The 127,148-nt window shown below is 53.8% G+C and overlaps 3 protein-coding genes across 5 annotated transcripts; 2 read left to right on the top strand and 1 right to left on the bottom strand.

Annotated features, from left to right (window-relative positions):
• The first annotated feature begins 6,643 nt into the window (after nucleotides 1-6,643).
• NAPSA (napsin A aspartic peptidase) lies at nucleotides 6,644-14,888 on the top strand. The gene is made up of 9 exons (XM_058529935.1): nucleotides 6,644-6,902; nucleotides 9,669-9,810; nucleotides 9,891-10,014; nucleotides 10,204-10,322; nucleotides 10,756-10,955; nucleotides 11,990-12,112; nucleotides 12,339-12,483; nucleotides 14,275-14,373; nucleotides 14,586-14,888. Exons 1-9 carry the CDS (start codon nucleotides 6,829-6,831, stop codon nucleotides 14,769-14,771), a joined length of 1,212 nt encoding a protein of 403 aa, XP_058385918.1. The 5' UTR covers nucleotides 6,644-6,828; the 3' UTR covers nucleotides 14,772-14,888.
• A 2,857-nt stretch (nucleotides 14,889-17,745) lies between these two features.
• KCNC3 (potassium voltage-gated channel subfamily C member 3) lies at nucleotides 17,746-34,207 on the top strand. The gene is given in 7 exon segments (XM_058529934.1): nucleotides 17,746-20,147; nucleotides 24,366-25,473; nucleotides 26,961-27,152; nucleotides 27,392-27,411; nucleotides 27,413-27,518; nucleotides 31,089-31,148; nucleotides 32,156-34,207. Coding segments are annotated over 6 exon segments (2,340 nt in total). The 5' UTR covers nucleotides 17,746-19,250; the 3' UTR covers nucleotides 31,106-31,148; nucleotides 32,156-34,207.
• A 2,553-nt stretch (nucleotides 34,208-36,760) lies between these two features.
• Nucleotides 36,761-122,371, bottom strand: MYH14 (myosin heavy chain 14). Of its 3 annotated transcripts, none has more exons than XM_058529921.1 (42): nucleotides 122,355-122,371; nucleotides 117,403-117,813; nucleotides 111,620-111,776; nucleotides 108,797-108,824; nucleotides 108,581-108,683; nucleotides 107,891-107,914; nucleotides 105,724-105,816; nucleotides 105,131-105,194; nucleotides 103,313-103,411; nucleotides 102,191-102,331; nucleotides 92,481-92,576; nucleotides 89,899-90,017; nucleotides 88,327-88,479; nucleotides 87,015-87,188; nucleotides 86,510-86,683; nucleotides 85,036-85,150; nucleotides 81,518-81,705; nucleotides 78,578-78,699; nucleotides 76,697-76,766; nucleotides 76,408-76,568; nucleotides 74,299-74,407; nucleotides 73,623-73,754; nucleotides 72,215-72,421; nucleotides 70,149-70,286; nucleotides 68,299-68,422; nucleotides 67,516-67,687; nucleotides 65,387-65,599; nucleotides 64,711-64,855; nucleotides 64,157-64,363; nucleotides 60,202-60,306; nucleotides 59,958-60,110; nucleotides 58,467-58,715; nucleotides 55,072-55,284; nucleotides 52,792-53,004; nucleotides 51,476-51,637; nucleotides 49,587-49,715; nucleotides 48,602-48,690; nucleotides 48,394-48,517; nucleotides 42,567-42,775; nucleotides 39,052-39,160; nucleotides 37,277-37,449; nucleotides 36,761-37,105 (listed from the first exon to the last, which is right to left on the bottom strand). In XM_058529921.1, the coding sequence occupies exons 2-42, from the start codon at nucleotides 117,808-117,810 to the stop codon at nucleotides 36,952-36,954; spliced, it is 6,018 nt and encodes a 2,005-aa protein (XP_058385904.1). In that variant the 5' UTR covers nucleotides 117,811-117,813; nucleotides 122,355-122,371; the 3' UTR covers nucleotides 36,761-36,951. The 3 variants fall into 3 exon arrangements, with proteins under 3 accessions (XP_058385904.1, XP_058385903.1, XP_058385905.1); XM_058529920.1 differs by lacking the exon at nucleotides 122,355-122,371 and adding an exon at nucleotides 120,745-121,330; XM_058529922.1 differs by lacking the exons at nucleotides 107,891-107,914; nucleotides 122,355-122,371 and adding an exon at nucleotides 120,745-121,331.
• Nucleotides 122,372-127,148: the final 4,777 nt, after the last annotated feature.

Genomic DNA, 127,148 nt, shown 5'->3' with positions numbered 1-127,148 from the left:
ACTGTGCTAGGTTCTGGGGACACAGTGGTTAATGAAACAGACCAAGATCCCTGCCCTCGTGGAGATTAGATTCTAACGGGGAAACGAGCGTTAAAGGTAATAAGTAAATTAACAGTATAGACAATATCATTGATCCTGAGATGCACATGGCTGACAACCGATGACATCTTAGAGTTAATGAAATGTTACATGATGAAATGACGTCTTACAGTTAATGAAAGGTGTTGAGTACTATGAAAAACGCATAGATCAGGGAAAAGGAGATTGGAAATTCTGGGGGAGGAAGGTTGCTGTGTACAATAGGGTGGTCCGGGTGGACTTCACTAAGAAGGTGACATTTAAGCAAAGATTTAAAAGAGGAGAGGGAGTGAGTAAGGTTTTCTGGAGGGAAAACACTTGGGCAGAACAGCTCGTGCAAAGGCCCTGAGGCAGGAGCATATCTCAGTTGTCCGAGGAGCAGCAAGAAGGCCAATGTGGCTAGATGGAGTGAGTGTAAGGGAAGAGATGCTATCAGAGAGGGAATGGGGCCAAATCATATAGGGCCTTTCAATTCTGTAATGCCATTGATTCTACCCTTTGTCTCTGTTTCCCTCACCTCCTCTCGTGTCCTCTCTTCCTTCCTTAGACAGCACAGATTCTATGGTCAACCACCATAATCGTGTCCTTGCACACACAACGTTAGCTCCTTTGCTCTTTCTCCCTCAATCATACTTGCCCATAAAACCTCAACCCGGGTTAAAATGAACCCTCGGCCTTCCCTGTGCCTGCTCTCACCCTGCTGAGCTCGTGAATGGACACACTTCAGACGTGTGAGTGCAAAGTTTGGACACTCAGAACCAATGTGCAAGGCTTCTGCAGTTTTCTTCTCTGTTCTCTAAGAAATCGTCTTCTCATCTTCTCTCTCTAAACCTTCAGCGCCTCCCCCGCCTTTATTCTCACTTATTATTTTGCTGAAAAAAATAGAAACAATCACATGGAAACTTCCCTATGCTTACCCCGGGGGACACTAGCTCACCTGCAGAGGTACATGTACACTGCTGCCCCTCCTGTGACCATGTTCAGACAATCTGTAAAGGCCAACCCCTCGGGCCGGCCCCGTGGCTTAGCGGTAAAGTGCGTGTGCTCCGCTGCTGGTGGCCCGGGTTCGGATCCCGGGCGCGCACCGACGCACCGCTTCTCCGGCCATGCTGAGGCCGCGTCCCACATACAGCAACTAGAAGGATGTGCAGCTATGACACACAACTATCTACTGGGGCTTTGGGGGGGAAAATAAAAAAAAAAAAAAAAGGCCAACCCCTCCGCTCAGGCACTGAATCCCTTCTCCTTTCCCTACTCGAAAATTTCCCTCTTGCAATGTTTCCTTCTCTCTCTTGCATCATTATTTGTACAACCCTTGAGCCTTTGTTCCTTTAGGATTCCCCTTCACCGAATGTTCACATTCCTCATGGTGCTGCTGAGGATGTTCCTGAAACTTGGGGGTCTTAGCCCACCTCTCTCCCCCTTTGTAACTCCGTCCTGGAAGATCCCTTTCCTCCAGCGCCCACCTAAGGGACTTTCCTGCTACAGCGTCCTAAAGGAAACCCAACTTTAAGAGCTGGGGCCTCAACCATCTTGAAAGCAGATCCTCCAGGCTTAGTGAAGCCTGCAGATGATGGCAGCCTCAGCTGACATATGGCTGTTAACCCCTTGAGTCAGAACTCTGTGGCCAAGCTGCCTTCAAATTTCTAACCCAGAGAGACCATGAAAGAGAATAAATGATTATTTCTGTTGTAAACCACTCAGTTTTGGGGTGGTTTGTTACACAGCATTAGCTACCTAGGACACCCTCCCACGTCTGCTTTTCTCTAGGTCTTTCCAATCTTTGTAAACGGAAATAGCATTTACATAGTTGTAATAATGTAAACGTTTGTTTGTTTTTCTGGCATGCATCTCTATATTTCTGTTTTAAAATTTTTCTGGCGTAAAACTTACCTAAAGTAAAATGCAAAATCTTAAATGTACAGCTTGATGAATTTTTACTGATGTTTATGCCCATGTAGCCACCACTCAGACTGAGGTATAGAATAGCTCCAGCACCCCAAAGGCTGCCCTGTGCTGCGTCCCCATCAACACCCTTCCTGAAGGATCACCACTATCCAATTTCTAAAACTATAGATTCGTTTTGTCTGTTCTTGAACGTAATATGAATAGAATCATACAGTGTTTTAGTCTGTTTGGGCTCTATAACAAAATACATAGACCGAGTGGCTTATAAATAATAGAAATTTACTTCTCACGGTTCTGGAGGCTGGGAAGTCCAAGATCAAGGTGTTGGCTGATTAGGTGTCTGGTGAGAGCCTGCGTCCTGGTTAATAGACGAAAATTATCACTTCATTCCTTCTTATTGCTGAGTAGTCATCCATTGAATAAATACACACCACAGTGTGTCTGTTCCTACGCTGATGGACACACAGGGTTCTAGTTTGGGGCTGTCACGAATAATGCTGCTATAAACATCTTATGTGTGTCTTTTTTTTTTTTCCTCCCCAAATCCCCAGTGCATGGTTGTATATCCTAGTTGTAAGTCCTTCTAGTTCTTCTATGTGCGCTGCCTCCACAGCATGGTGACTGACAGACGGGTGGAGTGGTCCCGTGACTGGGAAACGAACCTGGGCCGCTGAAGTGGAGAACGCCGAACTTTAACCACTAGGCCATCAGGGCTGGGTCTTATGTGTGTCTTTTGGTGACACAAGTACTCATTTCTCTTGGGCATACCCAGGAGCAGAATTGCTTGGTCAAGGAGTATGCATAAAAGTTCAGCTTTAGCAGATACTGCCAGGTATTTTTTTCAAAATGGTTATACTATTTTGTATTCCCACCTGCAATGTATGAGAGTTCCAGTCGCTCCACATCCTCACCAGCACTTGTCATTTTCAGGTTTTTTTTGTGTGTGTGTGTGTGAGGAAGACTCGGCCCTGAGCTAACATCTGCAAATCCTCCTCTTTCTGCTGAGGAAGACCGGCCCTGGGCTAACATCCGCGCCCATCTTCCTCCACTTTATATGGGACGCCACCACAGCATGGCTCGCCAAGCAGTGTGTCGGTGTGCGTCTGGGATCCGAACCTGCGAACCCCGGGCTGCCGCAGCGGAACAGTGCACGTAGCTGCTTGTGCCACTGGGCCAGCCCCCATTGTCAGTTTTTTAATGTTAGCCATTCTGCTGAGAGTATAGTGGTACCGCACTGTGATTTTTTTTTTTTTTTGCTGAGGAAGATTGGCCCTGAGCTAACATCCACTGCCAATCTTCCTCTTTTTGTATGTGAGCCGCCACCACAGCATGGCCACTGACAGACGAGTGGTGTGGTTCTGTGCCCCCGGAACTGAACCTGGGCCACCGAAGTGGAATGTGCCGAACTTAACCAGTTCGGTTAAGTTCGGGGCTGGCCCATGCATTATGATTTTAATATGCATTTTCCTGATGAAAAATGATAATAAATGCTGAGTATTGATCTAACCAAAATTAGTACATAACTATGCTCAAGAGGAAAGAGGATAGTGTGTGTAAGCAGCATGGGCAGAGGGAGCAAAGAGCTACGTCTTTACTTTTCATAGTGGGAGGGCAGAGGAGAATGCCTAGAATTGACGAATCAAGATTTTATTTTAAAAGAGTCTTAAAGTGTTTCATCTCTGTGTGTGGTTATGTATGTTTGTATGTATGTACAAGAAGATAAAAGAAATTCCTGAAGGAAGAAATACAAATAGCAAAAAAAGAGATAGAAAAATTTTCAACTGCATTAACAATTAGGGAAATTAACATTTCAACAACACTGAAAAAGCCTTTTTTTAAAAACTCGTTGGATGACATGTAGCAGTTGTGAGGCTGTGGGGAAATTGGGATTTTATTGCCCCTGCTTGGAAGGGTACATCATTACAAGCTCTTTGGGGGGGGGTATTAAACAATATGTTTCAAAATCTACAACTTACATCGGGTCATTGTTGGAGCAATTGTAGTTCTAGAAATTGACACACAGATATTATGGAACAAATACACAGAAAAATACATATACAGGGGCCGGCCCGGTGGCGCAAGCTGTTAAGTGTGTGCTCTGCTGCGGCAGCCCAGGGTTCGCCAATTCGGAACCCTGGGCGCGCACTGACGCACAGCTTGTCAAGCCATGCTGTGGCGGCGTCCCATATAAAGTGGAGGAAGATGGGCACGATGTTAGCCCAGGGCCAGTCTTCCTCAGCAAAAAGAGGAGGATCGGCAGATGTTAGCTCAGGGCTGATCTTCCTCACACGCAAAAAAAAGAAAAATACATATACAGGTGGTTACTGCAACGTTGTTTATAATATTGAAAAGAGGGAACAATTTACCTAGGAGGTAAGTTTTAGAAATAGTGTTACATTTATAGTCTGGAATACTATGTAGCTGTTTAAAGAATGAAATAGGCTGAAGTATAAGGGATGAAGGATACTGATGCCTGCAACTTAACTGGAAACCAAGAAAATGAGCTGGATTGAAGAATGGACAGAGATGGATTGAGGAACTTTGCTACTATTGACATTTGGGGCCAGATAATTCTTGTTGTTGTATGGGGCTGTGCTGTGTGTTATAAGATGCTTAGCAACTTCCTTGGCCTCTACCCACTAGAGGCCAGTAGCATCCCTACCAACTGTGACAACAAAAATCTCTGCAGACAACGCCAAATGTCCCCTGGAGGGGAAAGAGCTCCTTAGCTGGGATAAAGAAATGGAGAGATGGATAGAAATGTGATAAAGCAGATATAGAAAATTTTGTGTGTGTGTGAGGAAGATCAGCCCTGAGCTAACATCCATGCCAATCCTCCTCTTTTTGCTGAAGAAGACTGGCCCTGGGCTAACATCCGTGCCAATCTTCCTCCACTTTATATGAGACACCGCCACAGCATGGCCTGACAAGCGGTGCATCGGTGTGCACCCGGGATCCGAACTCCGGCTGCCAGCAGCAGAGCGCGCGCACTTAACCGCTACACCACGCGGCCGGCCCCAGATATAGCAAAATGGTAACAGTAGAATCTAAGTGCTGGGTATGTGAGTGTTCACTGTAAAATTCTTTCAATTTTGCTGTATGTTTGAAATTTTCTGCAATTAAATGTTTGAGACAAAAAGAATGAGGTCAATCTATATGCTCTGACTTTTAAAAACATGCAAATACATAATATTGAGTGATAAAAATTGGACAAAAAAGAATAATTCATGTGATTCATTTTATGTGACATTCAAGAACAGGTGAAACTAACCTGTGGTCCTAGAAGTCAGGGTATTAGTTAGCTTTGGGGGACACTGACCAGGAGACAGTGAGAAAGAACCTTCTGGAAACCTGGAAACGTTCTATATCTTGATCTGTGTGGTGGTTACTGGGGCATAAACATATGTAGAAATCCATCAAGTTGATAATGTAAATGCTCAAGTGCTGAGGGGTGAAGAATATGATATCTGCAACTTATTTGAAATATATATAATAAAAAGCAATGGTTTGCTGGATGGCTAGAGGGATGGACAGCTGGATAGACATGTAATGACGAAAATTTAGCAAAACGTGTTAACTATGGAATTTGGGTGGTGAGTAATGGGGGTTCACTATATAATTCTTTCAACTTTGCTATATGCTTAAAAAATCTTCATAATAATATGTCAGGGAAAATAAATAAAGCCACAGTGCTGAACACTTAAGATTTGTGCATTTTACTATAGGTATGTTACGTCCAATTTTTTTTAAGTCCAAGATATATGGTTAAGTGCAAAAAAAAGTCACCGATCAATAAGTAAAGTCTGTCTTTATTCACTTTTAAAACTGTGCAGGCTGGGCCGGCCCCGTGGCTTAGCGGTTAAGTGCACGCTCTCCGCTGCTGGTGGCCCGGGTTCAGATCCCGGGCGCGCACCACTTCTCTGGCCATGCTGAGGCCGCGTCCCACATACAGCAACTAGAAGGATGTGCAGCTATGACATACAACTATCTACCAGGGCTTTGGGGGAAAAATAAATAAATAAATAAAATTAAAAAAAACTGTGCAGGCTGATATTGATATGTCAGTCTAAGCTAGAAAACCAAAAAGATCGAACAGAGTTTCTCAGACATGCTTGTGCCCCGTGATCAGTTGGTTTGTTTAAAACTGCAGATTCTTGGACTCCCTCTCAGGCCTTTGGAATCAGAATCTCTGAGGGTGGTGCCCAGGAACCTGCATTTTAACCAAGTTTTCTGATGCTCCTTAATGTTTGAGAAGCTTAATTAGGGAAAGGGGGGGCAGGCGAGAGACAGAGAGACACTGTGAGTTGTTATGCTTTTTCGATGGTGGCGGGGCTACGGGCGATTTTTACGGGTGTGTGTGTTTCAGTATTTTCCAAATAAAACAATGAGAGTTGGGGCCCTGACACTTGGGCAGCCCCACTTAATATGGGGTGGAGGGCCTCCAGTCTGGCCCTCTCTCCCTTCCCCTAGACCCTCCACAAAGACCCCACCCATCCCTTCGTTTGCCCAAGGAAACCCTTGTGGTTAATGAGTCTCAGAAAAGTGAAGTGAAAGTTATAAGTAAAAGCGAGACTGGCTAAAGGATTGGGGGCGGGGGAGCAGGAGACCCCCACCACCACCACCGAAGTTGGGAGGGAGGTACCCAGTGACACAGGATAATACTTCTGGCGACCCTACAAAAATAATCTGCTCATCCCTCCAAAAACACCACCCTCTTCCCCCCGCGTCACCCACCCAGAGACTTCATGTCCTGGTCACTTCTGAAACCTGGCAGTGGGCGGAGTCTCTGGGGAAAGAAAACAGAGCCGTAGGACGCCTGGGTCCACAGCCGGGTCCCCAGAGATGTCTCTGTCGTCGCTGCTGCTGCTGCTGCTACCGCTGCTGGCCGTGGAGCCCGCCAGGGCCACCCTGATCCGGTACTGGGGACCCCCACCACCCCCAAACCTGGGACAGACTCTCCCCCTCTTTCCCTTCAATTCTGGGGCTCCCCAGTTCAGTGACTCCCAAACCTGGCACCCCAGGATCCATGGCTCCTATCTCTTGGGTTCCCAGATCTCCAAAGGGGACTCTCACTCTGACATCCCCGAAGACCCCAGATCCTGCACCCCTGAGACCCTTGATTGGGGACCCCTCCCCCTCCTCTCCAGACATGATTTTGGGAGGACCCTGTGGATTCCACCCTGATCTCTGATGATCTGGTACTGGGGTCTCCATACATTTGACTCCCACCTCCCCCCAGCAGATCTTGAAGACCCACCAAGTCTGTGACATTTAAACGGAAATTCCCCCAGACTCGCATCTTCCAAACTGTTTAGGTCTCAAGAAGTCCAGTTCTGGGGACCTCAGTGACCTTTCTCCCTCCTCCCCCACGACTTCTGGCACCTCCCCCCATGGGTCCCTTCCCTCCTCTCTTCTCTCCACCACCCCCGGAACTCTTGATTGGGGGAAGAGAGTACCTTCCAGGAAACGTTTTCGCCACTTCACATTCTTAAGCCTCTCAAAGACTGAGTCACAGAGGTGACAAAGATGTGAGGGAGGGGGCAGGGCTGCACGGAGTGACTGCAGCAGGTACAAAAATATGACTGCACATGATGTTTGCTAACTGCTTTTTGAACCTAACAGGTGACGGCCATTTTCCAAGTCAATGCAAAGAGCAGTGATTCTCTGAGTCTTGTCTCAGGACCAACAGTGTTGGCATGACCCTGGAACTTGTTAGAGATGCAAATTCTCGGGCTCCATCCCAGACCTACTCAATCAGAAACTAAGAGTTCTGAATTTTAACTAGCCCTCTAGTTTGGGGTTGGTAAACACGCAGCCTGCCACCTGTTTTTGCAAATAAGGTTTAATGGAACCCAGCCAGGGAAATTCGTTGATGTGTTGTCTATGGCTGCTTTGGTGCTATATTGACAAAATTATGTAGTTGCAACAGAGACGGGTGGCCCGCAAAGCCTTTACAAAAAGCGTTGCCCATCACCCCTGCTCTAGGTGATCTGCTTTATGATAAGGTTTGAGAACCACTGGCCTAGACAGCTACTTCCCCCTTTTTGTGGTTGAATGGGTTCCATTCTATGTCTGTTCTATAGCAGAGCCGAGTCATACCCAGTGTTGGCCACCGGGTGGTCTCCAGTTTTCAAAATCAGACCCATCCTCATAAACTCATCTTTGTACACTTGTCCAGTGATCTCCTGCAGAAGAGATTCCTAGAACTGAAGTTGAGTTGGGTTAAAAGGTGTGTACAGCTTTAAGGCCCATATTACCAAACCACCCTCCAGAAAGTTTGTACCATTTTATACCCTCCAGCCAACAGTGAGTATTCTTAGTTCTTTGCCAATCTCCAGGGCGAAAAATGTTTCTCGTTCTTTTCGTTTGTATCTCTTTGATGACTATTGGGGTTGAATCTCCTTCCATGTGTTTAGAGGCTGTTTGTGCTTCTTTTGAAAATTACCTGTGAACGTTCTTTGCCCATTTTCCTACTGAACGTCAAGAACGGTGAAGTTAGCTCGCTGCTGTTTCATGGCTGCTGGTAAAACACACAAGACTCCAGGTCAGAGACAAAGGACACTTTATCACTCCCAGCAATAGGAGTAGCCAGAGTATCAACATTTGTGTGTTTTCTGAGCCCCAGTTCCCACAGGGTAAAATAAAGAGGGCAGTGAGGTGCATTATAGGAGAAGAATCCTAAGCTTAGGGAACCTTGAATCTTTTATAATGGATCATATACCTGCCTGCTGTTTGCTCCAGAGAGATACACTGTCTCTCTTGCAAGGCTGTTCACCAAACAAAATCCTTAAAAAGACAGTGCGGACAAAGGCAGTCAGCACCTCTGCAGAAATACAAGAGACTCATGGAGAACTGTCTCTCAACACTGGGTTGTTTATCTTATTCTTATTTATTTTTAGAAGCTCTTTGCATATCAGAGATATTAACTCTTTGAGACATACAACTTGTAATTATTTCCCCTAGATTTTTCTGTCTCTTAACTTTATTTACAGCTTTGTGTGTTGGATGGAGGGGGTACACAGAAGTTTATAAATTTAGAGTCAACCTCACAGGTATTCCCCCCATGATATCTCATCTTGGTATCAGGCTTAGAGAAGACTTCCTCTTCCCAGAGTTATTTAAATATTTTACTTCTTTCTAGTGCTCTTATAATTTTATATTGCACATGAAGTCTTTGATATATCTGGAATATATTTTAGTGTAAAGAATGAAATTGGGATTTGGTGCTTACATTCTTTCCCCCAGTGGTGGGGGAAATAGTCTCCATGAAGTGAATTGAATTCATGAAGACTGAATGAATCATGAATTGAAGCATGCAAGAATTTTTGTCAAGGCTAGTTTTATGTTAGGGTCTTTGGAAAACTTTGTGAATGTCCATTCCCCGGGGATGGCTTATTTTACATTATTTGAAATGTCTCTTACTGAAAGGTTGTAGGGAAGGTCTGTTTGGGTTGGTTTGCTCTTGTAGAGTCTTTGGGGGAAATGTGTCATCATGGTTTGGTAGGTGTTTGGTAGGGTTTCCTGGAAGGTTGTTAGTGTAGGGTTTCTCGTAATGACTGTTCTTGTAGAGCCGTGGAGATGTTTACATTGTCATTATATCTTATTTGGGAAAGTCCATTATAGAGGGTCGCCAGGAAGACCTAGCCTAAGATACTAACTATTGGTATCCTCCTCTCCCACAGGGTCCCTCTTCACCGAATCTATACTGGACCCAGGACCCTGAACCCACTGAGGGGATGGGGGAAGCCAGCAAAGCCCCTCAGGTTGGGGGCCCCATCCCCTGGGGACAAGTCCATCTTTGTGCCTCTCTCTGACTACATGAACGTGAGTCACAGCCCCTCACAGCCCCACCCTGCTGCCCTCGTCAAGCTCTTCATTCACACTCTCTCCTGTTTTGCCATCAGGCCCAGTATTACGGGGAAATTGGGCTGGGGACGCCCCCACAAAACTTCTCTGTTGTCTTCGACACTGGCTCCTCCAATCTCTGGGTCCCGTCCGTGAGATGCCACTTCTTCAGTCTGCCCTGCTGTGAGCTTTCATGGGGGAGGCTAAGGCTGAGTGGGGGTGAAGGGGAAGGTGGGGCTGGGCTTGGCTTCCCCAGGGTTTCCGAGGACCGTTCTCTTCTAACACACCCTCACAGGTGAGAAGGTCAGAGAGGCAGGAGGCACTGGGGAGACTCCCCTCCCCCAGCGACACCCCCCTGACCTTCTGACCTAGGGTTACACCGTCGCTTCAACCCCAAAGCCTCCAGCTCCTTCCGGCCCAATGGGACCAAGTTTGCTATTCAATATGGAACCGGGCGGCTAGAGGGCATCCTGAGTGAGGACAAGCTGACTGTGCGTGACCTCTGACTCCAGAAGGGCTTGAGGCTGGGCGAAGCCCAATGTCTAAGATTGTCTGGCTTAGGGAGGGGCTTGAGGAGGCGGGGCTTCCTGGGTAAAGGGGGCGGGGCCCCCATAAGGGGTGGGGCTTCCTGGGTAAAAGGGGTGGAGCTTCCCAATGAGGGGCAGGGCTTCCTGGGTAAAAGGCGTGGAGCTTCCCAATGAGGGGCAGGGGTTCCTGGCTAAAGGGGCGTGGCTGGGCAGGTTGGGGCGGGGCTTCCCAAGCAGGATCTTGCGTTCTCAAGTGAGGAGGCAAGGCTTCCTAGGCAGCTGGAGCTGTCTCCAGAGGTCCCCAGACCTGGGATTCATGCCTTGTTTTGGGAGATCTCAGGGATATGTGGGTAATGTCCTCCCAGAAGTAACCTGCCCCATTTGAATCTACCCCTAGATTGGGGGCATCACGGGCGCATCAGTGGTTTTCGGGGAAGCTCTGTGGGAGCCCAGCCTGACCTTCACTATTGCCCACTTCGATGGGATATTGGGCCTCGGTTTTCCCACTTTGGCCGTGGATGGAGTTCAGCCCCCGCTGGATATACTGGTGGACCAGGGGCTGCTGGATAAGCCTGTCTTCTCCTTCTACCTCAACAGGTAACGGGGAGGGACCACCTTCCTATGAGTCCTAGCCCCAAGAAGGAAGTTCTGTCCTCCTTTGGGAAGTCCCTTAACCAATACAGGAAGTCCCGCCCTCCATTCAGGAAGTCACTGGGCTACTCTCCTCTTAGGAAGTCATCCACCCAACAGAGGAAGTTGTATCCTCCACTCAGGAAGACACCTTCCCAATACAAGAAACACCTGAACTCTACTCAGAAGTCCCACTCACTGAGCAATACCTTAAGACCTACTAAAGAAACTCACCATCATTTTAAATGCTCCATGTTTCAAATTCAAACCGGGAAATTCCATGCTCTACCCAATCAAATCCCGATCTTAGGAACGCCCCTCTTCACCGTAAAGAAAGGCCAAGTTCCATCTGAGAACACATACCAGAAGTCAGGAATTGCCAATTTTAATCTAAGAAGCCCCACCTACCTTTTAGGAAGCTCAACCTTATGCTCTGAAAGTCCCACTCACCATCCAGAAGTCCCCACCTTCCTTTCTGGAGGCCCTTCCCCCAAACGCAGAAAATCCTATGCCCCTTCAGTCACCCTGATATCCAATTTACTCAGGAAGCCCCACCCACCTCTTAGTAGATCCTGCCCTCCCGCCTCCAAGAAGTCCCTGCCCCTCTTCCCATCACTTTCAGCCAACTCAGGAATGTCAGCCTCTGAACTGTGAGACATGCAATTTAGAAAGTCTCATCATCCACCCAGCAAGCTACCCCACTCCTACACAATCACACCTTCCAGAGCCAACTCAGAAACGCCAATGCTCCACTGAAATTTCCCTCCAAAAGTTCTACCTTCCACAGCCCGCTTCAGGAAGCCCCCAAGACCCTAAAGTCCTAACCTCCACAAACAAAAACCCCATTTCTCTCCACTTCTTGCCTTGCTTCCAGTCCAGCATCTAGGCCTGCATCCCACTACCCCACCTAGAACCCAGAACCGCCCCACCGGCAGGAAGCCCCTTCCCTGGCCACTCCTGCGGCTGGCAGGGGAAACACTGACAGCACTCTGCCTCTGCAGAGACCTTGAAATGGCTGATGGAGGAGAGCTGGTCCTGGGTGGCTCGGACCCAGCACACTACATCCCACCCCTCACCTTTGTGCCAGTCACCATCCCTGCCTACTGGCAAATCCACATGGAGCGGTGAGGGACCCAGCCTCCTGGGTCTGGGAGTGGGCCACAGCTTAATCTCCCGGGTCCTGGGGAGGAGGGGCTGGGGGCCTGGACTCCTGGGCTTGAGGGAGAGGGGGTTGGGGGATGGATTCCTATGTCTGAGGGAGGAGGGGCTGGGAACCTGGATTCCTGGGCCTGGGGGAGGAGGGGCTGGGGGCCTTGACTGGCTCTAATGACTGCTTCCTCTGCCTCACAGTGTGAAGGTGGGCACAGGGCTGACTCTTTGTGCCCAGGGCTGTGCTGCCATTCTGGACACGGGCACGTCTCTCATCACGGGACCCACTGAGGAGATCCGGGCCCTGCATGTAGCCATTGGGGGAATCCCCCTGCTGGCAGGGGAGGTGAGGACATGGTGTCTGGTAGATGTGGGCTGGAGAAGTTGACAGCAGTTTCATGATGGACATTGGACAGGACACTGAGGCCTGAGGGTGGGAATCAGATGGCTAGGAGGTATTCTAGGACAGAAGGCACTGAACCTTGTGAGTGACAGGCTGGAGGGACGGGGGAGGAAGCAAGGACACCTCCCAAGCGTCTACTGAGTGACTCCATGGATGGGAGGAGATAATGCAGGTTTATTCAGGATTGGACGGGAGTGAGAAGACTAGGGGGCCTGGGGACATCAGGGGGTGGTGTGGACGCAGCTCGGGAATCATACTCAGGGGCCATCAGCCCTTAGACAGTAATCAGAGCCACAGAGGTGGGGAGCCCTCCCTGGGCGAGAGAAGAGGTCCCAGGAGCAGCCTCAGGGAACGCCACACGGAGTGAAAGGAGACAGGACGCTGTAGGCTCACAGGAGCTGCAGGAAGAGTGTTCCAAGCGCGGAGCGGGGCACGGTGACCCCCCACTTCCACCGCAGGAGGGCCTGCAGATTCCGAGCAGGAGCAGGGTCCTTCCAGGTCCGAATTTCTGTGACTCTATCACTGCGCTCTTGGGCGCTTCTGGGAGGGTGGAGGAAACTCAGTTCCTGAGGCTCCAAATCCAACCCCCAGGATGCAGTCTTGTAGTGAGCCAAGGGAGCCAGGTGGATCCGAGTGGTTACGGGCGTGGGTCACCTGGGTGGCAGTCTGGCTCTGCTGTTTACCAGCTGTGTTGTCCTGGACAAGTCACTTCACATTCCTCTGCCTCGGTTTTCTTATCTCTAAAATAGGGTTACTAATACTCACCTCTGAGGTATGTTGTGAGGACTGAATCAAGTAATCCACTCAAGGCGCTTAGAACAATGCTTTGATGCCTGTCTGTTGTGGCTGTGAGCTTCTCTCCTTTCAAGAGAGTTATACGCTCTCTGATTCAACCTTGTTTTCGCCATTCTTTACCTCCCCAACAAGGGAATGACGATTGGTTTTTAAGGAAGATAAACTTCTTGGTAGTTATTAATAATAGCCTACTATTGTGTTATTAATAACTTCTTAATAACTTAATGTTGTTATTAATAATAGCTTAATTACTTGGTACTTGGGAGGGGGGGATTTGAGGCAGACTGGAGAGCACATGCCCTGTCAATCTAAAAAGGGCAGCTCTCAGCTACTCGGCTCCAGCCAAGTATTGCCACGGAGGGAAAGCCAGATCGTCTCGTTTATTGGAGAAACGTGAAGACATTATTTGAAAGCTCCCGGTTTGTAAACAATAATAGCACTGACTATGTGTCAAGCATTCTTCCAAGCGAACTCATTTATTTCTCACGCAACATCCCTATGAGATAAGCATTATCATCATCTGCATCTTCCTATTGGAAACTGAGGCACAGCAAGGTTAAGTAACTTGCCTAAGATTGCACAGCAGCAGACTCCACGGGATACAACCTGTACCAGCATGGTGTACAGTTGGTGACTAATTTTTAGAACATTTTAGGCACAGTCTAAGACAAAGTAAATACACCTGTGGGCCCAGTGTGGCCCGTGGGCCACCAGTTTTGGAGGAAAAGAGGGTTTGGTCGAATAAGAGCCTAGACGAAGTGACAACAATTACATAGGGGTGAGGGAAGAGCCCATAAGGCTAGAGAAGGCAGCAGACCCTGACCACACAAGGCCCTGAATACCTAGCTGCCCAATATGGACATGACCCTTCCGGGAGCCACGGAAGGAATTGAGCAGAGCAGGAATCCCTCACCTCCTCTTGTTCCTCTTCTCCCTCAGTACCTCATCCAGTGCTCCCAAATCCCAACGCTCCCTCCAGTCTCCTTCCTCCTTGGGGGAGTCTGGTTTAACCTCACGGCCCAGGACTACGTCATCCAGGTAGGTGGCCGTCTTAATGACGTCAGAGTGATGCAATACGATGGAGCTCGAGGGGGTGGAGCTGGGAGTGAGACCTCACTAGGATCAAGCAGGGGCCACAGAAACGTTTCTAGTGCCCGGGGTGATGGGCGGGGCGAAGCTCTGGCCCCCAGGGAAGAGGCGGGCCCGGTGGGTGTGGCACCCCATGCATGGCTCATATTGTCGCCTTGCAGATTGCTCGGGGTGGCGTCCGCCTCTGCTTGTCCGGCTTCCAGGCCCTGGATGTGCCTCCGCCCGCAGGGCCCCTCTGGATCCTCGGCGATGTCTTCTTGGGCAGCTACGTGGCCGTCTTCGACCGTGGGGACATGAACCGCGCTGCCCGAGTGGGGCTGGCGCGCGCTCGTCCTCGCGGAGCGTGACGTCGAGGGGGTGGGCCCGCGCAGGCGCAGTTCTCCGGTTGACGCCCTGGTTAGGCGCATGCGCAACGGGTCGTAGCAGAGGCCCCACGACTCAGTAAAAAGTCATTATTTCCGTTGAAGCTACCTGGGTCGCTTCTTTTTTTCAAGCGCGTGTGTCTAGGAGAGAAAAAGTAGTGTCCGGCTCTCTAGAGTTGAGGAAGAAAGAGAGGAGAAAGGTATCGCTCTTTTTCTCCAGGGCTCACACTGCTGCGGGAGTCTTAGACTACGAATCCCATGAAGCCTCGCGCCTACACTGCCTCTCATCTCAGGCGCCCGGCACCGCGGAGCAACACGGACGTTGTAGTCCAAGACGTGTTCACGCCCTGCTGGAGGCGGATGCAGCCACAACATGCGTGGGAGGCGACAGGTCACGACGGCAGCGACAGGTGGCAGTGGGGGGTGGCTGAAATCGTAAAGCGTTTTCCAATCCTTGTTCTAAGCGGAGGGGATACCATTCCCGCAACTTCATCTCCTGTTCCTCTTCTCTCCCCGTGGGATTCCGGGACCCCTGGGTCCGCCATAAAGGCGGGGCTTGAAGCCCCCGGGTTCGGGGGAGCTGTGCTGCCCCTCCTCCGGCGATGATGTCACTCCCCCCTCTGCAGCCTCTTGCTGCCCAGAGCTGCTGGGTCTGGGTCACCCCTCCCCCCATCGCCAGCCCTGGATTCCCCCATCCCCGCCCCGCCTCGACTTGGGGTGAGTACGGGGGAGGGGGAGAAGGCTCAAGGGTCCGGGGGCGGTAAGACAGTCCAAATTCTAGTTTTGGATGCGGGGGACTCGGGAAACGGGGACTCAGATTACAGCGGAGAGATCTCCCTCAATAACGGGCTTTGGGGGCCAAGGTACTTGGTACTCGGGGCACCAAGAATCGTAGGCAGAGTCCCCATATTTTCAGGTTTAGTGTCCGGGAGACCCTCTTTCTTGGATTTGGCACGGAGAGGAATGGGAGCGGAGGAACACAGAAGGGGTACTAGAAGTCCGGAAGGGGAAGACCCTTCCCCAATTCCAGGGCCTTCGGGAATGGGGCAGGGAGAGTTAGGAGGGGGTGCCGAGGTGGGACTTTGGAGCTTTCAGGAATTTTGTGCCTTGAGGACCTGGGAAAGGATAGATTGGGAAGGAGGAGGGGTGGGGAAAGGGTCTGAAGACGTGGACAGACACTGGCCTCCCCCCTTTCTGGTGTCCACTTGTCCCTGGTCCGTTTGCAGGGCTGTGTGCCCGTCACCTGAGCCCTCCTCGTGCCTCCAGAAGCCCTCCGATGGGTGGAGAATCCAGGCTCACATATCCCCCAGCTACCCTGGTAGGGCCTGGGGAGGGCCGTGAGGGAGTGACGGCATCCAAATTTCCCAGGGCCTGATGGAGTGGACCATCTTCTTACTCCTTGCCCGCTGCCTCCTCCCTCCTCTAATCCCGAGTTTCATTCTATATTCTGCCCTATTCCAGCCCCCCCCCCCCCCGCCCCGCACCTTCTCCCCCACCTTCTGACCTCTGCAAAAATGCTGATTTGGTAACTTGTATCTCGTGCCTGGCTGCTGTCAAAAGCACAGGAGAAAAGTAGAGGGAGGTGGGGTATAAAGGAGGATGGCTGACTTAGGACCCTACCCTAGCCCCTCCTCCCAGCCCCTGGTGCCTACCCAACCCCTGCTCCAGCCTCCACCCCCACCCTGGACTTGCCCAGAAGCCTCACTCAACCCAAGCCCAGTCCCTCACCTTAGGATTCACTGCTTCTGCCCGAGGATACACCAGAATTGGGGGCAGAGAGGAGCAGGAAGCCCCACTGTCTTTTCTCTGCCCTCCTGGGTCCCACTGGGGGATTGAGGACTGCCCGAGGATACTGGATCGGGGGCAGTGGGGGAGACCAGTTTCCGGGGGGGGGGGGGTGAGGGAAACTACCTCCCTGGTCCGCAGGACAGGCCCAACTTCTGCAACTCTCTCTGCAGTGACGCAGCCTCGAGTCCTGGCCAGGATGGGGGTTAGAGGGGGTAAAGGGGGGGGGCATGAGAGAAAGGGACAGAGATCCAGAGAAAGGGACAGAGACCGAAGGACAGCGGGACAGAGTCCCAAAGAAGTGAGAACAGAGACCCAGAAAGGGGGGAGAGACTCAGAAGAGGGTGAAAGAGACACGAGGGGAGGCGGGGATAGAGACCCGGGGAGGGGACAGAGAGAAAGAGAAAAGGCAGAGACAGAAGGAGGAAAGAGGGAGGAGGGGAAAAGACAGGGGGAGGGAGGTTGTCAGAATAAGAGGGAATGGAGACTCAGATGAATGGGCAGAGACCCAGAAAGTGGGGGGAGTAGAGCTGGAGGAGAGGGGCAGTGGAGGACAGAGACACAAAGAGAAGGAACAGAGACCTGGAGAGGACAGAAATCCACGGAGAGGGGACAGAGGCCCAGAGAGAGGGGGACAGAGGCCCAAGAGAGAGGGGGACAGAGATCCAATGGGGGAGGGAGAGACCCAGCGAGAGAGGCAAACCCCTGAGAAAAAAGTCAGAGACCAAGAGAAAGAGACTGGGGGTGGTGAGACACGGTCAGGGGATAGGAGAGTCAGGCTTAGAGAGAAGAGGGGCAAAGACTCAGAAGGAGGGGACAGATTCAGAGAACAATGGGGCAGAGACTTGGAAAAGAGAGGCCAGAGTCTCAGAGGGGTGAGGGCAGAGATGGGGGGACAAATATTCAGAGAAAGGGGAGAAAAAGAGACACCAAGAGACACAGAAACGGGAGCGGGGGGGGGGGGGGAGGGCGATACGAACCAGCCGCCGCACCTGCAGAGGGAGGCGGCGGGCCAGGGACGGTGCAGCGCGAGGACGCCCGCAGCCCCTGACCCGCCCCCTCCACTCCCACAGGCACCGCCTCCTCCCGCCGCAGCCCCCGCCGCAGCCGCTGGCCCCGCCCCAGCCCCTGCGCCCTGTCACCCGGCGTCAAGGCCGGCCTAGGGGGCGGGGCCGGACCCTCTCCGGGGCGGTCCGCCTAGCTCTGGTCCCGCCCCTTTATTAGCCCCGCCCCAACTCTTCCTGTCTCCCCTCCCACCAGAACTCTGTGGTACTTAACCCCGCCCCATTTCCCATTGGCCCCGCCTATTGCCTCAGCCTAGACTGTGATTTCAGTCGCTTTGGTTTCTCCCCTCCGCCTCAGGGCTCCCTCCTCAAACACCAGTCCTCATCCCTCCCTTGGTCCTCCTGTCCGCAGTCCGCCGTTATCTAGGCCTCGTCCCCTTTCCCTCACCAGTTGGAAGTTCTCGCCCCGCTCTCTAAGGCTCCGCTGACTCTTAGGGCTCTCTCCCAGGTTCTCTGGCCCCCAAGACTCCCAGGCCGGTAGCTTTGTATTCTTTGCAGGTCTCACCTTTCTCTTAGCGCCCGCCTCTCCCATTCCTCTACCCTCTGAGCCCTGCCCGCCCCCGCCTGGCCTGGTTACTTTCAAGCCCCTTAAAGCCCCGCTCCTCCTTTAGTCTCGCCTTCCCCCAGCCCATTCAAGACGTTTTCTACCATTCGTAGACCCCAACCACCTCCGTCAGTCCCGCCCCATCCATCCTGACACTCTCTCCTGGCGCAGCTCTGTCTCCAGGCCAAGCTTGCAGCCCCGGGCCCGCCCCTCCTTTTCCTCGCCCCCTCCCTTAGTCCTATCCAGACGGGTTCCCAGGCCCTTCTGATCTCCTCCCCTCCTCACTGGGTCTCAGTCCCTGTTCCCCTTGCCCTGTCCCCTTTCAGTCCAGCCTAGTGCCATTTCGCGTGAAAGTACCCTCCACTCTCCATTTCCAGTTCCCGCCCTCGTTCAGTCCCGCCCCCTCACTCTCCCAACCCAATCAGGACTGTTTCTACTCCTTTCGACCCCGCCTCTTCTTAAGATCCGCTCTGCCTCTTCCAAGCAATGTTAGGAGCCCAACTCGGCCGTCTCCATCTGCCCCTTCCCACCAGGTCCCGCTGGCCCGCTCTTTAGGTCCGGGCCCGCGATCCTTCTCTGTCCAATCAGGACGGTCTTCCGCCTTGTGGCCCCGCCCCTCCCTCTGCCTGTCACAGCCAGTGAGGCCTCTTTAAATAGCTTGGACTTGTCCCCTTCCTCTGCCCCGCCCCCGTCCTTGTTTTAATTCAATCAGATCTCTTTCTCAGATCTAGTCCCTCCTCCTCTGTGCTCCTTGTGCTGCCAAACCAGACAACGTTAGCAGCCCATTCCGCCTCCTTTAACACCTTTTCCCGCCCCGCTCCTTCTCTCGCAAAGATCCAATCGGTGTGTTTCATCTGCGGCCCCGCCCCGTCCAGCTAGGCAGCGTTAGAGTCCCGGCCCGTCTCCCGGCTTCAGCCCCGCCCCACCTCCCCCTAGACCAATCAGTTTGGCTTCTCCTCCACTGCGGCCCCGCCCCCTCAATCCATCTCCTCCTCCCACCCAATCACGTCTGTCTCTCCCCTGCGGCCCCGCCCCTCGACGCCCCGCCCCTCCCGCCCCGCCCCCCGTCCAATGCTGAGCTCAGTCTGCGTCTCGTCCTTCCGCGGGCGCCAGGGGGCCAGCAAGCAGCAGCCGGCGCCGCCGCCGCAGCCGCCCGAGTCCCCGCCGCCGCCGTCCCCGCCGCCGCCACCGCCGCCGCTGCAGCAGCAGCAGCAGCAGCAGCAGCCTGCGCAGCCCGGCCCCGCCGCGTCCCCGGCGGGCCCCCCGGCACCCCGCGGGCCCGGGGGCCGGCGCGCCGAGCCATGCCCCGGGCTGCCGGCGGCGGCCATGGGGCGGCACGGCGGCGGCGGTGGCGACAGCGGCAAGATCGTGATCAACGTGGGCGGCGTGCGCCATGAGACGTACCGCTCGACGCTGCGCACCCTGCCGGGGACGCGGCTGGCCGGCCTGACGGAGCCCGAGGCGGCGGCGCGCTTCGACTACGACCCGGGCGCCGACGAGTTCTTCTTCGACCGGCACCCGGGCGTCTTCGCCTACGTGCTCAACTACTACCGCACCGGCAAGCTGCACTGCCCGGCCGACGTGTGCGGGCCGCTCTTCGAGGAGGAGCTCGGCTTCTGGGGCATCGACGAGACCGACGTGGAGGCCTGCTGCTGGATGACCTACCGGCAGCACCGCGACGCCGAGGAGGCGCTCGACTCCTTCGAGGCGCCCGACCCCGCGGGCGCCGCCAACGCCGCCAACGCCGCGGGCGCCCACGACGCGGGCCTGGACGACGAGGCGGGCGCGGGCGGCGGCGGCCTGGACGGCGCGGGCGGCGAGCTCAAGCGCCTCTGCTTCCAGGACGCGGGCGGCGGCGCCGGGGGGCCGCCAGGGGGCGCGGGCGGCGCGGGCGGCACGTGGTGGCGCCGCTGGCAGCCCCGCGTGTGGGCGCTCTTCGAGGACCCCTACTCGTCGCGGGCCGCCAGGGTGAGCGCGCTCTCGGAGCCCCCATCCCTCTCCCCTCTCCAGGCGCTCCCGGACCCTTAGGAGCGCCCCATCCCAACCCTCAGAATCCCGTAGCCTGTCCCAGCCCCTCCTGGTCTCAGCCCCTCCTGTCGGCCTCCCAGTCTCTTAGAAGCCTGTTCCCCCAACCCTGAGCCTCCCGTACTCCTCTCAACACACCCCCCTCTCCTGTCCATCCCCAGATCCTCAGAAGGCGTTTCTTCAACATTCAGAATCCCCCAGACCCCTCCAAACCCCACCCCGCTTCTCTAAGCTACCCTAGACCCTTAGAAACTTACTCCCCACCGTGAATCTCCTGGGTTCCTCTGGAAGACCCCACCCCCGCCTTTCCTAGATTCCTCCGAGACCCTCAGAAGATCCTTCTCCAACCCTCAGTCTTCTGAGTCCCTCTAAACCTGTTTTCACCTCTCTTGGCTAGCCCTCTGACCCTCAGGAGACCTCTCCCCAGCCCTCAGTTTCTTGGAGCATCCCCAGACCCTCAGAAGATATCCCTTCCTAACTCTCAAAGTGTCCCAGGCCCTGTGAACACTGCCCCCCCTTCCCCGCCCCCTGCAGACCCTCGGAAGCCCCCCCTCCAGCTTTCAGTCCTTCAGGCTCTCCTAAAATGTCCCTGATTCTCCCTCTGCCCCTTTCCCCGCCTCCTCCCTCTCTCCATCCAAGTTTGAGTCTCCTGGCTATTTTTGAACTCTCCTGCTTGTTCTGTTCTCAAAGTGTCAGAAGACACCCCACCCCAATCTCAGAGCCTCCTGGACCCTTCGGAACTTCCAAACCACTTGCTCTGGCTAGGACGCTTCCCGCCCCCCCCTCACCGTAACACTGAGTCTTGGAGCACCTTCTCTCCTGGGACGCTCCGGCCCCCTCCGTGTTCACATCCCTTCCTGCATCCTCCACGCCAACTAGCATCCCAAGGATTTTCCCCCATAAAGCTCCAGACTTCCCCCAAGCCTTTCACACTCCTCCTCAATGTCTCCAGAAGAGTCCTGAGCCCCCATAATGTGCCTTTCCTCTCCAGAACTTCCCATATGTCCTCCAGAATTGCTTCTCTCTCAGCCACAGATTCCCCTAGCTTCTCTCTTCCATCGTTGAAACTGCAGGGCCCACTTTCTTTCTCTGGGATCCCTCCCCCGGAGGCTCCTGGTCAGTAAACGACTTTCCCTCCTGCTCCAGAACTTTTCCTAACCTCAGTCCTTGGGACCCTCAAGTTATCAGCCCCAAAACTTACTTCTCAGAATAGCTCCCAGTTCTTTCTACCCTGCCTTGGCATCTTTCCATCCGCCCCCCCCCCCCCAGCCCTGCTACATAGGCATTTCCCAAGCCCCACTCCCCCATTCCAAAGTCCAGGACTGGGCCGCTCAGTGCCCCCCGACCCCAAAATGAACCAAAGAGCCCGCACTCCAGCCTTATCTTCCCTCCAGCCTTATCTCCCTCAAAATTCCAGATTTTCCTCAAAGCTCCCTTCAACTGCCCCCAAAAACTTTCCTCAAACATCTGTAACTTCCCAGGCTCAGTAGCCACCCTCCCCCTGGTTCTCCCTTGAAGCTCTTCCTCTCCTAACTTCCTCCCTGTGTTGGAAGAGAGGAGGACAGTTCAGAGTGGGGGAAATTAGAAAGAGGGGGAAAGAGGAGAGACGCCAGGCCCCCTCCCAGCCTCCTGGGGACCCAACCCCCGAAGGAGCCGGTCCGGCCCCCTCCCCCCACCGTGCCGTGTCCTGGGCCTGGAAGGACGCGGAGACGCAGTGCCGCAATCGCGCCGGGGGAGGGAGCGAGGGGGAGGGGGGCCGGAGGCACCGCATAAAGTTTGGTCCCCGGGAAGCGCTGAGTTAGCAAGATTTGGGGTTGGGTGGGGGGAGGTGGGGAAGAGGAGGTGCGGAAGGGACATGGCCCTAGATGCCCCCTCAGGCCTCTGAGTGCACCCTCCGTGGCCTGGGGTGCCCTTCCCTCTTGTGACCCCATTGAAGGGTGCTGAGGTGAGGCTAGGGGTCTGGGACAGCTACGGGGTTCACTCATTTACTCCACAAATGTTTGTTGAGTGTTCACAGCGGGCCAAGCACTTTCCAGCCTCCAAGTGAGATAGCTGAGAGAGTTGGGAGCTGAGGCCAGTGCAACGTGGAGGGTCCAGCCCTACTTCCCCCTCGCTCCCCTCCCTGTAATCTCTCCTTTCCTTCTTACAGGGACTCCATGCCCTCCTACCCCTTCTGCTTTTGAACCATCTCGGGGCAAGGGGTTAAATCAGTCCCGACGCTGTCCAGCCTCTACAGCTGCGCGCTGCGGCGGGTGCCCACGTTCCCTTCTGTGCCCTGGGAGGGAAGGAGTTAAGCTTCTGGCCCGCGGCCTCCGGCCGTGAAGCTGCGGCTGCGCGCGGCGGGCTCGGCTCCAGCAGGGAAGGGGTTAAGACGGCTCTCAGCCGCTGCGGCTGCGCACTGCGGCGGGGGAGCTGTCCGTGGTGCTGGCCGCCGCGCGCCCCGCCCCCCGGCCCGGCCGGCCCGCCCCCACTGCGGTGCCGCAGCCTGCGCCTCGCGCCCAGCTCCGAGCGGGCGGGGGAGCCCCGGACATGCGCTCTGCAGCGGCCTTTGGCCTCAAACCACTGCGGAGAAACCAAGAGGGGGGCGGGACAGAGAGGGCCAGCGCTGACCCTCGGCCCACCCCAAGGTCCAGGGTCCTCTCTGCAGTGGACTCTGCCCTGCCTCGCTGTTCTGCGCCTCAGATTAAAGTCAAGCCCAGGACCCACCCTCCACCCCTATGGAGGACAGGAAGTGTAGAGAGGGACTGTGCTGGCCCCCAGCCCATCCCAGGGCCTAGGGTACTCTCTGCAGCCTGACCCTGGGCCCCTTCTCTTCTCTGCACCCCAGGCCCTCCCTCCTCCTCTACCCATCTGATTAAAGCCCCCTCTTTGCCCCAACACACATCCCTTTCCGTTTCTAAGGACTAACTTCTCTTCTTCCTCCTGCCCTCCATGTATTTGGTAAAGCCCACTATCATCTCTAGGGGCCTGATCAGTCCCCTTCCTCCTCCAAGGTCTTGACCTCACCCCCTCTCCTCCTCAAGGCTTTCATCAAAGCCCACACCATTGTGTAGTAGGACTCTGGTTGTTCCCCATCCAGAAATGACCCAGGCACCCCTGCACCCCCAATTCTCTGCATCTCTGGCAAGCCCCCTCACCTTTCTTTGGCCCTAGCCCTGCCCTCTCCCCCCACATCCAGGCCCCCTGACCCTCCCTTCTTCCCCAAGACCCTTAAACCCCACGCCCCCTCATCTCTATAGGTTTTCCTATAGAGTCAGTCTTGACCCTTCACTTCCTTCCTCCTTCAGGGCCCTAACACCCTCCTCCCCTCTGTGCTTCCACTCCTGCCCTGTCCTCTCTGGTTGGGGGCCTCACCCAGCCTTCTCCCTTTTCTGGGGCCCACCCATTGGTACCAAGGTCCTTAAACCCTGGCCCCTTTCTGAGGCCTTGACCTTGCCTCCCACTAAGATGCCCCCATATCCTAATAAGAGCTTGGACCTTCTTATTGAGTTCCAGACACTGGGCCAGGCACTGTTTTTGGAACCAGATCCTTTGTATACTCATCTAATTTAATCCTCACAATAATTCTGTAAAAAACTTGAGGTTCTGAAAGCTTAATCTCTCTGCCCAAGTTAGGCAGGGGGAAAGCCGGATTCATATCCAGGCTCTCTTACTCTTCACCACCTCGGGATTCTGCCTCCCCTCCCACCTTCTCCCCTTCCCTTTCCCTCAGCTCCGAGCCGAGCTCCAAATCCTCTGAGACACAGGGTGTGTGATCTTAGTCTCCCCACCGCCCATCCCATAGCAGAACCCTTGGACCCAGCCCGGGAACCCAGAGATAGGACACAGGGAACAGGAGGGTGAGGGGAGATGGTGTAGGAGACAGAGCAACAGGCCAGAAATTGCTGTTTCCAGGAGAGAAATTGGCCATCTGCTGCCGCTGCTGGGGCCAGCTCCTCTGCCGAGCTGAGGGAGAGCTGCTTCTGATCCTTTCCCTCCCCTTTTGTGAGCTTTAGATGGGAGAACGGATGCGGGAGGTGATGAAAGCACGGCGTTGGGACACCCACATTCCCCTGGAGTTTGGGGCTGGGAGAGTGGCCACTGGGAGGGTCTTGTGGAGACGGCCAGTCGACCAGATGCCTCGGTCACCTTTTGCCCTCTCTCTCCCGCCCTGCCCCGCAGTATGTGGCCTTCGCGTCCCTCTTCTTCATCCTCATCTCCATCACCACCTTCTGCCTGGAGACCCACGAGGGCTTCATCCACATCAGCAACAAGACGGTGACGCAGGCCTCCCCGATCCCCGGGGCTCCGCCGGAGAACATCACCAACGTGGAGGTGGAGACGGAGCCCTTCCTGACCTACGTGGAGGGCGTGTGCGTGGTCTGGTTCACCTTCGAGTTCCTCATGCGCATCACCTTCTGCCCGGACAAGGTGGAATTTCTCAAGAGCAGCCTCAACATCATCGACTGCGTGGCCATCCTGCCCTTCTATCTCGAGGTGGGCCTCTCGGGCCTCAGCTCCAAGGCCGCCAAAGACGTGCTGGGCTTCCTACGGGTCGTCCGCTTCGTCCGAATCCTGCGCATCTTCAAGCTCACGCGCCACTTTGTGGGGCTGCGTGTGCTGGGCCACACGCTCCGCGCCAGCACCAATGAGTTCTTGCTGCTCATCATCTTCCTGGCGCTGGGCGTGCTCATCTTTGCCACCATGATCTACTACGCCGAGCGCATTGGCGCCGACCCCAATGACATCCTGGGCTCCAACCATACGTACTTCAAGAACATCCCCATCGGCTTCTGGTGGGCCGTGGTCACCATGACGACCCTTGGCTATGGAGACATGTATCCCAAGACGTGGTCGGGCATGCTGGTGGGGGCGCTGTGTGCGCTGGCTGGGGTACTGACCATCGCCATGCCCGTGCCCGTGATTGTCAACAACTTTGGCATGTACTATTCGCTGGCCATGGCCAAACAGAAGCTGCCCAAGAAGAAGAACAAACACATCCCCCGGCCCCCGCAGCCTGGCTCGCCCAACTACTGCAAGCCCGACCCGCCCCCGCCGCCCCCACCCCACCCTCACCACGGCAGCGGCGGCATCAGTCCCCCACCACCCATCACCCCGCCCTCCATGGGGGTGACTGTGGCCGGGGCCTACCCGCCGGGGCCCCACACGCACCCGGGGCTGCTCAGGGGGGGAGCGGGTGGGCTCGGGATCATGGGGCTGCCTCCTCTGCCGGCCCCTGGGGAGCCGTGCCCGTTGGCTCAGGAGGAAGTGATTGAGATCAACCGAGCAGGTGAGGAGGGGGCGCGAGGGGTGGAAGGGAGCCGAGGCAGAGACTCATGGCAGGCGCCGGGGAGGTTTGGGGGGGGCGGGAGGTTGTTGCTGAGGTTCAGAGAGACGGCACAGTCAGCAACAGGGGAGAGAAAAGCAAACAGCTGTCGCCGAGGCCAATGAAGAATCATAGAAATAGACGATGACAGAGAGACAGAGATTTTGTGTGAGAGAGACAGGTTTTAGAAGAGACAGACTTGGAGCCGAGGGATTCAGGGGGACCAAGGAGGCAGAGGAATCAGCCGTACAGTGAGAGGGACTCAGAGAAAGAGGGGCTCAGAGAGAGACACACAGCTCGGAGAGAGGGTCGCACATGTGAACCACGGGCTGGCCAAGACACAGGCCAGGGGGCGACTGCAGCATCTGAGTCTCCCAGAGAGGACCATGAGAAGAGAGAGTCTGAAGGCGACAGAGTCTGAAACCAAGAGATTGTCACTGAGAAGAGACAGAGAGAGGACAGAGATGGAGGGAGGGGTGGGGGGGTCGGCGGCAGAGAGTTCAGGTTCTAATAAGGGTGAGGCCAAGAAAGGAGACAAGACTTAAAAACTAGGAGTTGGAGAGAGGCCCAGAGGGCAGAGCGGCCACGTGACAGGAGGGTGACGAGGAACCCAGGGCCCCGTCTCTGGCTCTGCAGGGGGGAGGCTGAGAGGGTCTGAGAGAGGTCGCCAAGAAGAACAGGTGAAGTGGAGGGGAGAAGGGAGTTGACTGCCTGTGCGTGTCTGTCTCCTAGGGGGCCTGTGTCTCAGATGCAGCAGTGGGGTGTCCGTCCAGGAGGAGGGAGAGGCGAGTGGGCCCCACCCCCACCCCCAGGACTTAAGTAGGTCAAGAAAGGGAGCGGGGCCTCCTGCCCCCCATCTTGCTCCCTCAGCCGCTGACCCAGTTTCACTCCAATTAAAAATAGCTCGAGTCAGAGCCTGGGGGACCCCCCCCTCCCCCCTCCCTCATCTGTCACCTTCCCAGCCCTTCCTCACTGTGTCCTTTCCAGCGCCCAACACCCCTTCCTTAAACAGCCACCTCCCAGCGCCTACACTCTCCCAGCCCCGTCTCCAAACCTACCCCAATCCATGCACCCTAGCACCCCAACACCCTACCCAGTCCCGCCCTTCCTAGCAGCCAACACCGGCCCAACCACCACTTCCGGGCACTCAACGCCCTCCCTCTACCCACCTCCATCCAACACCACCCCTGACCACACTTTCCTACCCTGTAGTCCTGCCCAACACTCAACACCCTCCCCCAGTGACCTGCCCCCCAACCCTCCAGCCATGCCCCCTAACACCCTGCTCCCAGCTGTGGCCCTCCGGTCACCCCCTCCCCATGCCTGCCCTTCAGTCATCTCCTTCCAGCACCCAGGTCCTCCAGCACCCTCTCCTTGCTGCTTTCGCCCCCACCGGGAGTTCCCACACCTCACTCTCTCCTTTGTGTCTCTGTCTGACCCTGGGGACGCAGATCCCCGCCCCAATGGCGACCCAGCAGCAGCCGCGCTTGCCCACGAGGACTGCCCGGCCATCGACCAGCCCGCCATGTCCCCGGAAGACAAGAGCCCCATCACCCCCGGGAGCCGGGGCCGCTACAGCCGCGACCGAGCCTGCTTCCTCCTCACCGACTATGCCCCTTCCCCTGATGGCTCCATCCGGAAAGGTGAGGTGCCCTCCACGGGCCCCCTGGGGCCCTCCCTCTCTCCCCCGGGGGAGGGGGAGAGAGGGGGATGGGGGAGGAGGTGCTGGACTTCCCTTCCCCCATCCCCTGGCCCCAAATTCCCTTCCTCCTAGAGCCCCCCCCCCCAAGTTTCCTCACCACTGACCCTTCGCCTGTCTTTATTCCATCTTCATTTCCCCCCACCCCACCCCGGACCCTCTGGCCTCTTCCCCTACCCCCAGCCACCGGTGCTCCCCCACTGCCCCCCCCATACTGGCGTAAGCCAGGCCCCCCAAGCTTCTTGCCCGACCTCAACGCCAACGCTGCGGCCTGGATATCCCCCTAGTGGACGAACCCCCTCCCCCCGGGGTAAGTAGCCCCCACCCTCTGATCCCCCCCTCCGTCCTGACTAACTCCTCCAAGCACACGCAGCCCCCACTGACCGAGACTCCTGCCCCCTCACTGTCAACACCTCCATCCAGTTAACCCCCAGCCCCGACACTGACCCACACCCCTCTGCCCGGGACTTGCCCTGCCCCTCACTAACCCACTAGAACTAACCGCGTGCCTGACCTTCCCCCCTGCCATGACTGACCCCATCCTCACCCCCATCCACATCTCTCTCCCTGCCTCCCCCCTGGGGCTTTTTCATCCGATCAAGAGAACGGGGTGCACACCCAGGACCCCTTTCTGGGTGTAGGCCAGGATGAGAAAGACTCAGTCACCCAGCCAGTCCCTTGTGAACCGGCCAGCTTATAAAGCGCCCACACGTCCCTGCGTGGTACTCAGCACGGGGTTCAACAGTGAACAAAACAGACCCCCTCGAGGTACCAGTTTGGTGGGAGAGGCAGACAGAGACCTAGAAAGTCGCTGTTTGAGGCGATATACGGTGAAATGGAGGCAGCACAGGGACGCGCAGTAAGAGGAACGTGCAACACTGCCCGGGTGGGAGGGAGGGGCAGGAACGGCTTCCTGAGGGAACTGATGTCTAGAGTCATCTGGACTTCGAGCAAGGAAGTGACCCTATTAGACAGTAGTAATCAGAGAGACAGCAGCAAAAGCAAGGCCGGGGAGATGGGGACTGGTCGACAGACGGGAGGCAGGGAAGCAAGTCCGGGCTGAGGGGACCTTGTTCAGGGGCCTGGGGACGGAGGTCAGCTCTGGGGCCCTGTGGGGATGGACTGGAGCGGGGAAACTGGGGGTCCGGAGGCTGGGACGAGGGTTGAGGGGGAGAGGACGAGGCCTGGGCCTGGGTCAGGGCTGTGGGGACAGAGAGGAAGGGACGAGGCAGAGAGAGTTGGGGGTCAAGGGTCAAGGCTCAGGAGGGACAGGGCTGGGGACTGGCCAGGGGGAGGTGAGGAGGACAGAGTGAAGAGATGGTTAGGAGACGAATCATTCAGCAAACATACCAAGCACTTACCACGTGCCAGGAATTTAACATATATTCTCCTATATAGTCCTCACAAGAACCCTAGCTGACCCCTAGTTCCATTCATTCATTCCTTCATTCAGCAGCTAATTATTGAGGGCACAGTTCCAGGCACTGGAGGTTTGGCAGTGCCCACAGCAGGAATCTGCCATCACACAGTTAGACTGGAGAGCACGGGTCAGCATTACAGCCCATGGGCCAAGTCTGTCAGCATGCTGGTTTGTAAATAAGCTATATGGGAACACAGCCGCCATCACGCTACAACAGTAGAGTGGGAGAGTTGCAACAGAGATGGTGTGGCCCACAGAGCCAAAGATATTTACTATCTGGCCCTTCACAGGAGAAGTTTGCTGCCCCCTGATTGGAGGAAGCAGAAAATAAACAAGTAAAAAAAAACAAAAAGAACAAGATAATTACACTGGCCACTTCAGATAAGGGGGTTGGTGAGGGCTTTTTTGAGAAGGTGACGTCAAGCCTGAAAGGTAAAAAGGGCCAGCCAGGCAGAAGGAACAGCAAGTGCAAAGGCACTGAGGTACTGAGGTGGGAGGAGCTTGGTTTGTGAAAGGAATAGCAAGGAGGGAAGTGTGGCTGGGCCGAGTGGCCAGGGGAGAGAGGTGCCAGGCAGAATCTGGGGGAAGAATCATGATGGGATTTTTGGGTGTGCTAAGAGGCTGAGTTCTATCTTAAAAGTGATGGGAAGCTACATGAAGGAATTTATCTATTGCTTATTCATTCAACAAACATCTGTGGAATCTTCCTTAGAAATACAGATCCTAAAGAATCTCTGCCTGCTGCCTAAGGAGATGCCATAGTGGGACTTGGGGAGCCTCCAGGGACAGCCTTGTCTAAACTCCCTTGTTTCACAGAAGTTCAGGGAGGGTCATAACTAACCCCAGGCCACAGAGCAGATGGGGATGAAAACCCTTTCCGGCTTCTAGTGCAGAGGGGACTGTCTGGCTCTTGTTCCGTCTCTCCATCTCTCTTTTGTTGCAACCACCCCCCACATCATCCTTCATTCTCATCTCATTACCACGTCCTCTCCCTGCTCCCACTCACCCCTCCCCGGCTTGCACCTAGCCCTGTTACCACCCTTTGTCCCCACCCCCGGGTCTGGATGGGCCCTCCTGGAGTTGGGGGGCAGAGGGAGTGGGGAGGATTTGGGAATGTGGGTGAGGGAGGAGTGGGGGTAAGTGCTTCTCTTGCCTCTGATGCCAAAATCCATTCATTGAACTCAAATAGTGGCTGGAGCTGATGGGGCTGACTGAATTCTCTGCCCCAAGGTCCTGGACCCCTCCGCCTCCTCCCACCTCTAATCCTCCCTTCCTCTCTATCATTCTTCCTCCATGACCCACCCTCCACCATTGTCCCCCCACCTCCTCCCAATGACACCGAGCCTGTTCCATCTGCTCGCAGCAAGGTAAAAGGCCGAGCAGGCAGTGGTAGACAAAGAACTTTAATAAGCAGTAAGCTAGGAAATCGGAAGATGGCGGACTATCGTCTTAAAAAAACCCATCTTAAAGGGGAACTGATTTGGACATGACTTATATAAGGCAAACGGGGTTGGGGAGGGGGCTCAGGAGTGTCAGGTGATGGATGACGGCAGAACCTTGAGTGCTTCTCCATAGCAGATCTGCTGAATGCCACGTTCCTGAGGAATCTAAGAAAACCTCAGTCACTTTCTCATCTGGGACAGAGGAACACTGTGGGCAAAGGACGTAAATTTTCTGCTAACAAGTTATTCTTTCTACCAGTTACATTGGCTTGCCTATGTGCAGTTCTGAGTGTTTTTCCAAAGCATATTGTGAGAATAAAATGGGGAGGGAGCATGTGGCCTTGGGGGCTGAGGTTCTAAGAGGCCTCTGCGCAGTGGCGACTGCCTATCATGTTTCTTCATGGGGCGCATGTGCAAATTCGGGGGGTTCTGTGTGTTGCATGCAGTGGATCTTAAGTCTGTGATGTGTAAAGCTTACAGTCGGTCACTGTAGTTTCTCAATGCCCCCGCGTGATGCTGAGGGCTGTCGGAAAGCTACTCTCTTATCAGTGGTCCTTATCTGTTCTGCAAGGCCAGCTCAGAAACTTTGGTTACATTGTTTCCCATTGTTAGCCTTGTGGGGACAGTGTTGCATCCTAATCCAGAGAAACTTGAACCCTTTCATCCTCGGTGTCACCGAGACCCTTCCTCCTGGCCTGTCCCCCACCCACCCGCTGACCCCTCCCTTCTCCATCTTCCCTCACCAGCCACCTGAGTCCAACACCTGACACCTGTCCCCCCTTCCTCCCCAGCCCTCTCCCTCCTCCCTTCCTTTGGCCCTCCCCCAGCCACCCCGGAAGCTCCTCCCATATTTGATGTCTCTGGCCGCCCCCATTTCACTGCTCCCCTACCCCCGGAAAACACCAGAGAGGAGGAAGAGATCCCGGCGTTTCTCCGTCCCCCCAACCGTGAGGCTGTGTTGGGGGGTGCCCCCTGACCGCCCTCCCCCCGCCGTGACTGTGTGTATTTCTGTCCCCAGCTCTTGTCACCGCCTGAGACCTCGTGAGACCCTCGGTCCCCCCCTGCCCCTTCCCCCCAGGTTAGCATTTGGGAATGGCTGGGAGGGGGTATCCCCACGATACTGGGCTTCCAAACCCCCCAGGCCCTCATCCAGACAGACCCCTGGGCATAGTCTAGAAAAGTCCTACAAGTCCCCCCCCACCACCCCCCCAGGCTGGCAGAACTCTTAAGACATGCCCAAGCTTTCCAGAAACCACACACGTGCCCCTCGATCTTGGATCCCTTTGGGTCTCAAGACACGTTAGAACCTCCCCATCAGAAGGTTCCCGTTTAAAGGCTTCTTGACCCTTTATAGATGCTCCTTTACAACCTCAGGTGAGCCTGGCTCTCACACCGCTCTTGGAGTTATCCTCTGGCCCCCCGGGGGCACTCCCAACTTTGCTCCATCCAGCCCCTCACAGCCCCCCACCTGCTTTCCTCTTTTTTCGACATCTAGGTCAGCCCCTCCCCCCGCGGCCCGGCGTTCCCTCCCGAGCCCCCCCTCCGCTGCTCCCCCACATGCATTCCACCCAGCGCCCCCCCATGCCCATGCCCGGCTGGCACCATTCGCCTTGCTGCCCCCCCTTTCTGCCTCAGATGAGGGGGCCAACGGGGGGAGGGAGGTGGGGGGCGGGCTGTGGTGGGGAGGGGGAGGGGGAGGCTGGGCGGTGCCATCCTGCCTCCTAACCCTGAATCTCTCCCCCCTCCCCATGTCTGAACCTCTCTCCTCGATGCCGATGCCGACTGACTGTCGATTTGTTCATCTCTCTCTCTCCATCTCCTTGGTCCGCCTCTGTCCTTCTCTCTGCCTCTTGCCATCTGTCTTTTGTGTCTTGGTGTCTGTCTCTCTGTCTCCCTCGCCTTCTCTCCGGGTATCTCTTGCTCTCTCCCGCCTTCTCTGTCTGTCTGTCTGTCTGTCTCTCTCCGTCTCATATCCTCTGTGTCTCTCCTGCCTCTCTCTGTCTGGGGGTCTCTCTGTCTGTTGGACCCTCCCCCTGCACGCCCATCTCCATGCTCCCTCCCCGTGTTTCCGCCCCCCCCCCCCAGGTTACGAGAAATCCCGCAGCCTGAGCAGCAGCGCGGGCCTCAGCGGGGTGTCCCTGCGCCTCGCACCCCCTGCCACTCCCCCTGGCTCTCCCGGGGCCGCCCGCCGCGCTCCCCCAACCCTGCCCTCCATCCTCTAGCGCTCCCCTCCCCCCCGTGGGGGGACTCGGGGGTGAAAAGGAAGAAGGTCAAAGGAGCTGGGGGTGGGGGGTGGGGGAAAGGGTTTTTTTAAAAAAAATCAAAAGTCATTAATAATATGCAACCGAGACGACGACGCCAGCAGACACCCCCGGGCCCCTCACCCCCCCCTGGGCCCCCAGGATGGAGGGGGAAGGAGCCAAATCCCCTCCCCTCCAACTCTCCGCCCCCCCAAAAAATAAAGCCTTCTCAGGTCTCCATGAGCCATAGGACACCCCCCTGCCATCCACTCGTGTAAATACGTCCAAATTAGGCCAATTACATTTTGGGGCGCCTCCTCCCTACTCTGCATGCCTCCCCCAACCCGGACCCCCCCTTCCAACTCCACCTCAGCAATAAGCCGCCAAGGGTTGCATGCCACGCGTTCGAGGGAAGGGACACTCTGGGAAGGGGGCGGGGACCTCAAGGGGGTCGGGCTGGCCTTGAAGCCACAGGAGGGTCTCCTCGCCTCCTACGCTTCGCCCCAGGAAGGCAACCCATCATGCACTGATTAAAAAAAAAAAATTAGCAACAGTGTGGGGGAAGGAGGAACATTCATTGAAAGCCAAAAACCAGGGCTGAGCTCAGATCGCAGAAGTGGAGGCATGGGGGGTGGGCTGCGGACAGCTGCTCCCCAGCCTTTAGGAGGCTCCCTCTGGTGAATTTCACCCTTTCATTCCACCCCCCCCCCTCCCCGCCCCCCAGGGATCTGCTCGCCTCTCTTTTTGCTGCACGGGCTCAGACCTCCCAGCTCAGAATTCCTGGGGTGAACCGGCCCTAGCACACAAAATTCCCCGACACCGCTCCAGATCCCCGGGACGTGAGACCTGCGCCAAGAATTGCCGAGACTCACCTTGGCACCTCGCATCCCCCAAAGCCCCACAGGCTCCTGGGACTGAACCTCTGCACACAGATGCTGCCCCCAGCCCCACGCCCACGCATTCTCCGGACAGCATCCCAGCATCTCAAACTTGCACTCGACCCAGACCTTCAGCTCACTTTCAGCCTTAGGGATGCTCCGAATTTTTCCCGCTCTCGGACCTTTCCTGGACACCCCAAATCCTCAGGCCTGCCCCCCCAACCCCCAGGCACCCCCAACTCTCTGACATCAGACATCCACGTCAGGTTCCCTTGATGCTAGAATTTCCGAGATAGGCTCAACCTGTCTGTAATTCCAGGGAACCAGACCTTCCCGGGGCACCCCCTTTCTTATGCCGAACCCTGCCTCCCCCAAAAGCCGCTTCCCTTAAATGGTGCCCCAAAGGGACCCTCTTCGTGGACACCAGTGTTTCCCAGAGGGTCCTATTTGTACGCCTGGTGATTTGCTACGTTTTTAGGCAGAGCGAGGACAAACACTTATTTTTAAATTTTTGATGGCGGCATTTTGCACAGAAGCGGGTAAGTCCGGATATGCTACTTGGCCAGGGCACCATTTATTTAGGCTAGAAGTGTTTCCATTTAAAGTAGAGGGTGTGCCCGAAGGGAGGGACACTGGAAACTCAGAAGCTTGGGAAACAACGACATACCCACCCGGGCTGCGATCCCAGCCCGCCCTTCCCGGGCGTCCCTCGCCCCGCCACGCTCGCGGGTGGAAAATCATTTCTCATCCCATCCTGGCTCAAGGATGCGCTACCTCCACCAAGCCCAGAGACCACACCGGTCCCAGAATCCTTAGAGGACCCTCCCCTTTTGGAGCTGGGGGCCCAAGGAATTAGCAGCCTCCCTCCCTCTGCTCCCACGGCTTCAGGAACCTCTCCACCCCCGACCCGAGGGTTAGGGGTGGGGGGTGTCACTGAGCACGATTCTTGATGCAACGATTCCTATGCAAGGGGCATTTTTGAGTCCCCCCATCCTTCCATCGGACCCTAAACCCTGTTGAATCAGGGGTAAGGGGTGGGGCGGGTTCTGGTGGGATAGGGTGGGGTGGGGCAAAGGGCTAGGGGCTCCAGACACCAGGGTATGGGGGTGGGGACTGATTATATTGCCAAAGGGTTTAACTTCTTTAAAAAGCCCCCAGACTCCCCTGACCCTCACGGATGCCGAACGGTGCGGGGAAAGGGGGTGAGGATCTTTTCCAAAGGGTACGGACCTCTTCCCAAAGTCTCCCCGCTGCTCGCCAATCTGCCACACGTACCCAGCTTTTTAGTTCAGCTTTTAAAAATAACCACCATCATTATAAACCCCTCCAAAACGTGATCCTCCCCAAAGTCAACAAACTAGTGTGGGATTCGGGGAGGGAGAGAGAGGAATAAAGGGACAGCATCAAAGTCCCGCTCCCCTTTTCCCCCCGGCCGCCAGGGTGCCTGCAACTACACGCATGCGCTGCATGACGCGATCCCCACACGCATGTCGCGCCCCTCCTGCGCCCCGAGAACGCACGGACACGGGGCGAGGGCGGGGCGATTGGGGAGGAATGAATGGCGGGGGTCTTCCTGAGCTCAGCGGCTCCCCCTCCCCAACACACACAGCAATAAGTTTCTCTCACTCAAACGTGGGCGGGGCGGGCCTAGCCTGTGGATGTGGGGGCGGGGGGGAGGAGTGGCAAGGGGGGGCGCTCTCAGGGACGGGGGCGGGTGTCCGGAGTCAGTCTGGGGAGGAGAGGTCTGCAAATCGTCCAACTCTGGTGCTAATGGCGGGTCTTCTCAGCCCACCCCCAGGGCAGGGAGGGAGGGGTCGGCAGGCCCCTCCCCCAAGTTTCCCCCACGCCCACCCTGGGTGCATGAACCGCCCAATGCAGAAGCTGCCGCATGTCACCCCCGCTCCCCAGAGAAAAAGTGTCATGCCCCCTTCCCACCCACCCTCTTACTCCCCACCAAAATAAAAGTTTCCTTTTCATTTAAAAGTTGCCTCCTGTTTGCTTGCTGGCAAGGTCTCCGGATGAGGGCTGGGGGGGCTTTGGGAGTTGGATCTTCAGGAGCAGGGGTTGCATTAAAGTGGTAAAGGTGTGCACTTTGCGGGGGGGGGGGCAGGACATCCCTTTGATCACCAGTTCTCACGTTCTTTTGGGGGCAGGGCAAATGCCTGCCTCAGTTTCCCTGATGGTAAAAATGGGGATCCACATTCCTAACTGGAAAGTCTGTGGGGGCACCTGGGTAACGTGAGCTCCTAGGTGAGGGTGACTAGTCCCCAGGAGAGGTGTGGACCTGGGTCCCCGGTGTGGCTCATATTACCAACTCTGAAGCCAGACTGCGTGGGTTCAACTTTTTTTTTTACATAATTTTATTTATTTATTTATTTATTTTCCCCAAAGCCCCAGTAGATAGTTGTATGTCATAGTTGCACATCCTTCTAGTTGCTGTATGTGGGACGCCGCCACAGCATGGCCAGAGAAGCAGTGCATCCGTCCGCGCCCGGGATCCGAACCTGGGCCGCCAGCAGCGGAGCGCGCACACTTAACCGCTAAGCCACGGGGCCGGCCCTCAACTTCTTAGTAGCTGTGCGTCCTTGGGCTAGTGTCTCACCCTCTCTGGGCTTGTTGCCACCCCTCTAAAAGGGCGGGAGGGGTGATCTCTTCATTCACCAAATATAGGAACGCCAACTAGGAGGCAGGCACTGCTCTAGGTGCCAGAAAGCAATGAAATCCCTACTTCTAGGGGCTGCGCTGAGGATTGAGCAGAACAACCCGCATTTAGCACAGCTGAATAAATGGTCATTACTCAACAAATGGCTGTGGTCACTATCGTCATTGTTTTGGAAAGACCTGAGGGTCAGCCAGAGTGCAGCAGCCCTTCTGCCACACTAACTGGGAGGCTTGGAGCACAGGACTTCGCAGCTCTGAGCCGCAGTTTCCCCGTCTGTATAATGGAGGGAACACCTTGGAGGGAAGCTGTGAGAGGGGGAAATGAGTTCTTTCACACTGAAGGCCAGGTACACAGGAGGTCCCCCGACACTGGCCAGCTGTGATTAGAACGCGCGGACCGCCCCGCCTGCCGCCCCACTAGGCTGGAGAAGCCCGTGCCCATCCGGCACATCAGAGAGCCCCCCTGCAGGAACACACACAGCCCCGGGGGTCCAGTCGGGGATGGAGTTTATTTCTGCCAGAGCCTGGAGGCTGGGAGGGTCTGGGGGCCTCCTCCAGCCCCCGTGGGCAACTCCAACGAACCGTGATCACACAAGAGCAACCAGAAGGGAGGGCAGAGCATGGGGGGAGAGGGGGATGAGAGGGGCCCCTTGTCCCGCCCCTCTGCAAGGGTCAAGCGCTGGCCGAGGCCTGGGGCTCAGGCCGCTGGCGCTCAGAAGTTCAGAGCTAAGTGGAGAGAGACACGGAGAGGGAGGGGAAGGGGGTGGGGAAGGGGCAGACCCCGCTGAGGAGGGCAGGGGAGCCATACTCCCTTCCTAATAAAGACCATTAACAACTGGAAGGGTGGCAAGCTGGATGGAACCACGGCTTGCCACTACACCCCAATTTCCTCCCCAGCGAGGGAGCCCCAGTTCTTGCCTCCCCGCTCCCCCTCTCCTGTGTGTTTAGGGGTTCGCGGGAAGTCTCAGGGGGCCCCCCGGGGGTGGGGTTGATAAGTGCCGCAGTGCCAGAGGGCGGCACCGTTTCCAGAGTGTGGGGAGCCCCAGGGCGGGCTTGTGGGCCGGGGAGGGAGGGGCCGGCGTCTGGGGGCAAGGGGGTGTGGTCACTCCGGCTGGGCTGCGGGCGGCCTCTCGGGCTCCGGGGGCGGCGGCCCAGACCCCGGCTCTGCCTCCTGGGCCTCCTCGTCCGATGCCACGCCCTCCTCCAGGCGGAAGACCTGGCGCACCGTGCGCGTGGTGAAGGTGAGGGGCGCGCGTCTGCGAGGAGAGAGCAGGAGGCGGAGATGCAATGAGGCGAGGCGAGCAGAGGGGAAACTGAGAGGCACGGGGATGGGGAGGGGGGCGGAGAGATGGAGGGGACAGAGGAACAGAGGGAGATGGGGGGCAGGGCTCTATGGAGCGAGCCTGCGCATGCGCGGGGGGCCATACCGGAGCCGGTTCCTCAGCGTGTTCAACTCGCGGTTCATGGACTCCGAGGCCTCCGTGACATCCTCCAGCTCATGCTGCAGCCTCCGGCGGACCGTCTGGGCCCGCGACGCCTCCTCCTCGGCCTCCTCCAGCTGCCGCTTCAGCTGCTTCACTCGAAGGTTCCCCTTCTCCACCTTGGCGGGAGCAGGGGCGCCGGTCATGTCTCTGGGTCCCTCCCTCGGCCCCCACTGCCCCATCACTCCTGCCCCTGACTCTGCCCCGGGCCCTGCCTTCTGTCCATGCTTTGTTCTGTTCTCCTTGATCCTCTCGCCGGCCTCCAACCTGGCCTCAAATGTGAGGCTGCCTCCCACTTGGCCTCAGAGGGGTCTTTTTATGCCCAGGGCTGACCCTATCCTTCCCCTGCTCAAAGACGACCCCCTGTGGCTACCCAGTGCCCCTGGGACAAGGTCCCAGCCCCTCGGCCTGGTATTCTGGGCCCTGCAGCATCTTCTTCCCATAAAACCACTGACCAGACCATCTTCACTGAGATTCTCCCCAGACCCTGCCATTTCGGTCTCCACGGAGGGGACACACGTGATCTGCCTCCCACCAAACCCTCTGACCTCATTTCTTATCATCCAACCTCCCGCCCCATTCTTCTAACCATACTGGTCTGCTTTTTGCTCTGAACTCAACGAGCTTATTTCCATACCCCAGGGCCTTTGCACCTGCTGTTCCCTCTACCTGGCTCTTCCTCACCCTTCAGATCTTAATTCAAGTGTCACCTCCTTAGAGGGGTCTTCCTGACACTCCCCCACCCTTAATCTTCTCTCTTCCTTCTCTTTTTTTCTTCATAGTCCCTGTCACAATCTGTAATTATCTTTGCTTGTTTGTAGGTTTATTGTGCCTTTCTCTTCCTGTGCTGAAAAATGCAAGTTCTGATAGAGCGGGGACCTTCTCTGTCTCATTCACAGCCATATCTCCAGTGCCTAGCACAGTGCCTGGCACACAGCGGGTGCTCAATAATTGCCTGTGGAATGAATGGCGAATAAAACACAGCTGAGCTTTTAAGGGCACTGACTCTAGACTGAGACAGACCTGGGATCTGATTCAGGCTCTGTCTCTACTCACTGCATGACTTGGGTGTACAGTTTTCAAGTTTCTGTTTCCTCACTTGTGAAATGGGGCTGGTGAGAGAATGCAAGTATCTGTTTTCTAAAAAGCAGGTTACAACAGTGCTTAGGACACAGTAAGTGCTCAATAAATAAGAGCACAGACTCTGCAGCCAGAGTGCTGGGGTCTGACCCCTGGCTCCATCTCTGACTAGCTACATAATTTTCAGCAAGTTAACTTCACCTGTCTGTGCCTCAGTTTTCTCACCTGAGTAAGAGGGAAAACGATAGTACCTACCTCAGCATTCTGATAAGAATTAAAAGTACTACACGGTATGTCTTGAGCACAGTTGCTAGCACATGGAAAGCACTCAACAGACACCATGTGTTGTTATTTTAGCCCTGGCCGAGCTTCTGCATAGGGTTTAACTTCTTCCCTCTCACTGGCTCTCTCAGCTCCCCACCAGGGCCTTTCCTGGATTCCAGAATTTATGGATCACAAAGTCACCAATTCTAGCTCCTGGCCAATGCGCCAAGCCCAGGGGTGGTGTCTGTACTCAGTTCTAGTCCAGCAGCCACACATCGCCTCCTGTGACAGGAGCTCACCACCTCCAGAAACGGCGGGTGCTGTTTCTCTGTCAGTGGTCCCACCTCCCATGCTCCTCAATGACGTCGGCTGCTCACCTGATCCCGGAGCTGGTCAGCTGCCCTCCGCTCCTCCTCCACCTGGAGCACCACCTCCTTAAGCCTCTTCTCAGCCCTGCGCACCAGCTTGCCGGAGAGGATGCGCTCCCTGAAGAGAGGCGTGAAGGGGAGAATCAGGAGAGGCTCTCACCTGGGGTTCTGTCCCCTCGGCCTCGTCCAGCGGCTCCCACAGTCTACTCAGGCCAGACACTGGCACCCAGGATCCCCACTCCAGGGCGTCTAGTCCTTGGCTTCTACTAAGATGCCTGATGTTCCTACAAGTGTCCCCACGTCTACACCCGTTTTCCATGTTCCACTAGGTCCCTCACACCAACTGCATTTCCTCCCCAGTCTTCTTTCTCTCAGGGAGCTGACCCACCGACCACCAGTGCCCAGGTCAGACCACTGGGAGCCGTCCTCGTCCCTTCTCTCTCCTTTGCCCCACCCCCAGCCTGTCAGTTCACAAACCCTGTCCCATTGCCCCCTGAACTCTGTCTTGTCCCCTCCTCTCTGTCCTCACAGCCCTGGCCCCAGCTCAGGCCTCGTCCTCTCCCACCTGACCTTCCCTCCCCCTGGCCTGGAATTTTCTTTCTCCCTCTGTCCTTTCTCTCTCAACTTCCTTCTCTGGCTGTCTGTGTTTGTGGAACTCTCTGGAAGCCCAAAGCTCCATCCTCGACCATCTTTGCTGTCTTCTCTTCTCACTCACATGCCTTCCCTGCACGAGCTCGTCTGTGCCCGGGGTTTCCATGACCATCAACAGCCGGGTGTCTGCTAAACCCGTCTCCTGAGCTCCAGCTGGTTCAGCCCCCGGCCTTGGTGGTCCCCCAGACCCCACACACCCGTCACGTCCCCGCTTGGCTCAGCGCCTTCTCCTCAACCCGCTCCTCCCCCCAATTCCCCACAATCCACCTAGATCTGCAGGTCAGACACTGGGGCCACCTCACCTCCTCTCTCCCCTCAAATCGCTTCCCTGCTGTTTCCCGAATTTCCCCATCCCTGTGGCCCCTGCGTGGAGCCTCACACTCAGGGTGAAGTCCGTGTGATGGGGTCCCCAGCGATGGGCGGTGCTTGGCAGCCACGATTGGACAAGGCCACCCCACATGTGCTGAGAGGCAGGCACAGGGCTGGGGGAAGTGGGAGGGCACTGAGCCCTGGAAAGGGATGCAGGGGGGAGACTCCTTCACCTATGGGTCAGCTGGCCACTCCTTGCTCCCAGGGTGACTTTGAGTAGGTCATTAACACTCTCTGAGCCTCAGTTTCTTCATCTGTATAATGGGGGAGGAGGGAACTCAGACCTGTGTATCCATCAGCCTCTGGAAGGTGTCTCCAGAGACCTCAAACTACATTTCCCATGAGCCCCTGGGCCCCTAGCCCCTGGATGAGAACTACTTCTCCCATGAGCCTCTGGGGCCAGTTCCTCTGCCCATCCCTGAGACCTCTCACTGTCAATCATGTTCCCCAATGAATTCAATGTCTTCCCCCAACCCCAACATTCCCCCAGTCACTAGGCCTTAACCCCAAATGCTGCCCTCTTCCCCCTACACCTCCGACAGCCCATCAGCCCCCAGTTCAATCTCTTCTGGACCAGCCTCCCAGCTTCATCTCCCTCCTCTAGTCTGTTCCCAACTTTGTCCCAGAGGGGTCTTACTACACCCAGCGCTGGCCCTGCCCCTCCCCAGCTCACAGCCCCCAATGGCTCCCCATCACCCCAGGACAGAGTTCCTCAGCCCAGCATTCGAGGCTCTTGCCTCCCTCATCCCTCTCCTGAATGGCAGACTCCTAGGACCAATCAAATTCCTACAAATGCCGCTATGTCTCCCAGCCGTTCCCCCGAGGCTGCTGCTCTGCCCGGGACTCTGTGCCCTGGAAATCTTCTCATTCCTGTTGGGCTCAGCTCACATGCCTCCTCCTTCAGGAACCCTTCCCAAACCCCCCCATCTCAGGCCGATCCAGCTTCCCTTTCAACAATGTCCCCCCAGCCCTCATAGTTCATAGGATCTCCCCTTTGTCACCATGTCTGGCTCACGGGTCTTCCTCCTAATGGGGTCAGCCTGAAAGGAGGGATGTGCAGAGACTCAGCGATAAAAGTAACTCCTGAGTCGAGCTCGGGTGGGAAATCCCACTAGACCGTGACCTCCATGGGGGCAGGAACTGGGTATGTCTCATTCTTCATCATCTCCCCAGTGCCCAGGCATGGGCGGGTAAGCAGTATACTCTTAATACACGTTTGTTGAATGAATAAATGTAAAAGAGAACCTTATGTATCTTTTGGTATAAAACAACACTCGTCTCCACCAGACGATGGTAGAGACACTGAATTACAGGTCAGGCATCCTAGATTTATAGCCTCTCTTTGCCTAAGTTTTCCTATATAAAATAGGGATAACAATGGTCCTTCTCTCACAAGGACTATGTGATATCATACATGTATATACAAGCAGTCCAGCACCTGACATACAGTAAGTCCTCAGTAAGTGGGAACTATTATTATTGTTACTAAATAGCATTGAGCTGTAGAAAATCTATTGTATTGGAAGAGCGACACTTTTATTAGGCTTAGTAATAAATATTCTGTTAGTTTTATTAGCACAGTGGTTCTTAACTGGGAATATTGAGGGGTATTCTTGGTTATTCCCGAGACTGGAGATGGAAACTATCTCAGCCCCACACTGCTGCTGCCTCCTGGCTTTGAACATGGATGTATGAGTGTGATGTTTGGCACAAGGGCAGCCATTTTGTGACCATGAGGGAAAGACCAAGGGAACTATACAGATGCTGACTCAGAGCCCTTCCATCTTTCAGCTGCCCAGCTCCGGACTTCTTATCACATGAGAAAAAGAAATTCTTTGTGATAGAGTGATGACACAAATGGCCTCAATTCTCACCCCTTCCTGTATCCACACCCTTTGCAATATGACTTTGCAGCTGCTCCCCTCAAGAAGTAGAATCTATTTCTCCATTCCCTTACATCTGAGGTGGCCACATGACTTGCTTTAGTAACAGGATGTGGCAGAAGTGACGGTGTCCCAGTTCCAAGACTAGGCCCCAAGAAGCCTTCAATACTTTCCCTCACTCTTGCAACATGAACAATCCTGGGCCAGCCTGGAGCAGAGACAAGTTAGCCAAGTTGTTCCAGGCAAGGCCTTAGTCATATGTGAGCCCAGCAAGATCAGCAAATCCATCTGACTCTCAGCTGAGCAAAGATGTGTGAGTGAGGCCCACCAAGCACAGATCAGCAGAACCCACCAGCCAGCCAAACACTCATGAGCAATAATAAACGGTTGTTGTTTTAAGCCACTAAATTGTAGGGTGGTTTGTTACGCAGCTATAGCTAACTGCTACATTACTGTTTAAATCATACTCTTAGTGGGAGTGCAATTACTTGTAGCCCAAAGCATCCTAAATGATACAGGAAATCAGGAACCATTAATATGTTGATGTCTTTTGGATGCTTGCACACAGCTCCCCTTCATGTCGCTGACCAGAATGTGGCGCTGCCCTCCCCTCCCACCTACCTGCTCTCCTGCTCCAGCTGCTCCTCAGCCTGGGCTAATTTAGACTCAAGGGCAGCGATGACCATCTTCTGGCGGGCCCGGGCCCCCGCGTCCTCCTCACCCAGGCGTGCCCGGAGCTCCTGGATCTGCCGCTCCAGCTGCTGCCGCCCGCTCTCTGCCTTGGCTGAGAAACTGCGCTCAGCTGACAACTCTGTGGTGAGTGATTCCACCTGTGGCAATGGAAGATGCAGGACTGTCACGGTGGGGTCTCAGAGGGAAGGTGGCAGGTAAAGCCAGGCGCCTCTCACAATTAACTGCGTCAATGATGGTTAAGTGCATAGCACAGAGCCTGATACACACTAAAAACTCAACAAACATTAGCGTGTCTTTTTCCCAATTGGCTTATCAGCCAACAGCAGTGCCAGCTCTGGGTTTTAACCTTTTCGATAAGTTTTTGCTATTTTAATAAGTCCACAAGCATATCACAAACTTGTTTAAATGCTATAAATTCTACCTCTGACTGTGAATGAGTCTATTCCAAACGTTATCACACTTTTGTTTGCACCAGGATCACCTGGGGAGCTTGTGAAAAAAATGTGGACTGAGGGTCCCGACACCCCCCCCCCCCCCCCCCCCCCCCCGCTCCAGAGATTTTGATTCAGCAGATCTGGAGTGCGGTCCGTGAATCTGCATTTTTAACCAGCATCTCAGGTGGTTCTGATTCGAGTGCTATGCAGGATCATTTTGAGAAATTCCTGCTCAATCAACAGTAGCTACTACACTGAGAATGTGTAAACACACCCCTAATAATAGTTCCTGTCTATTTATTCGGCTCCTACTCGGAGCAAGGTCCTGTGTCTGGGACACAGAAATGAGTCAGATCCAGTCTGATTCATACTTTATTTCACTTCACCCTCACAGGAACACATCGACGTGGTGATTAGCATATGCTCTTTTCTTTTTTTTTTTTTAACTTTTTATTGGAAAATAAAACTGTGATAAGAAAGCCAAAAACTGATCAAATATATGGCTCCACGGGTTAATAAAGGGCAAACACCACTGTCAACCCCAGCCAGGTCAAGAAGTACAACTTTGCCACTCCAGAGCCCCTTCACGCACCCATCCTAAAAGCAACCCCTTCCTTCCCCCCAAAATAGCATGTTATCCTGGCATTTCTAGAGTAATCACTTCCCTCCTCCTCTTCCAAGTTTTATTACTCAAAAGATGCACCCTTAGATCCTATAGTTGAATCCCGTCCATTTAAAAAATTTCACACGTCTTTGCGTCTCTTTTAATCTACAGCTCCCTCCTCCATCCCTTTTATTTCCTTACAATTTATCTGTTGAAGAGTCTGGACCATTTGGCCTGCAGTTTCTCCGTGTCTGATTCACACATTTCTCTGTTCTCTACGTTTCCTTCAAATGGGCAGTTGGGTCCAAGGACTTAATTCTTTCTCTTTACGAGTTTTCGAGGTGATGACTTGGTTCCCTCTCATCCTCCGAAGGTGACTCTACTGGGTTGAAGAGTCTCCCTCCAAACATTCATGCCCACCTGGAGCCTCGGGATGTGACTTTATTTGGAAGTAGGGTCTTTGGAGATGGAATTAGTTAAGATGAGGTCATACTGGAGTAGGGTGGGCCCCTAATCCAATACGACTGGTGTCCTTATAAGAAGAGGAGAGGAGACACAGACACATGGAGAAGACGCGGGCAAGGGCACGTGAAGACAGAGGCAGAGCCTGAAGTGAGGCATCTACCAGCCCAGGGTGGCTGGCAACCACCAGCAGCTGGGAGAGAGGCCCAGAACAGACTCTCCCGCAGAAGGAACCGACCCTGCCAACACCTTGATTTTGGACTTCTGACCTCCAGAACTGTGAGAGAGTAAGTCACTCTTGTTTTAAGCCCCCTGGTTTGTGATCATTTGTTACGGCAGCCCCAGGAAACCAATACAGTGACTAATCAGTATTTTTTAAAATATCATTGTGGACTCATGGATTTCAACAGATTTGATGGATTTAAACCAACTGCAGTTATCATCCTTGTTGAAGCTCAAGTTGCCCCATGTGGGGCCACTGGGAGCCTCTCCAGGGTGACTCCTAAGTGCTTCTGACATCACCACGCTGGCTTCCTCCATAACTGGTATGTTATGGACTGAATGTTTGTGTTCCCCAAATTCGTATGTTGAAGCCCTAACGCCAACGTGATGGTATCTGGAGAAGGGGCCTTTGGGAGGTGATTAGGGTTAGATGAGGTCATGAGGGTGAAGCCCCCGCGATGGCATTAGCGCCCTTATAAGGAGACACAAGAGAGCTCTCTCTCTCTCCCCACATGTGCACACAGCAAGATGGCGGCTGTCTACAAGCCAAGAGAAGAGGCTCCAGAATGAAACCTACTTCACTGGCACCTTGATCTTGGACTTATCAGCCTCCACAACCGTGAGAAATAAATTTCTGTTCCAGTCTATGGTATTTTGTTATGGCAGCCTAAGCAGACCAAGGCACAGCGTGACAAGATGTTCCAAGCTACTCTTGTTCATCTCCTGCTTCAGATCTGGAGTCAGTCGTTTCTAAAGCCCCAGTTTCTTTTGGTGGGAAATGGTATTTCTAGACCACAATTTGGGACCTAGGGATGCTCACTGCTGCTGGATTTGTTATCATTTCTAGGACTTTTGGGGGGACAGAGATAGGCTGGATCTATACAAAATACCTCCTAAGTTCATGTGAACACATCCAAGTTGAATTCAGGACTACAGGGTTCTTTCGTTTTGTTTTGTTTTTAACCTCGCCTCTTCTCTATAACATCTGTGTCTAGGTTCTTACACACTGACGATCCTGAGATTATGGACACAGGTGATGACAGAATTAGAATATCTCATCTTTTTTCTTTTGGTGAAGAAGATTGCCCCTGGGCTAACATCTGTGCCCATCTTCCTCTGCTTTATATATGGGACGCTGCCACACCATGGCTTGGTAAGTGGTGCGTAGGTCCGCTCCCGGGATCCGAGCCTGCCAATTCGGGGCTGCCAAAGTGGAGCACGTGAACTTAACCACTCCGCCACCGGGCCAGCCCCTAGAATGTCTCATCTTTTGGGGCCAGCCCCATGGCCTAGTGGTTAAGTTTGGCGCACTCCGCTTCGGCAGCCCAGGTTCAGTTCCCGGGCATGGACCCACACCACTTGTCGGCAGTCCTGCTGCAGCGGTGACCCACATACAAAAAAGAGGAGGACTGGCACAGATGTTAGCTCAGGGCGAATCTTCCTCAAAAAAAAAAAAAAAAGAAAAAAAAAGAATATCTCATCTTTAATCATTTACTTTATCCCACATTACACACACAATGGTCTCAGAAACACAACGCTAATACCATCACGACCAGTATAATTACTGAATACAGTAATAAAATTTTTTTTGCATATTTGCCCATTCTCTCCATTAAAAAAATAGTTGTACTCCACACACCTGAGGACATAGCCACCAACTTTCTTACTCCTGGTCAGCCTTCACTGAGTCTTAGAATGATGAGTAAAGTGTATGCCCATTACTCTGTCATGCTAATGTCTCTCTAGGGATCTGATCGTCTGGACCTGGGTCTCCGGGTGGTTCTCAGACCTGTTACACCTCAAAACCACCTGGAGCGTTCATCAAAACACAGATTTCTGGGGCCCACCTCAGCATTCCTCCTTCACTTGGGCAGGGCTGGGGCCTGAGAACTTGCATTTCCAAGTCCCCTGGAGATGCCAACACTGCTGGTCCCGGGTCCACACTTTGAGAACCACTGGTTTCGCTGATTCCTCAGGGAGGGTTCACGGGAAGAGTCCCTGGCTTCTTGCAGGCTGACAACCTGTTGGCATCCTTTACACTTGAAACTAAGTCTTGCTTGATACAAAATCCTTGGCTCACATTTTCTTTCTTCCAGTATCTTAAATATATTCCTCCATTTGCTTCCAGCATAAAGTCTTGCCATCAAAAAAAATCTGATGATAATCTACTTTTCTTTTCCTTATATATCACTTGCTCATTTCTTTTCTGGATGGCTAAAGGATTTTTTTTTTTTTCCTTTTGAAAGTCCAAAATTTTTACTAGCCTCTGTCTTGGTATCTGGTTTTATGAATCAATATCAGGTGCACAGTGTGTTCTTCCATATGGAGCTTCAAACTCTTTTGTTTCAGGAAAGTGTTCAGGCATCATGGCTTCCGACATTTGCTCTGTTCCCTTCCTTTGGTTTTCTTCTTCATGGATTCCCATTATCCATATGTTGGATCTCCTTTGCCTGCCTTCAATGTCTGCTATTTTCTTGTGAGTCCCTTTCTGTGTCTTTTTAAGTTTTATTTTCTTTTTGTAAAAGGTTCTCCTTTTCACCACCAGCCAAGGATGTGGGTGGGGTTAAGTTACATCACTCTTTATATGGTTGTAGTGTCCTATGCTCCCTCCATCAGAGTATGTATTGGCTTATTCATTTAATCTACAGTGAGCACCCAGCACTGTTTTAGGTATTGAGGATAAAGAAGTGAACAAAACGAAGACAAGGCTCTACCCTCAAGGAGGTGCTTACATTCTGGGGGGAGATGGATAATAGACAAACAAGTAAATGTATAATATAATGCTGGGTAGTGGTAAGTAATACAAAGACTAAACCAGAGAGAATGGAAAGACATTATGGGAGGGAGGGTGGCAGGGAAGGCTGTTTCGAGGGAGTGAGACATGTGATGGTTGGGATAAGAGCATTCCAGGAATAGCAAGTGCAAAGGCCCTGAGGTGGGAATAAACTTGGCATCGTCAAGGAATAGTGAGGAGGCTGGTGTGGCTGGAGCCGAGTGGGCTAGGGGGAGAAGGGTCAGAGATAAGGTCTGAGTTAGCCAGGGACCAGAGTGTGGAGCCTTGGAGGTGACTGGGATTCCACTCTGAGTGGGATGGGAGCTGTATCATCTTGGAACATGACTGCCTCTCCCACTGGCCTAGGGGCTCCTTAAGGGCTGAGCCAGGGTCTTACCCCTCTCTGAGCCCCCAGCAGTGCCAAGGCAAGGCCCATGAGAGGCCTCAAGATGTGCCTTTAAAAATAAATGAAATAATGAAGACATAGGTCCCTCCTTGGAAAGTCCATCCCTCTGTTGTCCACCTGGCAAACTCCTAACTTCCTACAAAACGTCTTAAGGCATCACCTCCATCAGGAAGGCTTTCTTGATAGCCCCTAGCATCCAGGCGAGGTCAGTAGACCCCTAGTTTCTCACAGTGTCTTACGCTTCCTCCATTTTCATTTGTATTTCTGTATTGGGATACTCTGTCTCCTCCATCAAACTAGGATGTCCTTAAGGGCAGAGACCAGGAATGATCCGTCTCTAGGTCCCCAGCATCACCCAGAATGGGATCTGGGCCTCCAGAAGCCTCAGAAAATATTTATAAATAAATATACAAATGAAAATATACTTTTCTCCATCTGCCAAGCTCCTACTTATGCTTTAAAACCCCAGCCAAATGTCCCTTCTCCCAAATGCCTTCTTGTGACTCTTGCAGAGAGTCCTCTCTCTCTCTCTCTCTCTCGGTCTACTGGGCCCAGGATACTTCTATTATCACACATGCCACCCTATATTGTGACAGTTCAGCTCCATGTCTGTTTCCCCAGGGAACTCTGCAGGACAGAAACCCTACATAATTCATCTCTATCCAGCTCTTTTTTCCAGAAGCCTCAGAAATACAAGTGAATGAAGGCATCCCCCCTTGGAGAACTCCTATTCAACCTTCAAAACCCAACTCAAAACGCCCCTTTTCCTACGTCCGTTGAATAACAGGACTGAAGGCTATGGCTCCAGGTCAGTGGGGACCCAGGCTGGCAGGGGGTGCCCGGGTTGTGCTCACCTGCAGGACCAGCTTGCGGTAGCGGTCATTGAGCAGCTCTGCGTTGCTCTGCTCCTCCTCCAGCTCCTCTTCCATTTTCCCCAGGCGCCCTTCCAGCTGACGCTTCTCCTCCAGAATGGCGGCCCTGGGGAGAACAGGCCGGGGGCAGGTGAGAGGGCAGGATGGCCAGAGGAGGGTGCCCCGCTCCCCGTTACCATGAGCCACTCACTTGCTGAGGCTGCCATTGGCCACCTCGTCCGCCATCTCGTCCCGCTCTTGCTGGGCCTGCCGCCGGGCGCGGTCGGAGGCGGCCAGTTCCTGCGATGACAGAGAGACGAGTGGTCAGCAGAGGTGAGGGGCGGCTCTCTGGGCACCGGCCTCCCTGCCCCTCACACCTCGAGTCTGGGCCTTTTTTATATGTGAACACGCCATCCCTGGGTAACTTTGGAATGAACTTTAATCCACGGGCAGATGTCTCCTAAATCCGTCCCCCGAGCCCCTGACCCGTGTCCATCTCCTGCCTCCCACCCCCCAGGTCCCCCACCATCATCACCTCCTCACTGAGCTCGGTGTCTCTTTTCAAACCTGCTCCTCCTTCCAGGTTCCCCCAGTCACTGGGCCAGACCCCCGGGTCTCTCCTGGCCTCCTCTGCCCCCTTACCACCCACAGTCTGTCCATCCTGCCCCGTTACTTTCTGCCTTGTTCCCTCCTCTGCATCCCCAGAGCTCCGGCTCAGGCCTCCTCCTCTCTCCCCAGCCTCCCTGTCTCCAGTCTCCCGGCTCAGTCCATCCCGGTCACCACCCCAGAACGGACCTGGCCCCTCCTCTGCTCAGAACGCTCCCAGGGCTCCCTAGTGACCCCAGGACCACTGTGGTTGGCCCCGCCCACCCTCATCCCCAGCCTCCCATCCCAGGGCCCCACTCCCCCTCACCCCCAGCCTCCCATCCCAGAGCTGTGTCCCCCAACCCCCAGCCTCCCATCCCAGGGCCCCACGGCCCCCAGCAGCCTCCTATCCCAGGGCCCCACCCCCCTCATCGCCAGCCTCCCATCCCAGAGCTGTGTCCCCCAACCCCCAGCCTCCCATCCCATGGCCCTGCGTACCCCTACCGCCAGCCTCCCATCCCAGGGCCCCACGCCCCCCAGCAGCCTCCTATCCCAGGGCCCCGCCCCCACCCCCAGCCTCCCATCCCAGGCCCCGCCCACCCTGGCCTCACCTCCTGCAGCCGCAGCACCTCCGCCTCTAGCCCCTTGAGGCGCTTGTCACTCTCCCGGTTCTGGGCAAAGATCTCCTCCCGGGAGCTGCGCGACTCCTCTACCTCCCGCCACAGCTCCTTCATCTGGGTCTGGGCGAAACGGAGCGAGTGGGTGGGCTCAGCCTGGTCTTGACTCACGGAGCACCCCCTACCCTCGCATCAGCCCTGTGGGGGCTCCTCGCCTCCCCGTGAGCAAGCATAGCCCTGTAGACCTGGGCTTCCGCACCCCGCCCGCCCCCAGCCGCTTGCTGTGTGACCCTGGGCCAGACCCTATCCCTCTCTGGGCCTCAGCTGCCTCCTCTTTAAAAAAGAAACACCTTAAAATTAAAGTAAGCCTAAAATGGGTATAATATTTGGACTCTGCAGTAATAATAACAATGGCAAATGCTTATGGACTTGCTGAACCCCCACAGCTCCAGCTCGTGGGGACTATTTTCCTCCCCAGTTTACAGATGGAGAAACTGAGGCTCGGGGAGGTTCAGGAACCTGCCTAGGGTGGCAAGTGGCAGAGCCTGGATTTGAACCCAGACCATCTGGCCCCGGGGTTTACACTTCTAGCACTTTGCTACCTGGCGGCACTACTTCTGAGTGTGTCAAGATGCCAGTATAAGGGTTTTCTCCTCAACGGTGTTTAAAATATCAAAAAATAAAACACAAACTAAATATCCACCACCATTAAAAAAAAAAACCCACTCTGTGTCTTCACAATGGAATAGTCTGTAGTTGTTAACCATTCTGATGGCAGCAATGGGCTTGGTAGTGGCAGGACGGAAATCGTCACTGTTGTTAATATTATTATTATTTGCTTGATAATAACAGGTTTTCAGCATAGCAGTTTTCTCTCAGTGATGACACGCTTGGCAATTTTTACTTTCTGGAAGGGATCTCTTCATACCAGCGCTGCCCCACAGAAATATATTGCAAGGACTTGTGTTGTTTTCCATTTTCTAGTAGCCACATTAAAAAGGTAAAAAGAATCAGGTGAAATTAGGGTGAACGCTATATTTTATGTAGCCTCATATATCCAAAATGTTATTTCCATTTGTAATCAATTCAAAAATTATTGAGATATTTTACCTTTTTCTACGTCTTCGGAATCCAGTATGTAATTTGGATTTTTGACCCACTGTGTTTTAGACGCCCAGTAGCCACACAGGGCTGGGAGCCACTGTACTGGACAGCCCAGTTCTATGCTTTTTTAAACAAATGAACTTTTACTTTTTAGAGCAGTTTTAGGTTCACAGCAATATTGGGCAGAAGGTCCAGAGATTTCCCCTATGCCCCCTACCCCACACGGCACAGCCTCCCCCATCATCAACGTCCCTCACCAGACATTTGTTACAATCGATGAATCTACCCTGACACATCATTATCATCCAAAAAAAAATTTTTTTTTTTTTTGGTGAAGAAGATTAGCCCTGAGCTAATATCTGTTGCCAATCTTCCTCTTTTTGCTGAGGAAGACTGGCCCTGGGCTAACGTCCGAGCCCATCTTCCTCCACTTTATATGCAGGACGCCTGTCACGGCATGGCTTGATAAGCGGTGCATAGGTCCGCGGCTGGGATCCGAACCCGCGAACCTCCGAACCAGGTATAAGTTTCGTAACGGGAAAAAACCCTAAAGTATTTCCGTTTCAAAAATTAAATAAAATGAGGAAGTTGGACTTAAAAATTAAGCATTTTAAGCAAAGGAAATAAAAAACATGAAAATAATCAAGTGAGCCTTTGGGGCACGGATGTTTACAAAGGTGTGGACCAATGTGGGGGCTGCTGTGGGGTGGAGGGGGCGGGGTCTGGAGCGAGGGAGGGCCGCCCCCCCCCCCCCCCGCGGCTGAAGCGCCCCCCCTTACCTGCATCTTGCGAGCCTGCTTCACTGCCTCCTCCTTGCCCTGCCCCGCGGCCGCCATCTGGGCCTTCAGCTCCTCCAGGTCGGCCTCTAGCTTCTTGCGGGTGGCCACGGCCAGAGCGCGCTGCTTGCGTTCCTCGTCCCGCTCCACCTCTGCATCCCTCAGCTGGGGGGAGGCCGAGAGAGGTGCGCTCAGGGCAAAGGAGGCCCAGGCTCCCTCTACATGCTGGTGACACAGACGTCCACCCTCCAGCCCCTGCCCCGGCCTTGAGCCCCGTTCCTCCTGCCCCCTGCCTCTCTCTGCTCTGTCCCCACGGCCCCGGCTCAACCTCTTCCTCTCCCCCAACCTCAGCCTCCTCTCTGCGTGTCTCTCCCCTCCCTCCAGCCCATTCCTGCACGGCTCCAGAAGGATCCTTCTACATTCAGAGCTGACACTGCCCCTCCCCTGCTCATGGCTCCTCTGTGGCTCCCCAGTGCCTCCAGGACAAAGTCGTGCACACTCACCCGAGGCTGGGTCAGGGAGGCCAAGGGAGACAAAGAACACCCAGAGACCCCCCTCACCAGCCTTGGGTCACCTGTTCATCTCTCCTTCTGAGCTCCCAGCTCTAGTCTCTCCCCCTCCAGTCCGCTGCCCACACGCCCCAGAGAGGTCTTTCTGACACTCAGGGCTGACTCGCCTCTCCCATGCTCAGCACTCGTCACCTCGCAGCAGGCTGTGCCCGCTGCAGACCAGAGGGAACGCCTCGACTGAATGAGTGATGAAGGGCGGGTGCAGCGAAGGAGAGAGTGATGGAACAGAGGAGGGGGCTGGTGAATGAGGCAACGAGTGAGGGAGTAAGGTGTGGATGGAGCGGGTGTAGACGAGCTGGTCAATGAGTGCATGGGTAGGTTGGGGGCGTGGAGGGGCTGGGGTTGGATAAATAAGGGAGTGGCTGGGCCGGGGAAAGGAGGTTGCTTGGAAGAGGGTAGTCGGGTGGATGGAGGAAAAGTTGGGTGCAGAGCTGGTTGCACAGAAGGGTTGGTTGGTGGAGACGCTGTGACTGGGTGGCTGAATAGATGGGGCGGTAGATGGGTGGATGAATGGTTTGGCGGATGGAGGATGTCTCATTGGCTGTCAGTGGGATATGCGTGCAGGTTGATGGGTTATGGGGGTGAACGGATTGGGGAGCAGGGGGATGCTGGCTAACAGGAGTGACTTGGGTAGAAACACCAAGTAACAGATGGGCGGGTGACACCTGGGGCCTGTCTTGCTGCCTGGAAGCAGCAGGGCCCACCCAGCTGGACGGGCGCCCTGCAGCCCCCCGCCTGGCCTGCTGGTACCTGCTTGGCCAGTTGCCGCCGCCTCTCCTCGCCGGCCTCGTCACGGCCCTGCAGGTCACGCTCGTGCTGTGTCTTGAGGGCCTGCACGGTCACTTCCAGGCGCAGCTTGGCGTCCTCGGCTGCCGTCAGCTCATCCTCCAGCTCTGTCACCTGTGTTCGCAGGTCGTTGGCTGCCTGTTCGGCCACCCGGAGGGCTCGCTCCAGCTCGTGCACCTGGTGGGGAGGGATGGTGAGCACTGGGCACCTGGGTCACTGAGGGAGGGGGAGGCCATGGTCCCAGGTCTATCCTAGGATAGAGGGAGGGAAGATTTGACAGAGGAGGGGGAGGCATCAAGTCGATGTGCCCTTCCTAGTTCATTCATTCATTCACTCATTCAACATTTCCTAGGCACCTACTTACTATGTGTCTCATTCTGAGTCATCCTAAAACATATTTTATTAATAATCCATGCATGATCATTCTATTGTCTGAAGCTCTTGAGAGTCCCCTTCTAGTGTTGGTTAGGTCAGCTGACTCGCACTCCTGGTGGGTTATTTCCTCGTGGGTTTTGTGATTTTGGATTGTGAGCTCAGCTCACTGGGCCTTCATCTTCAGGAACCCGGTGCAGAAGCGGGTTGAAGGCATGGAGCTCCCGAGTTATCAGTGTTGGTTTCTGCCAGACTCCCCAGGATATCGCCAACCCACTATCTACTTCTATCTTTTTCTCATCTTGGGGGATTCCCAGCCTTTTCAGGGAGTTGTAAATTAAAACCCCCAAACGCCTTGTGATAAGCAGATCTGGGCTTGTGAATTCTCAGAGACACCCCTCTCATGCCTCTCCTTAATTGTCACCTCCTCAGAGAAGTGTCCCTTGACCTGTCAGGGCCTCCCTGTTACCCATGCTCCTGGCACTGAGCCCGTCTCCGACTCAGCCCTAGTCACGATGGTCATTTAACTTGCACTCATGTGTCTTTTTTGTGCAACACCCGCCTCCCACACTGGACTGAGTCCACAGGGCAGGGACTCTATCTGTGTATCCCTACCGCCCAATGACCCTCACGGAAACGGGGTCAGTGACTATGTCTACTTTCAGCCCTTGGAGGGGCCAACTGGTCTCCCCTCCTATCTGGCACCTGCCAATCAATGCTGTTGACTTAAAGGAATCAAGCTTTCTCCCACCGACATCCTGTTTCCCACAAAGGCCTTGGGAGTCATGACAAATAACCCGACAGTTCTCCCAAAGGACAGACTTTAGTAGCTCGAGTCTAAGTTGGATTTTGGCTCCAGTTTCTCTGGGGCTGCAGGCCAAGGGTATGTCACCGGGATAGGGGTTCTCTCCAGGCCTGGCTAAGAGCTCCATAGGGTCAACGCCAAAGCATGTGAGAAGATAAAGCCCTCACCTGTCGCACGCATGGGAGAACACTGTTTGGCAATAACGAAGGACGATGGGAGGGTGTCTGCCCAGGGACTCAACTAAACACGGATTCCATCAGTGCCTCCCGTCATTAATCAGGGTGGGCCGCGCCCCTGGGCTGTCCCGGCTGGTCTTCCATAAATATATTCATTGGGTAAATGAAGGAAGGATGGAGCGGAAGGTGTGGTGGACCTTTCAGAAGCTGGACACGGGGTGAGTGGGGACTGGGAACAGGCCTGGGGGAGCCCTCGCAGGCCCTGGAGGGATGCGTGAGTTGGGGGAAGAGAGATGCCTGGTGGGGGAGCCTGTGTGTGCTCAGTGGGGTTGGGGGGTGGCAAGGTGGGGTGTCCTCACACTGGGTCTGTGTGGTGTGTGTGCATGCGTGCGTGCATGTGTGGTGTGTATGTGATACGTGTGGTGTGTGTGTGTGCACGCCTCTGGTGTGTGCGTACATGTGTATACACACATGCTCATGTTTGGGGTGCAGTTCTCAGGCTCTACGTTGTGGTAAATTCTCTCCACGTTCTGAGTATTCATACACACATGATGCGTGGTTCTCATGCTCTTTGTGTGCACATGAACAGATGTGTTTAATGGAAGAGTCTCCTCACATTCCATGTACACGCACGTGAACACGTATGTCTGTGAGCAGCTCTCACGTTCTGTGTGTGAACACGGGAGATCTCCCCACGTTCTGTGTATGTGTTCGTGAACACGTGTTTGGTCAGCCGCTCTCCTGTTCTGTGCTTGTGCGTGAACACGTGACTTTGGTGTCTGCTTCTTTTCATGCCGTGTGTGTGAGAGCACATGTGTGTACGTGTCTCCCAACGTCAAGTGTGCAGGCAGTCGCCCACACGTGCGTCTCGGGGAGGGGGTTCCCGCTCACACTCTTGCCGACGTCGTCCTTGCTGCTCAGCAGTGCCTCCAGCTCCGCCCGCAGGGCCCGGTTCTGCCGCTCCAGCTCCTCACGCGCCTCCTGCTCCCCCTCCAGCGCCCGCGTCAGCGACAGGGCCCGGGCCTCGCGCTCCCGGCTCTCGGCCTCGACCCGCTCACGCTCCTCCACTGCTCGCAGCACAGCGGCCTTCTCCTCCGCCAGGAGCTTCCGGGTTGAGGGAGATGGGGTGGGGGAAACAGATTAGCTGAAAGGAATATACGAGGGGATCGGAAAGAGGGAGCAGCCAGGGACAGAGAGACAGACAGACAGAGGCAGAGACACAAGAGGAAGGTAGGGGGTTAAAGTCGCAGCCGTGTCCCAAACCAGCTCAACTCTTGAATGGATCAAACCGACGAGCCCCTCACTCTACACACCCAACAAAGGAAAGGGTGTTTCTTTTTGGAGCAGTGGTAGGAAAAAAAAATGCATATATTTAAAAAATGTCCTTCAACTTTTACTGTTTTTGAAGACACAGTAATGGACAAACAATAAAACTTATAAGACATGCAGAAAAGGAAGGGAATGGGACTCAGAGTCAAGAGAAAAATCAGCCCACAAAAACAGACCCACAGATAACCTAGATATTGGCATTATCACAAAGACTTTAACCGTGATAAGTAAGTTTCAGGACTAGACGGATACAATGGGTGAAGAGACAGGAGTATTTCAGGAGGGATCTGAAACTACAACAGAACCAAACAGAAACTCCAGAACTGAAAAGTATAATATCTGAAATGAAAAGGTCACTGGATGAAATTGAGAGCAGATCGGACACATTAGAAGAATCAGTAAACTTGAAAACAGGTCAATAGAATGATCTAAACAGAACAAAGGAAAAAAAAAAAAGACTGTAAAACAAATTTAACAGAGCTTTAATAACCTGTGAGACAGCATCAAGGAGTCAAACATCCTTGTATTTGGAATCCCAGAGAAACGGTAAAGAAAAAGGAAAAGAAGAAAAAATTAAAGAACTAACTACTTGATTTTTAATATACATGCAAAAACAAGTGGAGAGAGTCTTTTCCACAAATTGTGTTTGAACAATGGGATATCTATACACATAAAAAAATTAACTTATAGCCATGATAGCACCATACATAAAAAAAATTACTCAAAATGGATCATAGACATAGATGTAAAACCTGAAACCAGACAACTTCTAAAAAAAAACACAGGAGGAAATCTTTGTGACCTTGAGTTAAAAAAGATTTCTCACACACAACACTAAAGCGTGATCCATAAAATAACAAATTAATAAATTGGACTTCATCAAAATTAAGAACTTCTGCTGTTTGAAAAACTCTATTAAGAGAATGAAAAGACAAGCCAGAGGCTGGATGAAAATATTTGCAAAGCAATAGATCTGATGGAGAGTTTGTATTCAGAATATACAGAGAACATTTGAAATTCAATAATAAGAAAAGAAAGAATCCAATAAAAAAAAAAACGGGCAAAAGATTTGAACAGATACTTCACCAAAGAAGACGTATGGATGGCAAATCAGCACATGAAAAGACGCTCAACATCACTGTTCATTAGGGAAACGTGAATTAAAACCACTACATCCTATTACGAAGACTAAGGTCTTATTCATAATAGCCAAAAACTAGGAACAATTCAGTGTTCATCAACGAGTTAATGGATATATAAAATGTCTACCTATTCAGGAATAATACTCAGCAGTAAAAAAAAAAGGAATGAATTCTTGATACATGCAAAAACATGGATGAATCTCAAAATAGTTATTCTGAGTGAAAGAAGGCAATCCAAAAAGAGAATTATGTGAAAAGAATTTATATAAAATTCTAGGAGATATACAAAAATTAATAGAGCCTCAATGATCTGTGGCACAGTATTAAGCAGTTAAACATACATGTATTTGGAGTCCAAGAAGAATGTGAAGGAGAGAGAATGGGGTAGAAAAATATTTGAAGAAAATGTGGCTGAAAATTTCCACCTTTGATCCCAAACACCACCCCACAGCTGTAGGAAGCTTGGCAAACTCAAAACAGGATAAATATTTACAAAAACCCACAGCTGCACACGTCACAGTCAAACTGCTAAAAAGATAAAGAGAAAAAATGTAAACCAGCTAGAAAAATGTACCATGTTATTTATAGGGAAACAGTGTTGTTTTTTTTTGTGTGTGAGGAAGATCAGCCCTGAGCTAACATCCATGCTAATCCTCCTCTTTTATGCTGAGGAAGACCAGCTCTGAGCTAACATCCATTGCCAATCCTCCTCCTTTTTTTTTCCCCCAAAGCCCCAGTAGATAGTTGTATGTCATAGTGGCACATCCTTCTAGTTGCTGTATGTGGGACGTGGCCTCAGCATGGCCAGAGAAGCTGTGCGTCGGTGCGCGCCCGGGCCCGCGCCGCGGGAAACAGTGATTTAAATGACTGCTAACTTTCCCTCTGAAACAACGGAGCCCAGAGATAACGGAATGATCTGTCCAGAGTGCTGAAAGAATTAAACCATTTACCTAGAATTCTACCTCCAGTGAAAATATCTTTCAAAAATGAAGGTGAAAGAATGAGCCCTCCATGTTCAGGATGAAGAAAATGAGGCACAGAGAGGGTTGAGCAATTTGCCCAAGCGACATAGCCAGAAAGGGGCCGAGCTGGGATCTGAAGCTCCGAGTTGCCTGTTCTTTTTTTTTTTTTTGGTGAGGAAGATTAGCCCTGAGCTAACATCCATTGCCAATTCTCCTCTTTTTGCTGAGGAAGATTGGCCTTGAGCTAACATCTGTGCCCATCTTCCTCTATTATATATGTGGGATGCCGCCACAGCATGGCTTAATAAGCAGTGCGTAGGTCCATGCCTGGGATCCGAACCTGCGAACTCCAGGCTGCTGAAGCAGAGTGCATGAACTTAACCACTACACCACTGGGCCGGCCCCAAGAGTTGCCTGTTCTTAACGCTCTGGGGTTCTGTGATTTTTATTTCATCCTCGGATTTCCAGATGCTTAACGTTATCCCCATTTCCTAGATGGGTAAACTGAGGCTGAAACGGGAAAGGCAGCTTGTCTAAGTACACAGAGAGTCAGCAGGAGAAGTGAGATGTGGTACTTCATTTAATCCTCATAAGCACCCTCTGGGGCACCTTCAGGACACCTTTGGGAGTAAAAGTGGGTACTATCGATGATTATTTTGGGACAAGAGACATAAACCAGGATGTGAGTGTCCTATTTACCAAGGCTCAGAGGGAAGGAGCATCCTGCCCTAGGGTCCCCCCGCCAGGATCACAGTTGAGCTGTGACATGACACATTACTGATCCCTCACCATATCCACGGCGAGCACGGATGAGCATCCTGATTTCCCGGCTGGGTAAACCGAGGCGCTTTACCTGGTCAAACTTGCGCTGCTTCTTCTCCAGCGTGCTCACGAGCTGCCGCTGCTGCTCCAGGTCCACGGTGGCGTCGTCCAGCTCCTGCTGCAGCCGCCGGCGGCCCCGCTCCAGCCGGTCCACCACCTCTGTCTTTTCCGCCAGGCGCTGAGTCAGGGCCTCCGCCTCGCGGGCTGCCCGGCGCCGTGCCTCCTCCCCGGCCTCCAGCGCTCCTGCCTCCTCCTCCTGGCGCCGCCGCCACTCTGAGAGCTGGGGGAGGAGAGAGAGGGAGGGCGGCAGTCACGGCTGGGACCAGGGTGTGAGTTGGTGGTGCCCCATTTCCCAGATGAGGAGACCGAGGCCTGAAGAGGAAAAGGACTGACTCCACCGGGCTCTTCTGCCTCGGAGGAGGGTTGAGGTTGCGAGTTCTGTGAGCCCCAGCTCCTTCAGGAGATTAAAATCATTCCCACCAGGACCCAGAGATGAATCAGACCCCACTCTGCCCTGGGAAACGCCCAGTCTGATGGGGGAGACTGAGTGTCACAGCCAGGGTGATGGAGGCTAAGACAGAAGTATAGGAGCCATGGGAGTCCACAGGAGGGAGTCAGAATCTGTTTAGAACATTCAGAAGAGGCTTCCTGGAGGAGGGGGCATTTGAGGTGGATCTTGAAGTATGCATAGGAGTTCGCCAGTTGAAGAAGGATATTTGCAAGCATGCATTCATCACTCATTCACTCAACAGTCATTTCTAAAGGCCTGCTACATGTCAGGCTCTATGTTGGGCTATGCTGGGGACCCAGACCTAACTCTGCTAGGATCCCACTTTCAAGGAGGTCCCAGTCTGGTGGAGAGACTCCTAGCTGGAGACAGTTCCAGCCCAGGGTGATCAGAGTGGGGACAGGGGAGAAAAAAGTGTTGTGGGAGCTCAGAGCGGGGTGGTCAGGGACTTCCTGCAACGGGGGGAGGCTGACACTAAGTTGTGAAGACTGTGAAGGGTTTTCCCAAGTGAAGTGGGAAGCAGTGGTGCGAGATGAATACAGCTAAAGATGAAGGAAGGACCAGAGAATGCGGGGCCTCCAGCGCCCAGCTGAGAGGTAGGGCTTTGTCCAGGAGTAGCCCTAGGGGGCTACGAGCAAGGGAGGGGCAGGGGTCGCTCTGGGTGTAGAAGGACCCCTGTGGGGCTGTGTGAGGATGAGCTGGATGGGGAGAGACTGGAGGCAGGGAGGTGTAAAGGGAGGCTGAGACGAGGATCCAGGCGGCAGAGGATGAGGCCTGGGCGGGGCTAGGGCTGTGTGGACGGACAGTAGGGGCTGAGAGAGAGAGTCGGGGGAGGAGGGACGGGTCTCTGCGCAGACAGGCTCTGGGGGCTGAGGGAGAGGCAGCGGGGAGAACGGCACCCCGGGGTCTGGCCTATGACTGGGTGAGCAATGGGGCCGTCCCTGATCTGGGGGCTGGGAGGAGCAGGTTGGGGGACCGGGTGTCCCCTCGAGGGCTCCCTCCAGGACGGCTCACCTGGGTCTGGGTGGTCTGCAGCTCGCGGCCCACGCGCTCCCTGGCGGCTGCCTCCTCCTCCAGCTGCTCCCGCAGCCCCGCCGCCTCAGCCTCCAGGGCTCGCGCCCGAGACCCCAGGGCCAGTTTCGCCCTGGTCTCCTCCTGTAGCAGCTCCTGTGGACGGAAGGGAGGATGGATGTCAGGTGTGGGCAGGCGGGTGGGGAGGTCCGGGGGCGCTGGGTGCTGACGGGCGGGCGGGGGTCACCTGGGCATCGTGTAGCTGGGCCTCCATGCTGCTCAGCTCCTTGCTCAGCCTGATGGCTTTGGACTCAGCCTCACTCAGCGCCCCAGACACGTTCTCGAGTTCAGCCTGCGGGGAAGGGGCACCTTCTAACGGCGGCTTCCATCCAGCCAACCCCATTTGCTCCTCTACCTCAAATTCCCACGACAGGCTGCTGATGGGAGTGTAAAATGGCTCAGCTGCTGTGGAAAACAGCCTGGAAGTTCCTCAAACGGTTAAACACAGAGTTTCCATACGGCCTAGCAATTCCGCTCCTAGGCGTGTCCCCAAGAGAAATGAAAACATATGTCCGTACAGAAATGTGTACAGGAAAGTTCATAGCAGCTCTATTCATGATAGCTGAAAGATGGTAACAACTCTGGCCATCCACTGATGAATGGATAAACAAAATGTGGTACATCCATGCAGTGGAATATTACGTGGCAAAGAAAAGGAATGAAGTACAGATGGATGCTACAACATGGACAATCCTTCTTTGAGCAAAAGAAGCCAGACACAAAAGGACAAAGATTGCATGATTCCACTTAAAGGAAGTGTCCAGAATAGGAAATCTAAAGAGACAGAAAGTAGGTTAGTGTTGCCAAGGTGGGGTGGGGGAGGATTGGGGACGGTAGCTAAAGATACAGGATTTCTTTATGCGGTGATGAAACTGTTCTAAAATTAGATTATGCTGATGGCTGTACAACTCTATGAATAGACTAAAAACCATTGACTCGTCCATGTTAAATCAGTGAATTATGTAGAATGTGAGTTATACCTCAATAAAGCTGTTCCCCCCCCCCAAATCACCACCACCATGACCGTGAGTGAGGCTCCGGGCTTCATGTTCCTTCGCCGTAGGAATCTGGAAGCAGTTCACCACTTCCTCACCCTAGACTGTTGCCTCCACGAGGGCAGGACCTGATGTGCCTTGTTCCCCGCTGTGTCCCCAGGCCCACAACAGGGCCCAGCACACAGTAGGTGCTCAGTTAAAGCTTGCTGGATGAGCATCTCCAACACTGAGCCTTACCTTGAACCTCCCTCTCTCCCTTTCCAGGGTTCACTTAGGGAACAAGGCTGGGTTCAAATTCCGGCTGGTAAGAAAACTTATCTGAAAACTTAGAAATAAGAAGATGACCAGGTATCCTTCTGACATCACAGAACAGGACTGTCTAACAGGCCCACCTCAGGCTCGCCTCACTCCCTGAGGGAAGGAGGCTCTCGTGGACTTGCACTGTGACGTTACAGGAAGACGGCTGAGTTGCAGATGATTTCTGCCCAGTAGAGGAGATAACCTAAAGCTTGTATTTTATTGCCCCGTGGGACATTAACCAGTTTTGTCTCTAACTGTGCCCTTTCATTCTGGCCTTCTCTCTTTCGCTGACTATATACACACCAAGCTCTCGTCCCTCTCCTTGAACATCTTTGCCACCCTCCTGGGTCCCTCATTAATGCCTTAAATAAATCTTTGATCTGTGATCACTAAGTCTTTGTATGAGAGTCATGCTTTGACCTTTTGAAAATTATATTTTGGCCTGACCTTGGCGCCTCCAGGCTGTGTGACCCAAGGCAAGTGACACCTATCTGTCTGGCCCTCAGTTTCCTTATCTGTAAAATGGGGATATAACAGGACCCGCCTTCCAGGGCTGCTTTGAAGAGTAAACGAAATAATGAAGATACAGTGATTTGCTCAGCACCTGCCATATACCTACTGCTCAATAAATAGGATCATCTGACAATTTCTGAGAGCTTACTGTGTGTCCAGAAACTATTCTAAGTGCTTTACAAGTATAGCCTCCCTGAATTCACACACCAACCCTACCGGGTTGTGGAAATTAATAAAAGAAACCTTAACTAAACTGGAGTGGGGAGGGCCTGTAGGGGGAGCTCTCACGCCCTATCACACATGGTCAACTACACCAAACAGGAAGAGACAGATGCTTGCATCTAGGACAGGAAGTAAAACTGTTTTACTGCGGAAGGAAGATTTCTCTCCCCACCTGGCAACAGCCCAGCCAATGAGAAACACCACAGCTCAGCCAATGAGAAATGCTACAGCTCAGCCAATGACAAATGCCACAGCTCAGCCAATGAGAAACACCACAGCTCAGCCAATGAGAAACACCACAGCTCAGCCAAGGAGAAATGCTGCGGCTCAGCCAATGAGAAACACCACAGCTCAGCCAATGAGAAATGCAGCAGCTCAGCCAATGAGAAATGCAGCAGCTCAGCCAATGAGAAGCTGTTTCCACCCTGAACTGTTACTTTCCCCCAATGGACTTTCCTTTAGAACAGCCCCTCCCCACTCCCCCTTTTTCTCTATAAAAGCAGCTCCCCTCCTTTGTTCTCTGGATTTGCTTATGGTTTGCCACAGCACGCACATCCCAAATTGCAATTCTTTTGGCTATTCCTGAATAAACTCATTTTGAGATACAATAACAGGCCAATTTGCTTTTCAAGTTACATGGTAGATACCATTATTATTCCCAGTTTACATAAAGAGTAGCTGAGGCACAGAGAGGTTAGGCAATTTGCCTGAGATCACACGGCTACAAGTGGTGGAACTGAGATTTGAGCCCAGGCAGAATAGCTCTAGAGCTGCACTGTCCAATATGGCAGCCACTAGCCTTATGTGGCTATTTAAATTTAAAGTAACTGAAATAAAAGTAAAAATCCACTTCCTCAGTTGTACTCGCCACCTTTCGAGTGCCCAGTAGCCAAGTGGATAACGCAATTACAGAACATCTCCATCACTGAACAAAGTCCTACTGGATAGCACTGCCTAGAACTCCTGCTGTCAGCCGTCAAACTCTACTTTTGGTGTCACTTTTATTTTTATAATATGTAAAGTGCTTAGTACAGTGACCTCTAGGTAGCACGATTCCACTTGGGGCAGACCCTAGCTGTCCCCCAATATCCATTCTTCCCTTGTCCCACTGTGACAGGGAAGAGACACCAGCTAGAAACTACATTTCCCAGCCTCCCTTGCAGCTAGCTGTGGTCATGTGATTAAGTTACGGCCAATGGAATGCAAGCAAAGTGACGTATGCAAATTCTGTCCAGTCCTCCCCTTTCCCCTTCCTGAGCTGGAGCACAGATGTGTCCACAACCCAGGTTTGACTCAGAAGATGAAGTCACCCTTCTCAGGGATGGCGGGATAACAAGACTTGGGTGACCTCCTGGAGCGTGGTGTCCCGCCAGCCTCCACTGCTTACCCTGAGGCTATTTCTTGAGAAGGAGAGAGACACATGTCTTTTATTTAAGCTGATGAATTCTGGGGTCTCTGTTACAGCAGCCTAACCTTTACCCCAATGGAAATTCAAACCTGTCATGGTGCTTTCCCCTGGCGGGGCTGGGGAATTAAAAGTCATTCTTCCCTCTGTTCCCTTTACTTGTTTGTATTCTCAATAATGAACAGGCATTGGTCATTGAGTTAAAACACATAATAAAATTAAACGTTAAAAATCCACTTTTCTCCTAATTGTTACAGATGATACTGTCTTCACACAGTTCCACGTAGTCACACTGGGCTCTTCTAACCAGACCACGGATTATTTAAGGCCAGAAGAGAAGCGGGTAGAGAGTGCATGCCGTGGCAGGGTTAGGAGCTACCGGGTCCGGCACGGTTGGGTTCGAGTTTTGGCTCTGAGGGACCTTAGACAATCAGCTTCACCTCCCTGGGCCTCAGTTTCCTCGTGTGTAAAATGGTAACAGTATTAGCACTTCCCTTAAAGGAGGGTCAGGAGGGTTTAGTAAAATATACAGGATGTTTGGTATATAGTAACCACTCACCAAATACTACCGATTCATGCCTGATCATGTGGGAAAAGCTGGAAGGAACGACAGGGCTGAGGTGGACCAAACAGAAGCCCAGAGAGGGCAGGCATCTCACCCAAGGTCACACAGCAGAGACCACCCCTGCCCTGGCCGCCCCACTCACCTGGGCTCGCTGCAGCTTCTCGGCAGCCTCCGCTCGTGCCCGCTCCCCATCGCCAGCCCGGCCCTGCACCTCCTGCAGCTGGGACTCCAGGCGGCGCCTCTTCTGCTCACCCTCCTGACGCACAGTCTGCAGGCTGTTCAGCTCCCCCCGTAGCTCGGACACCTCAGCCTCCAGGGCCAACCGGGTCTTCTCCCATGCACTTTTGCCCTGGTGAGGGAGAGAGCCAAGCAAAGATTTATGATGCCGCCCCACTACTAGGCCAGGCACACTCCTGCCTCAGGGCCTTTGCACTGTCTTTTCCCCCTGGAACTTCTCACTGTTCCTTAAAGACACAGGCACACTTCTGCCTCAGGGCCTTTGCACTGTCTATTTCCTCTGCCTGGTCCATGCTTCCCCATGTTGCCAGGACGGCTCACCCCTCACCTCCCTCAGTGAGGAAAGAAGCCCAGAGAGACCCGCTGGCCCAGAACCAGCCAGAGGTACCTCCTCCAACCCAGCAGCCTACCCTCCTCTCCCCATGGCACCACAGACCCCCCCACTCCATCCTAACTCACCCTCCGGGCCTGCTCCAGCTGCTCCGCCAGCTCTCCTAGCGCCTGGCCGTGGCGCTGCCTCAGCTCCTGTACTGCCACCTCGTGAACGCGGGTCTCCTCTTCCAGAGCCTTCTTCAGCTCCGTCACCTCCTGTTCCCTCTTGGACCTTTTATTGAGGATGGGGAACAGAATTTCAGAATAGAGGAAGGCAGGAACTTGGGGGGAGCCCACAATAGCTAGTGTCTCTCCAAGGATGGGGACCTCACTCTACAATCCCCAAGGGATCTGGGTGGTGATGCTGTGGGAGGAGGGTGGCTTTAAGGGTGAACTCCTACTCATCTTTCAAAACCCTATTCAAAGGCCCCTTCTCAAAGAAGTCTTCCTGGACTCCCTCCCATAGACATGGAGTAGGGCCCTTCTCTTATCATCCATAATGCCCTTTACTACTCCATTAAAGCATGCTTTGTTCTGGATTGGGTCTGCCTTTCCCAGAGTCTGCCTCCCCCGAGACCAGGAGTTCCTGAGAGCAGTGCCCAGGTCCGACTCATCTCTGTCCCCAGCTTGGCCCAAGCAGGGCGCAGAGCTGGTGCTCAATCATCAACTGTTGAACGACTAAACCTTCGTGGAAGATGGAGCGCTCCACCCAGGTCCTCCCTCCCCCGACCCCGCCCCGCACGTGTCCAGCCGCAGGCCTCACCGGAGCTCCTGCTGGGCGTTGGTGGAGTCCAGCGTGTCCTCCAGCTCGCTCCGCAGCGCCTCCAGCTCCTCGCCCAGGTCCCGGCGCTGCTTCTCCGCCTTGGCCCGGGCGGCGCGCTCCGCCTCCAGGTCCTCCTGGGCCTCGGCCAGCCCCGCCTGCGCCTCCCGCAGAGACTTGAGCAGCTGAGCCCGGGCCCCGCCCTCGTCCTCCGCCCTGGGGGTGGACGAGGACCACGGAGTTGGTGGGGGGCGGGCGGGGGGAGGGATGATTTCTGGGGGTGGAGAGGCCTGGCGTGGACTTTGGGGGCGGCCAGTCCTGGGTTCGAATCCCAGCTCTGCCCTGGGGCACGTGCCTCCAGGACTCAGAGCCTCAGTTTCCTTAGCTGTAAGATGGGAATGACACCAACAGTAGTCACAGGGACACTCACTAAGCTTCTGCCACACGCAAACCCTTTACTCTATCATCTCATTTAAAGCTCACACCAAATGAGGAAACTGAGGCATAGAGCAGGAAAGCACTTGCCCTGGTCGTGTGGCCAGCGAGTGGCAGAGCTGTCCCCAGAGTCCCTCCTTACAGCCCCCACGGGACACGGCCTCTTGTAAAGAGAAGCTGAATTGAGGGGAGCGTGGGCTGGGGGTTAAACAGCTCAGAGAGCCATGCAGACTGAGATTTGTAGTCCCTGCTCAGCCACCTGTCCTGAGGCAGGTGACAACCTCTCCGAACTACACGCTCCTAGTCTGTGAGAGGACACGAACGCCCCACGTCACAGGGTTGCCATGAGGATGGCAATAAAAATAGCCATAAGAGCATAAAAGGCTACGTGTTGTATGAGTCCACGTATATGAAATATCAAGAACGGGCAAATCCTGGGGCCGGCCTGGTGGCGTAGCTGTTAAGTTTATGTGCTCGATTCAGCGGCCCGGGGTTCATGTGTTCGGATCCCGGGCATGGACCTACACGCCGCTCATCAAGCCATGCTGAGGCAGCGTCCCATATATAAAATAGAGGAAGATAGGCACAGATGTTAACTCAGGGCCAATCTTCCTCAGCAAAAAAAAAAAAAAAAAAAGAACAGACAAATCCTATGTGGACAGAAAGCAGATTGGTGGTGCCAGGGGCTGGGGGTGGGGGAATGCAGAGTGACTGCTTAACAAGTGTGGTTTTTTTTTGAGCTGATGAAAATGTTCTGGAACTAGACAGAGGCGGTGGTTGCACAACATTGTGAATGTGCCAAATGCCGCTAATTGTTCACTTGGGTTAATTTTGTTATGCCAATTTCACCTCAATACAAAAAAAAGGAAAAAAAATAACCACAGCAATAATGAAAAGTAGCAACAGACACACCCAGCCTTTCCCAAGGGCTTTGGGTGCATGAAGTGTTTTATGAGCACTTTCTCATTTAATCCCCACACTAACCCGAAGAGAGGTGTCTGTAATCCCCCCATTTTACAGATGAAGAAACCGAGGCCTGAGAGGTAAGGTCGCCTGGGTGACGTCACATGACCGGAAGGGGGAGGAGCCAGGGTTCAAACCCAGAAGTCACACTTGCGGGGGCGTGTTCTTACCCACCCCCACACACACCCTTGTCCCATCGATTCTAAGAGGCACATTTTTTCACATTTCAGCATCTCTGAAATCGAGCTGCACCTGTGATCAAGGGCATCTCGGATTGCATGAAGCACAGTGCGTCAAAAGCATCTAAAATACCTGGCGCCATGTCTGGCACACAGTCAGTGCTCAATAATTGCACATGACTGTAATTATGATGATTCTGATTCCTAAGACAGCCAGACCCCTTATCAAATCACGGCTGACGCTGGGCTGTTCAGTTTGGGGAGGCTGAGGCGGGCAGAAGAAAGAGCGTTTTCTGTTTTGCACCCAGAACTGTGCAAGCGACTAGACCCACAGGGCCTTCTTTCACTGTTCCCTTAACCAGGGGGGCCTGGCGTTCTCACTACGCCCATTTTACAGAAGGGGACGCTGAGGCTCAGAGCAAGCGGGCACGTGTACGCCTGCTGGGGGGCTCGGCCCGGCTTTGCACCCGGGAGGGCCTCGCGGGGGCGCCCCCCGCACCGGCAGGCCGTGCACCCGTGCTGCAGGCCCCGCCCCGCCCCGCCCGCGCCCTGCACCTGGCCAGCGCGGCCTGCAGCTCCTCCTCCTTGTGGTCCAGCTGGGCCCGCAGCTCCTCCGCCCGGTGCTGCTGCTCCACCACCTGCTCCTGCAGCTCCGAGCTCTCCACGTCCAGCCGCCGCCTCAGCCTCTCCATCTCCTGGCGGCCCTTCTCCTCCTTCCGTAGGCGGTCTGGAGGCGGGAGCGGGGGCCGTGCGTGGGAGGTTCCAGACCCACACGCCCAGCAGCGCCCGTAGACCCACGGGCCCCGGCACTTGTCGGGTGTCCAGCTGAGCTCAGCATCCCCCTCCACGCTTCCTCCTCCTTCCAGCTTCCCCCTCTCGGGGGCCGCGCCACTGTCCCCCAGATGGTGGGCCAGACCCCCAGACACCGTCCTCTGCTCCTCACCCCCAACGACAGCCCTCACTCCTGCTGGCTTTCTCTGCCCCGTCCTCTCCTCCCTGTCCCCACCGCCTCCTCCTGTGCCTTCTCACTCCCTCTTGTTTCTGATTCTGAGTCAAAAGCAAGGGACAGAGAGACACAAAAGTGTCTGAAACAGTTAGTGGGACAGTCAGAGAGAGAGAGACCCAAGACACCGAGGAGAGAGCAAGAGAACAGGATTTAGAAGGACAGAAACAACTTAAGAGCTGGGAAGACGCCCAATTCGTCCCAAGCTTTCTTTCCTGCCCCCATTCAGCAGATGCGACCACTGAGGCCCCACAGCACACGAGGCTCGCCCGAGGTGCCCCCCACCGGAGCCCGCACAGGCCCCCATAGCTCCCCCCCTGGGGGCGGGCGCTCACCCTCCATGTCTGCAATCGTGGCCTCGTATTTGAGTCGAAGCTTATTGAGGCTTTTGACCTTCTCCTCCTCCTCGGCCGCCTGGGATGAGAACTCGGACAGACGGTCCTCCAGCAGCTTCCGCTCCTGAGGGTGGTGGGAGGTAGGGGGGGCAGTCAGGAGCAGCTCCTTCCCACCCTCATCTCTGGTGTCATTCTCCTCTGCGTTTTGGCTCGTCCCATCCTTCCCTGACCCTCCTGCTCCCAACCCCTCCCTCCTTCCCCATCCTCTAGGGTCCACTGACCCGCCCCCCCAAGGTCACGCCTGTCAACTGCAGTGGAGATTCCCATCATTCGAAAGACACCACCACTGGTTAACCCATCATCCCGTGACGGACACTGAGGTTGACTCTAATCATTTGCTGTTATAAACAACACCGCAGGGACGTCCTGGCTACCACTGTGCTCAGAGTACGGGTCATGAACCAGCAGCATCAGCATCAAATGGGAGCTTGGGGGAAACGTCGAATCTCGGGCTCCACCCCAGACCTGCTGAATCAGAATCTTCATTGGAACAAGCTCCCCTTAGGGCCCCTGTGCACGTCAGAGTTTGAGAAGCCCCGGCCTGGAACAGCCCTTTTCAAACTGTGAGTGGTTTTGGAAATCAACACCATGGGTCAGCACTACTCTTAAAAAGGAAAGAAACAGAACAGAGTAGAATAGGATAGTTATTGAACCAAAGGAATGTTCCGGAAAACTGTGCATCCTTGAGTTCTCAATTCCGGCATCATTGCTTTGGGGAAGCCTTCCCTGATCACCTCCGGAACAGGTCAGGCCACCCCCTCCATAGCGTTCTCTTTTTTTCTGACAGTTTATAATTAAGCCACGATGTGTGATAATGTTTATTTCCTGTGGTGACTCATCCCTTTCCCCCAGCCCCCTGTGAGGACATACATGGTTTTCTAGTTAGTTCAGCGCTGTAGCCCCTGTGCCCAGCCGGGTCCTGGCTGTGGCAGGTTAAAGATGGCAGCAGATTCTCCGCCATGTCCCCACCCATGGGCAGAGTCTAATTCTCCACCCCTTGAATCCGGGCTGAGCCTGTGACTGCTTTCAGCTCAGTGGCCTGCAAACCACAGCCTGCAGGCCAAATCCGGCCCACCACTTGCTTTTATAAATAAAGTTTTATTGGGACACAGCCACGCCCATTTGATGATGTACTGTCTGTGGCTGCTTTCTCGCCACAACCACAGAATTGAGTGGTTGTGACAGACACAGGGTGGCTCGCAGAGCCTCCAATATTGACTATCTGGCCTTTGAGAGAAAATGTTTGCCAACACCCAGTCTATAGAATTCAGCGGAAGTGATGCCGTGTCACTTCCAGGGTTAAACCTTTAAGAAGCCTGGCTGCTTCTGCTTCCTATGCTCGGAGCCCTGAGCTGCCATGTCAGAAATCAGGCTCTCCTGTGGGGAGAGACGCCACATGACGGAGCCCCGAGACACCAGACACCCAGCTCCAGCCACCACGTCACCACGACGGCCTGAGACAGCCCCAGGCGAGACAGCGGAGGAACCGTGCAGCCAACCCATAGAATGATGGGATACAATGACACGGTGGTTGCTTTCAGCCACGCGGCTTGGGGGTGTCCTACGCTCCAGCAATAGGTAATGACACCCAGTAGTTGCTCAATAAAACCTGCTTAAGTGAAGATGTGATGGAGAGGCAAGAAGAGAGAAAGGGTTAAAGGGAGACACAGCCAAGATGAGGGTGACAAACACCCTAGAGGTGGGGCTACCTGGGGCAGATGCAGAGAGGGACCCACACGCCCCCCGACGCCCCCACTCCCCCCGCCCTTGGGGGCTCGCAGGCCACCGACCTTGCTCAGCTTGGCGTTCTGATCTTCCAAGAGGAGCAGGTCTTCCTCAAATTTCTTTAGCTTTGCCTCGATCGTCACCCTCTCCAGCTGCAGCTTCTGCCGCGCCCCCTCCTCAGCCTCTAGGTGGGTCTCCAGCTCCTGAGGGCAGGAGGGTGGGGTGAGGCCCGGGGCTGGGGGCTGGGGTGTGATGGGAAGGATGGGGGTGCAGTCCACGGATCCCCCGGGCTTGTGGCGCAGACAGGTCCACACTCTGGGTGAGGCTGGGAAGGACCAAATCCTGACTGGCCTTCCCATTTCCTTCATTAGCTCACCCAGCATTTATTCAGTGTCTAATATGTGTCAGGCCCTGTTCTAGGGACCAGGGACAGATAAAGATCTTTGTCCTTGTGGAAATGACATTCTTGGGTGTATGTGAAGATTATAAACAATAAACATAATAAATAAACATATAGAGGTGGGCACTGTCTGCTACGGAGGTGACTGGGCACACGTGGCAACTTGCGGTGTCAGACGGGAAATTAAGATTCAACATTGTGTGACAACATGGATGGACCTCGAGGGCATAATGCTAAGTGAAATACGTCAGACAGAGACAGATAAACCGTATGCTCTCACTTATATGTGGAATCTAAAAAGCGAAAACAAAAAACCTGAGCTCACAGATACAGAGAACAGACTGGTGGTTGCCAGAGGCAGGGAGCAGGCCAAATGGGTGAAGGGAGTCAAAAGGTATAAATTTCCAGTTACAAAATAAATAAGTTCTGGGGATGTAAGGTACAGCATGGTGACTACAGTTAATAATGCTGTGTTGCATATTTGAAAGTTGCACAGAGAGTAGATCTCAAAAGTTTTCATCACAAGAAAACATTTTTTTTGTAACTGTGTGTGATGACGGATGTTAACTAGTCTTATAGTGGTGATTGCTTCACAATGTATACAAATATCGAATCATTGTGTTGTACATAACAAACTAACGTAATGTTATATGTCAATTATACCTCGATTTAAAAAAAGACTCAATATTATGTGCTGCCGTGATGTCTGGTAAAATTGGGCAGACCTATAAAGTCCTAACCACGAGTCCTCCTACCCGTTCTGCTCCCACAGATAAGGACCCCTCGCCAGTAACCCTCCTTATCGCGGGGACCAGGCACAGTGATAACAGCCTGCTTATCCCTGTTTGGTGGACCTCAGTTGCCTGCCAGCCCTTGGAATTATTCAAACAAAACAATTACATCTCCCTGCAGGAACCAGGCGTCACCCCACCCTCTTCTTACTACAACGTCTCCTCCCAAAGCCACAGCTTGATCACGCTATTCCTGAATGCAACCCCCGTGTGCCTCTCTGTGGCTGATGTCTGCTTCCCTCAGGCTGTGGGTATTTGTGACTAATAAACTGCTGTCTATCGCTTCTGTGAAAGGTCAGGTGTGGTGTGTTAGACCATCTCCATAACTGTCAGGCAGGATCCCTCCCTCACTGACGGAGTGAAGAGGAGGTGATTAAAATGCTACTGAGCTCTTGAAATGTGCCCAGTGTGACTGAGGAACTGAATTTTCAATTTAATTTAATTTAATTTAATTTTAAAACCAGACATTCAGTTAATCACTGAAAAACTTTTAAGTATGTTTGGAACAACTTGGGTATGTAAATCTATTTTTTCAACTGAAGATGTTATAAAATATAAATGTAGATGAAGTATTGTCAATGAAAATTACGCATCTAAATGGAGATGTGCTATAAGTATAAAATACATACTGGATTTTGAAGGGGAACTACGGGAGGGCAGCCTGCCTGCAAATGCAGCAGCACAGAGGCAAATGGAGCCAGGAGAGAGGCAGGGTACTGAAGATATCACTTGAGCACCTGGATCCAGCCATGCCTGAAGCTTATCCATTCTGGAGTCTCCCATTATTTGAAACAAAAGAAGTATTCTTTTTCCTTAAGCCACTTTGAGCTGAGTTTTTCACAAATTCATGGCCAAAAGAGACATGGTGTGCAAAAGCAAAGGTGGGCAGGGTAGACAGAAGGGTTGGGGGAAAGTGGCCTCAGGCACGTGGGGGCCAGACCTGTATATGCTGCTGCAGCCTCTTCTTCTCACTTTGCAGCTGGCGGCTGCACTCCTCCTCCTCTCCCACGCGGGCCTCTAGCTCGGACACCACCAGCTCCAGCTCCTGCTTTCGGGCTGCCAGCCGCCCCCGCGTCTCTTCGGCCTCAGCACACAGCTCTGCTTCTGCTCGCAGCTGCTCCGCCAGGCGGGTGCGCTCCTCTTCCAGCTGGGGACGGGGTGGGAGGTCAGCGGTCAGTAGGTGGTGCTCCCAGGACAGCCCTCAGGGAGCACCAGGGCCCTCCTGTCCCAGGATTTGCTTTGCCTTTTGAGGGATGGGGGACAGGGGGGACACAGTCCCCCAACCCAGTCCTCCCCCAGGTCCCCATCTCAGGATGACCCTACATCCCCTTAGTCACAGAGTCAGACCCCAGGGTGCCACCCTCTCCCTCACCTCCCCACAGCCCATCAGGCCCCAGCCTGGTCCCTCCTGCCCCCTGACTCTCTCTGCCCTGCCCCTCCTCTCTGTCCCCATAGCCCCCACAGGCTCAGTCCTCCTCCTCTCCCAATGGACTCTCTCCCCAGTCTCCTGGCCTCCAGCCTCTCCCTCTGCACTCGATCCTCCAAATAGCCCCAGAGAGGCCTTTCTACCATCTCACATTTCATTTAATACTCCTACGCTAGAAATTTAACCAAAGGAAATATTTCAGTAAAATCAGCAAACAGAAAAATACTCAAGAAGAGAGTTGCTTCTGCATCTTTTTAAGATACCAGAAATACTGGAAACAACGAAAAGCCCACCGCCTGCGTACCACAGCCCCGCCACACAGCCCAGCCCCTGCTCTACCCCAGACCCTGGAGCCCAGCCCCCTGAGCATCTTGGCTCTGCAGGAACCAGGCCGTCCCCCCCCCCCCCCCCCGCACCCCGGCCCCACGTCAATACCCTATCTACCCGCCCCCAGCCCTGCTCCCTGCATATTAGGGCTGAACCACACCACACACTTCCGGCTTGGAAGCCCCGCCCCTCACCACCTGGCTCCACCCACAGCTCCGCCCCATGGCTCCCGCCCCCTCCCAACCTGGCTCCATCCGCATCCCCACCCCACCTCATGGCCCCGCCTCTCACAACCTGGCTCCACCCACAGCCCCGCCCCACCCCATGGCCACGCCCCTTGCAACCTGGCCCCACCCACAGCCCCGCCCCACCTCATGGCCCCGCCTCTCAGAACCTGGCTCCACCCACAGCCCCGCCCCATCCATGACCCCGCCCCTCGCAACCCGACTCCACCCCCAGCCCGCCCCACCCCATGGCCACGCACCTCGCAACCTGGCCCCACCCACAGCCCCGCCTCTCACAATCCGACTCCACCCACAGCCGGCCCCCATGGCCCCGCCCACAGCCCCGCCCCACCCGTGGCCCCGCCCCTTACCTGCGCCACGCGGCCCTGGAGCTCGCCCACCTCGCGGGCGCTCTGTTGCTGCAGCTCCTGCACTTTCTGCAGCTCCTGAACCCGCGCCTGCAGCACCTCGTCCTGCCGCGTCACCTGCAGCAGGGGCTTCACCTGGAGGGAGGTGAGGGGTGGTGGAATGACTGGCTCCCACGGCGGGAGGCTGCTCGGCCTGCGAGCTAAGAGCTCACACTCTGAGCAGGGCCGATTGGGGGCTCCAATGCCAGCTCCTCCGCCTACCAGCTGCGTGCCCTCGGGTGAGCACGTTAGGGTCCAGCTATAGAACGGGGATAATTACAGCCCCGCTTCACGGGGTTTCTGGAATGAGTGAATGAGCTAACATTGCTGTTCTGTAAAAGTGTTTCTTACACCAAGGTCCAGAGTGAGACATGCACGCCAGGCTGTGTAATTCAGGTTGGAGTGACAGGCACCATGCACACCTGAAGCTGTCCTGTATCTCTTATCCATGCTGGTTTGACTCAGATTTCTTGGTGACTTGCTACCTAAATAATCTGGCTCACAAAGGTTGAGCTGATTGGTCCCATTTTACAGATGCAGAAAACTGAGGCCCAAATGAAGGAAGTCACTTGCTGCAAGCACACCTGGCCCCAAGGTCCTGTCTCCTCGCCGCTCGGGCTGCCCCCTCAGCTGCCCTCACCTTGGTGAAGAGCCGCCACCACTGCCAGTGCCTCAGCTTGAGGTAAGCTGCACAGTTCCGCTGCATGACCCTCAGGGCGCTCTGCTGCTGCTGCCGCTTCTGGAAGGCCCTGGGTGGGGGCGGGAGAGTGGGAGAGTGGAGGCTCCACCCCTCCAGACCTGTTCCCTTAGCAAGAGAGCGAAGCTCCCTTCAGTTGCTCAGCTGTTATTAAATGCCTACTATGCGCAAGCACCGTTCTATTATTGGTAGATCTCAGTGTGTACAGTCCATCGGTCCCCCTGCCCTTGACTCTCTCTGCCGTCCTCCTCTCTGTCCACACAGCCCCAGTTCAGGCCTCATCTTCCCCCTCCTGGACCCTCACCCCAGCCTCCTCCTGGGCCTCCCAGTGTCCAATCCATCCCTGACATACACCCAGAGCTCACCCACCCCTCCCCTGCTCACAGCCCTCCCAGGGCTCCCCAGCACCCCTAGACAAGGTCTCCGCCCCTCAGCCTGGCATTTGGGGGGTCCTTTATCCTCTGATCCTTCCTCTGGGCCAGTTCCAAGGGGGAAGGGGACTCTCCCGCAGACTTCCTGTGTTCCTGAGACATGCCAGGCTCACACCACCGGGCCTTTGCACAAGCTGTCACTCCTGCCTGGAACACCTTTCCCATCCTCCTTCATCTACCTGGTTGTCAAGTGTGACCTGGGGCATCCTGGCCTGCAGCAAGGCCTCTCACTGCACTTGTACGACCCCCATCAGAGCACATCTCACCCTGAACTGGGACACTTCGTGCTGGTGTATGTCTCCCCCTCCAGACTGGAGTCCCTGGGGATGGGCCAGTAGGCTGAGCACCTCAACCTGGTTTGCCCGGGGCTTTCTCTGTGTTACCACTGAAAATCATGCATCCTGGGAAACCTCCAGTCCCAGGCAAACCGGAATGTTGGTGACCCTATGGCTGGCTGGGTCTAGCTCTCCTCTGTGTCCCCAGCATCCCTCCGCACAGGGCCTGGCCACGGGGCTCAGGGACTGTAGAGCCAAGAAGCCTGGCAATCTAGTGGCCGCGCCTTTGCTTCCCAGCCCTTCCGCCGTCTTGGAGGCCCTGACATCTGGGCCATCTGCTCAACCCTCCCTGACCCAGCCTCTGGGACCATCTGCTCAACCCTCCCTGACCCAGCCTCTGGGGCCATCAGCTCAACCCTCCCTGACCCAGCCTCTGGGACCATCTGCTCAACCCTCCCTGACCCAGCCTCTGGGGCCATCTGCTCAACCCTCCCTGACCCAGCCTCTGGGGCCATCTGGTTAACCCTCCCTGACCCAGCCTCTGGGGCCATCTGGTGAACCCCTCCATGACCCAGCCTCTGGGACCATCTGCTCAACCCCTCCCTGACCCAGCCTCTGGGGCCATCTGCTCAACCCTCCCTGACCCAGCCTCTGGGGCCATCTGGTTAACCCTCCCTGACCCAGCCTCTGGGGCCATCTGGTCAACCCCTCGCTGGCTCAGCCTCTGGGACCATCTGCTCAACCCTCCCTGACCCAGCCTCTGGGGCCATCTGGTCAACCCCTCGCTGGCTCAGCCTCTGGGCCCAACTGCTCAACCCTCCTTGACCCAGCCTCTGGGACCATCTGGTCAACCCCTCCCTGACCCAGCCTCTGGGGCCATCTGCTCAACCCCTCCCTGACCCAGCCTCTGGGGCCATCTGGTTAACCCTCCCTGACCCAGCCTCTGGGACCATCTGGTCAACCCCTCCCTGACCCAGCCTCTGGGACCATCTGCTCAACCCTCCCTGACCCAGCCTCTGGGGCCATCTGGTGAACCCCTCCCTGACCCAGCCTCTGGGGCCATCTGGTGAACCCCTCCCTGACCCAGCCTCTGGGGCCATCTGGTGAACCCCTCCCTGACCCAGCCTCTGGGGCCATCTGCTCAACCCCTCCCTGACCCAGCCTCTGGAGCCATCAGCTCAACTCTCCATGACCCAGCCTATGGGGCCATCTGGTCAACCCTCCCTGACCCAGCCTCTGGGCCCATCTGGTCAACCCTCCCTGACCCAGCCTCTGGGGCCATCTGGTCAACCCCTCCTTGCCCCAGTCTTGGCCAGCAGGACCCCAGGAGACAGCGTGGTGCCCACCTGCGAGCCAGGTATCCCCGCGCCGCTGCCTGGAAGGACACGATGATGTCTGTGACCTTCAGGTCCCGCTCCTCCTCCAGCTGGGCCAGGACCCCCGCCCTGAAGAAGATCTTGCTCTGTCCCACACGGTAGAGGTTGGGGTCCAGTTCCAGGGCCTGGATCTGCAAGGGGTGGGGGCGGGGTGATGGAGAGGAGGGGCGATGAGGGGGCAGGTCCCAGCCCCATCTTCCACCACCTTCCACATGCACACATGCACACCTGCACCTGCTGGGCTCTGCCCCACACTCACCATCTTCTCACAGGCCTGCTTCCCATCCATAAAGCCCTTGGGGATGGCATTGGGGGTCAGGATCTCGTATCTGCAGGGGGCGGGGAGGGGCGGGGGGTGGAGAGTTACAGCAAACTGTCACTGAGCTCCTACCACCAGCGCTCGGGCTCAGTGACAAACAGCAACAACAAGACAATAAGAACACAAGAAAAACAAACATTCGAGCACTTCCCGAGCGCCACCCACCGGGCTAAGAGCATTAACACCACCACCACCGTCAACATCGACCATACAAGCTCCCACCCCTTGGACTTACCACGTGCTGATTACAAGTGTATTACACCACCACCGTATTTCATTGAGACAGAAAACAAAGGTGTGTCTCAGAATGGAAATGTGAGAGCAACACCAAATAGAGGCTTATGTTTCTGATACTCATTTGTGTCAGGCCCCGAGATAAGTACTTTACAGCGGTTTCTTTCAAATTTCTGAGTGCAACTCAGAATAAAAAATATATTTCATGAACACATATGTGTCTGTCCTCGGAGCCTTTCCCCTGCCATGTCCGCTCCCTGGATCTCGACATTTCATAAAAAATGAGGCATATTATATATAAAATACATATACACATACACACATGTCATATACATAATATTTAGGTCATATGTTAATATGCCATATTTTATGACTGGTGATTGAGAAACTTGTGTGTGTTTATGTGTGCGTGTGTATTAGAGTTTCTCAATCACCATGGATCTTGTTAAAATGCAGATCCAAGGGCCGGCCCTGTGGCCTAGTGATTAAATTCGGCATGCTCCACTTGGGCAGCCCAGGTTTGGTTCCCGGGTGCAGACCTACACCACTCGTCAGCCATGCTGTGGCAGTGACCCACATACAAAATAGAAGATTGGCACAGATGTTAGCTCAGGGCCAATCTTCCTCAGCAAAAAAAAGAAAAAAAGAAAAAGAAAATGCAGATCTTTATTCAGTAAGTCTGGGGTGAGGCCTGGACTCTGCATTTCTGACAAGCTGCCAGGTGATGCTGAGTCTGCTGGTCTGGAGACCACACTTTGAGTAGCAAACTCGAGACCTGCACTGTCCAAGACAGCAGCTGCTGGCCACATGGAACTATTGAGCCCTTGAAATGTGGCCTGGGCGATGGAGAAACTGGATTTTTAATTGTATTTAATTTTAACTAAGTGAAATTTAAATTTAAAAACTGAAGCAGCATCAAATATTTTTCTGTTAAACACACCTTCACTGTTTCAAGAGGACATTTCACTGTGACCATTGGAAATTCAGTGTCAGAACTGAGATGTGCCATGGGTGTAAGACACACACCACGTTTCAAAGACAAGATAGGAAAAAAAGAACGCACGGTATCTCACTACTAATTTTTTGTATTGATCACGTGTTAAAATGATCTAATATCTTGCATGTATAGGGTTGAATAAAATATCTCGTTAACACTAATTTCTCCTGTTTTCTTTTTGCTTTTAAAAATATGGCTACTAGAAAATTTTAAATTGTACACGGGGCTCACGTTCTATTTCTAATGGATGGCGCTGCTAATATACAGCTGTGTGAAGCATAATTTTTGTTATAGTATTTACCATATTAATTGCATCTTATACTTTGATATTTTGTGTTCTGTCCCATTCGACTGCATTTTTAAAGAAATACCGATGCAACACGCTGATTGCAACCTAGCGCGCTATGCCCTCTCGCTCAGGGAGCGCCCTGAGTGGGGTCCTGCTCTCCCATATCACAGAGGAGAAGGTGACACTCAGGGACCAGAGGAACTTGCCCAGAGTCCCTGGCTCAGAAATAGAAGTGGGGGATTTGGATGTGGGTATGGTGGCTTCCAAACCCGCGCCCCACGCCACCCCTCACCCCGCTCACCGCTGCCGGAACTCTTGGAAGAGGATGCGGTTGGGGAAGCCCTGGCGACAGATGCGGATGCCCTCCAGGACGCCGTTACAGCGCAGCTGGTCCAGCACGAGCTTCGGCTCCAGCTTCCCGGCCTGCGGAGAACGGGTCAGAGATGCAGGGTCAGCGGCGGCCACACGGGGGCGCCACGCACGGGACGGGTTCTGGGGCGGCCACACGGGGGCGCCACTCACGGGACCACAGCCGTCAGGGGAAACCAGGTGGCACGGCCGTTTTGGCAGGTCAAAGATGGTTGTCAATTTCATATGGCTCAACCTATAACTTACTGAGCACCTACTACGTGCCAGGCAGAAATGCCTGCCCTGGGGGGCTCACAGTCCAGTGGGAGAGACTGACAATAAATGACATCAAGAAATCACTGATAAACGTCGGAAATAAATAGATAAAAAGTGCCAAGGAGAAAAGAGCAGCAGGGAGGGAGGGCTGAATTGCCCCATCCATCATTATTTTTGGTAGCTGACTTGGGTTGCCTTTTCTTTTTTAATTGTTTTTTTTTCCCAAAAGTAATATACAAATGTTAAAAATCTAAACACTACAAAAATTCAAATGATACATTCCAAAAGAGGCATTTTGCCTTGTCCAGGCCCCCAGAACTGTCAACACAATCCCCAGTTTCTTACGGAACCTTCTAGATCAGTTGATCTCAACCCGGGCTACACCCTGGCATCCCCTGGGAAGCTTAAAAAAAAAAAAAAAGCTCCCGGGCCCCAGCCCAGGGCAGAATCTGAATCTCTGGGGAGCGGGGATTAAAACACAGGAACCACCATTCTGGATCTTTCTCTAGGGCTATCTAAGCATATATATCTTATATTTATGCAGCCATCAAACATTTATTGTATCCACAGTATAACACACACTGTTCTGGGCACTGGGGACCCAGCAGTGAAAACAGAGATAAAAGCCACTGCCCTCAGGTTGTTTATGTCCCAATAAAAGGGATTTTCTGTTTATCTATCACTATACACGTTCCCTATTCCTCGGTAGTAAGGCTTTGTCCACGAGTGGCTAGGATTGATCTCATCCTGGCTCCAAGTGTGGTCATGTGACCCAGGCCTGGCCAATCACAGTGACTGGTTCAGGGGTGGGCACAAGACCCATCCTGAGCCAATGAGAGCCAGCCCTGGGACTTTTGCTAGCCTCACTGGGGCAAGAGGCTCTCTCTTTTCTTCAGGGTTGCTGAACTGGGAGAATGAAAGCCTGGAGGCACTGGTGGCCACCTTGCTACCCTGAGAGAGTCAGAGTGAAGGCAACACATAGAAAAGCAGAGCCAAGCAAAGGAAAAAGAGTCCTAACACCATGATTTGAGCACCTGGATCCAGCCATACCTGAACCCGATCATGGAATTTTTATGTGAATCTATACATTCTCAGTTTTGCTTAAGCTGTCTTAGTTGACTCTCACAATCAAAAGAGCGCCAAGGAAATAACTGAAAACAGCAGGAAATTGGAAATAATACATGGTACGGTCTCACAATAATGTTTTGTTTTCTTCTTTCCTTCTTTCCTTCCTCCACCCCACCGTTTGACAAAACATTTGGCAGGCTTGCATGGTGAGGCGATCAGTAAGGTCAGGAGATTGATTACATAAAAGGGGACTGAGAAAATAAGTAAATACATATGTTATAGGACCCAGATGTCTCATTGTTGCAAAAAAGAGTTACAAATTTGTAGAGGGAAAAAGTTAGCATGAACTCTGTGATGTTGGATTGGAACTTGACATACTGGTGAGAACTCAGGGGTTTCAATATGTAAAGATAGTTATAGAAATAAATACAGAAGTAAATGTGTGTATATATATGTATGTACATGTGTGCATGTATGTATGTTTGTGTGTATATATATAGCTCTGTTTACAGAGAGGTCCTGGGAGTGACACCCTAATACCGCTGAGCACATCTGTCACCAGATGTTGGGGTCTATGCACTGTTCTCCACTAAAAAGAACCAGGGCTCCTTGGAGAAAGGGCTGAATCTTTGTGTGCCGTATTTCATCAAATATAAGCCACCGTCAATTGTAAAACACACTGTTATTTTAAACACCACCAAGACCTCCTGTCAATTAAACTCTGACAAGCCACTGATGGTGAGCCACATCCTAACTTCAGAGATGCTAACACGTGAGAAATAAATGTCTTAGATTTGATGAAATATGGTACTTGCAGACATGAAAAAGGAGACACACACACACACAGATCCATCCACCCAATAACCACTGCTACTTTCTGAGGATAGTGTAAGCCTCGGGCACCTAATTTTGTGGTCTCATTTTCCACTCATGTTGACCCTTCTCTGCAAGGCCTATTCTCTGATTTTCCCAACAAGAAAACCTTTTGGTGGCCTGAGAGGCCAGGCATGGTCTCCCCACACCTACATGACACCCTCAGCCCCAACAGCCTTTTTTCCATCCCTTGTAACTTTCATGCTCCGATCTACCACCAGGCCTTTGCACAAGTTGTCCTCTGCTCGGAATACCACTTATCCTTCAGAGCTCAGCCACCACCTCCTCCAGGGAGCCTTCCCTGACTTCACTGACCAGATCACATCTTATGTGATACTTACCACCCCTACAAATTCAACTGGATGTTCACTGTGGGTGGTTAGTTGAACGTTTGTGCTCCCCATTAGACTGTGAGCTTCCTGAGAATAGGGGTTGGCTGTGCTTTTCTCTCTAATGTATCCTTAGTACCTGGCACACAGTAGGTGCTCAATAAAATTTAAGTCCCACGAACAAATGAATTTTCCTCACAGGGCACTGAGTCTGGGAGGGAAGACACTCGTTCAAGGTCACACAGCCAGTCAGAGTGAGCCGGGACGAGACGTGGCTCCAGCCAAGTCCAGCGGCCAGGCCTTTACCCCCTGCCAGAGCCGCCCTGTCCCCAGGCCCGGTCACTCACCCTCTTCTCGTGGTTGGGGACGATACAGCGGACGAAGCTGGGGTTGGTGTTGCTGAGTGTGGCCATGAGGCGGCTCAGGGACTCCTTGTAGAGCTGTCCCACCGTCCGGAACATGCCTCGGCGGGGGCGGCCACCCGGCGGGCCGTCCCCAAGGCTGCTCACCTGTTCCAGCCCCACGATGCCCTCCACTGCGCGACGAAAAAACAGATGTGGAGAGAGAAGGGGGTCAGGGGTCAGTATTAGGGGGCTGCGTTGGCCAAAGGTCAAGGGTCTCACATGTATAGGACTGTGCACTTTACAGATGAAACACCTCACACAACTTGGTAAGGAAGGTATCACCAGCCCCAGGGGACTGACGGGCAAACTGAGGCTCAGAAAGGTGGAAGACTGTGCTTAGAAACTGCGGATCCAGGATCTGAACCCAGGTAGGGGAGTCCTCTCGAACCCTGGCCTCTGACTCTTTTTTCTTCAAGGACATGATCTCCGTTTTCCTTATCAAAAATGATGATGACAACAGCAGATCCTTTCTTAACACTGATTCTCTGCCAGGCTCCGCTCAGAGCACTTCACATACGTTGGCGTATCTGTAAGCCTATAAGAATCGCTCCCATTTTACAGATGAGGAAACCAAGGCACAGAGAGGGACAGGGTAATAACAAACACGGCACAGCTGCATTTTTAGGAACCTGAAACAGCGTTCCATTAAAAATGTAATAAAGTCTGGCTTTTAGGTGCAATATTTGCAAGAAGGCAAACTACCTCCATATCAACCATTTTTCCCGAGAGGCCTGACTGAGTGTAACTCTGTTTTCTCTGTTGTCATTTGATGGTGTCACTTCAGCTGGTGAGAAGTACCCACTCCTTCGCCTCAAATTCTATTACTGGATCACGCCAGTTTTCTCAGGAGCCTGCGGCCGGGGCAGAACCTGATTCCTGCAATTCCCACTCACGAGGGGCTTCAGGGGTCAATCAGATAATCCACACATAGGGCAGGACCTGATGCACAGCGGAGGCTCAGATATGACATTTCCCATCCCGCCCCCTAGTTCCACACTCCCTCCCCCCACCATACTCCCACTTATTATCAAAATGATAATCATCACTTATTAAGTTATTATAGCACAGGGGTTCTGGGACTTAACATTCTGGGTTCAAATCCCGGCTTTGCCACTTACTGGCTGTGTGACCTCAGGCTAGTGACTTAACCTCTCTGTGCTTCCACTTCCTCATTTGTACAATGGGGTTAATAGTATTAACACCTGCCTTTTTGGGTTGTTTGGAGGATTCTATGTGTTAATAATCATAAAAGGGCTTTGCACAGTGCACGGCATACAGCAAGAGCTCAATAAGTGCACGCAGAAATGATCACAGTTGTTTGTTCTTTGACATGCCGTTTAGCTAGAAGAAAGCGTTGTGCTGCTACAAAGGGTCTGGAAATTGCTGAGGGAGCCGACAAGGAGGAAGAAGAGTGAGGGGCCTCCTTACGAGAGGAGAGGGGACAGATGTTCAACACCAGATTCCCAGTGCAACAGGCCCACCCTCCTCGTCCGGCAAATCTCACCCGTTGATGCACAGCAACACCCACCCCCTGACGGGGAAGTGGCAGAGCCGCACCTCCCTGAAGATCCTGGGGGCGACGGTGGGAAGGAGCCAAGGAAAGAGAACTGTTGGAGGCCCCCGTGTTCTGGGGGGTGAGAACAGAGTGGGGGAGATGGCAGAGAGGTGGGGGGGTAGATGCAAAGGGAGCAGCATGAGAAGAGAGGAGGGAGAGAAGGTAGCAGGAAGAGAAAAAGAGGAGAGGGTTATTAGTCAACAGCACAGAGCAAAGCAGGAGGGAAGACTCGAATGTTGGCCGTGAACTTTTAAAGCCAGAGAGACTGTCCTGTTCCCCTCTGTGTCTACCCACCGAGGGCATCAGTGTTGGCTGAAAAGATGAATATCCTCTGTGAGAATTTAGTGCCAGGGGGAAAAATCTCTCCCCCTAGAGGTTGAGTCTGTATCTGCTTTATCAGATATCCCTTTTTACCCTGGCTGCCAGGAAGCTCGAAGACTAACTCGATGCTCCCACTCAGCTTGTTGTGTTTGCCTCTCTGAGGAGAGCTCGTCTCATCTGCCTTTTCCCCTGGGCTGCCAGGATGTTGGGCACCCAACTCTTGGCTCAGGGAAGCTGTAGAAGAGATTGATGCAGAAATGGCCCCAATTCCCCACCCTCCCTGTGACTTGTAGCTCCTTGAGCCCAGGCCTTGTGACTGCTTTGTTCAGGAGAATTGTGGAAGAAGTAACACTGTGCCAGGTCCTATTCTAGGACTCAAGAGGCTTTGCAGCTCCTACTTCTTTCTTGGAACCCTTCAAGAGCCAGGCACATATGGGGTGAGGCGTGTGAGGAATTAGTGGGGGGCATCATGGCCCATGAATGGGGCACAAATTTTAAAGAAGTTTAAGGAGGATATTTTCAGTCTAAAGGAGACGATTCTCATAGCAGAATCTGGTTCTGTGGCTGAACATCCAACACTGCTTTCATACCAGTGTATGGTGTAAACCACACAAGACACAAACATCAAATTCCTCTTTCTAAAACCAGCTCACACTATTAAGGCACCCCAGGCCCTTTCGCTCTATGAGTTTGTTTTGGGAGCCACTCAACGTGCTTATTTTGTTCTCTTGTCTAATTGCATGGGCGGGCACTTCTACGACTATGCTTATCACTTCAATAAAAGGTTAAGGCAAACTGACACATTTTGGAAACCTGGATTTGGAAAACACCAAGATGCTGGTCCTGCTAGTTGTATAAAAACATCTCTCAAACCTCCTTCAAGGATGGAGGGCGGCAGACATGGCTTGGAAAAGTACCAGATCCCACCACACAGGCATTGGATTTTTCTGCTCTGGCTTCCTACAAGTGTCATTTGGAAGAGACTGATGGCCAAATTCACAGGGGCCTGGTTGGAGCAGAAAAACTCTCCAAAAAAATTTTGGTCTGTTGCTCCTTTCTTCTTCCCTGAGCCCCTGAAGGGAACTTTGTAAGGAAGCAGAGCCTAAAAGTTGACTAATTTGTACAACACCACCCTTCTGAGTTCTCTTGTTGTTATTAACTATTTTTCAGCCAAAGTTCTTGATTTTTTTTAGGGGTCACATGCCCTCTACAAATAATAAGTTTACCTCTTCCTTTACAACATTCATATACTTATTTCTTTTTCTAGTGTGATTGCATAGGCTAGTATCACAAAAACAGTTTTTAACAGCAGTGCTGACAGTGGGCATCCTTGTTTGGTTTCTGATTAAGGGGGAATGTTTTATCATTGAGTGTGATGCTGGCTTGAGGTACCAATCAATCAGTCAACCAATCACTAATCGGAAACACTATTGTGAGACTGTCTGGCCTGCCTGCATTAATTCTGCACCTGAGCAGACAACTCGAGTTCAGAACTCGGTCTCTGAAACAAAGGTGCTCACACTGTGGGGTGGGAGAAAGGATGCATAGCGTTCCAGGGATGGGGCCAGGGGAAGCTGGTCCTTACCATCTTTCCAGATCTCCGCTGTTAGCCGGTCCGTGCTCTGGTGCAGCAGAGTTGCAACGCTGTCATTCAGGGGGTCCATGTTTTTCATCAGCCACTCATTGGCCTTGTAGTCAACCTGAATGAGGCATTGGAGGTTGGTGAACTTGCAGGTCCCCTCTCTCCCGATATCCCAAGGAGCCTCCCAGAAGCTTTGAGACGCCCAGCTCTGGGGCTCACCATGGACGAGAGAGCATTGGTGCCACCTTGTGTCCATATCCTGAGCTGCACCCTCCACCACCAGGGCCTCCTCCCTTTACCACTGGACCCACCCCGATGACCTCAACCACCACCATGTCCTTCCTGATCCGTCCTACTCCACTCACTGGCTCCTTGCTGTTCCTCAAACACGCAAGCTCATTTCCACCTCAGAGTTTCTGCCTGTGCCATTCCCGCTGCCTGGAATTCCCTCACCGTGGATTTTCACACGGCTGGTTCCTTCCCAGGACTCAGGGCTTTGCTTTGAGGCTCCCACAGAGTCACGATGTGGACCACCACAGTTCTCAAAGACAGGGTCTCCCTGAGGCCAGGGCCCAGGCCTGACTCCTAGCCCAGCACGGGGCTGGGGACACAGGAGGTCTTAGAAAATCTTAGGGAAATGAACCGAGTGCTAGACACAGAACGTAAGGGCCTCCTGCCTCCCAGCCTTTGTGTATGCTGTTCCCTCTGCCTGGAGAGCCCTTCCCATCCTTCACCCATCCTTTGCTGGCTACCTGTTACGCATCATTTAGACCAGGGGTTGGCAAACCACAGCCCACAGACCACATCCAGCCTGTCACTTCCTCTTGTAAATAAAGTTTTACTGGCATCCAGCCTTCGTTTACGTGTTACCTGTGGCTCCTTTCAGGCTGCAATAGCAGAATTTGTGGCAGAGACTGTCCGGCCCACAAAGCTGAAACTATTTACTATCTGGCCCTTTACAGAAAATGTTTGCTGTACCATGATTTCAGATCAAGCATTACCCTCCCCTGTGAAACCTTCCTTGGCATTCCTCCTCTGGACTTTGACACTACCCTTAGCAGCCTCCATTAAAGCACCTATCAGCCTTATATCCTAATGGTCTATTTGTCTCCCTCTCAAGACAAGGAATGTTGTCAGGACGGAAACCATGTCTGACTTGAGTCCCCAGCTTTGCTCAGCACACAAAAGGCACATGTTTGCCAAATGAGTGAGTAAAATGCAAATAATTCTCCTCCTAGTGAACTCCTATCCATCCCTCAAAACCTACTGCAAATAGCCCCTCCTTGAGGAAGCCTTTGCTGACTGGTTCAGACAGAGTCCACACTCTTCCTTGGGCTTTCCTAGCCCCTCCCCTGGTGGTGTCTCATTCCAGTGGTCAGCAGGTGGCCTCTGCTTTCCCTCTGCAACCTCCCCACACCTGGAGCCATGTGGGCCCCACTCCCGCCCACATGCCTCAAGGCTGGCCCCGGCCGCCTACCTTGCCCGCATAGTGCAGGACACTGAAGTCGGCCTGGTCCCGCAGGTTCCTCGGCCGCTGGAACTTGGGGTGTCCGCCCTGCTCCTGGGCCACCTTCTCTACGAAGGACTTGTCTGTGGCCTTCGGGAACCAGCACTCCTCGTCCAGCAGGGCCAGGAGTCCAGGGGGGTTAGCCTGACCATCAACAGGAGGGGGAGAGCAAGTCAGATCCCCAAATACTGGACACTTAGGTTGCTGCTAATGTTTAGCTCTTGTTAAGTGACACATGGACATACAACCAAATGTGAGAATAACAGTTACAGTTACAGACGTAACTAGCAACTTGATTCGAGCCAGGCCTTGTGGTAGGCACGTTCCGGGTCCTGACCATCCAGTGGTCACACAGATCTGTGAAGCGGGCGCCGTCATTTTCCCCATGTAACTGACGGAGTGGCCTGAGGCTGGCGGGTGAGGAGCTGACCAGGGTCACGCGGGTGGCGGGGGTGCGGGGGGAGCCCGGGCTCACCGGCCGCTCGATGAGGTCGATGCAGGGCTGCAGGTCGAGGCCGAAGTCGAGGAAGGTCCAGGGGATGCCCTCGCGCTGGTACTCCTCCTGCTCCAGGATGAACATGGTGTGGTTGAAGAGCTGCTGCAGCTTCTCGTTGGTGTAGTTGATGCAGAGCTGCTCGAAGGAGTTCAGCTGCGGGGAGGGGACACGTGAGAGAGGGGACACGGACCAGGGAGAGAGGACAGGGACCCAGAGAGAGGGGGACAGGGACCCAGAGAGAGAGGGGGACAGGGACCCAGAGAGAGAGGGACAGGGACCCAGAGAGAGGGGGACAGAGACCAGAGAGAGGGGGACAGGGACCCAGAGAGAGGGGGACGGAGACCCAGAGAGAGAGGGACAGAGACCAGAGAGAGGGGGACAGAGACCCAGAGAGAATGGACAGGGACCCAGAGAGAGGGGGACAGAGATCAGAGACAGGGGGACAGAGACCCAGAGAGAGGGGGACGGGGACCCAGAGAGAGGAGGACAGGGACCCAGAGAGAGAGGGACAGAGACCAGAGAGAGGGGGACAGGGACCCAGAGAGAGGGGGACAGGGACCCAGAGAGAGGAGGACAGGGACCCAGAGAGAGAGGGACAGAGACCAGAGAGAGGGGGACAGGGACCCAGAGAGAGGGGGACAGAGACCAGAGACAGGGGGACAGAGATCCAGAGAGAGGGGACAGGGACCCAGAGAGAGGGGGACGGGGACCCAGAGAGAGGGGGACAGGGACCCAGAGAGAGGGGGACAGAGACCAGGAAGAGGGGGACAGGGACCCAGAGAGAGGGGGACGGGGACCCAGAGAGAGGTGGACGGGGACCCAGAGAGACGGGGACGGGGACCCAGAGAGACGGGGACGGGGACCCAGAGAGAGGGGGATGGGGACCCAGAGAGAGGGGGACAGAGACCAGAGAGAGGGGCACAGGGACCCAGTGAGAGGGGGACGGGGACCAGAGAGAGGGGGACAGGGACCCAGAGAGAGGAGGACAGAGACCAGGAAGAGGGGGACAGAGACCCAGAGAGAGGGGGACAGAGACCAGAGAGAGGGGACAGGGACCCAGAGAGAGGGGGACAGAGACCAGAGAGAGGGGGACAGGGACCCAGAGAGAGAGGGATAGAGACCAGAGAGAGGGGACAGAGACCCAGAGAGACGGGGACGGGGACCCAGAGAGAGGGGGACGGGGACCCAGAGAGAGGGGGACGGGGACCCAGAGAGACGGGGACGGGGACCCAGAGAGAGAGGACGGGGCCCGAGGCTGGAGCCCCGCCCCCAGCCCGGCGCACCCACAGACCTGGAAGATCTCGAAGCCGGCGATGTCCAGGATGCCCAGGAAGGAGGCGCCCTGGCGGGGGCTGCGGTCCAGGGCACGGTTGAGGCGCAGGACCAGCCAGCGGAAGAGGCGCTCGTAGGTGGCCTTGGCCAGCGCCTCCAGCGCAAAGTCAGCCTGCGGGCAGGGCACACAGTGAGGGCCCGGCCTGCACATCAGCGGCCCAGCCCGTCCCCCGGGGGCCGCAAGGAGACACCGGGTGTGGACGGGGCCCCCTCACGGTTCATCAGGAATGATGACATTAACAACAGCCAACCATTACTGAAGCCCTACTGTGCGCCGGGCACTGTGTGAAGTGCTCAGGGCACATGAGTTCACTAATCCTCCCCCGACCCTGCGAACCGATTTTGACAGCACAACAGTTTAGAGGGTGGACTCTGGAGCCCGACAACCTGGGTTTGAATCCTGGCTCGCCCAGAGGCTGTGTGACCTCAGGCATGTGAATAAACCTCTCTGTGCCTCAGTTTCTTCATCTGTAAAACAGATCCTAACAATAGGACCTCAGCTGAGAGAGGAACCCGGGTCAGTGTTACCCCAATCTCTGTCCTTATCTCCTCCACTGAATCTTCTTCATCTTAGCATCGTGAGTGCCCAGCCTGAGGCCAGGCAGAGCCCTCTGCCCAAAAGCTGGATTCTGAAAACCTGTAGTCTGTGTTCACTTCTCCCCACTCCCACACCACCATCCTGGTCTCAGCCACAATCATGGCTTGCCTGGACTACGACAGCAGCCTCCTCAAGTCTCCTGCTTCTACCCGTGCCCCCATGGATTCAATTCTCCACAAAGCAGACAACGGGATCTTTATAAGAGACAAAATGAATCAAGTCTCTCCCTGGCTTAAACTCTCACCACCCTCCCGCCGCACTCTGAATAAAACTCACCTCCCACCGTGTGGCCCCTAAGACCCTGAGTGATCTGTCCCTTTGCTAATTTTTTTGTGTGTGGTGAGGAAGATTAGCACTGAGCTAACATCTGTTGCCAATCCTCCTCTTTTTGCTGAGGAAGACTGGCCCTGGGCTAACATCCGTCCCCATCTTCCTCCACTTTACACGTGGGAGGCCTCCACAGCATGGCTTGATTAGTGATGCGTAGGTTGATCTGTCCCCTTCCAACCTCTCTGACTGCAGCCTCTACCACCGTCTCTCCCACTCTCTAGCCTCAGTGCCCTCCTTAATATTCCCAATTCCCCAGGCTTGTTCCAGCCCCAGGGGCTTTACACACGCTGTTCCCTCTGCCTTGAAACACCACCTCCTTAGAAAGGACTTTTCTGATCACTCTAACCCCTGCTTCATAGAAGGCATCACTGTTTATTTATCTTCTTTTATGATCTGTTTCCTTACACAGCCTGAGCTCCCTGTGAGCATGGTCTCTGTTTCCATGACTGATTTTATTCCTAGCACTAGACCAGAGCTGGTAACCGAGAAGACACTCAGCAAAAGTTTGTTGAGCGCGTGAGAAAAAACAGCATAAACTGCTTAAGGACCCAGGACCCTGGTACCCGGCTCTCCCCGCCCCCGCCTGCCCCCAGCCCCACCCACCTGTTCCTTGGTCTGTGCTTTCTGCACATAGTCTCGGCCCACTTTGATGCGGGGGGTGAGCAGGGCGCGGGAGAAATCCGTCACCCCCAGTCCCAGGAGGCGGCAGAGCTTCTGGGCAGCTGAGGGCGAGAGGCACCAAGATCTGATCAGCACGGGGAGTGACGATGGCCCGGGAGTGGGGGGGAGGGCGCCACCCCCCACTACTGATGGAAGAGAAGAGAGCCCAGCCTTTCCCACTAAAGGCATCACAGGTCCTAAAAGTGTGTACACTCTCTGGCCCAACAATTCTCTTTCTGGGACCCCGAGTTGGCAAAAAATAATCCTGGATGTGAGCAAAGACTGGACCATGTTCACCACGGCCTTGTTTATGACGGAGAAAAACAGGAAACAAGCTGAGTGCCCAACAACTGGGGATTGGTTAGAGAGTCCGTTTCATCCATTTGAATGAGTGTTCTGCAGTCACTAAACATTATTACAGCTCATTACACGGTACACTTTAGATGTATGCATTTCATGATTTGTACATTTCACTTCAAATCAAAGAAAGAACTGTAAACAAATATTGGACACCAGTAAATGATATGCAGGCTGAAGTGTGTACGTGAGAACTACACCAACGTCTGCAACCTTGAAATGCACCAGAAAATACGACGGATGAATGATGGATGTAAAGATATGCGATAAAGCAAGTGTAGTAAGATGTGTGTTTGAAAATTTCCTAATAAAATGCTGTTTTCCTAATAAAATGTTTTCTAATAAAATGTTCCAAACGAACTATTGGAATAAGAGTTCGTTGAGGTGGCCAAACCCACAATAAATATTTAAAAATTAACTGCTCTTACCTATTTTTGTAGGAAAAGAAATTACATAGAAAAGTGCCCGGATGCCAAAACGTTAATAGACGTTTTTGCAGAAGATGGAGGTGGGGCTGTGCGGGCAGGTGTGTTTCTTCCTTCTGCTCTGAATTAAAATAATTAAGAGGGACTGGCCTGCTGGCAAAGTGGTTAAGTTTGTGCGCTCTGCTTCAGCAGCCTGGGGTTTGCAGGTTCAGATCCTGGGCACGGACCTATGCACCACTCATCAAGCCATGCTGTGGTGGCATCCCACATAGAAAACAGAGGAGGATGGGCACGGATGTTAGCTCAGGGCCAATCTTCCTCAGCAAAAAGAGGAAAGATTGGCAACAGACGTTAGCTCAGGGCTGATCTTCCTCACAAAATAAATAAATAAATAAATACAATAATTAAGAAACGTTTTCAAGCTTCTATCAATTCTATGATGGGAAAACAGTTATTACAGATACTCAGTTCCAGAAAAGAAAAAGGAAAAGAAAAAAATCCTGGAAGGAAACACACTAAAATGTCAACAGTGATTATTTCTGAGAGGTGGAGTCATGAGGATTTAAATTTCTCATTTTTTTTGGTGCAATTGCAGTTTATAATTCTTCTACGGTGACCTTGCATTATATGGAAAGTATTTAAGAACTGAAAAAAGTGACTTGAGAAAATAGCACGTAATGTGCAATGGAGTACTACACTGCCAGTAACAGGACAGTTTTATATGGTTCTAAGTGCTTGGTGTGTACTTTGCCAGCTGGTGAAGCCCGTGCTTCTCCAATCAATGTTTGCAAATTCAGAAAATAAAATACACAGGATTTCAAAGGAGATTAATTATAGTGACATACAGTTCTACCCACAGACCCAGTGGAGTTCTAGTTAATAACCTTGAAAAGTTGCCCGCAGTGCATTAAGAGAAAGAAGCAGACTTCAAAACAGTTTATAAGGTCTGACCCCAATTTGGCAAATCAAATGAATAAGTGAGTGTGCACAGCACACCTGCTGGGTGTGAACAGAGCCCCAAATGCAGTGGCTCTGACCGGCACATCGAGGCGGATGCCCCCTCCTTCATATTTTCCACATTGTACGGCTTTTGAAAATGAGCTGATAGGATTTTATAATCAGAATAGAAAGCTCTCCCCATCTCGAGAGGAACGGGGTGTGAAGCACGATTCCATTCCCGGGACAATTATTTCCACAGTGATACAGACAGAGAACAAAGCCCACAGAGAAATACGCCAAATGGTAGAGGTAATTACCTCCCAGGAGCGTGATTATGGGTAATTTCTCTGCCTTTCTGCTTTCGTGTCTCGCCAGATTTTTCCCCATCCAGCTTGTACGACTTTATAATAATAAAGAAGCAGAGCTATTTCCATGTTGATTAAAAAAAGGGATACTGACTATAATTCTGCTTTTGAAATGCAGAAAAAGTATATATACACAGAGCACAGAGGCCAGGAGGAGATACGCCCGATGCTGATGGTGGTTCTCTCTCTAACGGCTGGGACATCGGGGGATCCTGCCGTCCCCGCTCTGGTTCACTGGTGTTGTTCAGACTTTCAGCAGAGATCACACTTTTTAGAATCAGGAAGAGTGGAAGATGTTATCTTGGACAAGACTCAGCAAAGGGCAGAAAATCAGAGGGGCCCTGGGTGGGAGGCAGGCCCGGCGAGGGAGAGGGATGCTCTGCATGTGGGGCAGGGAATTTGAGGTTAGGGGGGTGGGCAGCAGGCCAGGCGGCGGTACCTGTGTTGTCAGGCATGGAAGCTTGATCGTGGTTCCGTTCTTTCTTCAGGACGATGTTGCCAAACTGGAGGACGGCAGAGACCATCCGCAGCATGGCTAGGGGGCAGCAGAGAGAGAGGTCACAGGTGGCTCTGGAGCCTGATGCGTGGTCTTAACTAGCCCCCTAGAAATCTAGCTCTAAAACCCTACATCAGGGGCCAGCCTGATAGCATGGTGGTTAAGTTCTCCTGCTCCGCTTTAGTGGCCCAGGGTTCGCAGGTTCAGATCCCAGGCTTGGACCTATGTGCTGCTCATCAAGCCATGCTGTGGCGGGTGTCCCACATATAAAGTAGAGGAAGACGGGCACAGATGTTAGCCCAGGCCCAATCTTCCCCAGCAAAAAGAGGAGGATTGGCAATAGATGTTAGCTCAGGGACAATCTTCCTCACCAAAAAAAAAAACATAAATAAATAAAAGTAAAAAAAATAAAGAAAATAAAACCCTACATCAAATTATACCACCATCCCTCAGCTTAAAATCCACCTGTGACACTGGGCAGGCCTTAAAGCACAGGAACGGATAAACTAATTCTGCATTCTGTGTCCCAGGTTTGCTTTATTACGGTTCAGTGTCTACTGATGTTGTCCATTTTATAAAGCAATGAAGGACTTAGGGAAACGAACAAGGAAGGTCTTCAGCGACACAGAAAGATTTCTAAAATATCATGTGAAAAATATGAGGTGGAGAATGGTGTACATGGCATACTGCTATCTATGTTCAAAAGGCAGAAAATATCAAGTACAGTTGATTCTCGTTATTCGAGGCAATTAATATTCTATAGAGTCGCCTCGAACACTGAATTAGAGAATGCGAACAAACGCTTCTAGGGGGAAGCACAGAGTTTGGTTCCTGTGAGCCTCTGGTCACATTTTTATCAACTGATCAATACATCACCTTGTTTTATGTGTGTTTCTGTTTAAAGGCACCTTATCTGATACATGTTGTTGCTTCATTAACATTGAAATCACAGCCAACAGCACCGTAACTCGAGCCTGAACGAAGCCCATCTAACACACGGATTTTCCCCGTAAGGCACATCACAGCCCTCCTGTGTTTAGCAACACCAGAGAGCGTTAAGCACTACACTTGGGGAGCATTTTAGGCAGTGAAATCACCAACAAAAAAGCACAAAAACGCGGAAAACAAGGCACTCAAAAGACCATGGAAAGGACTCTGATTTACAGCATGAGTTGAAACAAGAAGAGCGTCGCCTGTTGGACCCCAGTGACCGTGCACTGGGCAACTCAAATTTTCCCCCCTCTACGAGTGACCGCAATGAGCACAAAAGCATCAGGAGTATTGGTTTTGGGGGTACGACTAAATCCAGCGTGTCGGCGAATTCGCAAATGCAGAAACCGCGAATGAGGACGGACTGGACCCGCTTGTCTGTGCAGAGAGGCTAGAATCTCACTGTAAGTGGGCGATGCCGCCCCCTAGAGTACATCCCCAGAACTTGTAGGGTTTGGTTGGGGTAAAGATTGGGACCACGCTGCAATGTATGGGGTGTTTCTGGATGTCACAGAGACCGGGCAGGTGGGGACCTGGATGCAGACGCCCTTCTGTCCCATAAAGAACGGCCCACACCTCGTGGCCCTACTAAACGTCCCATGGGACATTCATGTCTGTGAAATAATGGTGTGTGATTATCTGAGACTAATCCCAAGTGTTGCATGTATAAACATACAAGTGCTTTCTGTTTGGTTTTAATACACAGCGAATTTTCCAGAAGGGTACACTGTGTAATCCGAGGAAAGACTGTGGTTGGTTTTGTTCAGAATTTTATCAAGATTCGGTCACCGTCTCAGAACCCTCTGGTCCCCCACAGCACAGCCGCACGTAGCATTTGAGTGGACCACAGAGCGCACCTGCACCAGGCTGGGTCTGCATCTGCTGCTTTCATGGTGATGCTCCAGATCTGCGCAGGCACCTAGGGACCTCATCAGCTATGCATTCCAGAACGGATTTTACGATTTACGGATTGAAATGGACGCTGATTTATTTCCACTTACTCCGTGCCAGGTCCTGCGACAAACACTTATAAACGAATTCATTCAACCTCCATAACAACTCAATGAGGCAGGTCCTGCAAAAGCAATTTTGCAGACGGGAAATGAGTCAAACCCCCATTTGACAGATGGGGAAACCGAGGCACATTCCAGTAACCAACTTGCCCAAGATCATCCAGCTCATACGCCGCACGGCCGAGATTCAAACCCAGTTAGTCTGACCCCGGGGTGTGTATTCTTAACGGCTGTACTTCTCTTTGCCTTCCTCTTTTAGCATAAAATCCAAATGTAAATCCGTATGTACAGCACGCATGCAGAAAAGTGCACAAATCATATACATCCAGCTCAGTGAGTTTTTACAAAGTGAATGCACCACAGAGCCAGCCACTCAGAAGCCCCTTCCTTGCCACTCACTGAGCATGGACGAATTTCACCATCACAGGGCTGAACCGAAGAAGCCAGACACGAAAGTGCAAGTTCCCTATGAGTCTGTTTGTATCAAATTCAAGAACAGACAGAACAACTCCACGTTCTTAGACGCCACAATAATGGTGACATTCAGGGGATTTCTGGTGACGGGAAGGGGCATGAGGGGGCTTGTCGATGCTGGGATACGGGGCGTTCACTTTTGGAAATCCCCCGAGCCGTGTGCTCAGGCTCTGTGCGCACTTTTTGGTGCCCATGCAAACTTCGACACAAAGTTTACTTAGAAAAAAGGGGTGGTGCAAGGTGGAGGGGGGAGTACCCTTCTGGGATACTCCTGCCAAAAATGCGTAACCCGAATCTTATCACGAGGAAACACACCCACGTCGAGACGAAACAACTGCTCTGTAATCTTCAAAAGCGTCTAGGTCACCAATGATAAAGATAGACTCAGGAACAATTCCAGACGACGGAGAGTAAAACGTGATGATTAGATGCAACGTTTGATCCTGGACTGGGGAGATGCGTGTGTGTGTAACTTTAAAAAATAATTTTTTTTTTTTTGCTATAAAGGACATTATTGGGATATTATGGTCTATGGATTAGATAATAGTATGAACAGCACCAATGTTAATTTCCTGATGATGATACCGTACTGTGGTTGTATAAGAGAATGTTCTCAGGAAACAGGCACTGACAGATTCAGGGGGGGTGGTGGGCTGAATAATTCCCCCCCCCCCAGATGTCTACATCGGAACACCTGGGGCCTGTGAATGTTACCTCGCAGAGCAAAATGGACTTCATAGATGTGATTAAATTAAGGATCTTGAGACGGGAGCTTAATCCTGCATTACCCAGATGGGCTCTAAATGTAATTGTTAGGGTCCTTAGAAGGGGGAGGCAGAGGGAGAAGGCCATGTGAGCGAGGTTAGAGTGATGTGTTTGAAGCTGGAGGAAGGGGCCGTGAGCCAAGGAACGCAGACGGCCTCTGGACTCTGGAAACGGCAAGAAAACAGATTCTCCCCAGAGTCTCCAGAAGGAACTAGCCCTGCCCACACCTTGATTTCAGCCCAGTGAGACTGAGTTTGGATTTCTGAACTGCAGAACTGTAAGAGAATAAACGTGTGTTGTTTTAAGCCACCGTGTTTGTGGTCATTTGTGACAGTGGTCATAATACAAAGGGTAAAAGGGGTACCTCGTCTACACTGCTATTCTCAAACTGTTCAGAATAAGTAATTAGAAAGATAGACAATGATAAAGCAAATGTGGAAAGTGTGAACACTTGGGGAACCTGGGAGAAGGGCACGCAGCAAATTTCTTGTACTCTTTTTGCAACTTTTCTGTAAATCTGAAATTATTCAAAATCAAAAGGGTTTTCTGAATAAACCCTGAAAACAGGAGGAGGGTTACTGGCCTGACAGCTTTGAGAGGCCGTGCTCTGAAGGACATACAAGAAACCACTAACAGGTGGCCTCCTGGGAGGGGACCTGGCAGCCCGGGACACTTGCATGATTCTGTACCTTCTATTCTTTTTGAAGTTCATACATTTTGAAATGTAGGACCTAGTCTGGAAAAAAAAAAAATCACTGTTAAAAAAGGACTTGCTTTCTGGAATGAGATAGTACGATTGTAGTGATGGTTGCACAACCTTGTGGATATACTACAAACTACTGAACTGTACACTTCAGAATGGTGAATTTTATGGTATGTGAACTCTATCTCAAAAACAAAAAAAACGGTTTTGGTTGTGGGAATTAACAAAAGAAAGCTTAACTAAATTGGAGTCAGGAGGGCCTGTAGGGGGAGCTCTCACCACTATCACACATGGTAGATTACACTAAACAGGAAGAGACATACTCCTGCATCTTCACAGGAAGTAAGACTACTTTATTACTGCAAGAAGATTTCTCTCCCCACCAGGCAACAGCCCAGCCAATGAGAAACACTGCAGCTCAGCCAATGAGAAATGCCACAGCTCAGCCAATGAGAAACACCACAGCTCAGCCAATGAGAAACGCCACAGCTCAGCCAATGAGAAATGTCACAGCCCAGCCAATGAGAAACGCCACAGCTCAGCCAATGAGAAACACCACAGCTCAGCCAATGAGAAATGCCACAGCTCAGCCAATGAGAAGCCGTTGCCACCCTGACCTGTTACTTTCCCCCAATGGACTTTCATTTAGAACAGCCCCTCCCTACTCCCCCTTTTTCTCCATAAAAGCAGCTCTCCGCCTTTGTTTGTTGGATTTGCCTATGGTTCACCATAGCATGTGCATCCCAAATTGCAATTCTTTTGGCTATTCCCAAATAAACTCATTTGGAGACAAAATAACAGGCAAATTTGCTTTCTAAGTTGACATGGTATAGTTTGTAGGGCATGTTGGAGTGTGCAACAAATATTAAGTTTTCCTCTCTGTCTCCACTGAGATAACTCCTTGTGGAAAGTATCTGTTTCTTATTCATCTCCTAACCATGTGCTGTGCATACAGTAAGCGCTCTATAAATGTTTTCTTGAATGAACTTTAGCTTGCCAGTTTTGTGGGAAGAATTCCTTCCACAGTCCCCACAACTTCTGGGATCCAATCTAACTCCTTATCAGGATCTTCAGTGCCCTGTCCCCAACCCTCCCACCCCCTCCAGCCCCGGGGTCTCCTCACTTAGTCCAATCAGCCACACCAGGCTCCTTGCAGCTCCTCCAACAGGCAACACTCTTTCTTGCTGCCAGGCCTTTGACCCAGCAGTTCCCTCCGCCTAGATGCCGTTTCTACACCATCTAATTCCCACCCCACCATCAGGGCTCACAGGGCTCAGCCAAGCACCCCCTCCTTCAGGGGCCGCCCTGACCCTCCCCAGATGGCGTCGGAACCTGTGACACGCAGCCACCGCCCCATGCACCTTCCATCCGTCACCCTTCCCGAGGTTCAACTTCAATCTCTTCGTGAGATTTGATGCTCCCTGGGTCTGAGCGCTCCAGGGGTCACGGGCTTGTTCAGTCTTGGTCACTGTTAGGGCCGCCCGGTGCCTGCAGGGGTCTGGCCCACAGACTGCACCATGTGTTGAATGAATCAATATATTAATGAATAAACGTCAGAGTTAACTAATGAGGAATATGTTAAGGAACAGCACGAGTCTGCTGTGCGACCTTGGGAAGGCGGGTGGCCTCTCGGGCCTCAGTTTCCCCAGCTGGGCAGTGGGAGTGGCTGGGCTCAGCGATCTCTGGTTCTGCCCCTCTGGATCAGGGGCGGGTGGACAGGGACAGCCAAGAGCCCCAAAACTGCTGGGAGGTTCTGGGGTCGAGGGGCAGCGGGGCCACCTCCCAAAAGATAAATAAATAAGGCCAGCTCCTTATAGACCCACAATGGCACCCTCACCCCTAACAAACTGAGTGATCGTTCATTCCTTAACGTCAGCTCAGACCCGGCCAGACTGGAGTCCCCTCCAACCCCGTGGCCTTTAAAATGGCCTTTTACAGTTGGCTTAGGAACCTGCGATGGTGCCAAGCATCCGGGCGAAACTGACGCCCGAGGAGCTGGCAGGTAGCTCGCTGGTGACTTCAGACCAGCCGATCGCAGGCCAGGCCTGGCCCGAGGAGACCCAGCCCCGCCGCAGGGCGAGGGCGCAGGGCGAGGGCGCACGCCTCCGCGCGCGGGGCTCCTGCTGAGCCTCTCGGGGAGGCGGGGAGGGCGCCAGGGCGGGTGCAGGCGGGGAGCGGGGGGCGGGATGGAGGTCCTGCCTCCGCTGACCCACACTCTCTGCTCCTGGCTCCCGCGGGGACACAGCGGCGCCCACCTGCCTCTCTGGGAACCGATGGACCACGGGCTGCCTTTGGAGTCTGACCCGGGTTGCACCACCTCCTCGTCCATTGGGGTGAGTCCTAGGCCAGACACCCCACCTCCCTGGACCTCTGTCTCCTCTTCTGTCAAAAGGAGAGTCTATGAAGAGGTAACCAGCTGGCTTGTAGGTGAAACACGAAATAAAACTATAAGGAGACGCCATCCACACCAGCAAAAGCAAAAAAGTTGGCAACGGAGGGTGCTGGCGTGCGTGTGGGGAGACGCTCCAGGGCCACGGCGGGCAGAAGTGGAAACTAGCGCCACCTTCTGGACGGCGACGAGGTGCATGCTCTCAGAGCGGGCCTCGGGGTTCGTCACCCTCTGCTCTCGACTTGCGTATGTGTTTTAGATTTTCCATAATAAAGAGATAAAAGTCAAAATTATTCAGTGATAAAAAGGAATGAAGCACTGACACGTGCTCCCCCACGGATGAACCTTGAATGCATCACGCTGAGTGAAAGAAGCCAGCTACAAAGGACCACATGCCGCATGATGCCATTGATATGAAAGGCCCAGGATAGGCAAATCCACAGAGACGGGAAGCAGATAAGGGGTTGCCGGGGCTGGTGGTGGACACTGGTGGGTGACAGCAAAGGCGTGAGTTATCTTCTGGGGCCACTGCAAATGTCCTAAAATTGATTGTGGTGATGGATGCACAGTGCTGTGAATATACTAAAGCCACCAACTCGCGCACTTTAAGTAGGTGAATAGTATGGTATGTGAATTATATCTCAATGAAGCTATTTTTTTTTTTTTGGTGAGAAAGATTGGCCATGAGCTAACATCCATTGCCAGTCCTCCTCTTTTTGCTTGAGGAAGATTAGCCCTGAGCTAACATCTGTGCCCATCTTCCTCTATTTTGTATGTGGGAAGCCGCCACAGCATGGCTTGAGAAGTGGTGTGTAGGTCCCCTAACTTTTTTCTAAAGCCAGATAAAACAAAAACTGCACCTCTCCTTAGACCCAGCATTTCGTTTCTAAGAACTGATCCTAAAGTTCTGTTCCCACATGAGCACCAGGATCTACTTACAAGGATATTCTCAGCACCCTTTTTGGGGGGTGGGGGTGTCATTGCAATAACAATGGGATGCAGTGACCCTAAAGGTCTGTCTGCAAGGGACAGGGATTCATTACAAGAATTGTAGTTCATCTAAACAACGAAACCTACACAGCCACAAAAAAAAGACTGAAGTTCACCTATACGTACAAAAACAGAATTATCACCAAAATACACTGTCCGGAAAAGTGGGGGACAGAGCACCCAAGCACGGGGGTGATGAGCTGAGAATTTAAACCCTGCGCCCTTCCAGGAACAGCGTGCCAGGAGTTGTCATCTGTTAGTTGCTGCGTGCGGGATGCTCCTGGGAGGAATGGCGGGGAGGTGGGGCCCACAACGGTTAAATCTGCAGAGAAATAGCTTAACATTTTTATCCCCAGATAGCGCAGGGCCTAGAGAATGCCTCTTTTTGTAGAAAAATAATGTCTTCTTTTACATGTCTAAAATATTTCTGGAAGGAGATGCTAGAAGCTTAACAGGGGGAAACAAGGGCTCGGGGAGGGGGGCCTGGGGAGGCTCGGCTTTCACCCTGCGACCTTCGGCCACATTCCGATTATGTCACTACATGCATACGTTGCTTCAACATTTTTGTGTCGGAATGGCAAAAATGAGAGCTGCCGCCGGGAGGGTGGCTTGAGGTGACCGGTGTCAGGACGCCAGCCGGGACCTGAGGGGCCAGGCCGGGAGGCCCAGGCGTCCAGCGTGGCCGGCATCTGAATTTGTTTGCCAGCTGCCCTGGGAGGACAGGGGAGATATGCAAGTGAGGAGTTACGCAACCTCGGTTGGGAAATCCAGTGGAGGCGGGCAGGCCCAGGACCCTGTGTCAATACACCCAAGCAGGCTGGCGAGTTTGCAGCCCGGGGGGGACAGCCAAGCTGGCACTGGGTTTCCAGCCCTCTCCATTCAGCCCCAGAGCCAACAACAGCTCCCGGGGCCTCCCGCAGCGCCAGAGAGCCGAGGAGCACGAGCCCCAGCCTGGCCGCGCTCACCTGGCCAAACAGGGTCTTTCTCTACAAAACTGGTAAAAAGAATCACAGCAAACGATGAAACATCAGGCAGCTGCCAAAAAGACAGAGGTCCACCTATATGTACTTGTGATGGGTTGAATCGTGTCCCCCCAGACCCCCAAAAAAGGTATGTTGAAGTCCTAACCCCCAGGACCCCTCAGAATGTGCCTTATTTGGGTGTTGGGTCATTGCGAGTGTAATTATTTAAGTTAAGATGAGGTCACACTGGCGTAGGGTGGCGGTGATGCAATATGAGGGGTGTCTTTATAAAGGGGGCGTTTGCACACAGACGCGCCCATGGGGAGAACGCCACATGAAGATGAAGGCAGAGATTGGAGGATGCTTCTACAAGCCAAGGCATGCCAAAGATGGCCAGGAAACCACCAGAAGCTATGGCGGAGGGAGGGAACAGATTCTCCCAGGAGGAACCAACCCCGCCGACACCTTGAGCTCAGACTCTGGCCTCCAGAACTGGGAGACCATCAGTGCGTGCCGTTTAAGGCACTCGGTTTGTGGTGCTCTGTTATGGCAGCCCTAGCAAACTAAACCACTACTGCAATAGAACTATTCTCGAAACGCACGGTTTGATGGAAAACGTGGGAGGCACAGCAGATAACACGGGGAGTATTTCACCCCAGAGCCACCCAGCCTGGACCAACCAGGGCAGACCAAGGGCCAGAGTCAGGGTCTTCCCTGCACCCTCGTCTCAGCCTCCTCCGGCCTCCAGTCCATCCTCCACGCAGCCCAGAGATGTCCCCCCACCCCTGCTTCCAGCTCTCCCATGGCTCCCCAGTGTCCCCAGGACGAATTTCCAGCCTTGCCCACCTCTGCAGCTCCATTTCCATCTCCTCACTCCCCTCGGTCACACACGAGACCGAATCCACTCAAGAAGTTTCAATTCCTCAAAGATGCCATGCCCTTCCTGCTTCAGGGCCTTTGCACAGGCTCTTCCCCGTGCCTAAAACACTCTTCCCCTGATAGCACCAATGCTCACTCCCTCAGCTCCTCCAGGCCTTTGCTCAGACATCACCATCTCGGTGTGCCCTTTCTGATCCTCTTTTTAAAGCTGTCCCCTCCTCCCTCCTCCATACTCTGTTTTTTTTTCTCCCCAGCACTCACTGCCTTCCCATAGACCATATAACTCCTTTATTTATCTGGATCGCGGTTCTTGTTTAGTCGGTTTCCCTGAGGCAGGGACGTTTGTCAGTCTCATTCCCTGCTGTGGCCCCAGTGCCCGCACACAGTAGGTGCTCAATAAATGCTTGAACCAATAAACCGAGGAATGAAAGGCCAGGTCCCGGGCGGTGCCCCCCTCCACCCTCCGCGGGGGCTTGGGGCTCACTCACAGGTGATCTCCTCGTGGGTGAATCCCAGGACCCGCAGCGACTCCAGCGTCTCCTGGAACAGCTCCCGCTCCTGGCCGGGAGAGGAGGACGGCCCGTTGGTCAGGAAGCGGTACTGGGAGCACGGCTCCAGGAGGAGGTCGGCTGTGGGGGTAACGAGTGGAGGCCAAGGTCAAGGGCGAGCTGTGGGGTCAGACTAGGTCCCGGCTTCCTCCATGGCCACCCTGGGATAAGTCACTTCGCCACTAGGGACCTCAGTCTCTTCTTCTGTCAAATGAGTGAGGATCCTTTCCTCACGGGTTTGGCGGGAAGGGGCAGGCGTAGAGCGGGTGCTCGGCACATACGAGGCCTTTCCTCTTCCCTCCTTCCATAGAGATTCTCGAGTCACGGAAATGCCCAGAGCAAGCAGCAGCCGCCCGTCCGCAGAAGCAATGGGGCCACGGGCGCCCGAGTTAGCAGAAGCCGGGGGCCAGCGGGGGTCAGCGGCAGAGGGCATGTGGGCTCAGAGGCCACCGTGAGCGGGACCCTGGGTGAGGAGGAGCCAGGAGGCGGCCCAAGCTACAAGGTGGAAGGAGCCAGAATGCGGCAGCCGCAGGGCAGTGGGGGCCCCCGTCCGCAGACGGAGGACAGGAGGAGCGTGGAGCCAGAGACAGGAAGAATCGCAGGCAGGAACCGGGGGCTGCAGGAGGCGGAGTAGAGGGGGCTGTGAGGCAGCAGGCACCCAGAAGCCACACGAACCAGGACCACCAGGGCTCACCAGGCAGCAGGAGCTGAAGCGAAGCCACAGTCAAGGCGTTAACACCACCGGAGCAAGCAGAAGCCCCGGAGTTTGGGAAGAGAAGTGAGCGTGGAGCCACCTGGCCGCGCAGCCGGTGTGAGCGAGACGCGGGAGACAGCGGGCCGGGGGGGGGGGGGGGTAGGGGGGGCGGCAGGATGCTCTGCCTGGCAGAGTCACGAGGCCGCGGAAACCAGGAGCAGCGGGGTCCAGGAGGCGAATCCACCAGAATCCACCACCCGGCGGGAGGCTGACACAAGGCACGTGCTGGACAAAGATTAGCGTCTCCCACGTCTCCTCCCGGGGCCCAGAGAAGCCCACCCACTCCCCTGGAGCTGCGCAGCACCGACCCTTGAGCTGCTCTCCCGCGCCTCCGAGCAGCTGGTAGAAGATGTGGAAGCTGCACTCGTCCTTGGCCTGGCGGATGGCCCGCGACTTCTCCAGCAGGTCTGGGCGGAGGCGAGTCAAGGATCTGCAGGGGAGGGGAGGGGACCCCACCGGCCCCCTCGACCTCTGCCGCCCCGTGAGCCTTGCGACTAACTGGACAAGTGGTCTTGGGCACGTCACTTAAGCACTCGTGCCTCAGTTTCCTCATCTGTTCAAGGGACTTGATAATAACACCCGTCGACGAGCTTCTGGGAGAGGAAACGAGTTATGATGTGTCAAACACCCAGAGCGGTGCCTGGCTTCTCCTCAACCACAGACAAGAACATCTCCTCCATCAACACCATCCTCCCTTCTAGGAAAGTCACACGGCACGTTTCCACCCTAAAAGCAGCAAGACGCCTTAGAGCAAAATAAAACGCCTGGTAACTCGTTGACCCCTCTGTGCCCCACGCTCATGGACCGCCGGGCATGTATTTTGCACGATGCTCGTAAGGCAGAGCCTTGCCCAAGATCAGATCCAAACTGAGGTCTGTGGACCGGGAGCCCTGGCTCGCTAACGTCCTCGGGTGAGATGGGGAGGACGGGGCAGGGGATCCCACTAGGCAGGGCGGGGCGGGGGAGGCACACACAACCTGTGCCACCCTGCGTGGCGACAGCCCTGCGCCTCGGTTCCCTCTTCTGTTAAAGGGGATGGGAACAGCCTCTACTTCGCAGGGTCATGGAGAGGAGGAAGGGAGATAACACAGGGGGAGCTCTCAGGACGGCACCAGGCACGTGGGAAACCCTCGAGAAATGTGGGTCGTGCTGACGCTGGTGCTGAGGGGTCAGGCGGAGCCCGAGACCCGTCTGGTTGGCCTGGGGGTGGCCCCGCAGCAATCCACAGGCTGATCATTGGCCCCGAGGCACAGACAGCCAGGCATGGGAGCTGGGCCCAGTGGGGCAGCCCGGGCTGCATGGCGAGTGTGGACGGGAGAAAGTCAGCATCCGGAAACGGGCAGAGAAGACACCGTGAGGATAAAAGGAGGCTGCAGAGATGATGGGGTCGGAGGAGCAGGAGACAGAGGATGGATGGGGCGGGAAGAGCCGTGAGCTCTGAGAACCTGTGGAAACGGGGGCCAAGACGCAGAGCAGCAACGGGCTGCAGAAACTGCGGGAAGCAGGAGCTGGTGGCTCCAGGGGACATGGGGACATGAGGCCGGGCGCCCGAGGAAGCAATTGCCAGGAGGCAGTGGAATCAATGGGGCCCGGCGGGATCTGGTTCCCTTATTCCCTAAGCCCTCTTTTGAAAGACCCTTATCCACAAGCTGCTTCCCAACCTTCCCCCAGATTAGGGAGGACAGTGAGCTTGTCAGACACCCCTGGGAAGGCAGATGTGGTTTATTCTTAACATCGCTAACATTATGATTAATGATTATTAATCCATGATATTAACATCAAGAAGGACGTGGCTAATTTATTTTAGTCATTAATTTCCAATAACAATAGCTCCATCTTGAGCGCTTACGATGTGGCAAGCGCCGTGCTAAGAATTTGACTCACACTGTCCTCCAAAACCTTCCAGGTCCCACAGGCCTCCTCCCTCCATGGGGAGATGCTATGTCCTCCCCTCCCCGAGCTTCGATGATCCTTCCCCATCTACAGAGCGGGAAACTGAGGCCGTTTCTGAGCAGCAGGGGGCCAGGGTCCCCTGCGTGTGTGGACTCCTGTTTCCTGTAAGCAGTTAGACCCCACGGGCCGCCCTCCTCGGCCCCCCAGGCGCCCCTCAGGGCCGGAAAGGATACAGGTCTCGATGTTGGCGCCCACGATGTACCCGGCGACGTCGAAGTTGATGCGGATGAATTTGCCCTGGGAGGGATGGGGAAGGGGGGCTTCAGAGGACAGGAAGAGCACCCCCACCCCACACTCACCCCTCCCAGAGCCAGGCTTGCCTCTCCGCTCTCTCCTCCCTCCACCTGATCCCCACCCCAATCAAGAGGTGGGGGGGGAGCCTCCCCGGGGAACCCAAGGTCCAGGCTCACTGACTTCTTTCCTCAGGACCCTGGCCCCCAGCCCCTCCTCCCCCAGCCCCGGGAGTCCAGGCCCCCGGCCCCCTCTCCCTCGGACCCAGGGGTCCAGGCCCCCGGCCCCCCTCCCTCGGACCCAGGGGTCCAGGCCCCCGGCCCCTCCTCCCTTGGACCCAGGGGTCCAGGCCCCCGGCCCCCCTCCCTCGGACCCAGGGGTCCAGGCCCCCGGCCGCTCCTCCCTCAGACCCGGGAGTCCATCCCCCCCACCCCTCCTCCCTTGGACCCAGTTGTCTGCACCTGCAGCCCCTCCCCCTCAGCAGCCCCACACTCCCCCCGCCCCACGCGCCCAGCTCCTGTTCGCTGACACTCACGAATCGGGAGGAGTTGTCGTTCTTCACCGTCTTGGCGTTGCCGAAGGCCTCCAGGATGGGGTTGGCCTGTAGAAGCTGGCGCTCCAGCTCACCCTGCGGGCCGTGGGAGACGGCGCGTCAGCGAGAACCGGGGCGGGGGTGGCCTGGCTCGGGGGTCTGTGTTACAGCTGGCTGAGTGTGTGTGTGTGAGGGGCCTGTGTGTGTCTGGGTGTGTGCCCACTTCCCCACATCCACATCCAGGTCCTGCCCTTCAGTCTATTGTGAAGGGAACAAGGAAACATCTCTAAGATACATTGTTGAGTGCAAACAAAACAAAATGAAACAAACAAGCTGCAAAACAATACCCACAATGGGATCCCAGTCACAAAAAATAAATGAAGAAAAAACACCACAAAACAAGACTCTCATGTCTACACGTTCATAAACATTTGGAGAAAGGTCTGCAAGGATACACACCAAACTGTCAACAGTGTAAGCCACTCCAAGGAAGGGGGACTGAAAGGAGCAAAGCAGAATTTCACTTTATCTGATTTTTTAGTTGTTGATGTTACAGTGAATACACAGTCATGTATTACTTGTGGAATTTTAATTAAGGAAAAATCTATACCATCTAGGTAAAGTGCTTCAAACTGTCTGGCACACAGTAGGCACTCAAGAAATGCTAGTTTCCTTCCCCAGTAGGCTGATCCATGGGTAGGGATCTTACTCTGAACTTCCCCACAGCCACCTCAGTGTCAGAGCCAGGCATATGGAAGGTGCTCGATAAATGTCAGCCCGTGTGTGTCTTCTCGCACTCTGCATCTTGCTTGCTTTACAATGAAACAATCTCAGCTAAGCAGATGGTTTGTCAAGTGAAAAAATATATGTAAAGCAAAGGGCTTGTGGCTTGGCACATAGGAGACCTCAATACATTAGTTTATTTTCCTAGCTAACCCGTCGACTCATTTGAAAAGTATTAAGTGAGTGGTTACTATGTGCCAGGGATGGTTCTAGGCATTAGAAAGCAGCAGCCAGGGGCGGGCCCAGTGGCGTGGTGGTTAAGTGCGCGTGCTCCGCTTTGGCAGCCCAGGGTTCACAGATTCGGATGCCGGGTGCAGACCTATGTGCCACTCATCAAGCCATGCTGTGGTGGCATCCCACATATAACGTAGAGGAAGATGGGCACAGAGGTTAGCCCAGGGCCAATCTTCCTCAGCAAAAAAAAAAAAAAGAAAGAAAAAGAAAAACAAGAAAGCAGCAGCTAATAGGACAGACAGAATCCGGCCCTCATGGAGCTTATATGCTGGTAGGGGGGCATTTGAGGGGCTAGTTCCTATCATCCTGCATCTCACCCCCTGTAGTTTGAGCAACTAGAAGGAGACGAGAAAATGAGAAGGCTTTACTCTGAGTGAGACGGGAGTCAGGGGGAGGGACTCTGAGCAGAGACAGGATGGGGATCTGCACTTCTTGTTAACAGGAGGTGGTCAGTGATCACCCTCTCTTCCCCAACTAAGCCAGAAGCCCCAAAAGTGTATAATTCAGTTGCTCAAATCATTCATTCAATAAATCTTTATTCCCTCAGTGTCCAGCAAGGAGCCCAACACATAGTGGGTCTTCAGTAAGTGAGAATCCCCTTCCCATCCTTCCTAGCCAGGCTCTCGAGGGCACCAACAATTTCTTTAAATTCCCTATAAGCTCTCAGAGACTAGCCTGAGCTGAGTGTACACAGTAGGCCTGCAATAAATGGCCATGTGGGTCTCTGGGTTGTGTGAATTCATGGTGTCTGTGCGCCCTGTCTACATGCATTTAGCAAATCAGCAATAAATGGTCTCTGGGTGGTTTCACATTGATATCTGTGCACGCAGTCTGCACACACACAGTAGGACTAATAGAAACAGCAGTGTGCATCTGCACGAGCACAGTAGGACCACACAAAATGGCAGCACGGGCCCTGGTTGCGTGCATGCATTAGGACCGCCAACCACAGCAGTGGGGGCCCTGTGTGCACACAGTAGGGTGGCATTCAATGACAGTGCAGGGCCTGGCAGGCACATAGTAGGACCGCCATAAGCGGCAATGTGGCTTTCTGGCAGGTGTGACCATCGGTGCCTTGGGCCCTGTCTGCCAGGAAGACCGTGGGGTGGGGTGACCCAGGTGGCATGATTTGAGGTGATCCCCAGCTACTCACATAAGACACGGAGCTGACGGAGGCCTGAGGAAGTCACGGGACACGAGACACGGACCAGGACACAGCACATGGAACGTGGACAGACACACAGGTGAACCGGCGGTCTCGGGTGGGGGCGAGGCGGGGGGAGAGACGAGGGGCTGGGGAAACTGGGCGTGTGGAGCGGGATGGCATGGGGGGGGCCACAATAATTGGGTTTGACTCTGCTCAAGCCCTTCCTGGGCGTGTGACCTCTGACCACCAACTCTCCCCAGCCGCCCCTTCGGTTTCTCATCTTTAACACAGGAAATAACGCCCACCTCGCTGGTGTTAAGTTCATGTAAGCAAAGGGATTGCCCGATATACGTGTTCACTTATAAAACAAACCTGCGCATTGCAGTTACCCAAATCAGGCCCGACACATAGTAGGTGCTCAGGAATGGGAGCACCTACTGTGTGCCGGGCGCTGTTCTAACGGCTAATGAGGCCAAGAACTGGCCCTCACATGTCTGTGTCTGCCCTGCCTCTGCTCCCAGCACTATATCAGGCACGTAGTAGGTGTGCAGATGGCATGGGCAGCCAGGAGAAGGCCCACAATTATAGCCCTTCATGAGGGAGGGGGCAGGGAGTTATGGGGGCAAGCAGAGCCTGAGATGGACGGGGCATTGCTGGTGGCAGGGCCCAAAGCGTGTCCCCAGGCAGGTCACTTACCGGAACGCCCGGCTCCTTCCTGCCCTTGGGGGACGATGCCACATGGGCCAGGTACTGGATGACCTTCTTGGTGTTTTCTGTCTTCCCGGCCCCAGACTCCCCACTGTTGGGTAGCAAGGGGTCGGCAATGACGCCAGGTAAGTCCCTCGCATTCCAAGCTGAGCCACACTCAGCCGGGACCCCGCTTCCTCCAGGAAGTCCCTCCGGATTACTCACGTGCAGAGAATGGACTGGTCCTCGCGATCTGTAGGGAACAGAGAGGGACATGTCACTTGGGAGGGCCTCTCCATGGGGACCCTGGCCCCGTACGCTGGCTGCCCCCTTTTCAAAATCATTCCCGAGGGATAAGGAAAAGCTTGGGTTTTGATGTGTGACCCTCCTGAATTCTAATACTCCACTCCAACTCAGCCTCTTGCTTGCTGTGTGACCCTGGGGAAGCAGCTGTCCCTCTCTGAGCCTCAGTCTCCTCACCTCTAAAATGGAGACAATAAACTCCAACTGAACAGAATGCAGTTCATTCAACAAACTTCAATTTGAGCCCCCACCGTGTGCCACCTTGTGCTGGGCGTGTTCAAAGACACAAGAGCGAGATCCTGGCCCCCAGGGTTCAGCCACTGATATAAAACAGGCCACAAAACAGTAGTGACGGTGACCAGTGGCCTGCTGGGGAGACATCAGCCCAACTTGAGGCACCCGTCTTCCCCGGCGCCCACCCTGGGCCTGACACAAACCTTCAACAAATGCACACTCACCACCTACTAAGTGCCAGGCACTGAGGGCAGAGGGCACTGGCAAGGTCCCCACCCTCGTGGAGTGTCTAGGGGACAAAAAGCACGTAAACTAAACCCAAAGATGATCTGACAGTTGGCAACGTCTGGAGATACTTTTGGTTGTCACAATCGGGGACGGGGTCCTACAAGCGTCTAGTGGTAGAGCCCAGAGATGCGGCTCAACCTCCTACAATGCACAGGACGGCCCCCACGACAAAGAATCATCCGGCCTCAAATGTCCACAGAGCCAGGATTGAGAAACCCTGGTCTCAAGTAATAGGAAGTGATGGAGGGGCGGGGTGGAGAGCCAGGAAGGCTTCTCAGAAGAGGTGATGTTTCAGCTCGGCCCTGATGGATGAGAACACAGGGAAAGAGTGTTCCAGGTAGAGGCATAGCCAGTGCAAAGGCCCTGCGGCAAACTGAGTTGGAGACGTTTGAGAAAGGCGGCCAGTGAGGCTGGGGGAGGGCGCGGAGCTGGAGAGGGTGCAGGTGGGTTTAGAGGCCATAATTAAAAGGTCTGGATGGTTTGTCAGCAGGGCGGGGGCCTCTGGGTGGTTTTAAGCCAGAGAGAGAGCTGCATTTAACAGGACATCAGAGTTAGCAGCCTGGTTTGGGAGCCAGGTGGACGCGGGCTTAAGGCCCAGCCGCCTCTCTGCCTTGCTGTGTGATCTTGGGCCAGTCTCTGAGGTGCTGTGTGCCTCAGTTTCCCCATCTGAAAAACGAGGCTCAGAACAGCCCCTACCTCACAGGGCTGTAGCCAGAACTTAGAATGTTCAAAAAGTTTTTATATACTGGCTAGTATATAATACTGTTTTGTGGCCTGTTTTCATTTTAGTTGAGGAAACCGAAACTCAGAGAGGGACAGCTGCTTCCCCAGGGTCACACAGCAAGCAAGAGGCTGAGTTGGGGTGGCGTGTTAGAGTCAGGAGGGCCACACATCAAAACTCACTCATCCGGCCCAGGGGGAGGACGTGATACACAGTGTCACCTACAGGGAGGCAGTGGTTGGGGGCCCTGGGTTCAAATCCCACCTCTGCCACCCACCCACCAGTAGGCAACAACTGTACTGCTCCGTGCCTCAGTTTCCCCATCTGCAAACCAGGGATAATGAGCAAACCCACTTCATGGGGCTGCTGTGAGGTTAAATGTGTTAATCCACGAAAAGTACTTGGCACTCCCCCTGACTTTATTGTACATTTATTCCTGAGATATAATAACGCGTCTATAATAATAGCTGGAAATTATTATCAAATAGACAACAAATTAGACTATATAAGCAAATAAAATAAGTGTTACCGATGATTAAATACAGATTTGTAGAGTGAATATAAACACCCTACATACAAACATGTTCTATTGTGTGACACAGGTGTATTATCTATTGTATGTTATACCAGAGGTTCTCAAACTTGACCCTGCCTCGGAACCCCAGAAGGAGCCTGGGGTCTTGTGAAAACCCTGACCGCTGAGCCTCAGCCCCAGCGTCTCTGACTCAGCAGGTCTGGGGAGGGGCCTGACTTCGCATTTCTGAGAAGTTTCCAGATGATGCTGATGTTGCTGCTGAGGGGACCACACTCAGAACCACTGCATCATACGCTATAAATGTATCATTGTAACGTACAATAGAAACATAGTATCTATGAAATGACATAAGCATAACATGTACAATATAAATATACTGTGGCATACCATTTTACGTCATATGATAAAGATACATTGTAATTTATACAAAATATTTATTAAAATAGATGATATGTAATAAATACATAATGAATGCATTATGTGTATTACTTGTGAATTATGTAACTTTGCTAGGACTGATCTACATCGTCGTGGGGTGAATGGCGCCCCCTTTGATGGACATCCTTGTGCAGTGTACAACCTGCCCAGCTGTACACAGCGACTCCATGCTGCCCATCATTTAACGGCCTACCATTCACCCCATGACAATGTAGATTGTGTCAACAACATCAATGTTGAACGGATGAACACCCTAAGAATCACTATCTTAAGAAATTTTTGCAGAAGCCTGACACCAATTGGCCCCCGAATGATACTTGTTGAGAGAAGGGGTGAACATGGAGGTAGATAAAAAGGGGCCTGTGTGGTAGGCCCTGGAGTCTCACCCACTCAGCCCCCCATTTGTGTTCCCTCCTGCCCCACAAAGAAGCCTCACAGAATCTGAAAGCCTTGACCTGTCATCTGATACGGACCCCCCGCCCGGCCCCCACTGAAGAGCCACCTCCAGCAGCCCCGGCCCCACACTCACCCTGGAGCATGCTTCGGTAGGCCCCCTCGGTCACCGCGTACACATGGGGTGGCACTTCGTGACGCTTCTTGCCCCGGTACATCTCCACAATGGCCTCCGTATAGATGGGAAGTTGCTTGTACGGATTGATGACCACACAGAAAAGGCCGGAGTACGTCTGCAGGGGGCAAGAAGGGAGAGGGCTTCAGCGGCCTGCCTGTGGCCCTGAAGGCAGCATGGGGCTGCCATGTACAGCTGGGCAGGTTGTGCACTGCACAAGGGCATCCGTCAAAGGGGCGGCCATTCACACCATGGCAATGTCGATTTGAACATTTGTTGCAAATGTTTTCAGGCTGATGGTAGAAAAGAATCTTCAAATGGCACAAAGGTGGTGCATGGATGAGGATTCACCCTGAGAAAGAACGTGGCCTTTGCAGCCAGCCAGACTCAGGTCACAGCCTGTCACCGCCTGGACTCACACACACATGAAAAGACCACGGGCCAGCTTATCTGCTCCAGCAAAATAGTGGCAAAAGACCGGAAACGACCTGGCTGCGTGTTCACACAATGGATTCCCATGATGCCCTTGGTGTACAGACATGGAACTCTCTCCAAAACATGATCAAGTGGAAGGAAAGAAGGTGAGAGCTGTTTGCATTGAAACGGTTGGAAGAGGAACATTTTTACGTATTTGCTTGAACACGCAGGGAATATCTCCAGAAGGGTGCTCACAGCATCAGCAGCCACTCAAACACGACAGGAACGTGTCTGTGGTTTCTACTGATAACAGGCTCACAGGCCCTGCTCACGCCACAGTCTCTGTCGGACACTCGGACTGGAGGAAATGCTGGATTTCAGGTTCGAGGTGCGTGAAAATAAAGATGTAATTTTTTTTTTTGCATCCAAGTTCACGGACTCTGTGAATTCATCCACACACCCATTGGGCCCGGGTTCAAGACCCTGTAATGGTTTAAGAACTGTTCCAGGGGCTGGTCCCGTGGCCTAGTGGTTAAATTCTGCATGCTCCGCTTTGGCGGCCCGGGTTCAGTGCCTGGGCGCGGACCTACACCACTCATCAGCAGCCATGCTGTGGCGGCGACCCACACACAAAATAGAGGAAGATGGGCACAGATGTTAGCTCAGGGCGAATCTTCTTCAGCAAAAAAGAAAAAAAAAAGAACTACTCCAGTTGACAGGGAGCATCAGGTGGAGAGGAGGTGCTCAGGCCAGACAGAGACAGTTAGACAGCTAGAGTGCTAGCTGGTCACCTAGTTAACCAATCCAGACAGCTAACTAGCTAAGCTAGCTGGAATTAGCTAGCTCAACTAGCCAGAGAGTTAGCTGCTTAGTGGCTTAGCAAGTTAACTGTTAAACCAGTTAGCCACTTAGCCAGCTAGTCCTTAGCTAGTTAGCTGGTTAGCTGCTAAGCGCCCAGACAACTTGCGCTTCTCAAGCAGAGCAGGGTGTGGTCACCGCAGGCTGCCTGGCTCCCAGGTGCCAATCTTTTAACGGTGGGAGGGTGGGTGTCCAGCCCGGAGCAGAACAACCGGTTTGCTGGGTATCTGCCCTCCCCTCCTTGAGCAGGTGCTCCCGGGAGCTCCCGCTCTCAGAGGGTGGGGCGGCCGGACCACATTCCCTCGGAAGGTATCTCATGGCTGCTGGCGCCCGGGCCCCCACTCCTGGCTGGCGGAGGATCCCACTCCCCACGCCACTCCCCCCCCCAGCCTGCTCCCGCCAGCCACACCTTGTCGCCAAGGCGACACCCAGGACAGGAACCTGTGCTGGCTGCCGAGGCCAGGGCACAAAGGGCAGAGGCTGGTGCGCCCAGAGAGGGTCAGGGCCACCGAGTGGCCATAGCATGGTGGGGAACCCTTGGGAGGGTCCGGAGTGGCTGCCCCAGCCCTCGAGACTCTAAAGGCAGACCCGCCGGGGCCACCTCTCGCCTCCAGCTCTCCTCAGCCCAGCGACTCTCCCCATAGTCTCAGTTTCCTTGTTAAGAATCCAGGGACGACACTCCCCACCTCGTTACTGAGGCTGTGGGGATTAAGGGAGATAATGAATAAAAACCAGACAGCCCAAGGTGGGGCCCATAAACGCACTCCAGAGTCCTAAGACTCTCATGGAAACCATCCCACCTGGGAGCTGAGAGCTGGCCCAGACTTCGAAGCCATGTCACCCTGGGTTTCTAGCTGTGTGACTTGGCACAGGGATTTGCCCTCTCTGAGCCTCAGTTTCCAGCCCTGGAAAAGGGGGCTTTCGACTCCCACCACCGAGGGGCAGAGAGCATCTCCAGTGCCCAAATGGGTTCCCTTCCTGCCCCAGGCATCCCAGCCAAGGGACCGAGACCCTGCGCGACTCCAGGCCAAACAGCCTAATAGCGGCAGAAGCTGGGTTTCTGGAGCCCCGGACAGCCACTTTCCACTGGGCCACACTGCCTTCCCCATCACCAGTTTGGCCAGTCAACAAGTATTTATTAAGCACGGGACGAAGACAAGCAGGGTGGAGCTGGAGTCGCACCTCTAACGTCTTCCAGCTTGAGCAAGTATCTTAAACTTTCTGGGTCTTATTTTCTCACCAAATGGGCATAGGAACAGGGCTTCCACATAGGGTTGCCGGGAGCCATCCACAAGTTCATGTGGCAAGAACAGGACCCAGTGTGGGCCCTGGAACACCGTGCATGCTTAATATGTTGGCTGTTAACTGCGGCTGGGCCCGTGGCTTCTCCTCTCCAGGCTGTGGGAAAAGGTGGCAATAATCTCTACCTCACAGCCTTGTGGAGCGAGAGGTCAACAAGATCATATCAGAAAGAAGTTTAGAGCAGCACCCGACGGGGCCGGCCCCGTGACTTAGCGGTTAAGTGCGCGCGCTTAACCCGGGCTGCTGGTGACCAGGGTTCGGATCCCGGGCGCGCACCGATGCACCGCTTCTCCGGCCATGCTGAGGCCGCGTCCCACATACAGCATCTAGAAGGATGTGCAGCTATGACGTACAACTATCTACTGGGGCTTTGGGGGGAAAATAAATAAATAAATAAAAAGAACAGCACCCGACAGAGAAAGCAGGTGCTCACTAAGTGCTAATGATTATTCTTAAGGCCCAATTTGCTTCCCGTCTGGGCTTCTGGAATCTTCCATCACACTTCCTTTTATCAGGCCCCAATTCTCTGGCTCCTGGGCCACAGCCCTAGCTCAGGCCTCACCATTTTTTCCCCCTGAACTTTCCCAATAATCTTCCTAGGGTGGTGGATGGGATGTGGGGTCTGGAGTTGGACAGCCTGGGTTCAAATCCCAGCTTAGCTGGTTCCTAGCTGTGGGGCTTTGTCCAAGGTCTGACCCCTCTCTGAGGCTCAGTTTCCCCACCTGCAGAATGGGGATGATAGCAGATACCTCACAAGGTGTGAAAGTTCAGAGTGTTTATTCAAAGGCAAAAGGTGTAGGCCAGCCCCGTGGCCTAGTGGTGAAGTTTGCACACTCCACTTCGGTGGCCCGGGTTTGTGGGTTCGGATCTCAGTGCAGGCCTACACCTGCATGCTGTGGTGGCAACCCACATACAAGACAGAGGAAGACTGGCACGGATGTTAGCTCTGGCATGTTAGCCCAGGGAGAATCTTCCTCAGGAAAAAAAAAAGAAAGAAAGAAAAAGAAAAGAAAAGCCAAAGGTGTTCAGTGTTTTGGGTGTCCCTCCAATCTTCCTGCCTTTGGTGGGATCCAGGGGAGTGGCATGGGCAGAGCCCTCTTTCTCAAGGTTTGCAAAGGTGAGTGAGGAATCAGAAGGGGCCAGCGCAGCCTGGAGAAGGTGCCAACCCCACCCAGGGTCAGACAGCCCTCGATTCAAATCCCACATCTGCTACCCCAAGACCAGGGGCCCTGAGCCTCGGCAGCCAGTTTATTTTTTTGATGTATCTCATCATTTATTTAACTATTCTTTTATTACTCTCATTAAAGTTTTGTGGTTTTCTTAAAACATAAAACCAGCACTTTTCCTTTTAGGCTTCTAGCTAGGTGTTTTATGATTTTCTTTGTGGGGCCACGAGGCAATGAGGCCCCAGCCCTCTAAGCTGGTGTTCGGAGCATCACTCTGGGGCCAGCTGCCCAGGTTCAAACCCCAGCACGACTCCTTCACGTCTGTGCAATCTGGGCCCCAAGTCACTTAACATTCCTGAACATCAGGTGATAACGACAGTCCCCAGCCCAGAGGTGAGTCGATGACCCACACGCAGTACTTAGAACAGTACTTGGAACATCATAAGTGCTCGATAAATATTTGCTAGCCACCCATAATTATTATTTTTCATTATTACTGTCGACATTCCTTGTCAAATCTCTCTTAATCCTGTTTTCTCTTAATAACGCTCTGGCTGCCCATTAGAGCCACCGGGGAAACTTATTAAAAATACCAGTGCCCATGTCATACCCCCAGAGAACCTGATTTAAATGGGCTGGGGTGGGGCTCAGGTCTTGGTATTTTCCAAAAATTCCCCTGGTGATTCTAACATGAAGGCAGGGTTACGAACCGAGGCCCTACGTCATCTGCTTGCTGTAAAGGTTAAATAACTCGAGAGACATTAAATGCTTAACAGAGACTAGGCAACCATAGTCAACCTCACTATCATCAATCGTCTTCATCTTTTTGGTTTTTTTGTGTGTGTGTGAGGAAGATTAGCCCTGAGCTAACATCTGTTGCCAATCCTCCTCTTTTTGCTGAGGAAGACTGGCCCTGGGCTAACATCTGTGCCCATCTTCCCCTATTTATATGGGACGCTGCCACAGCATGGCTTGACAAGCGGTGTGTTGGTGCATGCCCGGGATTCGAACCTGGGAACCCTGGGCCGCCGCAGCGGAGCGCACGCACTTAACCGCTATGCCACCAGGCCAGCCCCCAATTGTCTTCATCTTAAAAGGCGCCACAGCAAAATGGTAGAGCCTGGATCCAGACTACCCAGATTGGCCATTCCAACTGGAGGACCTTGGTCAAGGAACTCGACCTTTCTGTGCCTCACTTTCTTTATCTGTAAAATGGGACAAAACGCTTTACAATTGTGAAAATTTACTGAGACAATATATTTTAGAGTGCCTAGGTCATGCTTAATCAACGTTAGTTTTTATTGTTATTAAATCTCTCTGGGCCTCAGTTTCCTCTTAGATAAAATGGGATGATAATAGACTCTACTTTGTGTAAGGTGAGAAGAAATGAATTAATATATGGAAGTTATTTAGCACAAAGCCTGGCATGCCATTTTCCATACTCAGCGGTTCTCATTAATTATTACTACAGACCCACAGCCCTTCCTCAAAACCCTCTGGATGCATTATATTTGAGAATTCAGTTTTTTTTAAATTTTTTGTGAGGAAGATCAGCCCTGAGCTAACATCCATGCCAATCCTCGTCTTTTTGCTGAGGAAGATTGGCCCTGGGCTAACATCCGTGCCCATCTTCCTCTACTTTATGTGGGACGCCGCCACAGCATGGCTTGACAAGCAGTGCATCCGTCTGTGCCTGGGATCTGAACCTGTGAACCCCAGGCCACCCAAGCGGAGCGTGTGAACTTAACCACTACACCACCAGGGCGGCCCCCAGATGTTTTTATACTTCAGGAAAATAATAAGGTGCAACTACCCATATAATATTATGGGACATCTCCAATGGGGTCTGAGGCAGTCCTGGTAATCCAATAATTTATAATTTGGCAACTAGTGTAGGAATAGTCTCACGACACGGGATAAGGATTATACACAGCATCACGTTGATTCAGGTCGGGGTGCTCCCCGCCCTGGAACGCCCTCCCCGGACAGCAGGCCACTCACGTAGATGAGGCCGGAGTAGTACCGCTCGCGGAGGTTGTGCAGCACCGAGGCCTCGTTGAGGCAGGTCAGCTCCGCCATGTCCTCGGCCTTGCTGAACTTGGGCGGGTTCATGCGCTGGACCTGGTCCCGGGGCAGCCGCAGCCGCCGCCCGCTCTCCGCCAGCTCCACCTCGGCCTCCTCCTCGCCCTCATCCCGCAGCGCCGCCGCCTCGAACCCGTGCAGCTCCGAGGGCACCCACACCAGGCGCCGCGCAGTCCACTCCACCTGCGGGGAGGTGCCCGGGCCCCCGGGCCCGCCCCCCACGCCCGGCGCACTGGGCACGAACAGGTACGACTGGGCCGCCTCGGGCACTGCGCCCGGCTTGGGGGGCGCCTTCCGCCCGGGCACGGACAGGGTCACTGCCGCCATGGTCTGCGGGGGAGAGAAGGGGACGGAGGTCAGGTGGGGCTCCATCCCCACCCCGGCTCCCCCAGGCGGTCCCCACTGCCTCTCCTCACCAGCCCTCTTTGGACACGTCTGCAAAATGGGTCCACAGATCTCCCCCCCCCCTCCATTCATTCACCTCTCTATCCATTCATTCATTCAACAATTAATAAGCCAGGCTGTGAATCAGGCTTAAGGCATTGGCCATATAGCAAAGAACAAGCCAGAAAAAAGACCCCTGCCTTACATTCTAGCCCTGCCCAGTCCAGTGTGGGAGCCACCACCCCACGTGGCTCCCGGGCCCTTGAAATGGAGAATCCAAACGGAGATGGGGTTGTAAGTATGAGATACACAGCAGATTTCAAAGACTTTTGTACAATGAAAAATCATTAGTATTTTTTATATTTGATGACATATTGCAATGATAATATTTTGGATCTATTGGGTTAAATAAAATATATCATCAATATTAACGTCACTTGTTCCTTTTTACTTTAAAAAAATTTTTAATGCACTACTAGGAAATTTTAAATTACGCATTGGGCTTGCGTTATATTTCTACTGGATAGCACCCCTCTAATCCCAGGAGACAGATAAAAAGATAAATAAGTAAATTATATAGTATGTTAAATGATGATAAATGCCAAGGAGAAAAATAAAGCAGGGAACAGGGGATGTTAGGGTTGAGGGGTGTTGGAGTTTTAATTGGGGTGGCCAGGGAAGGCGTCTCTGATGGGGCATGTGAATAAGGACCTGAGGATGAAGGGAGTGAGTCATGGGAATGTCAGGAGGAAAAGCATTCCAGGCTGGGAGAAGAGCCAGTGCAAAGGCCCTGAGGCAGGAGTGTGCCTGTACGTCTGTGACTAGATCCAAGTGATTGAGGGGAAGAGGGTGGTAGGTGAGGTAAGACTGGGACAAAGGGGACTAGACTGGGTCATGATGAGGACCTTGACCTCTTAGATGTGAGCCCTAGGAGGGTGTCAATCTGATTTCTGTCACTCAGGTTCCCTGACCACCTCTGGTCTACCCTATTGTGCAGAACAGACTGGAATCTTATCCCTCAGTTAACAGTGCCTTCCTCCCCTGTGCCCTGGCTTCCTTCTTTTGTAACGGGGAGACTAGACCCATTCATTCAGTCCTCCATTGACTCAACATTCCCTGAGGCCATTCAAGTACCAGCCTCTGCCCGGAGTGAGTCTGGGGACCCACAAATGTGTCAGATGGGGCCCTGCCTCAGGAGCTCCTGGTCTGGGGGGTTCCTCCTCTGCTTTTAGAAAGACACAACCCCGTGTGAGCTCTGAGCTGTAATGAGGGCACTGGGTGAGCCAGAATGTGCGAGACCCCTTCCCGCCCTCAAAGGGGCCACAGACCAGTAGTGAATGGACCACAGCAATTCCAGAACCATCTAGTCCCTCTCAGGAAAAATATTCTCCCTGTCCCTCATCGTGCCTGCTCCTAAAGAAGATGGCATCTCTTCTCTTCCACTGCCTCCAACGTCAGCATCACTGCCCTACCACACCAGTCACAGGAACACCACAATATTTGTCTGCCCCGCCTCAGGGCTTCTGCTTCTGCCCTCCAGGCCCCCCCACCTCCAACATATCCCTGGAGAAGTCCCTGCAAACACCCAGCTCCTCTCGAGGCATCCCCAGATCTGCTGCCCTCAAGCCCTTGTCTTTCCCTCAGAGCCTCTCCCACCCAGAAACTTGGCTCCAGGTCACACATCTCACCTCGTCCCAGACCCCCAGCACCAGCAGTGGCGGCCCCCAGCGGCACTCGGGCCTCCAACACTGGGCCCCTGCACTCAAACAGTGGGTTGTACCACCATCGGAAGGCCTTTCTCTACCTCCCAGGCCCCAAATTGCCCAGGCTCACCCCAGGCCTCCCGCGAGGCCCTGATCCACCCAGAGCCAAGCTCCCTCTCTGGGACTTTACCCCCACCCGCACCCCACCCACTTCCTCTCCAGCCTCGGCCTTTGACCAGGAAGAGTTTAGGAGTTTTTGCAATCACCCAGCCCTCTGCGTCCCCTCCCTAGAGCCGGGAGTCCAGGCCCCTCGCCTAACTGCAGCCAGGCTAGAGGTGAGGATGCGGGGGGCTGACGACAGCCCTGATGGGCCGGGCCTGCCGCCCGCTCCCACGGCGGAGCCCCTCCAGCCGCCCCGCCCGCCCGCCCGCAGCCAGCAGGAACGCCTCTGCCAGGGCTCATTATTGTCACCAGGGCAGGTGAAACACCTGCCCCGGGAGGGGCAGAGACTCCCGGGCTGGAGAAGAGAGGAGCCAGGGATCTGGCCCTGGGGCGGGTTCCGGCCCTCGGCATCCAGCGCTCAGAACTCCGCCGCCTGCTAGGATTCAGGAGGCCCCTCTGCCCCCAGACCAGGAAATCTGGGCCCCTAGCGTCCCCTCCCTTGGACCCAGGAGTGGGGAGGGCGCCCCCAGCCCCAGGAGTCCAGGCCCCCCGCCCCTCCTCCCCCAGACCCCGGAGTCCGGGCCCCCCAGCCCCTCCTCCCCCAGACCCCGGAGTCCGGGCCCCCAGCCCCTCCTCCCCCAGACCCCGGAGTCCGGGCCCCCAGCCCCTCCTCCCTCAGACCCCGGAGTCCAGCCCCCAGCCCCTCCTCCCTCAGACCCGGGAGTCTCAGCCCCCAGCCCCTCCTCCCCAAGACGCAGGAGTCCAGGTCCCCAGCCCCGCCTCCTCCCTCAAGACCCAGGAATCCGGGCCCTCAGACCCAGAGTCCCGGCCCCAGTGCCTTCCTTCCTCGAGACCTAGTAGTCCAGGCCCCGAGCGCCATCCTTCTTCAGACGTGGGATTCCTGAACCCCCACCCCCTCCTCGGATCCAGGAATCCGAGCGCCCAACCTCTGTCTCCCCGAGACCCCAGCGCCCTGTCGCCGCCCCCTCAAGCCGCGGATCCTCGGGGCTACCTGGGGGCGCCGGCCGGTTCGGGCAGCGGGGAGACGGGGAGGGGGCACGGGAAGCCGCGGTTCGCTGCAGAGCCCTCAGGCGCGGCTACCTCCGCGGTCCAGCGCGGGGGCGGGGCCGCGTCGCGTCACCGGGAGGGAGCCCGGCTCTGATGTCACCCGACACCTGCCCGGCTTGGGAAGGGGGCGGGTCCTGGGGCTGCAGGGCTCTCGCCAGGGGGATGGGGGAGGCGGGGATGAGCGTGTTGCCAGGTGGGCGGCGGTGGCGGCGGCAGCGCCAGAGGCCCCTCCTCCTTCTGGCGGGCAAAGGTCAACGGCCCGCGGCGGAGAGGGCTGAGGACTCCCGGGTTCGAATCCCGCTCTAGCTTTCTGGGCCTCAGCCTTCCTCTCTGTAAACTGCGGCCAATGAAATAAATAAAACGATGTGGGAGAACATGCCCAGCCCAATGCTTGCGCAAGCAATGCCTCGCCACATCATTTAGTCCCTCTGAGCCTCAGTTTGCCCAGCCCTGGAAATGGGACAACACAATCCACAGAGGATGCTAGGAGTACCAAAGAAGACGGCAAAATGTTATTCTGGCCTCCTCCTGAGCTTCAGTCTCCTCATGGGGAAAACGAGGACTAAATAGTGATAAGCGCACCTACTACGTGCGGGCTGTTTGCTGTTCTTAGAACAGCTCTCCGAGTTTTAACTCAGAGAACGATCTCCGCAACCAATGAGATAGGGTCGATCAGCACCTCCATTTCTCCGATGGGGAAACCGAGGCAGGGAGAGGCGAAGTAACGCGCTCAAGGTCACAGAGTCAGTAAGAGGCAGAGCTGGGATTCAAGCCCAGACCGTTTTCTGTGATTCTAAAAAGGGGATTTGGGGGCAACGCGTAGTGGGTCCTCAAAAATGTCAATAGTCTCCTCCCTTGTTGGTAACTCTCTGGAACCCGCTTCCCCATCTACGCCCTAGGGACCGCAGCCTTCCCCCGGGGGCCACTGTGTAAGTTTAAGCCAGCACACAGTCGGTCTCCGAAGTGTTATTCTCGACCCGATCCCCCTGCAGTCCCGGCCTCTGTCCAGCCTGTTTTTCCCTCCCTGTGAAATGGGTCCAATATAACCCACTTCGAGTTAATATATTTAAAGGAGATTAGTTATAAAAATAAAGGCGCCAAAGTACACCGTAGGCGCTCAATTACGTCTTTGCACCCTCCTTCTGCCTCTGCCAGTCCTGACCCCTGTCTCTGGTCCGCAATTTTTACACGTGTAGACAGAGACACTGTCATCTGGGGGCGGGGGATTGAAGGCGATGACTCAGGAATTCAACTGTCCGAGGTCCCAAAGCGAGCCTCAGTTTCCCTTTCTGCAGAACGGGCCCGGGGTCGCCAGCGAGGACCCCGGCCCGGCCTGGCGCACAGTGGGGACTCGAGTTGGGCGAGTGTAGACGCCCCGCCCCGCCCCCCCGCCCCGCCGTCCCGCTGCGCGCCCAAGGTGAGCGCCCGAGTCCCCGCCCCTCCCGCGCCGCCCGCGCCGGCCTCCAGCGCCTCGATCGCGGCCCCAGGCTCCAGCCTCCCCGGGCCCCGTCCCGCTCCGCCGCCTCCCGCGGGCAGTGGGCCGCTGACACTCACCGGCTTCCAGGGCCGCCCGGAGGCTTCGGCCTGGGGAGAAGGAGGGGCGGGCCCGCCAGGAAAGCCCCGCCCACACGAGCGCAGCAGGGGCCAATCGGCGCCCGCTGCGGCAACCCACGGCCCCGCCCATCGGGGGAAGCGCCCGCCAATCAAGAGGAGCGGCTGGCGGGCAGGGCCAATCAGAAGTTGCCGGAGAGTGCCAGCCGTGGGAAAAGAACAGCGCCGCAGCGCAGAGTTCGGCGGCGCGGTCGTGGGCGGGACCCGAGGCCTGACGGGCAGCGGGTGCGACCAATGGCGAGGCGCGAGGGGCTGCCGGGGGGCGGGAGGCCCAAGGGACCAGGGTGAATGGGGCGCTTTGTGCACGAGGCATGAATGGGGGCCTTTGTAAGGGCCGGCGTGGGGGGGCGGCTGGAGGCCGGAATGCCTGGGTCCCCCGGGAGCCGGCGGGCAGGAGAGACGGGAGGGAGAATTCACTTTTGTCGAACGCCGACCGCGTACCAGGCTCTTACCCACCGAGAGGTGTGGGCGACCCCGTCAGTAATAATAATGATCATTTACTGAGTGCCTGATGCATGCCAGGAGCTGTGCTAAGCACTTTACCTACATGATCTCATTTGATCCTTACCACTACCCCCGGGCCTGGGTGCTATTAAGATCTTCATCTTCCAGATGAGGTAAACAGAAGCTTGGAAAGAGGGTGTTAATTGCCGAAAGTCACAGAGGTGGCAAATGGCAGAGCAGGGACTCGGCTCCCGTCGAACCTGACTCCAGAATTGGCGCTCTTAACCACCATGCTACACCCAAACGTTGGTGACTGCCTCCCAATTTACAGGTGGGAGAACAGGCTCAGAGGAGGCCTACGACCTCCCAAGGACACAAAGCAGAGGCTCCACGGAGCCCGAGGCGGTGCCCACGTCTGAAGCTGGCCTGTTGCTGGTGACCCCTGCGCCACTGGTCTCGGAGCTGTGTCCCCGTTTTGCAGGTGTACACTGAGGCTCCAGGAGGGGCAGCCGCTGGGGTGGAGGTGGGGAGGCTGCACGAGAATCAAGCCCCACCCGGCCTGCCAGCCTGGCTCTGCTGCTCCACAGCTGTGTGAGCTTGGGCCAGTCACTGGCCTTTTTTAAGGTTCCATTTATTTCTGCATCTGTAAAATGGGGATGATGGCCTCGCTGCCTCTACCCTTGTCGCCTCCTGCACACACACACAGTCTACTGCCCGTGGGATCCTGTCACACTCTATTCAGACTGCACCCCTCCTCTGCTCCGATCTTTCATGCCCCCATCTCAGACTAGAAGCTGAAGTCCTCACACGGCCCACGAGGCCCTGTACCGTGTGGCCTCCGTGCCCTCTCTGATCTCATCTCCCACCCGTCTCCCCTTCATTCGGCTCTAGCCACATTGGCCTTCTGGCTGTTCCTCAATTCCTCAAACACTCCCCAGGCATGGTCCTGCCTCGGGGCGCTTCATTTGCTGTTCCCTCCACCAGAAATGCTCTTCCCCCAGATTTATTTATTTCTTTCTTTTTTTGGTGAGGAAGATCGGCCCTGAGCTAACACCCATGACAATCCTCCTCTTTTTGCTGAGGAAGACTGGCCCTGGGCTAACATCTCTGCCCATCTTCCTCCACTTTATACGGGACACCGCCACCACATGGCTCGACAAGCAGTGCATCGGTGTGCGCCCGGGATCCGAACCCCGGGCCGCCAGCAGCAGAGTGCATGCACTTAACCGCTAGGCTTCCCCCAGATTTTGCATGGCGGCCGCCCTCTCACATCCTTGGATCTGCTCCAACGTCACCTTCTCCAGGAGGCCCTTCCTGGTCATTCTGTATAAAACAGTTCCCCTCATCACTCTCTCTTCTTTTGACCCTGCTTTCTTTTTCCTCATCTCACCGGTAGTGTTTATTCATTTGCTTATCTGTTTGTCAACTGTGTCCCCACTTGAATGTAAGTCCCATGATGGAAACAATCTGTTTTGTTTGGTGCTGGATCCTCAGGACCTGGCACACTGTAGGAGCTCAGTAAGTGTTTGTTGAATCAATAGGAACAAGTCCGTGTACTGTGTGAGTTAAATGAGTTAATGCCTGCAAAGAGCTTGGTGTGGTCCTGACGTAGGGAAAATGCTAAACAAACAAATAATGATTATTATTACTGTTGCTGTTTATTGCCCTATAAACAGCCTTTGGCTAGCAGGAGAAAACCAAGATAGAGAAAGTCTAGAACAAGGGAAAGAAGCTGGAGAAAGGGAAAGGAGAAGGTTGAGGGATAAGAGATGGGGAACAAAGGGACAGGGGAGAGAGCTGGAGTTGGGTTGAGGGCCGACACGGTTGCGAGCATCCAGCTCCCAACGCATTTGCTCGGCAATGGCAAAGGCGAGTCCCTGTGGGCCAGAAGCTTTGAGATTGCCACAGCCACTGCCCACTTCTTTGCAGATACGGAAACCGAGTTCCAGAGAGGAGAGGACCTTTCCGAGGGCATCCACAGTGATAATACAGCTCACATGTCTGAGCCCTGATTGTGGGCTGGGAACGTGACTGTCATTATCTCAGTGCATCCTCATGCCAGCCTGTTGAGGTTGGCACTGTCATTATGCCAGCAACATGCCCAGGGTCAACCGGCTGCTCGCAGTGGCAGGTCCGGGCTCAGACTGCAATAAGTCAGACTTCTGAGTCTGTGCTTTTAACCAAGACAGAGCTGAGGGCCCTGTTACTCTGACCTGCGCGTCCTCCCCGGAAGCCTGAGGATAACAGGAGGTGCCGTTTATTGAGTGTCGACTGCGTGCTGGACATTGTGCTCTTTGCATGTATTAACTCATTGGATTCTCCCAATCATCCTATGAGATTGATGCTTTTATTATCCTCATTTGACTGATGGAAAAATGAGTCTCAGGCAGATCGAAATCCCATGTGCTGGGCCGGCCCCGTGGCTTAGCGGTTAAGTGCGCGTGCTCTGCTGCTGGCGGCCCGGGTTCGGATCCCGGGCGCGCACTTATGCACTGCTTCTCCAGCCATGCTGATGCCGCATCCCACATACAGCAACTAGAAGGATGTGCAACTATGACATGCAACTATCTACTGGGGCTTTGGGGGAAAAATAAATTAAAAAAAAAATCCCATGTGCTCAAGGCATGAGGGAAGAATGTGGACTGGGACACAGCAGAAATTCAAACAGGAAAGAAGGATCTGGCAAGCACGTTCTAACCATATTCAGCCTGGTAACTGGTGATGTCATCAACCCCATCCAGGGTTAAATCTACCTGGCAACCAGTGATGTCACCATTCCCACCAAGAGTCTAAACTGGAGACACCACTAATTCTGCTCAGTCTCTGGAGTAATTGATGACATCACTGAATGATAATCTTGAGGTTCCTCTTGCAGAGGGCCTTCTATGAGCTGGACACCTGTGCTAAGCACTTTAGTAGTTGCTGATATTTATTGAGTGTTCACTATGTGCCAGGCATAGTTCTAAGCCCTTTATATGTGTTAAGTCCTATAATCCTCCCAATTACTCCAAGTGATAGGTAGTAACGTCATACCCATTTTACAGAGTAGGACACTGAGGGAAAGCTGCCCAAGGTTGCACAGCTAGAAAGCACCAGAGCCCGGATTTGAACCCAGGCAGCCTGGATCCAGAGCTTGGGCTATGGATCACTATATGAAACCGTCAGAGAGCGGCTGAGACCCACGAAACCAGAAGGAGGCGCTCTGCTGCCTCAGAGCCCTCTGTCTGTCCTCCATCCCAGTCTGCCAGACAGGGTCCTCAGGATAAAGCCCCAAACTCATTCTCTCGACGGTCAAGTCATCCCCGCCGTGCACCCATCTCTTCACCACAGGCACTGGGGTTGTCTCCATTAAATTGTGAGTCTCTGGCTGTCAGAGGCAGGGCCTGATTCCTCTGTGGGTCCCGAGGGTGCAGTATAAGCTGCAGTGGAGAGGGAACTCGGAAAACAGGGGTGGATGGAATATCGGGATGGAGGTGTGTTGGGGGGAAAGGGAAATGGGAATGTGGGAGCAATCTGAGTTCCCAGAGGAAGAGCGGGATTCCTGCCAGCTGGCACAGACTTGTTATTCTGAACTCATAACCACCTTGTTATGCAGAATCTGAGTAATGGGCAGCGCAGGTGTGGGAAAAAAGCCAGCGGGGAGCCAAGTTCATGTACAAAAATAAAACGTCGGAGCTGAGTGAGAAGGAGACAGGACAGCCAGGGAGCGGGCTGCTCTGTGGAAGAGAGTTTGGGGGGATTCTGAGGGGTGAGAAAAAACATTGGAGGAGCAGCTTCTGTGCCTGGTGGGGGCTCAGGGGGCCCGAGTCTTAATCGAGGAGAAGAGAGGGACAAGCAGCACGCTAAGTTTCCCTGTGGAAACTGTAATCCTGCCTGAGCCTTTTCTCTGTGGCAAAGACTTGAATGGTTCCAGTATTTTATTTTTGGTCACTGGGCTGTTGTTTTCCTGCATGTGACACGGAGCTGGAGCTGGCTCTGAGACACGAGCAAGCTGGCAGCCTCGTGTGGGTGATGGATGAGTGAGTGACAGGCCCAGTTCTGCAACAACAAATGTTGATTGAGTGCCTACTACGCGCCAGGCCTTGTTCTAGACCAGGGGACAGCAAACTTTTTCACTAAGAGGCCAGAGAGTAAAGATTTTCAGCTTTGAGGGCCTGATGGTCTCTGCTGTGACTACTCCACTGGCCGCTGTAGCAGCCATAGACAATATGTAAATGAATGGGTGTGGTTGTGTTTCAATAAAACTTTATTTACACAAACAGGAGGTTGGAGGACAATTTGGCCCATGGGCTG

The sequence above is a fragment of the Diceros bicornis genome, chromosome 34 (assembly GCF_020826845.1).
Source record: "Diceros bicornis minor isolate mBicDic1 chromosome 34, mDicBic1.mat.cur, whole genome shotgun sequence".
NCBI lineage: Eukaryota > Metazoa > Chordata > Mammalia > Perissodactyla > Rhinocerotidae > Diceros > Diceros bicornis.
Note: the sequence above shows the minus strand (reverse complement) of the source record. Positions and strands in the feature narration are given on the sequence as shown.

Bases quoted from the DNA above. Each gene is read 5' to 3' on its own strand.
- NAPSA (XM_058529935.1), top strand. From the start codon at position 6,829: ATGTCTCTGTCGTCGCTGCTGCTGCTGCTGCTACCGCTGCTGGCCGTG. The intron at 10,015-10,203 runs GTGAGCTTTCAT...CTTCTGACCTAG, and splicing joins CTTCTTCAGTCTGCCCTGCT to GGTTACACCGTCGCTTCAAC. The intron at 12,484-14,274 runs GTGAGGACATGG...CTTCTCCCTCAG, and splicing joins TCCCCCTGCTGGCAGGGGAG to TACCTCATCCAGTGCTCCCA.
- MYH14 (XM_058529921.1), bottom strand. From the start codon at position 117,810: ATGGCGGCAGTGACCCTGTCCGTGCCCGGGCGGAAGGCGCCCCCCAAG. The intron at 111,777-117,402 runs GTGAGTGGCCTG...TGCCCCCTGCAG, and splicing joins ACTACTCCGGCCTCATCTAC to ACGTACTCCGGCCTTTTCTG. The intron at 105,195-105,723 runs GTGAGTGTCAGC...CATCCCTCCCAG, and splicing joins ACGACAACTCCTCCCGATTC to GGCAAATTCATCCGCATCAA.